This window comes from Amblyraja radiata, chromosome 10 (genome assembly GCF_010909765.2).
Source record: "Amblyraja radiata isolate CabotCenter1 chromosome 10, sAmbRad1.1.pri, whole genome shotgun sequence".
Taxonomy (NCBI): Eukaryota; Metazoa; Chordata; class Chondrichthyes; order Rajiformes; family Rajidae; genus Amblyraja; species Amblyraja radiata.
In genome coordinates, this window is record NC_045965.1 from 47308713 (window position 1) to 47452891 (window position 144179).

At 42.5% G+C, this 144179-nt stretch overlaps 1 protein-coding gene across 1 annotated transcript; it reads right to left on the reverse strand.

Moving 5' to 3' along the window:
* Positions 1 to 38452: 38452 nt before the first annotated feature.
* On the reverse strand, positions 38453 to 107646 carry LOC116977390. Its single transcript, XM_033027820.1, has 20 exons — positions 107497 to 107646; positions 104495 to 104562; positions 100398 to 100471; positions 89852 to 89950; positions 84731 to 84860; positions 80946 to 80998; positions 76134 to 76231; positions 69304 to 69374; positions 65532 to 65646; positions 61869 to 61948; positions 60330 to 60427; positions 59085 to 59317; positions 57512 to 57658; positions 55238 to 55314; positions 53372 to 53449; positions 53000 to 53114; positions 50625 to 50689; positions 46921 to 47090; positions 43040 to 43251; positions 38453 to 38650 (listed from the first exon to the last, which is right to left on the reverse strand). Exons 1-20 carry the CDS (start codon positions 107644 to 107646, stop codon positions 38567 to 38569), a joined length of 2217 nt encoding a protein of 738 aa, XP_032883711.1. The 3' UTR covers positions 38453 to 38566.
* Positions 107647 to 144179: the final 36533 nt, after the last annotated feature.

Below are 144179 nucleotides of genomic sequence, written 5' to 3' on the forward strand. Positions count from 1 at the left end.
AGGTCCACGCACATCTCATCTTCACTGAATTCAATATCTCTCGGACAGAAAAGGGTCTGACGCACTGCGTATTGGCTGGTGCATAGTCTGCACAGAGAACTTAAGACATCAAGCAGAGGACCCAACTATGGGGAGATATGGCCATGTATATGTCATGGTTAACTACAAAGTGGTCAATGGTTCACCCACTTTCCTTTTGTCTCAATTGTACTTGGAACTAAAAACAATGCCTTATGTTAAAATAGGTCCAATGCAAAAAATATGAATATATTCTTAACAAACGTCAAAATATATAATTAAAAAAATATATCAACTTTAATTGAATGAAACATGGGAAGATGAGGCCAATGGTCAAGATTAGATCATGAAATTGCAGTTTTAGTCATTTAAAACAAAAATAATATCCAGTGTTTATGATCATTGTTGGGTCCAAATCATAAAATGGTGTTCACAATAGACAGATGCGGGAACTGCCTGGATTAGTCCAAGTGTCCTAAATGACTTGGGGATATCTGGATAGTGTATTTATTGTTGTTTCAGCTGGAGTCTGCAGTCTGATGGGTTTCTCACTTAGTTAAATACAAAGATTTACACCGATTGCCTGGGATGGTTGATGAGGTGCAGTGCATTGAGGATTGGGAAGGAATGGAGATGTAATTCTTCAGGGCAAAAAGTATTGAGTATCCTTATGTGCAGGAAGGAACTGCAGATGCTGGATTACACCAAAGATAGACACAAAATGCTGGAGTAAATCAGCGGGACAGGCAGCATCTCTGGAGAAAAGGAATAGGTTACGTTTCAAGTCGAGAAGAACATCTGAATCTGGCCTGAAGAAGGTTCTCAAAACGGAACGTCACCTATACCTTTTCTCCAGAGATACTGTCTGACCCGCTGAGTTACTCCAGTATTTTGTGTCTATCTTGAGGATCCTTATGCTGCCGGTGACCATTGAACTGTCACCACGCACTGCCATTCAGCACTTTGATGAAGGTCTTCCTAGCTTTCTGCAGCTGGAGGATGTTCCTATTCCTCTCCACCTCATTGTGCAAGATTTTCATAGCTGTTAAGGTATTCGAGGAGCTTATTTTCTACCACAGAGAGACACAAAATGCTAGAGTAACTCAGCGGGACAGGCAGCATCTCTGGAGAGAAGGAATGGGTGATGTTTTGGGTCGAGGCCATTCTTCAGTCTGAAGAAGGTCCTGCCCCACTGAGTTACTCCAGCATTTTGTGTCTACTTCGCAGTAAACCGGCATCTGCAGTTCCTTCCTACACATTACTTTCTACCATGTTGTGAAATTTGTTCCTGCAAGCTGCAGTGGCCTTTGTGGTGACACCCAACACCGCTTGCAGCCAGAGCCGCTCTCCCTTTTAAGAGACACAGACTGACTTTAATCAATGCAAGCTAGCTACTGAAATTGAAATGGCGCTAGCCACTCACAGATGGGTCCATTGATGATACATTATGCCAACAAGCAACCTGGTTTACACTGCATGGGTGCTGAAATCATGAGAAGACAGCTCACAATTTGGATCTAAATGGTAGATATTCATTGCACATCGACACATTTGATAGTGACAGTAAACAGTGGTTTGCTTGTGTTCCATCACCATCAAATATAACCTTCTTACAGTTTATCGATATTTCAGCAAGATGTACTTTTCCTTTAATGTTTCTGAAACCCGGAGTATCCTTTGCAACAAGAGCCTTACTTGAATGCAGAACAGTGCCTACATTCTTTGTGTGCTTTCAACAGTTGCATACCAAAGCCCATCTGCATGCCCCTGTGAGGCTGAGCCTAGCATGCTAAGCCTAGCATAACGTACATTTTCATTCATCCTTATTGCATATAAATTGGTGTATAAATCACAGTTTTACTCTAGGAATAGAACACCCACATTCTCTCACCCCCCTCCCTCACCATCCCCCCTCGCCCCCCCCTCCTCCACCCCCATCACGCCTAACCCCCAAAAATGTAGACTAAACTAGGGACTGAACCATTCTTGACTGCAATACCATGGTTGATCTATATAAATGTTTTCTTGCACAATCCTGGTCTCATTTATTAAGAGTAAAGGATAATGTATTATTGCTGCATGTCATGTGCCTGTAAGGCTGCAGCAAGTAAGAATTCCATTGTTTTGCTTCCTATCCAGGGCATATGACAAATAAATACTCCTAAATCTTGAAGGCATTACTTGTTGAACCATTAAGGCACATGTAGGTACAAAACTAAGGTATAACTTTTCCTGCAGGTTCAGGCGCATTGTATGATGATTGATGCACCTCTTTTAGCCTTAGATAATAAAGGAGAAAATCTGCAGTCTTTTGATTTCTTAACAGGTATGCGTGGGAACAAGAACCAGCAAGGATGGATTACTTGTAACATTTATAAGTTTGTAAACGAATAAGTGTTGTCATAGAGGTTACAAGAACGTTAAATATGTTTTATACATATGCTAGTGAGGGTAGGAACAGGAAGGTAGAACAGATGAATGAATGAATGCTCAGGAGTTGGTGCAGGGATTCATATTTTTAGACCATTGTGGTCTCTTCTGGGGCAGTGGTGACTTGTACAAGAGGGAAGGGTTGCATCTGAACTGGAGGGGGACTAATATCCTAGCAGGGAGGTTTTTTAGTGCTACTCTGGAGGGTTTACACCAGGGAGGCTGGGGGTTGGGAACCATTGTAGTCAGTCAGAAATTGGAAGGATGGATGGGAAGGTAGAGGTTAAGACTTATAAGTCTTCAAAGAAGGACAGACTGGGAGAAGTGAAGGAATATGGTGACGCTTTTGGGCTGAAGTGTGTTTATTTCAATGCATGAAATGTTGTGGGAAGCACACCAATGCCTCAACCAGCACTCCAATGCCTCTACTTTCTTAGAAGGCTTAAGAAGTTCAGCATGTCCCCAATAACTCTCACCAACTTCTACAGATGTGCCGTGGAAGGCATTTCATCAGGATGCATCACAGCTTGGTTTGGGAACAGCTCCATCCTAGACCACAAGAAATTGCAGCGAATTATGGACGCCATAATTACTTTGCATTAAACGTTATTCCTTTATCATTTACACTGTGAATGGCTCGATTGTAGTCATGTATTGTCTTTCCGCTGATTGGTTAGCACGGAACAAAAGCTTTTCACTGTTCCACTATACACGCGGCATGAAATGAAACTGAAACTGAAAAGCAGATAAGCGTAGAGTCTGGACCAATGCTAGGGACGATGATATTGTGGCCATTGCAGAAACGTGGTTGCGAGAGGGACATGACTGGCAGCTCAATGTTCCTGGGCTTTGATGTTTCAAGACGGAGGCACAAGAGGTGGAGGAGTTGTGCTTCTAATCACAGCAGCACTTGGGAGAGGACATACTGATGGGATTGAATGTAAGGAGAGAACATGCAATTAATAGCATTGATGTACAAAGGGATCTTGAAGTCCAAGTCCATAACCCTGTGAAAGTGGCAACGCTGAGTGGCAAAGAAGTTTAAAGGATGCGCTTGCCTTCATAGGTTGGGTCAATGAGTATAAGAGTCAGGAAGGCATGCTGTAGTTCCAGAGGACTTTGAATAGGCTGCATTTGGAATATTGCATGCAGTTCTGGTTGCCCCAACAGTGGCATGTTAGAGACTTTTGATTAGACATAAAGATATGCAGGGAATAGAGAGAAATAGAGTATGTGCAGGCCAACAGGAGTTTTGCCTTGGCATTATATCCAGCACAGATGTTATGGGCTGAAGGGCTTGTTCTTGTGCTGTACTGTTCCATGTTCTAGGTTCTAGGTTCCATTAATATACGGTGAGGTGAAGTAGCTGCAGTTGCTGGAGCCACTGTGGAAAATAAAGACTGATATCTGACCTTGTCCATGTTGAATAAATTCAATAGCCTGAGTGTTCTAGTGTGGCCCTGCTGCTTGTATTCATTGACCATGTTTGCATTCTCCAAAACTTCCTCTGGGTCAGTAAGACAGATCTCCACGAGCTATGTGATGAGACCAAAGAGGTGACAGGGTCACCAGAAGAGAACCAGAATAAATCTCACCCATAAAACTCCTGTGGATGCCATGATTACCAACAGACCACTGCAAGTTATGCTGACCTTCAAAGCGATCAAAGTTTAACAACTTTTCCAAATGACCCCGTCATTCACAAATATTTAAAAACTATTAACATGAAATAAATAATTTACAAGATGAATTTTATTTTAACGTATGACAACAGCATTGAATAACATGGCACATAGGGTGGCACATTGACACAGCGGTGGAGTTGCTGCCTTACAATGCCAGAGACCCGAATTAGAACCTGACCACGGGTGCTGCTGTATGGAGTTTGTACATTCTTCTCGTGATTGCGTGGGTTTTCCACGGGTGCACCGGTTTCCTCCCACAATTGTAAATTGTCCCTAGTGTGTAGGATAGTGCTAGTGTATGGGGATCAACTCGGTGGGCTGAAGGGCCTGTTTCCGTGCTGTATGTCTAAACTAAACTGAACACCGGAAAACAATTTTAAATAGTAAAATACATTAATCAAAAAGTAGATAATTAACAAATATATAACTTATGGCGATGATGTGCAACTAGGAAATAATCAGGAGGACTTATCATGTTGAGTCTGTGCATTTCTATTTAAGTTGTAAAACTCACTGGCAATTATGGTAAGAAATGTCATTGCTGCTGGCAAAACAAAGTAAATAAATAACTTGAGTAGGACCCAGCAGAGTCTGAAGAAGGGTCTCGACCCAAAACATCACCCATTCCTTCTCTCCAGAGACACTGCCTGGCCCGCTGAGATACTCCAGCATTTTGTGTCTACCTTAAATAAATAACTTGTTTGATACTTTTTCTGGACTATTAATTTACACCATAGCCCATTTTTACCATAACAAGGTTCGACTTTTATCAACACAGAAGGTTTAGGTTTTCATTCACTTTCTTAATTTGTATCAAACCTATACTTAAACCTGGTCTAACAATTTCCTAACTTTCATTTCCAGAAGTAAAGGAAGAAAGATTCTACTTTGTGAACTAGATATAAGTATTTAGGGTGTGTGGTCCTGGATCTATCCAACAAAGAATCCCGTCTTAATATTCTGTGAGACATAGTTAAAGTCACCTTCTATTTCTCCCTCGTCTCACATATCATCCTGAGCCACTGTTTATGGGACTATAATTCACTTCAAAAATTCAGTCACCTCCCCTTCGAACTTTGTAATTATCTATATGGGTTCTGTCATTAACAAACCATTTGTTGAGTTAATATGACAGCAAATGTTATTAACTGCCTATTTTCTCTCCTAAATGCTTCTGGGAATATTATGTGAAAAAAATGAAAAGAATGGAAAAAAAAAAAGTCTAGTTTAACCAGCAGCAACTGTAAACATTATAAAAGGAAGCGACTGTAACTGCAAAGAAAAATCCACTTTTTACAGACGCTCGGTCTAAAGGCAGCCAGGTTGCAGTATCCCCATTGAGGCATTCAGTATAGGTGAAGTTTCTGCTGTGTGCAAAACCTTGTCCACATTAAATGGTCTCATCGGGAATTCTTGAATTGAGGATCGTTGCTTAATTTTGCAAAGGTTTTCCGCTTTTTAATGATGCTTGCACTTGCTGTTGTATATGGGTGAGGTAATGCTACAGACTGGAAGCCTCATACTCATCGCCACTGCAACTGGTGTGACTCCGCCGTTGATAGAAACTTGTAAAATTACTCTTTGCAGCTGACACTGGAATTTGAGCAGGATCTCACCGCATGCATGGCTGACTTAACACTGTGAACAGAGACCCGGGCTTAGTTTATGAGGTTAGCAAGATTGCCTTATTTTATGCAAGTTCCAGGCATTGGAAACAACTGTCGCTGGGAGTTGCCCGTTTAGCTGTCATAAATGTGGGATACAAAGACCTGCATTTAAACAGTGCAGACAAAATCCATCTGTCTACACAATAGCCATTTTCTTCACCTAAATATGTCAGTGATAACGGCTTTGATTCCCGTATGGAAGTGGTGTTTTGGGAGGTTTTGCTTATTTTTGCAGCCTTTCAGAGGAATTGATATAAGGAGGTGATCAGTGTGGTAGTGCCAACTCTACATTTGGTGTCCAGACAAATGTAGCTGCAAGCATTTTTATCATCTTTTTAGCTCAGACTAGGTAAAGGAAGCCAGTTACACTTTTCAACGATACAGTGTCGTTCATCTCTAATGCTTGCAATCGCCTTCATCGTTGTGTGTTAAGAGGCTGTCCCACTTGGGCGACCTACTTGGCATGTTTAGAAGAGTTTGTAAAAAATGACTTGTTGAAGACCTCCTTCGACTATGTAGAAGACCTCCTTCGACTATGTTGAAGACCAGCTTCGACTAGCTATGACTAACTTCGGGAAAATTGGACACCGAATAGTGGAGAGTGAAGACGACCTCCTTCGATCTCCTTTGATCTCCCTTCGATCTCCCTTCGACTATGATACGACTACCTTCGACGACCTTCAACAACCTTCGACTACCCTCGATTACCTACGACTAACATGCCAACCTACTACAACCTACTACGACTAAACCTACGAGTAAAAAAAGTATCGATTTTTTCCATGATGACCTTTTTTTACTCGCGGGCATTTTTTAACATATTGAAAAACGCCACGATCTAGCCGAATCCTCGAGTACGCGGAGACCACTCTCGAGCATGAAGGAGAGTTACGAAGACCTCCTACAACCTCGTGTTGACCGTGCTGTGAGTATGAGTCGAGGGCAAACTCGCCAGAACTCGCGGATTAGGTCGCCCAAGTGGGACAGGCCCTTTTACAGCGATTGAATAAAGTTATATGGTGTGGTGTGATGCTTTTCTTTGACTGGATAACATGCAATAAAAACACATTTCACTGTACCTCAGGAGATAAAAAATGCTGGAGAAACTCAGCAGGTGAGGCAGCATCCATGGAGAGAAGGAATATGCAACGTTTCCCTTCACTGTACCTCAGTACATGTGACAATAAACTAAACTAAACTACAAAAAATACATGAAATATAGAAAGAAACAACAGCAGATGCTGGTTTATACCAAAGATACCAAGCATCTTTGGAGAAATAGGATGGGAGACATTTTGGGTCGGGACCCTTCTTCCTCACCCGAAACGCCAACCATCCTTTTTCACCAGGGACGCTGCCTGACCCGCAGAGCTATTCCAGCACTTTGTGTCTAAAAAAATACTAGGCATTTACCGAGAAATATTTTTTCATTTACATCTGTTTAGATCACAAGAATCTTCCATTGATGTACTATTATTGCATGCACCTTTCCTTTATGCATGCTGTGTACTGTGTGCTGGTGCCAGAGTTTTATAGCATGTCATGGTTACTACTTTTGACTTTTTAGGAGCTTTTATTTACGTGGGCCAACGCGTCCCACAAAAGCAAAGCGAGATCTATCTCGGATGCCACCCTTTAACCAGTGACAACCAACTCTCGTGGGAAAGATTAGCAAACACGTTACAAATCTCGAGGCTGTTAAAGTGTCAAAAATGGGGGAAGCATAAGAGCAGGCGCCAAGCCACAAGGCTAGGCACAATTTTCTGACATTTTATTTCCCATTTTCAAGCATTAACCTGCTTGAGTGGTGCAGATGTTGCAAGAGGTTGAGTACTTAATTTAACCCACATTAGTACGTTTATGCCAATTTGAGAGAGTCACATCTCCTGGTTACTCGTTATGCGAGAAGACTTCAGTACGTGTCAAGGCTGTTAGCAAATTTAAATTAAGTTTTACAAGTCAGGAAGTAAATATTCAGTATGAGTAAGTGTGATGAAGCTGCCAGATTACTTTAACAAGCCAGTTTGTGTTGTGGTGAACTGGATTAACATCACAGTTTTGGGAAGTAAACCTACTGACTTTAGCCAGAGTGCCTCATATGATATTCCAGTCCCACACCAGACTCCTAATTGTCTTCTGAAGTAGGATGTCAAGTGGCTCAGTTTAGTTTAGTTTAGTTTAGTTTAGTTTAGAGATACAGCCCACCGGGTCCGCACCGACCAACAATCCCCACACATTACCACTATCCTACACACACTGAGGAAATTTACACTGATACCAAGCCAATTAACCTACAAACGTCTTCGGAGTGTGGGAGGAAACCAAAGATCTCGTAGGAAACCCAGTGCAGGTCACGGGGAGAACGTACAAACTCCGTACAGCCAGCACCCGTAGTCAGGATCGAACCCGGGTCTCTGGCGCTGCAAGTGCCGTAAGGCAGCAACTCTACCGCTGCATCACTGTGCCGCCCTGATGTTTTATCATTTTCTCAGGGCAAATAAAGATGGGCAGTAAATGCAAACTTGCCTGTGAAACTTGCATTCCAAGAGGGAATGTTTAAAATGCGGTCTTGCAAAACCTTTTCTGAGTAACAAACCGATGCAATGAAACACCCGGTAGTACAAGACACAAAGTGCTGGAGTAACTCAACAATTCAGGCAGCATCTGTGGAGAACAGCGATGTTATGGGTCGGGACCCTTCAGACTGATTGTCGATCTGTAAATCTGGTAGAGAGGCAGAGACAGGACAAAGCCTGGCAAGTGATAGGTAGGTAGAGGTGAAAGGGGAGTTTTGACTGGTAGATGGTTGTTTACAAAGGCCAGGGGTGAGAAGACAAAAAGTGTGAGAGAAGAATAGAAGAAGTTGGAAATGTGAAGCTAGGGAACAAAAAGAGAGGGAAGGTGACAGGGAGAAATGGATGTGTATCCATGTGGGGTACAGGGAAGAGAGGAGGGAAGAGAAGGGGGTAGGGGGGGGAAGGGGAATTCCTTATAGGTTAGTTACGTAAAATTGCATACCATTGGGTTATAGGCTACGATATGACGTGCCATTCCTCCAGTTTGCATGTGGCCTCATTCTGGCAGTGGAGGAGGTCCAAGACAGAAAGGTCAGGATGGGAAAGGGAAGTTAAAATGGTTAGCAACCAGGAGATTCAGCAGGCCTTGCGAACCGAGCGCAAGTATTTGTATGAAATGGTTGCCCAGTCTATGCTTGGTCTAATGTAAAGGAGACCACATCGAGAGCACCATATGCAATAGATGGAGGAAGCCCAGGACCTTTCTATCCTGGACTTCCTCCATTGCCAGAGTGAGGCCACACGCAATTTAGAGGAACGGCATCTTGTATTCTGCCTGGGTAGTTTACATCCTAATTGTATGAACATTTGAATTCTACAATTTTATGTAACTAACCTACAAGCAGACCCACCTAGATGCTCACACATTTATCCCCCGCCCCATCCCACCAGTCCCCTGTCCCCTTCCATCTATATTTCTTCCTCTGGCCATCACACGTTTTCTATCCTTTTCTGCTTATCTCACACATTTGTCTTCTCATCTCTTGCCCTTGTCCAACCATCTGACAATCAAAAACGCCCCTAGCCTGTATCCAACTATAACTTGTCAGGGTTTGTTTAATGAGTACGTGGAAATATTCTAAATCATTGTGAGAAATGACCTAGTCATGTCTTTCATAAATCTGCCACCAGCTTTTGGACTGCTGTGACAAAATATTCCCAAATTATGACCCATTAATGATACATGAGAATTGTAGTGACGGGAATTAGCAAACTGTTGCTAATCCATTAATTTGTCTTTGTAAGTATTTACTGGAAGGTAACGAGGAAAGTACATAAAAGACCAACAATGTGTTTCTAATGAAGTAAAATATTTTTCTCTCAGCTTTGGACCTCCTTTAGGTATGCTTCTATAGCTTTGATCTCTTCCAAGATGCAGGTATTCATAAATACAGCTTTGAAATTCTTACTTTGGGATTTTGTTTCAACTCTTGAAATGTTTTGTTTGCCATTTGACAAGGTTTGGAAATTTAAGCTCAGGTTTGTATTTGTGCTCACTCTGACAGCATCAAACACAAAATGTCATCAGTTAGTCGGCAAATGCTTTGAGGAATGCATTTGGGAGCAGGGTGTCTATTGTCAAATAAATGTCCTTAAGGGGCTGTCCCACTGCGGTGACCTAATTGGCGAGTTTAGAAGAGTTTAGGAGAATTTGAAAAAGTGTCTTGTTGAAGACCTCCTTCAGCTATGTGGAAGATCTCCTTCAACCTCCTTCGGCTATGTTGAAGACTAGTTCGACTAGCTTCGATTAGCTTGTGTGGAATCGATGGCCCGAAGGGAATTTTTCCATGCTGTATCTCTAAACTAAACTAAATAAAATGAATCTAAACATGCTGATTAACATGTTTATTGGCCACTCTAAATTGCCCCAGAGTCGGTGGGTGGAATGGGAATGTGGGGGAGAATAGATTACAGGAATTGGTCAAAATGGGATTACTGTGTGATGTGGTATTGACTCAGTGGGCTGAATGCCCTTCTTTATGTTATAAGGAAATATGGAAATATTTTTGGCAATACAGTATACAATTTGCTCCTTGTGGTATCGTATTTGCCTGCAAAATACAAGCAGTTCCCTACAAGCTGTTCAGGCTGCAGTTTCATGAAAAAAATGTCAAGTTTTTAAGTTCATCTGATGCCATAAATTGGAAAATGTAAGTAGCGTTTCAGTGAATTTCTGATTTCCTCAAAGACTTAGTGCCCTGTGATTCATTCCCAACTTCTTTGATGCAGCAGCGCAGACTTAATCATAGGGAACAGAGCCTTTAACAGCGTTGTTGCATTCAGGTTCAGGCTGTGCTCAGGTAAGTATTTTTACCCATTGTACATCCTTGGCATCAGGTAATTTCTGTATTTGTGGCTGAACTGCACTTTTATGTTGGTCAGCATCTGGATGATCTCTTGTCTTTCCAGTGGCTGTTGTTCTGCACCTCAAAACAATCAACAATGTTATTAGGCCCTGAATGTATTTTAGGAACTTTATCAGTGTACGACGTTTAGCGGCACGGTGGCGCAGCAGTAGAGTTGCTGCCTTACAGCGCCAGAGACCCGGGTTCGATCCTGAGTTCGGGTGCTGTCTGTACGAAGTACATACATTCTCCCCGTGACCTGCTTGGGTTTTCTCCGGAAGCTCCGATTTCCCCCACATGCCAAGGACATGCAGGTTTGTAGGTTAATTGGCTTGGTAAAATTGTAAATTGCTGCTAGTGTGTGCAGGATAGCGTTAGTACAGGGATCACTGTCCAGCGTGGACTCGATGGGCTGAAGGGCCTGTCTCCACGCTGTATCTCTGAACTAAACTAAAGTAAACGTTTCACTGTGAATTAATCCCGGATGGTTAATAGGCACTAGCAAAATTTGGTATGAGTTTTATCATGCTCAGTACATAAACTTACAGGAGGTATTTGCATATGATAACCAGCTGGTTTCATCCTCTGCCTGGGGTCTGTTGCAATGACGTGCCGAGTTGGGTGATTCAACGTGTTGACAAGGCTACATAATATACCTCAAAGAGTTAGGGGAAAAGAAATTCAATGTAGCTAGAAGCACTTTATGCTTACCTGACTCTCATGATGATATTTTCAGAGATTGTAGATGCACCCGCCATACCAAAGAAAAGAGCAAAATAATGGCCTGAAAACAAAAAAACACCACCAAGCAACTTGCAATGCCATCCTCTCTATATAATGCAGTCAATTACATTTCCATCTGTGGAGTGACTGCCTTTCCAGACAGTGAGCACTGATGTACAGCAGCCTGGGTCTCTACATTGCTTTGCAAACCACAAGCAATCTTTGGGATAATCAGTGTGTTTCCAAGCAGTGAATCCAACGCAACACTCGGTTGTAACAACTCTCATCCATATTGGGAAAACAATACAGTTAAATGAAAGTCATGTTAAGAATTCTAACCATCAAAAATCAAGTTTTAACTAAGATAGTTAAACTGTTGTGCTGAAACATTTCTTGGCCAATAATTTACAAGGTGGAAGCCTTTCTTTCATTATGCATTATTGCAATACTTAAGGAAAGAACTGAGAAAAATTGTGATTTACAGTAAGCTCCCGTTATAATGAACTTTAGGGGGGGGGGGGGGGGGATGATGTCCGTTATTGCCAATAGTCCACTAGTAAGGTATTATCAGTGTATAAGTAGTCTTGTACGTGTTATCGTCTCACAGAGAAGGAAATGGCCTTGAACTGGGCCTGAAGCCGAACATATCCCCAGTCTGAGTGAGGCAGCCCATTCTCTGTACAGTATTTTATATTAGACACTGGGGACAGGCGGGTGCAGCAGATGTCAGCTAGTGACGAGAGATCTAATGATGAGTAAGCGCTATAAACATATAAAATTATAAAAGGACTGGACAAGCTAGATGCAGGAAAAATCTTCCCAATGTTGGGTGAGTCCAGAACCAGGGGCCACAGTCTTAGAATAAAGGGGAGTCCAAACTTTTTCACCCAGAGAGTTGTGAATTTATGGAATTCCCTGTCACAGAGGGCAGTGGAGGCCAAATCACTGGATGGATTTAAGAGAGAGCTAGATAGAGCTCTAGGGGCTAATGGAGCCAAGGGATATGGGGAGAAGGCAGGCATGGGTTATTGATTGGGGACGATCAGCCATGATCGCAATGAATGGCGGTGCTGGCTCGAAGGGTCGAATGGCCTCCTCCTGCACCTATTTTCTAAGTTTCTATGTTTCTATGTCACTCTAGTGACAAGTAAGCCCGAAATCTGTTATAAAGAGGTCTGTTAAAACAAGGGTTTACTGTGTTTTATAAATATAATGTATATGGCAGGGTTCTGGGTGGTCTTAGTGGCTAGTATAAAGCTCTTTTAAATCATAGTGATGTCTCTCTTCTGCGATACCCAAACTATTATTTATGCAAAGATCTGGAATTCACTGCCTGTGGAGGTGGTTATATTAATCAAAAGGATAAAGGGAGAGAATAATTTGTAGCACTTTGGGGAAGGAGAAGGGGAAAAGGACCGATGAGAATGTTTTGCTAGAGCCGGCATAGATATAATGGGCCAAATGGCAGCCCCCTGAGTTTTAACAATTCTGTAATTCAAAGGGGTTGAGTGGGAAAAATAGATCAGCCATGATCAAATGGCGGAGCAGACTCGTTGGGCTGTAATGCCTAATTCTGTTCCTATGTCTTGTGGTCTTATAGAAATTCATGACAGAACAGACAACTTTGCTCCAATTAACTAAAGTGCTGTGGTGCTGGATATTAGTCCTCATGGTTGCTAATTTTAAGAAGTTTTGACCTCATTTATTTTGGGAAGGGGAAGGATAGATGATTACAATAGTTGAAAAATGAGCTTTCCCAAAGAATTTTCACATCGTATCAAGATGTTGAAAATCTCTGCACTGATCCATTAATGTATAATGTATTGCAATGGGTCCCATCATCATGTGGTGAGGAGAAAGGTTAATAAAATAATATGTTGATTCCTCCAAAGAGCAAAATAAAAATTTGATAGTCCTGAAATTGTTGAGGATCTTTAAATGCATAGCAAATGATGCAATACACGTTGGAAGATAGACACAAAATGTTGGAATAACTCAGCTAGTCAGGCAGCATCTCTGGAGAAAAGGAATAGGTGTCGTTCTTCAGACAATACATGTTACCTGGGTCAGTTTCATTTGAAGTTGCAGGGAATGACAGAGAAAGAATTGTGCAAGAAAATGTCATGATTCTCAGGCTTTCTGGATGACTATGGATAGAAACTATGCAGTTGCTTAACATGAAAGCATGATCCCCCCTCTCACATCCAACTCCCTCACCCTGGCACTTCAAGAAAGCTTTAACTAATGAAATATGTGAGCATGTCAGGCGGAATCCCTGACTGCAACTCAATTAGAAATGGGCCCGTCACACTAACGTGAATCCTGCTCCAGCATTGAAGCTCATAGTGTTTCTGAAATGCATATTCATAGTACAAAATTGCAGCAACAACATGAATTGTTCATTCGTACAAAAAAACTGTCATGCACAAAATATGTTATAAGAGGTGTAATCACAAAGAAGTTTAAAAAGGTTTGATATTATTCCGAATATTCTAACAAACCTTTGCAAAGGTACTGTAAAATGTATACTGACTAGTTGCATCATCGCCCGGTATTGCAATTCCAATGCACAGGAACACAAGAAGTTTCGTAGAGTGGTGGACTCAGTCGAGTCCATCACTAGCACAGCCCTCCCCTCCATGGAAAGCATCTACATAGATGTCTTCCCTTCTGTTATCAGACCTCTGAGCGGTCCTTTCATAAGCTTAGAGTGCTGTCCAATTCACCTGAGGGGCAACTTTTTCACACAGATGGTGGTGGGTATATTGAACGAGCTGCCAAAGGAGGTAGTTGAGGCAGGTACTATGACAACATTTAAAGGACATTTGGACAGGTACATGGATAGGAAAGGTTTAGTAGGACATGGGGCAAAACAAGGGGCAGGTGGAACTAGCGTTGATGGTGCATCTTGGCCGGCAGGGGAAAGTTGGGCTGAAAGGCCTGTTTCTGTGCTGCATGACTCTGACTCTGTTGCTGCAGCTTGTATCTCACCAATTTATGTTGCAAAGACCTTAATTTGTCCTTTTAATTCCAAAGTTGCATTGTCAGTGGATTTAATGCACAGAAGAAATTAGTTAGCTTGATTATCTATTCATTTTGGTGGTTTATGAATAAATGGTTAACTGGGAGTGTGGAATCAGCTTGTGGCAGTGCTGGTGTTTTATCCACTGAAAAGTACATTTGAATTCAGACTAGACTGAGCTTCCTCGTACTGGTGGTCATAAGGAATTTAAGTACAATGACTTTATCCCCTGTCTGAAGAAGGGACTCGACCCGAAACATCACCCATTCCTTCTCCCGCCGAGTTACTCCTGCATTTTGTGTCTATCTTCAGCTTAATCCTCTCTCCAGTCTGTTTCTGCTCATTAGAAAAGGTAGAATCTACCACTCTGCCTATGGACTTGGTGGAATTTTTGTTTGACCTGGTGCGTTTGTACGAGTCAGTTAATGAGAATATTTTGGGAATCCCTCAGGCAAACGAGAGGTTGAGGAACATCAGCCTAAGGCGGAGGTGGGGGAAGGCAGAAGGGAAACGGTGTGCAGCGATGGATTTTAATTTCACCAAAATATGAGGATAAGAACAGGATGGTGGTATGAATTCAAAAACACAGGCAGAAAGAGTAGGACGGGGGCGTCATGCTCCCACTTAACTTGATGCAGTTATACATTTGTAGCTACAGGATTTTTGAATGAGGTGGAGAACTACTTTGGCATAGGTAGGGGGATGCTGGCAAGGGAAGGACCTCTGGTCCACTGTCGGGAGGCTGTTGCCAATTTCAAATTCCTTTCCTCCTTGGAGATTATGGTTGGCTCTGAAGTAACACGACACATACTTAACGGATCATTCAGTTTCCCTGATCCCATGATCGTTGGAAACAAAAGGAGTTTAAAGGAAAATTGGAAAAGATAGTTTTATCCTGATGGCCTGTTCCAACATCTATACAGAGCATTCTTAAGCACTGTAGTTCAGCAGGTCTCTTTGCAAAGATTTTTCCACCTTATTCATAAAACTAATTGGATATTAGATAAGCAAAATCACTCCAAACAATTATCACTTATAATTTGAGTTATTTCACAGTTCCAAGTGTCCAGTGAAGAGCCACACTTTAAAGGAAAGTTGTCTTTCAATGGGGTACAAGGCTGTTGAGTTGATTCAGTCAACTGCACGCTCTATGAGCAACTCCTTTTTAAGTTGTTTTTATCAATACTTTGCTATTTCTGCAGCATTTGCTCAATCCATTCCATTACTCTACGATATGATCATCCTATGGTGTAGTGCCCAGAACAATACTCAACAATGAAAGTAAATGTTCACTTGTATTGTTTTCCCCACCTGGGACTTGTTATTCGAGCCTAAAGGGCCTGTTCCACAAGGCGATTTTTTTAGGTGACTGCTGGCGACTGTCATAGTTATAGCAGATCGCTGAAAAACCGGCGACTCGACCAATGGGCCTGTCCCACTTAGATGATTTTTTAGGCGACTGCTAGTGACTACGACAATGGAATTCATCGAAGTCTGCACCGGCGACAACCTACGTCACCTGGCGACAACCTACGCCATCCTGGCGACACCTACAACAGCACCTACATCAGGAGAAGACAAGCTACGACAAGCCCACAGTCGTCGACTGTCGCTGAAAAGTTTTGAACATTTCAAAATCCAGCAGCAACCAGAAAAACGCTACGACTCCTTGGGCGACTGGGGAGACTACTCACGACCATACAGGTGACACCCCTAGACCCCAGCCTAGTTGCCGACAGTCGCCTAAAAAATCGCCTAAGTCAGACAGGCCCTTAAAGCTCCACAGCACATCTTATGTTTTCCTTTTACATAGTATATTGTTGGTTTTGGGGATTTTCTGACTGAAATGCTGAGATGCTTGTTTGTTTCACTGCCCCTTTGCTGTAGTTTTGTTTATTCACCATTGTGTACTTCTGACAGAGTGTACTCATTTTGCTCGCCATCAACCTCATTCGGTTTGCTCCACCAATACAACGGTCTGAAGAAGGGTCTCGACCCGAAACATCAGCCATTCCTTTTTCCAGAGATGCCGTATTTTTCCTGTCCCGCTGAGTTACTCCAGCTTTTTGTATCTTTCTTCGGTTTCAACCAGCATCTGCAGTTCCTCCCTACGCACTCATTCACCTGTTTTAGTTTAGTTTAGTTTATTGTCGTCACGTGTACCGAGATACTGTGAAAAGCTTTTTCTTTGCATGCTATCCAATCAAGTGAAAGACAGACAAGCCGTCCACGGTGCAAAGATAAAGGATACAACATGGTGTGAGGTTCAGGAAAAAACATCGTTCCAATCCATTGAATTGTTCACACACCTGGATTATCTCGACAAAAGAGAGCAGTGAATGAGGGATGAGAGCTTGCACTTCATAATGAAATGTGATGAGGAGTGCGTTCCCATGAACACCATCCGAGTGCTCCCCAACAAGAAGCTGTGGATGAACCAGGAGTTCCCCATTCTTCTGAGGACCACTACTCGGGCATTCAAGTCTGGCAATGCAGAGTCATACTCGAAGTCCAGATACAACTTTGATCAGACCTTCGAAAAGGCTAAAAGGGACTTTCATTCTAAACTGGAGGATGAGGCAGGCATTCGGCAGCTGCGGCAGGGCTTGCACGCCAACACTTCCTACAAAGCGAAAGCAGGGTCAGCTCAAGCGACAGCGATGCATCATTCCCAGACGAGCACTCTACGCATGCTTTGGTAGAGAGAACACTGATGTGCCATCCTGATGGTGTTATAATCTGAGTCACAGAGGCCAACATCAGAAGATCCTTCAGGAAGGAAAACCCTAGGAAAGCGTTTGGACCTGATAGTATACCTGGTCACATTCTTAAAACCTGTGCAGACCAATTGGCTGGAGTTTTTGCGGACATCTTCAACCTCTCATTACTGAGGTCTGAGGTTCCCACCTGCTTTATAAGGGCATCAATAATAATCAATAATAATAATCAATAAAAAGGTTCGAGAAGAGCAAGGAGAAATGCCTCAATGAATACTGACCCATGGCACTAGTGGTGATGGTGAACAAAACATGGTGATGAAGTGCTTCAAGAGCTTGGATATGGCACATATCAACTCCAACCTCAACAAGAGCCTGGACTCACAACGATTTGCCTACTGCCACAACAGGTCAACAGAGGATGTAATCTCACTAGCTCTCCACACTGCACTGGACCACTTGGAAAATAAAAACACATACGTCAGGCTGTTGTTCATAAACGACAACACAACACAACACAATCATCCCCTCCTAGCTGGTTAATAACTGGGCCAAGGATGTCCTGGTTGGGTTGCTCCTGGGCCTGGCCAAGCTGGCCTTCCGCGAGTCACGGCGCCAGGTGGAAGAGGACTCTGCCCGAGCCGGGTGCCTGCCCCTTTTCCAGGGTTATGTCCGTGCCCGGGTGGTGTTAGAGAGGGACTACGCGCTGTCCACGGGCGCCCTGGGGGATTTCCGGGGCCGCTGGCCACCGCGGGGTTTGAATGCATCCTTGTCAAGAAGTGTAAGATAGTTGTATAATAGTTTGTCGTTTGTCGTGTATTATGGTGGTGGGTTCTGTTTTGTTTTTACTCTACTGTATATATTATTTTAATATTTAAATAAATATTTTTGTAAAAAAAAAAGCTGGCTAACAACTGTGTCTCTGCAACTGGATCCTCGACTCCCTCATCAACAGACCACTATCAGTACGAATTGGCAGCAACACTTTCTTCTGAATCACCACGAATAGAGGAGCACCTCAAGTGTGTGTGCTCAGCCCTCTGCTCTACTCACTCTATACCTATGACTGTGTAGCCGGGCAGTTTTGGGACATATGCCAGTAAAACGCTCTTGACTCAACTGCGGGAGAACAGCCAAATTTCATATGATTAAAGGACAGCACTGACCACATTTCCCCGGTCACTCTGTGCAGAATCCTGGTCCCAATGTAATCCAAAGTTCCAAGCATAACATTTCATTTCGTTCAGCTGTACTTCCATATCAAAATCCAACCACATATTTCTGCCCGTGGAGAGATAATCTCACTCAGGGAATGAAACCATTCATCTGATTAATAATACAAGTAAAATCTCTGATATCAAGTTTCAAAATTTAAAAATAAAGTTAAATCAGCCGCACTGCATTATTTGAGGTATACTTGTTGAACTATGACAACCTCTTGTCCAAAAGGCAAAATCTATGTTAAAGGAAATAAGTAGAAAAGCTTTTTTTGTTATTTCAACATACTTTCACAGAGAACCGTAATCCTTTTTTGGGAATATTTGTGGATCTGAGATCTTATGAATTTCAAGAACATGTAGAGCGTTTGAATCTCAAATCTGTAAAATCAATGGGAAAAATGAAAAAAAAAGGTTATGAGAGGGACGATGTCCCAGTTTTTTCACTTAAAAAAAAATAAATAAATAGTTATACTTTTATCTTGACTTAAATATCTCCACATACTTTGGCTCTGGGATGCTTTTGTTTAGCCCACAATGTGTCCCATTAGTCAAATTATACCAAGCTGCATTATTGCCTTCCAAATTGTTAGACAACTGAGCGCAAGGATTAAGGGGTTGAACAGGGATTATGCAGCAAGGCAACAAATTTTCTGCAAAATGTTTTTTTTTAAATTATTTATTTTTTGAAGACTTTTGTTTCTCTGGCAAGTCCAACATTTATTGCCTATTTTCAAATGCCCTTGAAAGAATGGTTGCGAGCCAAAGATAGACACAAAAAGCTGGAGTAACTCAGTGGGACAGGCAGCATCGTTGGAGAGAAGGAATGGGTGACGTTTTGGGTCGAGACCCTTCTTCAGACACTCTCCCGACCCAAAACATCACCCATTCCTTCTCTCCAGAGATGCTACCTGTGCCGCTGAGTTACTCCAGATTTTTTTGTCTATTTTTGGTTTGAACCAGCATCTGCAGTTCCTTCTTACACATGGTTGTGAGCCACATTGTTGAGTCAATAAAATTAACCTGGTGAGGGTACTGCCACCACACTGTCTGGTTAGGAATTCCAGCACTTCAGACCAAGTGCCAATGAAGAAAGCAACAAAAAAATCCTAGCCAGAATGATTTCTGATGTGAAAATATCAAGGTTGCTCTATGCTAAGGGAAAACCGAACGGGAGAATTGGATTGCATAGTGTCAAATTTAAGCATTATACAGCCTATTGCCGCTAGATAAAGGGTGAAAATCATGTCCTCATAGTTCTGAATACTGTGATATATCATAAATTTACATAAATGGAAGTTTAAAGCACCGTAATAAGCTTTTGAGACATATCATTAAACACAAGCCTCCAGGCATGCCACAGCAAACAACCACCACAATCTCCAGTATGGCGTCAGAATAAAGATGTGTGAACTCTCCAGTTCCTGATGTATTGTACTGCTCCCACTGTAGGAAAATGGGGAGTATCAGTAGATTTCTTTGTGTGTTTGGGTAATGAGCAACAGTCATGGAGACACAAAATCACTCAGTACAGTAACCATACCTCTACGATATTATAATGAACGGTGTTGATGAGGGCCAGTTAATGTGAAGATTTGCTTATTGTCTTCCCTTGCCTATTTACAACGGTACATAATTGGAATGTCCCACTGTCACTGCCAACCACTATCACTGGTTGTTACAATGTTAAATAGAGTATCACCACACAAGTATCAATAGGAGCAATTACTTGTCAATTTCCAAAGCGACTCTCTTAAACGGCCTCACGCAGTGAAACTGGCAAACTGTGTTCTTTAGGGACAATGGTGCCTGATTATTACAGTGAGGTTACAAGTATATTTTCAAGGCTGCTTGTTTGGATTTAATGATATTTCTGTAAGATCGTTTGTACGTACAGTTGTCCTTAAGTTGGGCAATTGTAACCTAGGGTGGGTCTGTAGCTGGCAGTGTGTGCAAATTCTGAATTGTGTGGGTAGGGCTTCCAACAATCCTAGGCAAACAAATGTGCCGTAGAAATGAGAATGTTGATCGGGTGAAAGTTGGTAAGATACATTGAAAAATTATTAATTCACCCTCAATATCAGTTTATTCAAATTTTTTTCCTTCTGTATTTGTCCCGCCGTACAAATACTGCTATTTTGCTGCTACTTGTTCACATGAGCTCTTGAACATGTCAGGAGGGGCTCATGCCCTAAAGCAAATTCAAATGTAAACCCTTCAAACCACCCACTCCACCAAGCAGTCCAATGCACTGTCTGAAACTTTTGCTAACCCATTTACATTTCTCAAGCTATTGCACTACTGACTAATTCGATAACACTTACTCCCACCAAATTTTGTATCCTCAATGCAACGTTAAGAGGTGCAGGCAGCCTTTCAATGGCACTAGCAACTTACATTATTGCACTCGCTGCTGATATGTAAGTGAAGAGTGTGGTCGGCCTCAACTTCACACACAAATCATTAAAAGAAAAAGCAACGTGAATTTAGAATGCTGTCTGCAACATAACGAAAAGACACTGGTTAATTTCATCCACTATCCCCTTGGCTCTTTTCATTGTCTAGCCAACTTCTCCTTGCGAGATATCTAATGGAAAATACACACACCTGGAGGCTTTCCAACCAATTTCCCAAATTTTTCTGCATGTCTTAGCATTAGCAATTGTTATTCCATTCTATGAATGCAATGAAGGGAATACTTGACTCCATGTAAAGTAAACTGTCTCTATAGTCTTATAATCAGATTTTTAAAAGGATAGGTAAATGCTTGCCAATTGTAGTATTTATGCTTTTGCAAATTTGGGTTTCAGCAGGGAATAACATGTTCTGATACTTGGTGATTTACAACACAAAACGGGGTTAACGCTGTCTCTTAGAGGATATCTTTCCAGAAATATATCAAATGCAGAGGTAAAATTTAGGTGCACTAATATTGGAAACATGTCCAGAGCCACATAGCTTCTGGAGCAATAGAGATGTCCTCAGCAGCCCTATAAAAAATGTTGCATTGAGTCTTAACGCTTGATTTAGTACTCAAACTGTAGGCATCCAGCCAACTGAGTTCAGGATTTCCAGGTTTACAAGCAGCCTGACCTATATGCTTAATAATTAAATCCATTTGCATATTTTTGTGCATAAACTGTGCATTAAAAGAATTTGTGCTTGTTTTGGATTGTATGTGCTCATTTACACCCAACAGAATATTGGAAAGGGCATATCCTGTCACAATGCACCCTAATACTGGATTCATTTCTCATTGCGTGGTTCATTCAGAGGCTACAATTTGCTGTTCTTATAAACTATGCACAGTAGAATTATGCTAAAAAATTTGAAATAATGTGAGCGAATTAAAGTGAACGCCCATTGGAATATTGACTTTATATGCTAAAACAAAGCTCTACATTTAATGCCAGCAGCTCCCTTAAAGAAAAACCCCACGAGATCTGTGAACTGTTATGTGTGAAACTTACCATGGAGATTTAAAAAATGCTGTCTAATGCATTAGCTTATGAGTGACACAGCAGCTGACTGTTCAGCAAATATTTGCCATCTATGAACCTTTCACGGCAAGTTTTATTGCTCTTGTAGTGAATCAAAGCACAATAATGATTTCTTAAAGCAAAAATGTCAGAATTTTCTTTTTTCTTTTTTGTCAATCTTGAATTTGATGTCAGCACTATACACAGCATCCACTAAGCCCCTGGATATTCAAATATGCCTCAAGTCTAGTTTCTAGTCAATGGTCTTTAGAAAGTGGCATCAAAGAGAAGCTTTGTAAGAAACAAATATCCTGATATTAAGGCAGGGCGAATGAGCCAAACCGTAGATTGTTTCGCTCTCCAGATTTATTTTTGACAATGGCTGTCCTTGCTTCCACCTGTGAGTTGCAAGTTACCTCTGAATCTACATCTGCTACTCACTTTTTGATGAAGCTTTCTTTGTAGGACTGGCAGAACAATCAGAGTGAGGCCCAGCGCAAGTTGGAGGAACAGCATCTCATATTTTGCTTGGTCAGTTTACTCGTCAGTGGTATGAATATTGACTTCTCGAACTTCAAGTAACCCTTGCTTTCCATCTCTTACCATCCCTCCCCCTTCCCAGTTCTCCCACCAATCTGACTGTCCCTGATTACATTTTAGCTTTGCTTGCTATGTTGTCACCTTCTCCTAGCTAACAATGATCTCTTCTCCATCTTCCTTCAACTTCATCTCTTTTGATGTCTCGTTTTACACACGTTACCCTTCCTTATCTCTGTGTCTCCCTCTCCACCTGACTCTCAGTCTGAAGAAGGGTCTCGGCCTGAAACCTCACCCATTCCTTCTATCTAGAGACGCTGCCAGTCTCACTGAGTTACTCCAGCATTTTGTGTCTATCTTCAGTTCAAGTTCAAGTTCAAGTGAGTTTATTGTCATGTGTCCCTGTATAGGACAATTAAATTCTTGCTTTGCTCCAGCACACAGAACATAGTAGGCATTTACTACAAAACAGATAAGTGTGTCCATATACCATAATATAAATATATGCACACATGAATAAATAAGCTGATCAAGTGCAAATAACAGAAAATGGGTTCATAATAATCAGAGTTTTGTCCGAGCCAGGTTTAATAACCTGATGGCTGTGGGGAAGTAGCTATTCCTGAACCTGGTTGTTGCAGTCTTCAGGCTCCTGTATCTTCTACCTGAAGGTAGCAGGGAGATGAGTGTGTGGCCAGGATGGTGTGGGTCTTTGATGATACTACCAGCCTTTTTGAGGCAGCGACTGCGATAAATCCCCTCGATGGAAGGAAGGTCAGAGCCGATGATGGACTGGGCAGTGTTTACTACTTTTTGTAGTCTTTTCCTTTCCAGGGCGCTCAAATTGCCGAACCAAGCAACGATGCAACCGGTCAGCATGCTCTCTACTGTGCACCTGTAGAAGTTAGAGAGAGTCTTCCTTGACAAACCGACTCTCCGTAATCTTCTCAGGAAGTAGAGGCGCTGATGAGCTTTCTTGATAATTGCATTAGTGTTCTCGGACCAGGAAAGATCTTCAGAGATGTGCACGCCCAGGAATTTGAAGCTCTTGATCCTTTCAACCATCGACCCGTTGATATAAATGGGGCTGTGGGTTCCCCTCCTACTCCTTCCAAAGTCCACAATCAGTTCCTTGGTTTTGCTGGTGTTGAGGGCCAGGTTGTTGCGCTGGCACCATATGGACAGTTGCTCGATCTCTCTTCTATACTCTGACTCATCCCCATCAGTGATACGTCCCACAACAGTGGTGTTGTCAGCGAACTTGATGATGGAGTTCGCACTGTGACTGGCTACGCAGTCATGAGTATAGAGTGAGTACAGCAGGGGGCTGAGCACGCAGCCTTGAGGTGCTCCCGTGCTGATTGTTATCGAGGCTGACACATTTCCACCAATACGAACAGACTGTGGTCTGTGAGTGAGGAAGTCGAGGATCCAATTGCAGAGGGATGCGCAGAGACCCAGTTCTGCGAGTTTCGTAACCAGCTTGGAGGGGATGATTGTGTTAAATGCCGAGCTGTAATCGATGAATAACAGCCTGGCATATGAGTTTTTGTTGTCCAAGTGGTCCAGAGTGGAGTGGAGGGCCAGCGAGATCGCATCCACCATTGATCTGTTGTGGCTGTCATCAGCTGTCATCTTAAAGGCAACCTCCTTAACCACATACAGTATTGGGATTGTAATGTGTGGACAATGTGTTATTAGAAACAAATCTTTCTTCCATTCATTTAGCTTCATTTAGCTTAGTTTAGATTAATTTATTGTCATGTGTATCGAGGTCTAGTGAAAAGCTTTTGTTGCATGCTAACCAGACAATGGAAATACAATACATGATTACATTTGAGCCATCCACTGTATACAGATGCATGATAAAGGGAATAACATGAATTTCAAGATAAAGTCCAGCAAAGTCCTATTAGAGGTAGCCGAGGGTCTCGAATGAGGTAAATAATAGCTCAGGACTTGTTCTCTAATTGTTGGTAGGGTGATAGCAACTGGGAAAAAACTGTCCCTGAATCTGGATGTGTGCATTTTCACACTTCTATACCTCTTGCCTGATGGGAGAGCGGATAAGAGGCAGCGTGAGGTGTAAATGGGGTCAATGGAAAGGAGATTAATTTGAGTGATGGTCTGGGCTGCTTCCACAATTCTCTGCAATTTCTTGCCGTCTTGGATAGAGCTGTTCCCAAACTAAGCTGCGATACATCCCGATAAAATGGTTTCTGTAGGTTGTTAAGTTTTTGGAGACATGGAGTAACTCGGCAGGTCAAGCAGCATCTCTGGAGAATATGAATATGGGGCATTTTTGGTTGATCAACTGAAGAAGGGTCCTGACATGAAACATCACCTTTCTCTCTGTTCTCTAGAGATGCTGCGTGACCCATTGAGTTACTCCAGCACTTTGTGTCATTTCTGTCCGTGTTTGTTTGCTAATATGGGAACAGGCTGTGATACCTCCTTTCTGCCTCTGCTAGAACTACAGAAGTGTAGCTAGAGCCTGATTTACTACAACCTCAATGGGAATGAAGGGAAAGGATTATAAATTTGGGTCAGATTTTGGATATGTTGAATCCAATTTTTTTATTACAGGTTCTGGAATGGTGTTTTGAGAAGGATAGTCATGGAAACAGGCCCTTCGGCCCAACTTGTCCATGCTGACCAAAATATCTCATCTAAATTAATCCCATTTGCCTATGTTTGGCCCATATTCCTCTGAACCTTTCCTATCTGTGTATCTATCCAAATGCCCTTTAAATGCTGTTATAGACCTGCCTCAACTACCTCCTCTGGCAGCTTGTTACATTAACTACCATCCTCTGAGTGAAGGCTGCCATCAATCAAAAACAAAGTTATTGTTGCTTCTTCTTCAAAGGGGTCTGTTTAAGGGCAAGCAAGGATGCAATTATTAAAAATCTGAGTTGCTATCCAGTAAATATAACAGTGGCACTCTCCAGGTCATCGAGACCAGCAAGGCAGCCTGTATTCTCAAAGAAAGGTCAAATAGTTTAACCAAAGTTGAATATTCGTCTTTCCTGCTCTCCTACTAGCTCTCTGGGACACTCTGTGAAAGGTTAAGTTGCATGGGGTACAATCCCATAATAAACGACGATACAATACTCCAATACCAATACAATCCCTGTGCATTGGGTCTGGATTGGACAGGATACCTTAAAAATATGTCATCTTCTTGCTAAAGAGATGCCTTATGTTGCAACTTGATTCATGACATTTAAGAACAGATGAATATAAAAGATTCAGTTTCCGTTCCCCCCTATTATTTATTAATTTTTCCAGACCACCCTTGAAGACCTATTGCATTGCCTGCTGAGGAATGGATATGACCTTCAATTCACTAGTTTGCATTCTGTTCTATGGCGCCTTCCCAAAATCACAAAAGGTCACTATTATATAAACTTCCAGGCCTGGTGCCAATACGGCACAAAATATTTTCCACAATCTGATGTAGGTGTTTGAGCAACAACAAGGCCCCCATTGTCTGATGTACTCTAACATCATTACGTTCCTCTGGCATACTGTCCTAAGGGAACCCGAATCTCATCATCTGTTACTGGTGTTCACATAAGATACTAAAAATAAAACGTGAAGTTGTTTTGCGTTACTGTAAATTCCATCTGGCGTACACCTCAAGTCCTGCTCAGCAACTCGTATCTGTGCAACGCATTGGGAGAAAAAGTATTCACACACTACTGCAAATGTTTTGTAAAGACTTTTGGCTCAGAGTATCTGGGGATTATGAAGTCAAGGTAGACAGATTGATTTGAGATAGAGATCTGACAAGATGTAACTGAATGACAGAATGGATTTGAGGGCCAAATAGCCTAGTCCGGCTTCTGTTACGCTATGCTCTGTGTAAAATACATTGAGGATTTGGGCCATGTTGGACCAGAATCAAAATATCTTACCGCCTTCATCTGGCACTCTGTGTCATCACCGCTGCTCTGAATCATTAAAAGTCAAAGTAGCGGTATATGCCCAATTGGCCTCTGTCACCCAATTATACGGCACCAGGGTGTAAAAGAAATGCCAGACATTTATGTCAATAAGTAAGTCACATTGAAAAACCATTATCTGCATCGAATGCCTTGCAGAAATACCACAGCACTGTTTAATCAAAAGTGGTTTTAAAATAAAGTGTAGAATTACTTAAGTTACACAAGATAGTTTTATTTCCTTTGGAAGAAGACCAAATGTCAATCTTTAAGATGTTAGTGGTGTTTAATTAGTTTGATTGGAGGTTATATATACACCAAAAAGGATTGTGGCCTTGAAACTGTGACATATTGTAATGTGCATTAAAATGGCACTGTGCAAGGGAAGGGAACCTGATTAGTTTTATCTAGGGCCATTGATGACAGTGCTGTGGGTACAATGTGAAAGTTCATGTGTATAAATAATACAATTAGACAGGTACATGGATAGGACAGGTTTGGAAGGATATGGGCCAAACACAGGCAGGTGGACCTGTGTAGATGGGACATGTTGGTTGATGTGTGCAAGTTGGGCTGAAGGGCCTGTTTCCACGCTGTATCACTCTATGACCCTATGACTAATTCCCAGACCTTTATGGTGATTGTGCACGTTAACATTTTTGGATTTGCTTACTATTTATATTCCTATTCCTGCAAGACCTCTTAAAGTGGCATTACTGAACTGGGACAACTGCCGGAAATTGTGGGATGTCTTTAGATGACCTAATATTGAGTGCATTGCAGTCTTGCATCACTAACACTCCATTGTAGATGGACACTGGGAGAGAGGATCAGGACCGTTAGTGAACCTCCGCCCAAAAAAAATGAATGTGTAAAATAGTAAATTACAAGCTTGTGTTCTCTGTTGTATCTGCCTGTACGATTGATCTGAATAAGTCAGTTGGCCACTGTGTTTGATCAATTTATTGCAAAATAAGAAAGAGTACAAAAAAATTATTTAGATTGTTAATGAAATTTCTAAAAAGGTATTAAAATTCCACGCTTCCTTCAAAATATATTTCTTCAGATCTTCTTACTAATTTGATCAAGGTTTTTGGGGATGATGAAGGTGATCGATTAAGATAGGGTGGTGAATGTTGATAAGGTCCCCAAAGGTAGGTGGATCCAGAAGAATAAAATGCACAGGATCAACAATGACTTAGTCGTATGGATTCATAATAGGCTTACTGATAGAAGACAGAGTGTTGTGGTAGAAGGACAATATTCAGGCTGGAGGTGGAGGTGAAGGTGAATGAATGAATGAATGAATGAATGAATGAATGAATGAATGAATGAATGAATGAATGAATGAATGAATGGATGGATGAATGAATACTTTGTACTTTATTCTCACGTGACAAGTCACAGTGAAATTCTTTGCTTGCATACCCAGGGTATGCAATAGTCGCCACATGAAGGGCGTTGACAAAGTACCCCGCGCCAGGTCCACCTTTGTTCTCCCCCCACCGCCTCCCCTCTCCCCCTCCCTCACGGCAGTCCTCCCTTGCTGGGTCCTCCATTCTTCTTCTCCCTCCCTCATGGTAGTCCACCCACGCCGGGTCCTCCTTTGTCCTCTCTATCTGTGACCAGTGGAGTTCCATAGGGATCAGTGCTAAGATCTCTGCTGTTTGTGATATATGTAAATGACATGGGCATGGGCACATTGGTTAATACATTTGGAGATTACATCAAGATGGCTGGTGTTGTGAACTGGGAGGAAGGCTGTCAAAGTATAGAATGGGATAAAGATCAGCTAAAGAAATGGACGGAGAAATGGCAGATGGAGTTTAATCCGAGCCAGTGTGAGGTGTTGCACTTTCAGGGGAAAATATACAATGAATGGCATGACCCATAACAGATTTGATGTAACAGAGTTGTTTTTGTGGTCAAAGTCCATAACCCCCTGAAAGTGGTATCACAAGTGGATAGAATAGTAAAGAAGGCATATGGTATGTTTGTCTTCATTGGTTGGAGCATTGAATATAAGAGTCAGGAAACCATGATGCAGCTTTATAGGACTTTAGTATTGCTGCATTGGGAGTATCACACACAGTTCTAGTTCCCTATTAGAGGAAGAATGTGGAACCTTTGGAAAGGGTGCAGAGAAGTGTATTAGTTCCAAGGAGCGGTTGAACAGACTTGAATTGTTTTCTCTGGAATGCCAGAGTTTGTGATGGGACTTGATAGGTAGATAAAATGATGAAAGATATAGATAGGGTAGAGTCAGAATCTTTGTCCCAGGATGGAAAAATCAAAACCCTGTGCATAACTTTAAGATGAGAAAGACAAAGTTTAAATGGGATGTGTGGGGCGAGACTTTTTACACAGAGAGTGGTGGGTGCCTAGATACCACTGACAGTGTTGGTTATTGAGGCAGATATGACGGTGGTATATAAGAAACTTTTGGTTGGCATATGGATAGGCAGGGAATGGAAGGATACGGATCATGTGCAGGCAGATACAAGTTGGTCTTGACATCATGTTCGGCACGGATGTTGTGGGCCGAAGGGCCTGTTCCTGTGCTGTACTGTTCGATATTCTATGTTCTTCTGCTTAAGTTGTCTCTTGGGATCAATTATCCACTTTGATTTTCTGGATACTGAGATGACTGATGAGGCCATTGCGGGAACCACAGACTCTTTCGCAGATAGGATAAGGGGCACTTTATGGGGCAGGTGCTGGGCAATTTGTGAGGTGGTACACTCCTTCTATTCTTTCACTCCTTCACTCCTTCTATTCAGGGCTTCTGTATGCTCCTGTATGGATTTACCATCCATAATTGTCCTTCCTGACATTAAGTGGTCACGAGCCAGAGATTCCAAAAAATCACTACATTTCTTCAAGAGGCTTGAATCCTGAATCTTTTCCTTTGTTTGCCCATTAATTTCTTCCTGAGACTGATCTGAGAATAGTCTGTCTGATTTGGGAGTATGATGTGGGGAAAGCAAACAATGTGGCTTGCCCAATGGAGTCAACTGGGTGTAATTGAGGGTACACAAAAATGCTGGAGAAACTCAGCGGGTGCAGCAGCATCTATGGAGCGAAGGAAATAGGTGACGTTTTGGGCCAAAACCCTTCTTCAGACTGATAGGGGGTGGGGGGGGGGGGGGGGGGGGGGAGAAGGAAGGAAAACGGGGGGAGGAGGAGCCCGAGGGCGGGGGGATGGGAGGAGACAGCTCGAGGGTTAAGGAAGGGGAGGAGACAGCAAGGGCTAGCAAAATTGGGAGAATTCAATGTTCATGCACGCCGGACGCAGGCTACCCATATGAGGTGTTATTCCTCCAATTTCCGGTGTTGCTCACTCTGGCAATGGAGGAGACCCAGGACAGAGAGGTCGGATTGGGAATGGGAGGGGGAGTTGAAGTGCTGAGCCACCGGGAGTTCAGGTAGGTTCTTGTGGACTGAGCGGAGGTGTTCGGCGAAACGATCGCCCAACCTCCGCTTAGTCTCACCGATGTAAATCAGCTGGCATCTAGAGCAGCGCATGCAGTAGATGAGATTGGAGGAGATACAGGTGAACCTTTGTCGGTGTAATTGAGACTCAGTGCTGAGGTATTGCCTGGGAGAATGAATTTGGAGAATTTTGTGGAAAAGATTTGGTATCATTTTCCCAGAACCTGCTGTAGGCAGCCCAGGTCTCAGACATATAATGGAGTGTAGGGATCACTGTTGCTTGGGTGATCATGAGTCCCCAATGCAGAGATGACTGTAGAGTGTTGGCTGTATGTTAGAAGAGTCACAAGGCAGTCTCCCATTCCTCAGGGAGAGTCTAAATGAATCTTGATAAGAGTCATAGATTCTTACAGCACTGAAAATTACCCCTTCTATTTTTGCCCACCCAAACTAGTCTCATTTACCTGCCTTTGGACTGTAGCTGTCCAGCTTTTGCAAATGCCTCATGAATGTAGTCATTGTATCTCGTCCCACCAATCTTAGCAGCATGATGCAAATGTCAACTACTTTCTGCGTGAAAAAAATATGTGCTCCTCAGAACCCTTTTAAAACTCATCATCCTCGTCTTAAATCTTTGCCCTCGTGTTTTTGATACCCACATCATAGGAAAGGAACTTTGACTATATTATCTACTTCCGGTATAATCGTATAAACTTCTGCAAGGTCTTCACTCAAACTCCTTTGCTCCAGTGTAAACAAACCAAGCCTATTCAATCTCCCCCAACAACTAAATGCTTCCATACCAGGCAACATCCAGGTGAATCTCCTTGACATTCTCTCTCATCCAAGCCCATCCTCCTATAGTGTGACAACCAGAATTGCACACGGTAACAACTCGTGTGGTCCAACTAGTGTTTTGTAAAATTGCACCATAATATCCCAATTATCCCAATATTCTATTCTATGACCTGACCAATGAAAGCAAGCAAGCCACATGCCACCATCACCACCATGCTTTTAGTGAGCTACAAATTTCAACACCTAGTTCTCATTGATCATCAACATTGGATGTTGGTTTTCTTTAAAGAGGTGAAACCATTGCACAAACTATTTTCACCTGTTGGCCACACCAGCACAACTGAGTTTCTCCAGCAATTTTGTGTACCTGCTGCTGGTGTGTAGCTTTACTTTTGACAATGAAATGCATTGTTGTTTAACTACAATAAGCACATTATATAAATGTAGTTGAAAACAAGGTGCTGGAACAACTCAGTCAGTCAGGCAGCATCTGTGGAGGCAACGGGCCAGTCAAAGTTTCGTGTCATGACCCTGATTCAGGACAGAGTGCAAAAGTATAAAGAGGTGAGGCAGGAACTGACAAAAGTTAGGAAAGGTCCTAGGACAAAAAGACTTACACTTTACCTTCACAGTTGCTGCCTGACCCACGGATTTCCTCCAGCATCTTGCTTTTTTGTTCCAGTTCACAGCATCTACAGTCTCATGTATCTCCAGATACATGCAAGTTTTAACAGTCTTTTACCAAATCATAGCTGGAAGCAGCGGTGTGTTTCAGAAGACTGGCCACGTTTGTATACAGTCATTTTTGTTCAGTATTTTAGTTATTTTAGATTGAATCGCTGAATGAATGATTCACTGTGTTAAGACCCACGGAGGTGCCAATTGGCTCTGCTTATTCCTGTTTTTATAGAAATCTTGATCCAAGAGTAATTCAAATATAACGTGCCTTGACAAACACATTATTCTTCTTGTAAGATTTTAATGTAACAGGAGTACATGGGAAATTATTTGACATTTTGAGATTTTATTTCTTCCTTTGATTGTCTATCTGATGTCAGCTGAATAAGATCTGCATTGTTATTAATCCAGACTACTGTGGCCAGTACCTGACATGTTGATACATTGCTTCCTCTTCCAGTGTATAAACCATACATTCAATGTTTGCTTTCAACAGAAAACTCTCAGGAAAGGGGGCTGCATTCAAAGGAAAATTCTAAAATATGTTTTTTTAAACAAAGCTGTGGAATGTGTAAAACTGGCTTCATTTTTAACCAAGTGAACAATTGTGACTCAAAAGCCTTTTAATTAGCTGATGCAACATCATTGCACCCCAAGGAAACGTTCCCAGAGTTGCTTCGTCCCTTATGAATGTTTAAACATTGTTATTCTATCCTTTCACCTCTTTCTCTTGCACTTTGTTCAACCTGTTATTTCCATTTGATCCCATGCCATGGAGTTAAGCACATTTGCATTTAGGTAGGATTTGTTTGGGCTTGAGAGATTGTGCATGGAATTCTGTCTGTTGGGAATAATGCTTCTTTATCACAGTGATGGCGGAGCTGCTTGTGTTGACATGTTCCTTAAACAAAGATCCAAATGAAATCAGTTGTGTTAGATATAGATTTTTGAAGAGACATTTTGAACCTGCAAGCACGCAAAACACTAAAATGAACGGTGATTTGTTGCTCTTGAAGGTCAGTGATCCAAAGTAATGTGCTGGAATAAACTGCAAATACTGTTTTTTGTGTCTACCATCCAAAGTAATGTACTGTTGTAATCAATGTGGTTATTGTTCTCCCTGGTTCTAGTCATCATTGCACACTTTGCATACTCAACATTAAGGATGATGTTTAGTTTAGCTTTGAAAAGCTTTTTTTCCTTGTGCACAATTCAGTCAATGAAAAGACAGTAAATAGTTACAATCGAGCCATCTCCAGTATAAAGATACAGGATAAAGGATATATTACTTAGTGCAAGATAAAGTCTGAGTAAAGATAGTTCAAGGTCTCCAATGAGATAGATGGGAGGTCAGGGCCGCACTCTAGCTGGTGAGCAAACGGTTCAGTTGCCTGATAACAGCAGGGAAGAACCTGTCCCTGAATCTGGTGGTATGTGTTTTCAAACTTCTGTAACTCTAGTCTGATGGGAGAGGGAGTGAGACTAGTCCTTGATAAGGCTGATGTGGCCTTGCCAAAGCAGCGTGTACATGGAATCCATTGAAAGGAGGTTGGTTTGTGTGATGGTCTGGGCTACATCCACAACTCTGCTATTTCTTGCAGTCTTAGATTGAGCTGTTCCCAATCCACGTTGATAAAATGATTTCAATGGTGCTTCTGTAGAAGGTGATGAGGGTTGTTGGGGACTTGCCAAATTTCCTAAGCCTTCTAAGGAAGTAGAGGTGTTGGTGTGCTTTCCTGGCCGTTTGACTTCTTGGCAATTAAATTGTTTGGGAAAGCCATGTGGTAAAGTTCATGAAGAGCACCTCTGCTGTTTGCCACTTGGGAATCTACATCGCTCAATCAAAAATAACTGCAATGATCAAAGTCTCATTTTTATCGAGGAATTTAGCTTCTTTACTCATTAAAGGAACAAATTGACGTTAATAAAAACAGTAGATGAGTGTCCTCCATTGTAAAGGGCATAATGATCAAGTAAAACTGCAATTTTCAACTCAAGCTCACTCTTTCTATGTGATCAGTCAGAAGGTTTCCTCCTTCCCAGCTGTCATCAGGCAACTGAACGGTCCTTTCATCAGCTAAATTGTGGTCCTGACCACCCATCTACCTCATTGGAGACCATTGAAATAACTTTAATTGGACTTTATCTTGCACTAAATGTGTGCATGGCTTGATTGTAATCATGTAGTCCTTTCTTTAAGTGGATAGCACACGAACTAAACCTTTTCACTGTATCTAGGACATGTGACAATAATAAACTCATCTAAACTAAACTAACAGAGCAACTTTGAACCAAGATGACAAGCTTGTCACATTATCTTTGGTGCTCCACCAGAATCAGCAAAATAATCCACAATGGAAAACTAATTTAGCCTCCTTTCAGCAAAAAAATATTATCTTTTCTGGCAAATGGCCACGGGTTGATGAATGGTATATACAGTAGCTGTTGGCAGAGTGGTGATTAAAATGATGGAGAGAGAGTTAAAGGTAGATAGGTTTATCATTCAACGACCATCTTTACCTGGTCCTCTCTATCATTTTCACATCTGATTAGTCTCAAAGCAACAATGACTTCCAATTATTAGAATAACATTATTCTCAAAATACCAGAGAAATATCAAAATTTGGCATATAAATAAATATCTTGTAGTGACATGCATTTAATATGTTATAATCTCCAAGGTTCTTTGATGGTACACTCCGTTTAGTCTAATGTCAGCAAGAATCTGAATTTGATTGCTGAATGTCTCTGAACAGAACAGTGCAGGTCGTTTTTCCACCATGTCAGCAGTTACCTTGATACTATTCCTCGGTCTGTCCTGTGCCTTGAAGTCTCTTGATCATTTCTACCGTATATCCTCCCAGCATTTGAATGCCCTCAATTATTAGGCATTTACACCCTGGGAACAAGGCTGATGATCTACCTGTCATAAAGTTATAGTTTATTTTTTGCTTAGCTTAGTTTAGAGATGCAGCGCGGAAACAGGCCCTTCGGCCCACCGAGTCCACGCCGACTGCAGATCCCCGCACATTAACACAATCCTACACACACTAGGGACAATTTACACATACAACGTGCCAATTAACCTACATACCTGTACGTCTTTGGAGTGTGGGAGGAAACTGAAGGTCTCGGAGAAAATCCACAAGGTAACAGGCAGAAGGTACAAACTCTGTACAGACAGCACCCGTGGTCGGGATCGAACCTGGGTCTCTGGTGCTGCAAGCGCTGTCAGGCAGCAACTCTACCGCTGCGCCACCAAGCCGATAGTCTTCTATCAGATCGCCCCAAGGTCTCTGGCATTTAAGAGAAAATAATCCAATGATAGACAAAAAGTGCTGGATTAACTCAAGGGGTCAGGCAGCATCTGTGGGGAACAAAAATCACCTGAAATGCTGCCTGACTCACTGAGTTACTCCAGCACTATCTTTGGTATAAACCAGCATCTGCAGTTCTTTGTTTCTAAAATAATCCAAGTCTGTTCAGCCTCCCCTTCCAGCGAATACAATCCAATCCCGGCATCCTGGATAATTTCTGCTGCATCTCCTCCATGTTCTTTCTATAGTGTGATGACCAGAACCGCACACAATATTCCAAATGTGGCCTAAATAAAGTTTTATATAACTGCAACACAACTTCCTAACTTTTATACTGAATGCCCTGACCGATGAAGGCAAATATGTTGTACATCTTCCTTACCACCCAATCTACTTGCCTTGCCACTTTTGGGGATCTATGGACTTGCACCTTAAGGTTTCTCCAAACATCTGTGTTCCTAAAGTCCTGCAATTTGCAGTCTATCTTCATATTTGACCTTTCAAAATACCTCACCTCACATTTGTCTGGATTAGATTCCATCTGCCAATACACTGCCCACATTTTCATCCCGCTAGGTTATTTATCCATGTTGCTTATCCTGGACAAAGGAACAACACTGGCTATTCTTCAGTCTTCTTGGAGTTTGCTTGTGGTTTACCTGTAAACAAAGACCTCTGTCAAGGCCCCCTCTGTCAATCTTCTTCCTTCCCTCCCTTAGTATCCTGGGATGGTCCTAGAATCTTATCCACCTAAATGTTTTTCCAGATACTCAATATCTCTTCCATCTTAATACCAACATGCCCAAAATATCAATACATCACTCCCTGATCTCACCATCATCTATGTTCTATTCCTCTTGTGCAATTTCCATTTGCCCTATGAGAGTGTTAAACGATCCAGGTATCTGAAGACTTCCTCCTGCCTTGCATGCCAATGTATCTCTTTTTTTTCTCTTGGAATTCTTCAAGGTTAATATTAAGTATTATGCACTAGATGCTATTTGGACAAATTTTTTTTGGTAAGATCTTCATGGAATTATCACCATCAAAGGTGTTCTGTTGTAAATTATCTGTCATAACATGAATACATATCTAAAATATTCTAACAACGTTTAATTTCCGATGTCACAAAGGCAATTTGGCGTTGACATAGGAGTCTTATATGATGCTGAATAATACGCATTTGCTCTGTAAAATCCATTCATTAGCATGAAAACTTGACTGAATGAAACTGCCGATGGTTGATATAAATCAGAAAAAATCTGTGCTCTCTCTCATCTCAAATATAAGCAATCTCTTCCATAAACTTGGGAAAATAGTGAAGGTTTTCACTTAATTGTGGCATACTTTAAATTAGCATAAAGACCATCCGTTTTGAATGCAGTTAACTATCTAGCAAAAGCCCAAGAAATTCCCTTTTGATTGAGCACAATAATACACCGTACATTACAGAAGTAGTGTCTTTGTCTTCAGGATCCCCACCACATGCTGCACTGTTCCTCAGCAAATCAGCAGACAACCCATCTACACCTATGCCTCTGTCAGCACTGATCCGAAACAGATGGCTGGGAAAGTATGTGGCTGATGGAATCCTCAAAAGGGGCTTGACACACCTTCTCAGTTTTCCCTTCTGAATATGAAGGAGTGTCTGGCTTTTCCTCAGTATATTTCCTTTCCTCTTTCAGTCGCTCGGGTTTAAAATTAGAAAGTCGCTATTTGTTTGTGGGAGAGAAGCCAAGTCCCACCATTGCAGGACTGCCGTTTCTTTGCAATAAATCAGAAACTGGGGGTAGTGGCTTTTTAAAATATTTCTGCGTGGAGCAAGCATTCCTTAAGCGAAGCATCGGTCAAGTGCATGGTGATGGATTTAGCTGTTAGTGCCACCACCAGCATGCCATGTACTTTACTCCCAAGGAGCACAGTTATATTATGAGAATGGGAATGATAACTGTGCTGATTTGACGTTCTCCAGATGTGTTCATTGACAGAAACTTAACCCCAAATCTCCCTTTCCTCCCATGTTTAGCTATACCTCTTATCAAAGTTTGTATTTGAGGCCTAGAGCAATACAATATGGAAACGGTTTTCTTTGGGTCAACTGTAACCCATTTTATTCTCCCCCCCCCCCCCCCCCCCCCCCCCCATTCCATCAACTCCCCCCCAGATTCAACCACTCATCTATACATCGGTGACAATTTAACTAACCAATTAACCTACCAACTTGCATGCTTCTTGGAGATGTGGGAGGAAGCTAAAGTACCCAGAGGAAGCCCACATGGTCGCAGTGGAAACATGCAAACTCTACCTGGATAGCATCAGAAGTCAGGCTTGAACCTGTGTACCTGGAGTTATGAGACAACAACTTCTCTTGCTGCACCACTGTGCCTCATATTATTTTGTACGTTGCATTTACAGTCTTCAGCCTTCATGAGAAAGCTGCATGTAACACAAGGAACAGATTTGAAAAAGCTATGTTAAGGTCAAGGCAGTCCCAACTCCACAGGTAAGGGTTATTTCTCTCTCTCTCTCTCTCTCTGCATAGTTGCATGTTGATAATTGCAGATAATCTAAGCATTTAAAGAGTGAACCCCTTTGTTGTAAGTATAAGGCTGTATGTGAAGAGGTAGCAGCTGTATGGCCATGTGAATCCAATCAGTTAGATTTTCTCTCATGTAACTTTTATAGGATTAAATGTTTCTGTTCCTTTTATCTTAGTTCATAATTTGAATCAACTGCAGGTATTGCATATAATTGTAACAACTGTGTCAGCACTTGCAGACCAGGATAAAATTGGCAGTTAGTGAGAAGTAGATTTCCAGCTATAAATGACCGAGCCAAATGCAAGATAAATTGTTATGAAAAGAAACATGAAATGGAGAAAAAGGAAATAGCAAAATGGAAGTCTGAATAAATAGAAAAACGGAAGTCTGTGCTCTTGGTCTCTATAACTAAATTAGAATTCCTCCAAAAATTAGTTAAAAATAAATGGAAATACAGTTTGTTTACTTTTTTCCAATACTCCAACATTTATTTGTCTATAATATTCCTTATGTACAAAAGGACATGTCACATAAAATTGGAGGCTGAAGTTGAAGAGATGAGGATACTACATTTCCGGCAACTTTTTAAAACTTTTTCAGAATCTGGGCAAACACTGGGAAGTCTAGTAATAATTGTTTATTCCCTACTATTGTTGATGTGGTGGTGATGGTGATGGTGATGGTGATGGTGATGTGGTGGTGATGGTGAGCCACCTTTTTGAACTTCTACAGTCCTTTTTGGTGAAAGTACTGCCACAAGAATGTTGGGGTCGGGCTTTCCAGGATTCAGATCTAATGATGGTAGAGGAGCGTTGATATATCGTCAGGTCAGGGTGATGTGCGAGTTGGAAGGGAACTGCCAAGTGGTGAGGTTCCCGTGCTCCTGCTGACTAGCTCTTTTTGATAGTAGATGTCATGGGCTTGGAAAGTGCCGTCAGAGTAGACTGGGCCAGTAACAGGAATGCCAGCATAGATTTGGACTGAGCAATTACAATTAAATCCCATTCTAACCCTGTTGCCGTTTTGTAACTTGCAATACACTGAACAATGTGACACAAATGCAATGTTTCTCCTTATTCTTGAAGCTTTCATTCTGCTTTGATAACACCTGAGGATATCCAGGGTGTGTAAATAATCCAAAACACAAACATTTTTTGTAACACTGCCAATTGTGCCCTGGGTTTATCATAAGTCTCAAAATCAGGCAGACTTCTAAAAACAATGCTATCCCCAAGGTAAGTTTCTATCTATGTCATTGTGAGTGCTCGTGAGAATGGAGGAGGATGTAGTGGTAAACACACCATTTGCTGAATAAAAAGCATTAAAAATGTAAACACATGTATTTAATAATGACAGAAAATTATACTGGTACAAAACTAATTACTTTGATTGCATCTTATGCACCCAGTGCTCAGAAAAGGCATCAGTTTTCTCACATTTAGCTGGAATTGTCTTGTGTGAAGTAAATCAGAGTAATACTCTGCTGCCCACAAAGATTCTTTTCTTGTCTTCTGAGCACATTCTAGGGGATGAAATAAAGCATTGGCCGGTGAAAAGAACAAATGTATTGAAATGAAACCTTGATGATCTCAGGATGTCCCAAAACCTTTTCATAAGATCATAAGATCATGATAGGAGTAGAATTAGGACATTCGGCCTATCAAGTCTACTCCCCCATTCAATCATGGCTGATCTATCTCTCCTTCCTAACCCCATTCTCCTGCCTTCTCCCCATAATCTCTGACACCCGTATTAATAAATAATCTATCTATTGCTGCCTTAAATATATTCACTGACTTGGCCTCCACAGCCTTCTATGGTAAAGAATTCCACAGATTCACCACCCTCTGACTAAAGAAATTCCTCATCTCCTTCCTAAAATAGTGTCCTTTAATTCTGAGGCTATGATCTCTAGTCCTAGAGTCTCCCACTAGTGGAAATATCCTCTCCACATCCACTCCATCCAAGCTTTTTAAGACCACAATAGTAAGTATCAGGTGGCCAACTTGTCCTTTAAACAGCACAGCTGAAGTTAATGAGTGCCATAAAAACCATGCTTCTGGTCAACAGGTTTTCTATAATCATAAAATAAATTACCTAGTATCAGCTCCCAACACTCCTTACAAGTCATAGGGTCATGTAATCATACAGCATGGAATCAGGCCTTCAGTCCAACTTGACCTTGTCAACAGCCTGCCCCATCTAAACTTATCCCACCTGCCTGTGTTTGGCCCATAAACCTATCCTATCCATGTACCTGCCCAAATGTTTTTTAAATGTTGTGATAGTAGCTGCAAAGTATTGCAAACTGGTTTACTTCTCTCAGTGCATTTTCAACGAGCTTACCCTCTGGGTAGGGAGTTCCAGTTCTTAGAACCAGCAATAATGGAGTGTGACTCGCAGGGGAACCTGTTGATTGTGGACACCTTTTGAACTTGTCTTTCTTGATACATAAGAACGTACAAATTTGAGGCAGAAGTAGGCCCCTTCAGTGTGCTCTGTTATTCAGGAGATGATGGCTGGTCTGATTGTAATCTCAACTCTACATTCTCGGATATCAAAAATCCTGAGTGGAGAGATTGAGCTGGAAAGTTCGGCTAGAGAAGCCTAGGTGAGAAATTGCAGTGCATTTTATAGATGATATACCCTGCATGCACTGTGGGTTGGTGATGGAAGAAATTACTATTTAGGATGACAGATTTAATAGGAATCTAATATGGAACGCTGACAGAGGGGGTAGTTGAGGCAGGGGCTATTGCAGTGTTTAAGAAACAATTAGACAGATACATGGATAGGACAGGTTGAGCGGGATATGGGCCAAATGCAGCCAGGTGGGTCCAGTGTAGTTGGTCGGAGTGGGCAAGTTGGGCCGAAGGGCATGTTTCCATGCTTTATGACTCTATAGGTTGCCAAACAAGTGGGCTGTCTAGCAGTGGTTAGTGTTGAACATCTTGAGTACATTTGCAGCTGCACTGATCCAAGTAAGTGGAGAATTGAATTGCCAATCATGAAAAGAGGAATTAGGACTGCAGAGTTTTGGTTGATTTGAAATAGCTTCGCTGTTTAGCGCACACAATCCAATGTTCCAGTTTCTTCAAGTTGGCTCTTCATTTGGATATATCTTATGTCGTTCCAGGCATGACCTTCTCTGCTCCTCATGAAACCAGAATTGACCCCCTGGATTGTCAGTGATGACAGAATGAAGGATATGCTGGTTTCTGAGGTCACGGATTGTGGCAACAAGCAAAGCTAAGGGTGGGACAATGCCAAATCTCATACATTTTAGGGATGTTTTGGGACAAAGCTTCTTCAATGCACTATTGGATGCCCTGTGCTATTAAACCATCTTGGTGGAGGCTGGAGTACTTCAGACTAGCATGGTAGGCCCAGCAGCAAAACTACGCTGGTAAGAGCTAATATGATATAGCAATAAAGAAGTAGATGAAACTATGTTAGCAACATACCACTTCCATACCACTGAGAGATTTAAGTTACCTGCGCAAGGAGCAGGTGTGGGATGACCCAGTGCATCATTTCCAGGCAGAGGCTCAAGTCTTTGGGATTTGGCACAATACAATCACTTTGCAATCTGCCTTAAAAAGATTTCAGTACTTTCTCTGCATTTTTACAGACCAATTCTTCGAAGAATCCATATGTATGTGTAATAGACTTTCTCTCGAGCACCAATTTTATTTCAATGATGTAAGTTCAAATCTGTACAGATATTGTCCAGATTTCAGTCTGCTCATCAACTTTGCATTTCCTAATCTCTTGGCATAAGTATTAGAATTGAATTAGTTTTTGTTTTAAACATAATTAATACACAGGGGATGTTGTTTTAAATTTCTAGCAAACCCATTTCCCTTAAATCCTTCAAGACCTCAACAAAGCTGAGCCTGCTTACATTCCAAGATACAATAAAAGCTGTTTTTAACTGAAATCAGACAAGCATTAACTTGTTGAATCCCATGTCATATTACACATTCTCCTGGGGTTATATACAACCATTTTGTAATCTTCTTTGAGAGATCATTGCTGCTTTTGTATGTATGAATCTAAATATTAGGTGTTGATAGTCATAGTCATAGAATGATGCAGTGTGGAAACAGACTCCATACTCCCACCATCCTTTGTGTGAAAAAGTTACCCCTCAAATTCCTCTTCACCTTAAACCCCTGTTCTCTGGACCTCAATTCCCCTGCTCTGGGCAAGAGACTCTGTGCAACTACCTGATCTATTCCTCTCATGATTTTATGCACCTCTATAAGATCACCCCTTATCCTCCTGTGCTCCAAGGGACAGAGTGCCAACCTTCGCAACCTCTCCCTATAGCTTAGAGCCTCTGGTCCTGACAACAACCTCGTAAATCTTCTCTGTACCGTTTCCAGATTTTCAAAAGCAGCATGGAGTCAACATGAGAAATATTCCAGATGGCTTTATTCCAGATGCCTTACATTGTTACCTTTGATTGCTACTTTAACCATCACCAGCTCCAGGTTGATGCCAAGTTAGTCCCAGGACAACACGCTGAGAGAACTCAGGTGGCCTTAGAACTGTCCTGGTGCTTTATCTTACTTAAAATGTGCTTACGATATACCTGAATTCAGCTACCTGGTATAATACCAGCATATGTCAAGGGTTATCTTTGGATCCATATTTTTGGATTAGATTAGATTAGATCCTTTATTTGTCATTTAGACCTTTCGGTCTGAACGAAATGTCGTTGCCTGCAGCCATACATTCAACAACAAACAACAAAACACACAATAAACACAAATTAACATCCACCACAGTGAGTTCACCAGGCACCTCCTCACTGTGATGGAGGCAAAATCTTAAAGTTACTGTCTCTTCCTTCCTCATTCTCCCTCTGCGCTGAGGCGATACCCCACCGGGCGATGGTAGTCAGTCCCGCGGCTCATCGAGCTCCGCGAACGGGCCGGTTCAAGCTCCGCAGCCCGGGGTGGTCGAAGCTGCCGCCCTCCAGTCCAGCGGACGCAGCTGTTGCCGCGGGAGCTCCGGAAAACAGGCACCAGCCTGTGACCTGCGAGCTCCCGACGATGTTGTCCACTGGCCCGCGGCCGAGCCCCGGATTCATGTCGCTGCCGCCGGAACGCCGCCTCAGCCACCGGAACGCTGCCTCAGCCACCGGAGCACCGCGCCGGGCCGCCCTCACCGGAGCGCCGTCTCAGCCCCGCGCCGGGCCGCCCTCACCAGAGCACCGTCTCAGCCCCGCGCCGGGCCGCCCTCACCGGAGCACCATCTCAGCCCCGCGCTGGGCCGCCCTCACCGGGGCTCCGTCTCAGCCCCGAGTCGTGCCACTGCCACTGGAACGCCGGAACGCCGCCGCAGCTCGAAGACGGCCAGCCTCGCGTTGGTGAGTCCTGGCTGGCTCTGTTTCCAGAGCCCCGAGGTCGGTCGCAAGTTGGAGGCCGCCAGCTCCACCATTAGGCCTCAGCGCAGACGGAGGCAGAGAAGGGGGGATACGACAAGAAGAGTCGCATTCCCCCGAAGGGAGAGACAGAAAACCATGTTTCAGCCCCCCCCCAGCCTAATAACTAAAATTTGACTAAAAACAAGACAGAAAAAACAACAACAAAAAGTAAAGACAGACAGACTGCAGGCGAGCCGCAGCCGTTCAACAGCGCCGCCACTTCCGGATTATAACTATATAATCATCAATTCTCTTATTCCCATAATTGTCCACGTGCGTCGTGGTTGAAAATGCTGCTCAGATCAGCTCAGTATTATTAAAAATGGCTGAAATGGCAGATTGAAAGGTTAATCAGCAATATTATCATTCTTTTAAGGGCACTTAACTACGGGACCATTTGAAACTAACAATTATCATGGCCACTAGTATGAAGGCATATAGCTATTTTAAATCATAAGGGATACGTGTAAATCATACCTTGGATTGGTAGCTGTGTGCATTAGAAATCCTTCTGCTCTTCTTACGTTCTTGCCCATTCGGAGGGACAGGTGTTTGATCAGACCCATGTGGCGAGCACAGTGAATAAACACCACACGTTTTGGAACAGTTATCGGTTGCTCTGGTGGGGCTTGGTTTACCAGCCAACATCGTGTATGCCTTCGGAGACTTCTTATGGGAGGCGTTAGCACCTGAAGGTAAGAATTAAAAGAAACAATGCACTGATTTCACCTATTTTCACTTTTATCTGCTTCTCATCACCGTTCCTCATCCACTGTATAAATACGCCTACATTCCTGTATATCATGGTGTCATTATTTTGCTTTTCATTTTTTCATTATTTCAACATATAAAGTAAACAGATTTTCTTTAAGAAGCACATGTCTTTAACAAGGAATATTGCCATTCCTGCATTAGATTCCTCTTCTCGACGGAAGAATTTGTTTTAAGAGAACGTATAGAAAAAAGGCCAGGCTGACTTATCCACTTAATTCCTTTCTCCCTCCCTCTTGGGGAGAAACCTCCAGCAGAAGTTGCCAGCATCCTAAATGAGATTTTCTACTTGCTACTTGGAGATTAGGCAGTGATCAGTCCAACTATCACTGACACCTGTTAAGACAAGGGTGAGGTGGGTACACATGAAGACTCTCACTTGGAGGTTGATCAAATCTAAAGATTGCCAGTGCTTGTTGATGCACCAACATATGTCTTGGCTGTTTAAAGAAGAGAGCTTGATGATCAAGATTTCAGTCTTAGCAATAACTGCCGCTTTGCAGCGGCACGGTGGCGCTGCAGTTTTATTGTTGCCTTACAACGCTTACAGCGCCGGAGACCCGGGTTCGACCCCGACTAAGGGTGCTGCCTGTAAGAAGTTTATATGCTCTCCCCGTGACCAGGTGGGTTTCTCTGAGATCTTTGGTTTCCTCCCACACTCCAAAGACATACAGGTTTGTAGGTAAATTGGCTTGGTATAAGTGCAAATTGTCCCTTGTGTGTGTAGGGCGGTGTTAATGTGCGGGGAGCGCTGGTCGGTGCGGACTCGGTGGGCCGAAGGGCCTGTTTCCGCGCTGTATCTCTAAATTAAACTAAAGATAAGGCTAACTTTCTACCAGGCAGTAGTGTTCACTGCCGTTCACTGCACGCTTTGTGTCATGGACCAAGTAAAATGACCTATTGCCTTCAACAAAATCCTGCAATTGCCTTGGCCAGATAAATGGGGCTCCTCCTTACAGACCAACATCCCATCACAAACGCCCTAATTACTCTCAGTCATGTTTTGGTGGACAGGCCACATCACTCACATGCCTGATGGGAGACTCGTAAAACACACTCTATTCCTAGCTCTTCTCATTGGTAAAAGATTACAAGCCAGAGTGTGAAATGCCTCTTTGATATAAATGTAACTCTCCCGTTGAGACACAAAAGACTGTGGACGGTGGGATTTTCAGTTAAGAAAACCCCACAAAGTGCTGGAGGAACTCAGCAGTCAGTCACCATCTGTCCCTACACAGATAGAGAGTGTCTGTGAAGAGACAGATGCTGCCCCTTCCATTGATCCAGGGAGATATCATTCCCTTTGAACTGAAGGAATCTCTGCTCCATGGCCACACAAAATGGAGAAAGACCATCTGGGATGGCATTGAGAATCTACTGTTTGGAGCACACGGAAATGTCGTACACGGCAGAAGGATATTTTATTGATCAACTGATAAAATATCCACCTGCTTGCTCCATCAAACACCTCCTGCCCCATGAGGGAGAATCTGATGACCCAATATGGCCTCATTAGCTACTGCAGAGTCTATGAAAATAGAGTGGAAGCCAGTCACCTTCAACTTCAAGGGGCTACTCAAGTTGGAGATAGGACAGGGTAGGGTAGGGTAGGGTAGGGTACTGTTGGGAGGGAGGGAGGGAGGGAGGCAGGGAGGTAGGCAGGGAGGTAGGCAGGGAGGTAGGCAGGGAGGTAGGCAGGGAGGTAGGCAGGGAGGTAGGTAGGTAGGTAGGTAGGTAGGTAGGTAGGTAGGTAGGTAGGTTCTGTACAATTTCAAATTGTATTGCATAAATGCCATGCTCAAAACAACTTTCCCTCTTTGCCAATGTGATATGTGCAAGGCAAGATTAAATCCAGTTGTATTCTGGGTGTGAGCCTAAATGGAACTGGGTTGGAAATGCCTAAACTCTTTGTAGTTGGAATTTGTATGGCTGAGCATGCCTTTGGGTGAGTGGGCAGATGCAGTATAATGTGGATAAATGTGAGGTTTTCCACTTTGGTGGCAAGACAGGGAGGCAGATTATTATTTGAATGGTGTCAGATTAGGAAAAGGGGAGGTGCAACAAAACCTGGGTGTGCTTGTACATCAGTCATTGAAAGTAAGCATGCAGGTACAGCAGACAGTGAAGAAAGCTAATAGTAAGATTAAACGAGAACTTACCAGTTTGAAGTTTGATCGTTATTTTATGAGGAGTAACGTTGAGGGAATACGTGAAGAACCCCGCCAGGACGCATGCGTGTCATTCTTCAAAGCAGCGGTGTGAAATCACAGATAACTGTAATGACTAAACATAGTAAGATTAGAGAAGAGATACCAGTTGAGTATATGATCAAGGGTGGGAGCGGAGGGCACGTATTCCCTCAACGTTACTCCTCATAAAATAACGATCAAACTTCAAACTGGTAAGTTCTCGTTTAATCTTACTATTTTACTTCGGAGTCACGTGAGTGACTACGTGAAGATTTTAAAGCTCTGTGATTTCATGCCGTGGAAACGAGTCCTTGCATCACATCTGCCTTGATTATGGGGAGAATAGATATTGAAACCCAACGATAAATATATTAACACCAATTATTGCCCCTATTTATGGGGTAAATTATATTACAGAACTTAAATTTGTTTCTGCAAATGTTCCAGGTTCAATGACTGGTTTGTTATAAAGTCGTTGGAAAGTTTCCTCCGTTGACCATCCTGCTGTCTTGAGGATTTGGTCCATAGGAACGTCCAACTTCATAGCTGCCGATATAGCTGCAGCCCTGGTGGAGTGACATTTAAAAATGCTAGTGTCTACCCCAGCCTTTATTAGGACCTTTTTTAGCCATCTAGATGGTCTGGACTGTCACTGTTTTGAGTGGCTGTTTGTAGCTGATTAAAGTGACATTTCTTTCCCTCTGATGATCTTAGTATACTCCATATATAATAGTAAGTGTGTTACAATACAGAGATGACCATCTGTCGGGTAGGCAACGACTCTGTTGGTTTTTTGCTTCGCTCTACCGCCCGGCCGTGGCCGGTGCGGGAGCTAAGTCGGGCACAGCTGTTCCCATTACGGGAGATTGGCGTGCCGTTGGCTGCTGCTGCCGGCTGCCCGCAACTCCGCGGTTCTCCCCCGCCAGCTTTCCCGCAGCCTTCGTGGATCTGGTCCATGTCTCCACCTGTAAGGTAAGTGGAAGGAACGCAGAGTCTCCTTACCTGCTGTTCCCGGCTTTCAATTTTTGCCGCTAAGGGGAACGTCGTTCCCCCTGCTGTGACTCGTTGCAATGCGTGTAGCGATATGACACGCATGCGTCCTGGTGGGGTTCTTCACGTAGTCACTCACGTGACTCCGAAGTAAAATAGCATGTTGGCCTTCATTGCGAGAGGATTTGAGTTTAGAAATGGCGGTGCTGGCTCGAAGGGCCAAATGGCCTTCTCGTGCACCTATTTTTCTATGTTTCTAGAATCAAACTCATTAGATCAAGAACATGCATTTCCATGTTCAGCCTAAAGAATTTACTAGGAATTATGGAAGAAAATGAAGGCAATGGTGCAGGACTTTCAGTGGAAATATAAATACAAATACAATGAACAAAATAACTCTCTTTGTACTTTTTACCACAGATCCTCTATACCCAAATGTTTCTCGGGAGAAACATTTCCAAGCTTCCGTGCACTTCTCTTGATAGGACGTTGCACTGTCTGGCCGCATGCATTTATCCTGAGGGGGTGAATCACTGTGTTCTTTGTACCAATTTTCTGCGGTATCTTTTTTAATGTATCTGTTCAGAGAAGAGAAATATCAACTTATTTTTATTGTACCAACATTGACATGGAATTAAAAATCTTTTTATTTTCCATCATATTTTTCATACTAGATGCGGTGTGGGTATTAGAGTTGTAGTCATATAGCCTGGAAACAGGTCCTGCAGCTCAACTTGCCCACTCTAACCAAGATGCCCCATCTACACTAGTCCAACCTGCCTGCATTTGGCCCAATACCTTTAAACTTGTCCTATCCATGAACCTGTCCAAATGTCTTTTAAATGTTGATATAGTACCTACCTCAACTACCTCCTCTGGCAACTCGTTCCATATACCCACCACCCTCTGTTTGAAAAAGTTGCCCCTCAGGCTCCTATTAAATCTTTCCCCCATCACCTTAAACTTAATGTCCGCTGGTTCTTGATTACCCGACCCTGGATGAGGGACTGTGTGCATTTACCCTATCGATTCCCCTCATGAACTTACATACCTCCATAACATCACCCCTCGTCATCCTGCACTCCAAGGAATAAAGTCCTAGCCTGCCCAACATTCTCCCTATAGCTCAGGCCTTCAAGTCCTGGCAACATCCTCATATTCCCATATTCTGGATATAGTAATCATGATAAACCCATGACATTTCTTGGGCTTTCAAGATTTGATTTACATTATTAAGGGCTGAAATAATTCTGTGTTGCAAATAAACTTTCTCAATGCTGTAAGATATGGGGACTGTATAAACATCAAACTGATGAGCAGGATTGAATTATGTACCTGGCCAGAAACATGTCACCTCCCTTATTCAAGTAAGTGTCAAACAAGAGCCCTCCCTTAAGAACTTGTGGTTATTCATTAGGGCCCGAAAATCTGCTTCAGATCTCCCCTCCAATATTGGTTTGCCCAGACATGGTTTCCGTCATTGCTATTACTGTATACTTTGTAAAAGATGCAGCAAGGACCACCTGCAGTAAAGATTTCATATCCCTCCATTCTCTGTACTCTTTCCATTCCTATGCTTATACAAAGATCTCTAAAATGCCACAATCATATCTGCCTCAACTACCACCACCATCACTGTGTTCCAGGCACTCACCACCCCTTTTGGGGAAAAAACCTGCCTTGCACATCTCCTTTAAACTTTGCCCCTTCCCATCACCTCCTCTAGTATTTGATTTTTCCAACCCGAGAAAGAGGTTCTAACTGTCTACCCAGTCATAAGCAGAAGTAGGCTACTCGGCCCAACAAGTCTACTCCACCATTCAATTATGGTTGATCTATCTTTCCCTCTTAACCCCTTTCTCCTGCATTCTCTCTGTAACCCTTGACACCCTTACCAATCAAGTATTTGTCAATCTCCACCTTAAAAGATACCCAATGTTTTGGCCTCCACAGCCATCTGTGGCAATGAATTCCACAGATTGTCCACAGTTGTCCAGTCAGACGGTACATGTGCAATTTGAATGACCCCTTCTTTATAAGCCATTTCAAAAGTAGTCTAAATCCCTTCCTCAATCTCTGCTTCCAGCTTGCAATTGCACAGGAATGCAATGATGGGGAAACAACCAAATCTCGGCATTTATGAAATACACCTTACGTGACCAGAATGTGCCGCAGCAGGTGACATTCACTGACATTTGTTGGTTTCATTTTTCCCTGACATTCAAATGTTTGGTCGAGAAGTTTCTGGAATTGCAGGCTGATCACAGGCATGGTCAACAAGGCCTCTGCCACCCTCTTGAACAATGGGACTAATAGCATATCTCCCTAACCCATGTGATTATAGAGAAAACCAGAGGAATGATGAGCAAGGAATTGAAGAAAATTGGGTAAAATTGTTGCATATAATTTAGTTTAGTTTAGAAATACAGCATCGAAACAGGCCCTTCAGCCCAACCAGTCCATCCATCACCCAATCACACTACTTCTGTGTTATCCAACTTTCTTATTCACTCCCTACACACTAAGGGGCAATTTGCAGAGGCCAATTAACCTACAAACATGCACGTCTATTGGATGCGGGAGGAAACCAGAACACCCAGAGGAAACCCATGCGATCACCGTGGAAAACTTGCAAACTCTATACAGACTTCACCCATGGTCAGGATTGAACTCGGAACTGTGAGGCAGCAGCTCTACTAGCTGCGCCACTGTGCTGTGTACAACAAAATATAATACATGTCTGAATGGGCATCTAACTACCAAATTAACTTCAATGTGGGAAACTATGAGACAGTCACTGAGAATAATAAAAATCTGTCTCATTGAAGTAGAGTAACAGAGGCATCTTGAGGTTCCGATTAACAAATCTCAAAGTGACAACACAAGTTAACAGGGCCATAGAAAAGTGAACAATAGACAAATTGAAAGGTGGAGGAGGAGGGAGAAAAATGCTAAAGATAGACACAAAGTGACAGAGTAATGGGCCTGTCCAACTTAGGTGATTTGTTAGGTGACTACAGGCGACTAGGCTGTTGCCACATGGTCGCCGGGGTGTCGCCTGTATGGTCGTGAGTAGTCCTCAATCGCCCAAAGAGTCGTAGCGTCTTTCTGGTCGCCGCTGGATTTTGAACATGTTGAAACATTTTCGGAGACAGTTGGCGACAGTGGGTTTGACGCCAATGAGCATAACTTGACTTCTCCTGACATCGGTGCTGTCATAGTTGTTGCCAGGTTACCGTAGGTTATCGCTAGGTTAACGTTGGTCGGCGCCAGGTGACATAGGTTGTCGCCGGTGCTAACTTCATTTTTTTTTTTGTTAAAGCAATGATTCTATTTCAAATTTGATGTCGAAGGGGGGTCCAGTCGCTAGTTTTTCGGCGAACTGCTACGACTATGACAGTCGCCGACAGTCGCCTAAAAATAGCCTAAGTGGGACAGATCCATAACTCAGCAAGTCAGGCAGCATCTCTGGAGAAAAATAATATGTGACATTTCGGGTCGGGACCCTTCTTCAGACTTTTATCCTTTTTCTTCAGAGATGTTGCCTGACCCATTGAATTACTCCTGCACTTTGTGTCTATCTTTGGTATAAACCACCATCTGCAGTTCTTTGCTTCTACAATCTGAGAAAAAAGCTCCATGTTTTTAGATAAATGTCTTTAGATTTTATCTTTTAAACAACCAGCAAGTAGTAAGGTTAGCTTACTCCTTGCAAGGTGATACTGCATAGTTTCATATTTTCTGTTCCTGTGACAATGAAGTTGAGTGGCAAGAATGTGTCATTAAAAAGCTTTTTCACTTTGCTAAAGACCGTCCCTAATATTTGGCACCACATCTGTTTCTCACAGCGCAAATTAAACCCACGGTGAGACTAACAGTAAAGCAAGAGTACTGTTGTGGAGATTATCCAACAATTTATAATTCATGATTAATGCCCTCTGCAAAATAAGCTGCTTGCTCCTTTACATGCAAATAATGATACAAATAATGACTTGCTGTTATATTTCCAGAAGTTTTCCCACCAATATTTTACCTGTCAATGCATGGAACTTGAGGGCTATTAATGTTCAAGCATATAAATCAACGATAAGAATACACATTCAAGTTAATACCTTTCTTGACATTTTTCCAGCTTTCCCGAAATTTCCACAGAGTCAGCAATTGTAGCGGACACAACCTGAACAAGAAAGTTTTTAAGCTGATTAAATGTGTTCACCCTCTCACTTGCAAATCTTGTCTTTTGTCTCTCAGTCGCAAAATGCACCCTTCAGACTTGGTGCAATTGTTCTATCATGTCACGGCAATCAAAGGAACATTAATAACATTTCAGAAATGCAAGTAGAATCTGTTATCATTTATCGAGTGTCAATGGGAAATGCAGAAGTGTTCAAATGGTTTCGATTTTGGCACCGTGTTACATTTCAATAAAAATAGCACCTTTCTACATAAGTTACTTTTATATGGCATTGTCAGCAAAGAAAAACAAGTCATAAAATCATATCACCAGTGCTAGCTTTCTGCAAACCACATGCTATTAACAATTTTATTCAACTTCCTGAAGAAGATGGAAGGGGGCAGAGCATGTTAGTGAAGCATTGTTTTTCTGACGAAGTCTGCAACTGCAGAGGTCAGTGCTGGGACCCATAAAAATAAATTACTTGGATGAGAATGTAGGTGGTGCGATCGGAAGGTTTGCTGATGACACAAAAATTGGCAGCCTATGGATAGTGAAGGTTGTTTTCCAAGGATACAGAGGGAGGTAGATCAGCTGGAAAGTTGGACACATCAGTGGCAGATGGAGTTTAATCCAGACAAGTGGGAGATAATATATTTTGGGATGTCAAATATTGGCAGGACATATGCAGTAAATAGCAGGAACCTCAAGCGTGCTGATATACAGGGAGATGGAAACTGTAAAGGATACAGAGAAGATTTACAAGGATGTTGCCAGGACTCAAAGGCCTGAGTTATAGGCAGAGGTTAAGCAGACTAGGATTCTGTTCCTTGGAACACTGGAGGATGACGGGTGATCTTATAAAGGTGTACAAAATCATGAGAGGAATAGATCGGGTAGACGCACAGTCTCATGCCCAGAGTAGGGGAATCGAGAACCAGAAGGCATACGTTTACGGAGAAGGGGGGAAAGATTTAATAGGAATCTGAGGGGTAACAGTATGAAATGAGCTGCCGGAGGAGGTAGTTGATGCAGATAGTATCTCAATGTTTAAGAAACATTTGGACAGGTACATGGATTGGATAGATTTAGAGGAATATGGGCCAAACACAAGCAGGTGGGACATGATGAGACATGTTGGTCAGTGTGGGTGTTGGGCCGAGGAGCCAGAGGAGATAATGAAGACAGAAACAATTTCTATGTTTAAAAGGGTATTTGAATAGGGAAGGAGTAGAGGGATACAGGCCTGATGGAGGCAAATGGAATTAGCTTAGAAAGAGGCATTATGGTCGGCATGGGCAAGTTGGGTCAAAGGCTAAATTTCTCTGCTGTGCACTCCATGGGGGGGGGGGGGGGGGGGGGTGGGGGGGGTGGGGGGTGGACCTTTCTGGAGCACTAGTATGGGTGTTGTGGGTTGAAGGGACTGGTTTCCAGAGGGCTAGTATGGACATTGTGTGCCGAATGGATTCTTGGGCTGGCGGCTCAGTCACTCAAGCCTGGTGTGCTGGCAGCTCACTCCCTCACAGCTGGTGGGCTGGCAGTTGACTCACGGCTATTCCTTGAAATTCCAGTTCAAGCAGGGTGCAAGGCCACCAAATTCAAGTGCAGTTTCATACCATTTCAAGCAGGGTGCAAGGCCACTAAAGACAGCATGTTGTGACCTCTCCCTCCTCCATCTTGCAGAGACCGAGCCAGGCCCACACTTCTGAGTTTTATAGTCACTCCCCCCTCCCACCGGAAGATGGCGTGGCCTTCATGGCGCGATTGAAATGAGAGAATCTCAACATTTTTTAAACACTACAACTCTTTTATTTTTCATCGATGGGAAAAATCCTCTTGTCCTGCGCAGCAGAGGGGGACTCTGAGTAAGATGGCCAAAAATCACAGCCATAAGTGGCAGCGTTTTTTCTAAAATCAATATACAGAACAACAGGAAGTGGTCAAGATCAGACTTTCAGTAAGATAGATATAAATTAAACTGTGCTAGTCCACAGAACAATTGGATGTTGGCCTCTCTGATTGCCCTTGTGCTGAACTTCCACTACAAACCAGGCTGTTGGCAGAGGCCAACAAAAGATGTAATCTGCTTGTTGACTTGATCTAAAAATCGGAACTGTGATGTGGGGGATTATAAACTCGGAGAAGCTAATAAAAGTACATGGAAATAAGTAAGAAGCATAATTCTAATCCACAAACGCCTCTCTACTGAAAATGGACGCTGTAATCCTCTACAAAAGTTAAAGAATTGTTAAAGTTAAAGTTAAAATATCTTCCACATTTGTTTAAGAGGCAAAGCTTGTTATTATTCCCTACCTCAAGCTTACAATCACTAAGCCTTGCTGAGGAAGGTCTGTGATTCTTGATCTTTAGCAGTGATTCAGCATCAAACAGGAACTTGTCTTTCTCTTCACTCTGTAGCTGAAAGGGACTGAATACAGAAAGAGAGAATGTATACATTCAGCTTCAGAGAACCAACTACATTTCACTATTCCCATTTGCATTTTTAACAGATGTATCGACAGGAGCTTTGAACATTTTATTTCCACCTCTTTGGTTGTAATTTCCTTGCAAAAATTCCTTGCCTGCCCTTTCTCCAGCAATATTTCCAAATGGGAAATTCACCATTTCAAACAGTTTCAGGGAATATTCATGCTATTTTATAGTGTGAGGTTTCCATTTGATTACCTTGATTTCTTAAACCCAATCACATCCAGGCCAGGTGATGTTGACATTATGCCTTTTCCATGAATGCGGATTGGCTTCCTGAAAAACACACACTGGAAGTGAGACCAGGGAGATGCCACTCTGCAGGTCAAAAATATTGTGAAAAACTGTTGCTGATCATAAGATCATAAGGAACAGGAGTAAAATTAGGTGTTTTGGCCCATCAAGTCTATTCCATCATTCAATCATGGCTGATCTATCTCTCCCTCCTAACCCCATTCTCCTGCCTTCTCCCCACAACCTCTGACACTTGTATTAATCAAGAATCTATCTATCTCTGCCTTAAAAATATCCATTGACTTGATCTCCACAGCCTTATGTAGCAAATTCCACAGATTCACCACCTTTTGACTGAAGACATTTCTACACATCTCCTTCCTAAAAGAATGTCCTTTAATTCTGAGGCTATGACCTCTAGTCCCAGACTCTCCCACATACTCTCCACAACCACTCTATCCAAGCCTTTCACTATTCTGTATGTTTCAATGAGGTCCCCCCTTCATTCTTCTAAACTCCAGCGAGTACAGGCCCTGTGCCAACAAACGCTCATCATAGGTTAACCTACTCATTCCTGGGATCATTCTTGCCCAAAATTGTTAAAGGTAAAGTTAAAATATCTTGTGGATTTGTCACAATATTCCAAATGCGGCCTGACCATCATATAACCGATCTCGCTTGAAGATGGAAATGTCGCGTAGAGTTGAGCTTTTCATGATGCATGCTGTAAACTGGCTTTGGGAAAGATTCTCACTTCTATCAATGGTGCCCTTGTGAAGGATGGTAGCCTTCTCTAGAGCAGATGGCTGCTGTTCCATTAAAGTGAAGGTCCAGAATGCCTGGGAGCAGGTTGTAGGGACACTGAATGCAAGGGGATGAAGAGATTCAGACTCTATAAAAAAAGGTGGCATCCTATCTTTGTAATTGAATGGAACCAGCCTGTTATGAATTGTATTTGACTGTAAGAATCAAAATGGAATAGCGATTAACAACCGACAATTGAGGGAAGGGTCTCCACCCGAAATGTAGTCTGAAGAGAGGTCACGGCCTGAAACATCACCCATTCCTTCTCTCCATAGATGCTGCTTGGCCTGCTGAGTTACTCTAGCATTTTGTGCCTATCTTTGATTTAAACCAACATCTGCAGTTCCTTCCTACAAGCATGAGGGAAGGGTTGCTTTTGCAATGCTGCAGCTGGAGGTTTCGAAGGTGGCCTTTAATCTATGGCTGGAGTCAAGGACAATAATCAGACTGCAGGCAAATGAAATCTGGCACATCCATCATTTATCATATTTCACTGTGTATTAATAAATCACAGAAAATACAATTTTATTGCTTTGATATCCATTATTGTGATCATTTATATTATGCAATGACAGCATTGATTTCTATTAAATGAATTCCGTTGGCACATTGACCAATATTTCTGTTGTTAACGGATATATTTGTCTGCCAACGTAAGTGAAAGGGAATCATCTGATGATGTACAACACATTACAGTACGTTGGTGCCCACAAAGACAAGGATTTGATTGATTTTGTTTTCTTGGATATGAACTGCTGCAGGAATGCAAGGGGTTGGCAAAGGAAAAATGTGACTTGTTACTAGTCCATTATAATGCACCATTTATAGAGGTAGGGATACAGAGTGCTGAAATCTAACACGTAATAAGTTCATAAGTCACATGCGCAGAATTAGGCCATTCGGCTCATCGAGTTTGCTGCGCCATTCAATCATGGCTGATCTATCTCTCCCTCTCAACCCCATTCTCCTGCCTTCTCCCTCTCCTGCCTACTCTAGGAAAGAGTAATATGAGAAAGAGTATTTTACCATGTTGCTGTCTTAGTTAGTTTATCTGTTTGTTCAGCAAAGTAATTTGTAAGCTGGGCTTCCAACTCTGTTTGTCCCTGTTGAGTACAAATAGAAAACGTATCACACAAAATGAAACACGGGAGAACACTGGCCATTTGGAAAATCTTGCAGTTGTTAGTGAGTTAAAATATTGCGTAGAAAAAAGGGATGATTCGGTTCTGTTCCATGTTCCAAATAAACTTAGAAAACTTGGACGATCATTTGACGATTCAGCCAAAGAACAAACTATTAAAATGTAAGAATGTTGGAGACTTGATCTGAAATGCTATGTTATGATCGCAATGACATTGACATTGTTTTATTTAAAGTGGATTTCAGCATAAACTATTAAAATGCTGAGTTGGTAAATTGATTTTAAAAATTGGCTTGGTTATAGAGAGTGGTAGAAAAATGTTTCATCTGACAGGAGGTCTGAGCAGTGGTGTTCTGCAAAGATTATTGCTGGGACTGCTGTTGTTTAGAAAATATATGTTTATGAATTAAGTGAAAATGTAAATAGTCTGCTAGAAAGTTTGCAGAGGATGTAAAAATGGTGATGTCATGATGGGATCTTGGTGTGAAAGCCCATAGTTACCTGAAAGTGGCAACACAGTGAAAGTGTATGGTGTACTTGCCTTCATTGGTCAGGGCATAGACTACAAATGTTGAAAGGTCAGTTTGCAGCTTTATAAAACTCTAGTTAGGCCTTTTGGAGTATTATGTGATGTTCTGATCACCACACTACAAGAAAGGCTTCTGGAGGCTTTGTAGTGGATGCAGAAGGAGTTCTCAGAGAAGTTGCCTGGATTGGAACGCACTTGCAATAAGGAAAGGTTGCATAAACTTGTATTGTTTCCCTGAAGCATTGGAGGCTGGGAGGGGCAATCTGATATGAAAAGTATAGATTAGGGTAGACACAGCCAGTCTTTTTCCCAGGGTGAAAATGCCAAATACCGGAGACCATCATTTCAAGGTGAGATGGGAACATTGATAAGAGATGTTGTTTGTGTTTGTACAGAGATATCTGAAATGCACTACCAGAGGAGGCCATAGAAGCAGATACAATAGTATCATTTAAGCATATGAATGGAGAGATATAAACCATGTGCAAGCAGATCAGATTGGTGAATTTAACATCATGGTCAGCACAAACATGTAGGCTATAGAAGAGTGCATCACAGGAACAGTACCCTTTAGCCAACAATGTCTGTGCCAAACATGACACCAAGTTACACTAATCTCCTCTGCCTGCTTGTAATCCTGTCCCTCCATTTTCATGTGCTTATCTAAGCGACTCTTAAATGCCAGTGTTGAACCTTCTTCCACCACCATACCAGGCAGTGGATTTCCTCATTATCTCTTTCTCTTTCAAATGTGAGTAAATCCTATCGCAAAGAACCTTCTCCAATAGCGTCCCACTACTTTTGTGAGGCTCAAATGCCAACATGTTTCAGAAAACCATTTTATTTCACTTTAACAAAAAAATAATATTTTTGATGTCCCGTAATTTACTGATAACTCAAGCAGGCTGACGAAGTGAGCAGTCTCCGGTATACGAACAGTAAAGTCCCACTGTGGGGTTCTGCCACATGCTGTACCACCCTTTACCATTTGGGGCAGTATATAGAGCTTGGAAGGGAAAACCACCCAGAATACATGTTGCTGGATTCCTAAAAGGATAATTTGTGGGCAAATCACCATATGACCTTAGTAGCTTGGCCACTGTAAAATAGGCCAATGTTAAAAATCAGCCCGGAACTGAACACCAGAGGCCACTTGCCATTTTACAGGCTCCAATTTTAAATTGCTCCTCTGGATAAGAGAACATAGGAATGGGCCCTTCAGCCCACAATGTTTGTGCCGAACATGATGCCAACTTAAACTGATCTCATCTGCCTGTACATGATCCATATCCCTCTATTCCTTGCACTCCCAAGAGCCCATCGCAAAGCTTAAATGCCACTATTATACCTGCCTCCACCACCACCCCAGGCAAGGTGTCCCATGCCCCCATCACTCTCCCTGTATAAAAATACTTGCACATCTCCATTAAACTTTCCCTATCTCCCCTTATACATATTCCGTCAAGCATTGGACGTTTCCATCCTGGGAAAAAAAATGTTCTGACTGCCTACTTTGTCTATGCCTCTCATAATTTTATACACATCCATCAAGTCTCCCCCTCAACCTCTGAGAACTGGACACTTGGTTGTAATTTGTGAAACCATGGGTCGGTCATTCAATTCAACTCACCGTTCCTGATTCTGCAGCAGACATGATTCTAGTAATGATCTGTGGCTTCCTTTTCATTTTTCTCTCCATTTTTGGTTTACTTTCATGTTTGCCTTGTTGAATCCGCTTACATGATGTCGACTCGAGCTGCACGGATGACCGAGAAGACTGTTGAAATCAAAAGATGCAGTGGTTCATGTTTTTCACCTCTGCTAAAGTAACTCATTCATATAAAGAATGGCACACATCTCTATAAACTCCCAGATGGTAGACCAATGATTGCCTGCTGTCCACAAATAGAAAATAAACACAGTCCTTATATATATCAATGATACATTGAGCATGGAGTGTGCATTTTGGAGAACAATTGAACTAAAATGTTGTTATCTCACTGAAAATCTGTGGTCATTTAAATTCATTTCAACTATCATCAGGGACCTTAAATGGGAGGCCAACATCGACTCCACAGTCAAAAAGGCCCAATAGAGGATGTACTTCCTGTGGCAACTGAGAAAACACAATCTGCCACAGGCAATGATGGTCCAGTTTTATACTGCCATCATAGAGTCTGTCCTCACCTTCTCTATTGTGGTCTGGTTTGGCTCAGCCACCAAGCATGACATCCAGAGGCTGCAGCATATCGTTCAATCAGCCGAGAAGGCTGCAACCTTACCCCCCCCCCCCCCCCCCCCCCCCATCGACGAACTGTACACTGCAAGGGCCAGGAAAAGAGCAGGTATGATAATTTCTGACCCCTCTCACCCTGGCCACAAACTCTTTGAAACACTTCCCTCTGGAAGGCGACTCCGGACTGTCAAAGCTGCCACAACCAGACATAAAAACAGCTTTTTTTCCCCACGAGCAGCAGCTCTACTCAACAGCCAAAAGTCTGTAGCCTCCTTTTGCTCTGGTATTTTATTGCATTCTTCACATGTTTAAATATTAATGTTTTATTTTTAATTGTCTACTGTATATCGTGTTGTTACTTGCGAGCAAAGCACCAAGACAAATTCCTTGTATGTATACATATTTGGCTAATACAATTTATTCAATTCAATTCAATTCAATTCAAAATAGATTATTCACAACACTAAAGATAATGCTACATAAAATTTGGAATTCTGTCATTGTGAGTCTCGAATCTTCAAAAAATGGTGAGCAGGTAAACAGCAGAAATAATTAATGTTATATAGCAATTAGCACTTGATCAATAAACAGTTATCAATAGTCTTAAATAGAGACAAAAAGCCGGAGTAACTGAACAGGTCAGGCAGCATTTCTGGAGAAAAGGAATTGACGACGTTTCGGGTCGAGACCCTTCTTCTTCAATAGTCTTAAATCATTACTCAAGGAAACTTAATTACAGGTAGCGAGATTGAACTAATGCTAAATCACCTTATGTGCTATGTGAAACAATGAGTGTGACTGTGCCACCACAGTCTGCTAAAATGAAAACTGCTGCATTGGTAAATCTTGAAAGTAATCAACATTATAATAATTATAAATGAATTCATGGAAGTCTGGCTAAATTGCCAGGAACTATCTTACCACCAATAAGGAGTATAGCCAGAAAGGAGATGCATGTTAACCTCACCTGGTTTTCGTTGCTTTGTGGTTGTATTGGAGAAAATATCTTTTTGCCTTTTCTGTGCTGTGGGTGTTTGCGAGAAGCACAGATGGGATCTGACTTGCTGGGCAGAGAGCACTTTAAATCAGTATTATGCAATTCCGAGAGGCAATGATCAAGTGATATGATGGGAATAGTTATTTCAATCTCCCTCCTTGATTTGTCTGACTGTGGAAGCTTCTTACTGGATCTATTGGCATCTGAAAGCAACAATATTGCATGTAAGTCACCACGTTGCTCCATTTCATTCTTCCTTCAACACCATTTTCTCAACTGCAGCACAAACATAGAAGCGTCTCCAGCATTTATTAAATCATCCACAATATCCTGTGAGTTCTGTCTTCAAGATTTGCTTTTCTTTTAAAACAGGCACATTTGAATTTCAGTTCAATCCTGGGCATATCGAGAATTTAAAATGAAAACAGAAAATGCTGGTAAAAAACGATGGGACCAACCTTTGGTAACATTTCAAATCGATGACCTGAGTAGAGTGAAATACTCTATTTTTCTCTTCCCAAATGCTGTTTAACCTTTCTTCTCCCTTTGCACTTTCCTGTATCCACCTATCACTTGCCTGGACAAAGCTAGGCAAGTGATAAGTGTATACAGGTGGGGTTGAAGTGGGGTGTGGGCGGGGGGTGGAGTGGGGGATGGGGATTGACAGATAGGCAGGTAAAGGCCAGAGATGAAATGGAGACAAAATGTTGCTAGATATGGAGAGATAAGATGTGAATTGTGAGACCAGGGGAAGGCACATTGGTGGAAGGGAATGGGGAAAAGGGAGAAGGGATAGTGGGAGAAATTAGTGTGCATCCAAGTGGGGCGCAGGGAAGGGGAAGAGAGGTGGGAGGAAATAAAAACTGGGTGAGGGGCGGGTTAGGTTTAGGAAGGTACGTTGTGGGCAACACAGTTCTACCAAGGTTGAGTTCAAGCAGGGTGCATTTTTTACAACAATCTGCAGCCTCATGGTCACCATTAATGATTCCAGTTATTTATACCGGATTTTCTAAACCAGTTACAGTTGAGATTAAGATTAAAGTGCAAATATGCAGTTATAATATTGGACCAGATAATCGAGGTTGAATTTGTTTTTAGATGAAGAACATATCTTGCAAAGTTCACTCCAAACATGGATTTGGGAAGGGGGCTGGGGTTCAAGATGAGGGCACAGAGATTATTTTGCAAGGAATTATTTTTCAAACGTTGCCATACATTTTAACAGCGCTCTTGTCTTCCCTGATATCTCCGGGATTTCACTTTCCAAAGCTTCAAAACAACTTGTCTGGCAAGGCGGTACATTTTCTGGCTGCCTGTAGGTGCACAAATAATAGCAATGATGGCATCATCAGTTCCCCGTAGAAGCCATTTTTCACCTATTCAGAAAATAGTACCACAATAGAAAATACTGGCATCCTTGGACTAATTTTAACAATTTTCTTTCTATCCCACCTTTCCTCATAGAGTTATGAGGATGCATGGAAACATTCCCTTTGGTCCAACTTGCCTATGCCACCGAGATGCCTCCTTGAAGCATGTAAGCTTTATACCACATACAAAGAAATGCTGTAACTCCAAGTTATTTAGCAATTGCGACAAAAGTTATTGTTTACAATTCTTGCGATGTTCAGATATTCATCTTATGTAGTATCGCTGGAGTTGCCATGCATGCCATCTAGCAGATCAGCCCTTGCTGAATGATTACTGATAGGAACCTGGTAAAGGGGTTTGCTTTCTGTGCTTCTTCATGGAGCCATAGCCAAAGTCAAAAAGGAATGGAGCCAAATATCAAGTTAGGGAGATCATCACTTTCACTGATTTATCAGATTTGTGCGTGCTTCATGGTAGCAGGCACCATGAAACAATTTAATAGGAACCGGAGTGGCAACGTTTGCTTTACGGAGGGTGGTGGGTATTTGGAAAGAGCTGTCGGAGCAAGTAGTTGAAACAGGTAAATAATAAAATGTAAAAACATTTGAACAGGTACGTGGATAGGAAAGGTTTAGAGGGATATGATCCAATCGCAGGTAAATGAGGCATCTTAATCGGCATGGACAAGTTGGGCTGAAGGGCTAGTTTCCAAGTTGTATGACTCTCTGTCACATCTTCAGAAGATAGTATTCTGCTATTTATAACTATTGTTTGCTCAGCTTGATGGGCCTTTCCAGATACCCACCGAGTAAAAACAAAAAAACATAATAATAAAGATGAAACACTGATCATTTAAATTAATTCTTTGAAATGAGCAACCAACACAGGGCAGGGTATCATTTCGACTTGAAGATGCTTTAGAAGCAGAAATATAAGAACACATTATGGTTGATGCCTATATGTTAGGTAAACCTCAACCTGTCTAAAGCCCATTAACAGAAGCATGGCCATGAGATAAAATAAGCCACGTTGTGACAGGATGGGATTAATCCCTATTCTGCACTGCAAGCCACCTTGTTTTGATTCTCCAGTAAGTAGCTGGTTGAACCAATCCAGGATTTGCCACTCACATGTGAATCATTGCCAGTTTGGTGAAATACTGATTGCTGAAATCAAGTTCATCAAGAGTGTTTTGGAGAGGGTCGAAAGGGAAGCAAAGGGATTTTTTTTTAAACCGAATTAAGGAATATATGTGCAGTGCTCAGAATTTAAAATCTTCATTCTCAATTTTGGTTGATTCAGAATCGAGTTTAATGTGGTTTTGTGCTGAGGACATTTTGTTTATTCAGTCTAAGTTTACCATAAAAATACAAGATGCATTACTTTTCTTGACTTATCTGTTCATCCTGCGTCTCAGATAATATAGCATATTCCATTGAGGCAGCAGTTTCAGAAGGGATAGCCTAAATGGAAATATAAAACTTTTAAACTCTTCCAGTTACAGATATCCCCATATATCTGTCCTTGCTTCCAGAATGCATTCAACATGCTTTGCTCAATAGCTATGCCAATATCAATAGATGGTAAATGTATACCTTAAATACTCTTTATTATAAGTAGATGTGGTTTTACTCAGCCCATCTGTTGATGACAAGATTCTCTTTAAACTTTTCCACTTATTTTAAGACATCAATATAAATCTTTACAAAAAAAGTTAACTTTTATTACAGTGACAGAGGAACAATGAGATCACCATATGTACCTAACTACAAATTATCGCTGCTCTGGTCTATGTGATGAATAATTTGAAGGAAAGTTTATTATCATTATTCCCCTGAACACAACAGTGGGGGCAAAGCTAATTACCCTGTTTTTTGCTTGTGCAACATTCCAAACAGGAAGGATGGTGGGCATTTGAACATCGTCCAAATTAAAATGAGAAACCATTGTAATCACAACTAAACCAGTAACTAGTCCACACAAATTTAGAGCAAGAGAAAGGTGAATAAATTGTGTAGGAAGGAACTGCAGATGTTGGTTTACACCGAAGATAGGCACAAAATGCTGGAGTAACTCAGCGGATCAGGCAGGAATAGGTCATGTTTCGGGTCAGGACCGTTCTTTAGACAGAGAGTCAGGGTACAGAACAATTCAGAGCTGGCACTAGTGGCCAAGGAGCTCACATTGGCCCATTATCACAGTTCCTTCTGACACCGTTCCTTCTGACGCTCAGAGCTCCTGTGGATTTTGAAGCAACAGCAGCAAAGAGAAGCAGGGGAAAACACTGATTGGCTCTAGCACGAGTGGGAGGAGAGTTAGAAGTGAGTCAGAGGGGGAGTTCGCGCCGACCAGCAATCAATGCACATTAATACTATCCTCCTACATCCACACGATTTGCCCCATGGGAGAGGGGAGAAGAGGGAGTGGCCAAGGTGCGACATATGACATTATTGTCATATGTCCTGAAAGGGAACAGTGAAATTCTTACTTGCAGCAGCACAGCAGATATTGTACGTAGAAAGCTTACTCGCTTATCTACAGTGCCCTCCATAATGTTTAGGACAAAGACACATCATTATTTATTTGCCTCTGTACTCCACAATTTGAGATTTGTAACAGAAAAAAATCACATGTGGTTAAAGTGCACATTGTCAGATTTTAATAAAGGCCATGTTCTACATTTTGGTTTCTCCATGTAGAAATTACAGCAGTGTTTATACATAGTCCCCCCATTTTAGGGCACCATAATGTTTGGGTCACAGCAATGTCATGTAAATGAAAGTAATCTTGTTTAGTATTTTGTTGCATATCCTTTGCATGCAATGACTGCTTGAAATCTGCGATTCATGGACATCACCAGTTGCTGGGTGTCTTCTCTGGTGATGCTCTGCGAGGCCTGTATTGTTGCCATCTTTAGCTTATGCTTGTTTTGGGGGCTAGTCCCCTTCGGTTTTTTCTTCAGCATATAAAAGCCATGCTCAATTGGGTTCAGATCGGGTGATTGACTTGGCCACCCAAGAAATGACCATTTTTTAGCTTAGAACCCTTTGTTGCTTCAGCAGTATGTTTGGGATCATTGTCTTGCTGTAGAATGAACCGCCGGCCAATGCGTTTTGAGGCTTTTTTGAACGAGCAGCTAGGATGTGTCTATACACCTCAGAATTCATTATGCTCCTACCATCAGCATCAGCAATGATGATAAGTGAGCCTAGGTGCTGAGAATAAGTCTGAAGAAGGGTCTCGACCCAAAATGTCACTTATTCCTTCGCTCCATAAATGCTGCCTCACCCGCTGAGTTTCTCCAGCATTTTTGTCTACCTTCGATTTTTCCAGCATCTGCAGTTCTTTCTTATACACTAGGTGCTGAGAGCTCTCTCATACCTGCATGAAGGAGGCAATTAAACACACCTGAGCAATTACAAACACCTGTGAAGCCATGTGTCCCAAACATTATGATCGGTCTTTGTCCCAAACATTATAGAGGGAACTGTATAAGCCCATTGGCATGGGGAGTGACTCTTTTGGCACAGCTTTTACCTATGTACACGCGGCTCCCGTGTTTGCTGCTACAGACGGTAATGCGTTTCCTCATCTGATGTGCCGTACAACAATTCCAATTTACCTCCCGTTCTCACAGCATCAGTTTCAAAGCCTCCAATAAAAGGTACATCCACGCAAGTATTCCCTGCCAAATAATTCCCAGAGGGAACTGCAAGAGCTGAGAATTCCAATCAGATGCGACACTGCCAAGTTTAGATACCCAGTTGAACTACTGTTCCAATTCACCTCACATTCCTCTGTCAGTTTTCCAAGCTTTGGGAAACCCATAAAATATGTTAAATACATAAATTCAGAGTGAAGCTAAAAGGAATCTAATTTGCCAAGACTATGTTAGTCTATTCTGTCTACACTAACTCAATCTCCAAATTCTGGGAGTGATGTTTTTTTGTTGTCATCATGCAAATGTGCCTCTATAGCTACACTGTGAGCACAAATGAAATTACAGGAGTGTTTAATCCCTCTCTTGCTCCTAAACTTTCATTCCACAGAATTAAAACTTCCCCATTGAGTTGCAAGGCCCTTTTCATTTTTTAAATATTACTTTACAGTTTAAGGATAAGGGGGAAATCTTTTAGGACTGAGATGAGAAAAACATTTTTAACACAGAGAGTGGTGAATCTCTGGAATTCTCTGCCACAGAAGGTAGTTGAGGCCAGTTCATTGGCTATATTTAAGAGGGTTAGATGTGGCCCTTGTGGCTAAAGGGATCAGGGGGTATGGAGAGAAGGCAGGTACAGGATACTGAGTTGGATGATGCAGGCTGTGCAGTGCAGGCTCGAAGGGCCGAATGGCCTACTCCTGCACCTATTTTCTATGTTTCTATGTTTACCTTTAAAATTCATATCACAATCAGAATATTGATTTATTAATTCCCATAATGTTTTAAATGGTATAATTTTTGTAATAGTATTGCATAGTACAATGCACAGAACAGAGAACAGAACTCTGATTGTCCATCTGCTAATTTCCATTCTAGATAAGGCATGTGCAGACCATTAGGGAACATATTGACTGGTTAGACACAAAATGCTGGAGTAACTCAGTGGAACAGGCAGCATCTCTGGATAGAAAGAATGGGTGACGTTTCAGATTGAGACCTTTCTTTAGACCTGAAGATCAGGTCTGAAGGAAGGTCTCGACCCGAAACGTCACTCATTCTTTTTATCCAGGGATTTTGCCTGTCCCACTGAGTTACTCCAGCATTTTGTGTCTATCTTCGGTGTAAACCAGCATCTGCAGTTCCTTTCTACACACATTGACTAGTTGCTCTCTTGGTCAAATTGTTTGCATGGTAAAGGAAATAAGGTAAGAAAAGGAACATTGAATGCAAAATTAAATAAATTACAATAATTTTGTCACAGTAACAATATTGAAAATGGGCCAATTCCAAGAAAAATACAAATAATTTAAAAAAGTAAAATAATATGAATTCAAATATAACAGGGATTCATTTTACAGTCAGAGCGTGTAGTAGTTACTTCCTACCTCAGGGCTGCAATCATTATTTGAATCTGGAGAAACTTTCTGTTGGCCGATCGTTAATAATGATGTTATGTCAAGCAGAATTTTTTGTTTCTCCTCAGATTGTAATTGTACGGGACTGAATAAAATGAGGCAGAGGAAGTGTAAATGTCAGCTTAAATGAACCAAATACATCTCTATATAACTAAAAGTCTTCATTGTGTGTGTGTGTGTGTGTGTGTGTGTGTGTGTTGTGTGTGTGAGCGAAAATCTGGTTAATTCCTATTTTCTTCGAAACGCTAGGCCCCAGCCTCCAATTTTCACACATCCTACTCACATTTTTCCCATGGAGACGATAAACATTTTCCCGTCGCATTTCCACCTATATTTCCCAAGTTATTGACCCTTGAAATTTTAAAAAGAGCCCAACCTCACCCATTTATAAAAAAAATCCGAGTGACGTCACAATACACTCGCTAGGCAGGACGGGACACTCCGGAGAGGGCGGGAGGGGCTCACTGAGACAATTTTTCCACCAGCGTCAAATGATGATGTCACAATGCCAATCACAGACGTCCAATCCATGGATAGCCAAAACCACCGTTTAAAACACCAGTTTCCAGTGACGTCACAACACCCCCCCCCCCCCCCCCCCCCCATGGTCGAGTGAAACAAAATATTCCACTACCTTCCAGTGACGTCAGGGGTATGGCCTCATTTCAAAGACAGCAGCTCCCCAACCGTCACTTTTGCTCTGCTTGAGGTTGACTCAAATTGACCACGGCCCCGCTCGCTGACCTCGACTCCGCTTTCTGGCATTGACCCCGCTCGTGGCCTCGACCCCGCTCGCTGGCCTCGATCCCGCTCGTCACTGGCCTCGACCCCGCTCGCTGGCCTTGACCCCGCTCGTGGCCTCGACCCCGCTCGCTGGCCTTGACCCCGCTCGTGGCCTCGACCCCGCTCGCTGGCCTCGATCCCGCTCGTCACTGGCCTCGACCCCGCTCGCTGGCCTTGACCCCGCTCGCTGACCTCGACCCCGCTCGTCGCTGGCCTCGACCCCGCTCGCTGGCCTTGACCCCGCTCGTCGCTGGCCTCGACCCCGCTCGCTGGCCTCGACTCCGCTCGCTGGCCTCGACCCCGCTCGTCACTGGCCTCGACCCCGCTCGCTGGCCTCGACCCCGCTCGTCACTGGCCTCGACCCCGCTCGCTGGCCTCGACCCCGCTCGCTGGCCTCGACCCCGCTCGTCACTGGCCTCGACCCCGCTCGTCACTGACCTCGACCCCGCTCGCTGGCCTCGACCCCGCTCGCTGGCCTCGACCCCGCTCGTCACTGGCCTCGACCCCGCTCGCTGGCCTCGACCCCGCTCGTCACTGGCCTCGACCCCGCTCGCTGGCCTCGACTTGGCCCCGCTCGCTGGCCTCGACTTGGCCCCGCTCGCTACAGAATTATGATAGATTTTTTTTAAATGGAAACTACCATCAGCAGTTGTATCATCAATGATGATAAGTGAGCCGAGGTGCAATAGAGCTAAGATTAAGAATAAGAGCAATAGAGCTAATATTATGCAGATTTCCAGCATCTGGGGGTTTTTTTTGCTGTTGGGTTACTGTCAGTTTAATCTGTAGGATTGCTGATGTTTCCGTCTGTCGATTATAGGAGGAAATAGGGATCCTCAATGCCATTAAAAAAAAGCGGGGTCAAGGAAAGAGCGTTCACGTCGCGGCCCTGTTTCCACCAATCTTTCCACCACCACGCACAAGACGCACAAGACAGGCACCATTGTATGCAGATGCCGAGAAGTGTGTTCAGCTCTGGCTGAACAACTTCTAATCTTGTGTGTGGGCTCGATAGGAAGAAGACAATAAAAGCAAAAATGATATTTAATCTTGGTAATTAAATGAAAACCAATGCTTTTTTTTCCGCTGGAATGACAAAAAGACTAGTGAATGGTCTGAAGAAGGGTCCAGACAAGAAACATCATCAATCCGTGTTCTCCAGAGATGCCACCTGATCCGCTGAGTTACTCCAACTCTGCGTTTTTTTAATGGAGAAAGGCTGAGCGTGTCAGGAAGCATCGCTGGAGAGAGAAAATGTACTAATGCTTTAGGTTGATGACTCTCATAGTCAAAAATGACAAAAAGGCTCATTGTAGCCATACCTGGTGAGTATTTCCAAGAGTTTTATTTTACTTTAGATGTCCAACATCAGCAGCATTTTGCTTTTGAATCAGACAAGAGTTGTAGGTCGAACCCAAGATCTGATGGATGTTTGGGGGGGTGAATGTTTATTGACCATTTCTCATTGCTCCGGAAAGGACCCTTCTGGAATTGCTACAGGGCAGATGTATAGCGAGTTATTTGGCGGTCGCAAGAACGACAACTGAGTTTTCAAACGTATTTTAATTCAGAAAATATCTTCTCAGTTCACAGGCTCTTACAGCACGTACGGCCACAACGGTGGTCAGCACTGAATTGCCGCGCGAAAACAAAACCGCGCGAAAACTAGCAGCCCCTTCCGAGTCACGTGACCGTGGCTTCCGAATGCCGGGTTCGATACCTGCGTGCACTAGCAGGCACCGCCACAGTTACAGGTTTTTGATCCAATAATCATAGAGTCATACATCACCGAAACAGGCACTTCAGCTTAACTCATCCTTGCTAACCAAAACACCCATCAATACTTCTCCCATTTGCCTAGGTTTGACCCAATATCTCTCTAAACCTTTCCCATCTATGCACCTACACAAATTTATTTTTAATGTATCTGCATTTTAAATAGTCCACTGGGGCCTACATGAACTCACGGCTGCTAAACGCTAATTCCCCTTCCCATTCCCACACTGACTTTTTTCTGTCCTGAGCCTCCTTCATTGTCAGAATGAGGCCAAATGTATTTTTGTCAAATGCAAAATGGAGGAACAACACCTAATTTTTCGCTTGGGCAGCTTCCAACCTGTTGACTTCTCTAGCTTCAAGCAAGCCTTGCATCCCCTTTCTCTGCGTCCCTCCCCCACCCAAGTCGTTGTACCAGTTTCAAAGGCATCTTGATGAGTCTCATTGTCTTTAACTGATTTTCACCATCCCACTGCTAACAAAGGGCTGTTTCCGTTATCATCATTACTTTTTTGCATATCTTTATAAGTCGCATGCATCAAAGATGTTTTAGTAAACAAATACAGCATTGTCTCCATTCCTGCATGTTAGCAATGTATAAATAATGCAAAACATAAACAACTGGACTCAGTGAAGTAAAACAGGAGCCTGTTCTAGTAGATTCTGGGAGTGAAACTCAACTGCCATGTGTGTTCTAGTTCTCAAGCCTACGGTTCAAAAGCTGCCACAATAAGCAAAAACATTCTGAAGCAAGTCAGCAATTTACTAGAATACATTGGAGAATATCACTTGGCACAATACATGCCTTGTCTTTCTACTGAGAATACTCAGCAACCTCTTTTTGTCCAATTCTCTGCATGTACTGGGCTTACACGAAAAGGCTTTTACAATTCAGATTTACTCTTTCTTATTCCACACAGTATCTTGACAATTATGGAGCAGGTTCTTCAATATCATTCCCCTTGCTCTCAGGTCGGAAGCAGGAAGCAAACGTTCAAGAAATGACTGTGTCTTCATACTGTATTTCGATTATGTGCTTAAAGTAAACTCCACATTAATATACTCTTTTAGTATGGATGGTTTGTGGGAATGATGATAGATGTGTGTATGGAGGATCAGTAAGACTACTTGAGTCAATACATAATGAAAGAAAGAACAATAAAGAATAAAGGTGCTGCTTTACCTTATTTCTGGCTTGGTTATCTCATCTTTATGCTCAACATTTATACACTCTGCTTTCGATTCTGTATGTCCCTGTTTAACACAAATAGAAAGAATAACAAAATGAAAGCTGCAGAGGAAGTTGGAGGATTCAGAAATAAACAGATTTCTTTGGGACCGTGTACTGGTTTTAGACAGTCTCTAAACAAACTCAGCTATCTTCCGAATTGCCATTTTGGCAGCTTTGAAAGTTTACATTGGAGCAGATGTGAAATTCATGTGAACAACGTAATCATTGAAGATGTTACTAAAACACACATGTCCTGAAAAACAAACATGACAATCCTGTGATAAAAATTCCCACTTCATTCCACCAAGACAATCATTTGTTTCAAAGAACAAGAAACATTAACTAAAATGAGGGTGATATCATCAATGTGAGAAACTACCTGGTGAATTCAATTGCTGTTAAACTCTTCGAATGTGAAAAATGAACGTAATGCCACAATCCAACCCTTTTACGTTAATTGGAGACTTTTAATTGAAATATTAGATTGTGGATGTGATTTGTACTATAATGATGCATTGAACATTATTTACACTGAAGCCAAACATGTCATTTTATGTTTGTAGGTAAACAAAAAGCTAGAAGAAGAATTAATAAATAAACCATCAAATAATGTTTGTAACGTTCATCATTGTGGTCATTATATAATTGAGTTATTTTGCACTGGTTTTAAACAAAGATGTTCTATTTAAACAATCTAATTGAATATTTACACTTAGAAAGGATATTCAATTAACGTGAGGTTTTCTCACGGATCAGCTTAATGAAGGCAGTACGTATCTGAGTCGTGCCAAACATTTAAGCTCAGACTATTCCTGACTGAATAAAAATCACATCTGGGTCAGTTGTGGGATAGGAGTAGATTCCTCATTTAATTACCGTCCAGGGATTCCTACTGGAACGGCATAAGGCTGATCTGTGATGAATTTGGCTCAAATGGCTTAGTGATGTTTTGGGCAATTTGAACCCTGCCTGCTCTGAGAAATCAAGTACGTGGTGATTAGAATCTAAAATTAGACCCGACATGGAGAAATATTCTTTAACCTATTTGCTCTTCAAAAGCTATGAATAATGTCAAACTCTCCTACTCAATTGAACTTTCGAATTAACTTTCGCCAAATAGAGAGGGTCATTTGGTCCATTATAATTTTCAGTGGCAACCTCTTTTCCAATTTCACAGCACTGTTATTTCTCTGCAGCTATTGTCATTTTGGTTCATCATCCAGTCAGACAGTGCATTCTAAATCCAAACCATTCATAACATTAGAACATGTTTCCCGCACGTAAGTGGGTGTCAGAAGTCATTCTGACCACTGAGCACAGATGGCTGCTGAGAGAAAATCCTTTAGGAGTAAATCGCCTTCCTGTGGCGACATTGTAAAATAGTAAGATTAAACGAGAACTTACCAGTTTGAAGTTTGATCTGTATTTTATGAGGAGTTACGATGAGGGATTACGTGAAGAACCCGCTCAGTGCGCAGGCGCGGCATACTTCCAAGCAGCGGTGTGGAATCACAGATAGACACAGTTATTTTGAAGTAAACATAGTAAAGATAAGGAGACATCAATTTATTAGTTTGATCCATATAATGAGGGTGGGAGCGGAGGGCACGTAATCCCTCATCGTAACTCCTCATAAAATACAGATCAAACTTCAAACTGGTAAGTTCTCGTTTAATCTTACTATTTTACTTCGGAGTCACGTGAGTGACTACGTGAAGATTTCAAAGCTCTGTGATTTCAAACCGTGTAACAGTTTCATTTCACTCACTGCCGAAGTTCTTGAGGGAGGAAGTGTTATCGTAATGAACCAATGAGTCTATTTGTAGAAAAACACAATGGTATTTTTTAAACAATAACAACAAAGAATTAAGTTGCTCCCCTGGGCTTAAATTAAATATTTGCAGTTCGTAAATCTTTACTGCAAATAAACCAGGTTTTGCCAACGGCTTATTATAAAATTTCTGAACGGTCTTTTCCCTTCCCACCATCCTGCTGTAGCCAGGATGTGGTGTATAGGCATGTCCATTCTTTAGCCGTCGACATGGATGCTGCCCTGGTGGAATAAAATTTGTACATGTTAGTGTTTATCCCAGCAGTTTCTAGCACCTGCTTGAGCCATCTCGCAATGGTTTAGCTCGTACCCCACCATAAGGTTTTTGTGACTGACCCACAAGGCTTTTCATCTCCCTCGAATATTCTGGTTGTGTCTATGTAGGATAGTAGGTAGGTCATGGCACATAACCGTGGTTCTGGTGGGTAAGCCACGACTGGATTAGGTGTTCCTGGGCTGCTCTGTTTGACCAGTCGCTGGATAACGACAGATCTGGTCTGGAGCTATGATCATGTTGTCCAGTCGCAATAGGTGTAGTGACTGGACCCTCTGAGCGGATACAAGTGCCATCAACCTAAGCGTCTTTAGTGTAGCTTGCTCGAGGCCGGGGGATCTGGCTGGTGGCCATTCCCTGAGATATGTCAGGACCACACTGATATCCCAAATATGGGTATACCTGGGCTTAGGGCTTGATATTGTAAATGCCCTTCATCAGTTTTACCACCAGTGGATGGGATCCCATCGCCTGTTGTCCTGCCGCTGGTTTGAGATAAGCAGAAAGAGCACTCTGCGCTGTGTTGATGGCACTGTAGCTGATCCCTACATCGTGGTGTAGATAGGCCAGGAACTCCAGTATGTTGGTGGCTGTAGCTGTTGCGTATGTTGTCCATGTTTCCTGGCAGTACTTCTCCCTTTTTTGATGCTGGTTAAGTACTGCCTCTTGGTGGATGTTCGAAGGGATGCCGACATGGTGGTGATGGTTTGTTTGGACAATCCCAGTTCCAGGTAAGGTCTGTTCAAACTTGCAACCCAGACGTTTAATTTTCTCATGGCATGGGTGTTTAGCTTACCTGGTAGGTAAGTAGCTGATAGCCAAATATGTCTTTCGACATACCATTGCCAAATCATGTTGACCAATTTGTCGCATGATAATGATTTTATGCCACCCATATGGTTAATATAAGCCATCACCGTAGTATTTATCAATTTGTAACCGAACATGCAAGTGCTGCATATTAGATACATATGCTTTTAAACCATAAAAGGCGCCCAACATCTCTAGATAGTTAATGCCCAGTGTAAGTAGTAATGATGACTCTAGTTTAGTCCATCTACCACTTGTGCTGGATATGGAGTTAGTCGCTCCCCAGCCTTGAGCACTGGCATCTGTTTGAATAACTAAAGTAGGGTTAGTGATAAAGATAGGGCTGAAACTATGCCAAACGTTTTCTGCCCACCACTGTAGCTCTGATATTGCTTCAGTGGGTAAGTTCATGACACGATCATAGTGACCTGTATGTCGTTTTATTGCCCGTACCTTTGCTCTCTGTAAATTTTTTGATAGTGCAAAGGTCCGAATTGTGTAGCCGGAAATGCTGCTACTATTTCCCCAATTACTCTTGCTACTTGTCGAATAGTTGGTCGCTCGTTGACCATTAATTTGTTGCATGATTGTGCTAATTCAACCATTTTTTGCCTTTGGCAAGGTAACAGTCATATGGACTGAGTTAATTGTGAATCCCAGGTAGTCCATGATAGTGGATGGCTTCAACTTAGATTTATCTGGATGTAGGACGAACCCCAGAGTTTCGAGGAGCTGTTTTGTAGCTGATACTGCTGCCACAGCCAATTCCATCGTTTACTACTATGAGAATATCCTCCAGATATGCCATGACAATATGTTTGTTTTCTTAGTATTGCCATGGCTGGGTTCAATATTTTGGTGAATAATCTTGGGCTGAAGTTCGCCCATAGGGCAATGCTTGTACCATCCAGATAAATTTTAGGTATCTGCGATGATCCTTGTATATGGGTACTAGATAGTAAGCATCTTTAAGATAAATGCTTGCCATGAAGTGTTCTTTGGAATTCAGTTGTTTGGCAGTAACATACGTCTCCATTTTGAAATGTATATACTTAACAAATTTGTTTAGTGATGTTAAGTCAATGATGATGCTACAGACACCATCCCAAAGGTTCATGTTTGGTCTTTCGATGACCCCCTTTGTGATAAGTCTCACCAGTTCAGCTTGTCCCTCACGTTTCTCTTTGACGGAGGGAGAAATACCCTTTGGGGCCATTGTTGAACTGGCGGCGTTTTTTCTGACATGAATTGTATTTTATATCCTGTAATGTTGTTGAGTATATACTTGTCACTCGTGACCATACCCCATGCTTCTTTAAACAAGTGTAATCTCCCCCTTGTTAATAAAGCACCCTTATTCTCTATATGCTGGTAGCGACCAGACCCACCTACCTCCATGGTTATTGGCGATTCTGTTTCTTCATTTTCCTGAAGATTTTGTTCTGACGTGCTGGCGATGTTGGGGGGAGGCGCATTTTCCAGAGGGTCCGCTGCGGGCCCTGATCTGAAAGATCTTTGGGGATAATGTGCGGACCCCAAGCGTTCACCAGTCCCATATTGCGGACGTCGACTGGTGGATGCCGTGGGGTGCTGCCACTTGGGTATCGGAGGTCTTGGTTTGCTCGTCCCGGGGCCTGCCCTCATTAGGCCGAAGGTTTTTGATGCTTCCTGCATCTCCTTCAGTTTTTATTGAAATCTTTCCCAAATAGCAGCGCGTCCGTCTCCGCAGCTGGGGCTTTACACAAGCCAGCAAATTTGGGATTGAGGGCAGGTCTTATGTTTCCCTCCGTAGATTGTTGATCTCAAATTGTGTGTACACATTAATGCCAGCACATCCTGCTGGCAGGTATCCATCTCCGTGGTCTCCACGGAACGAGCAAAGGCTGTGATGGCTGACGTCAGGAGCCTTAGGATCCGCTGTAGCTTGAGTTCTTGGGTCTGGATGTGTGACCCACATGCCCCCAGATTTGACTGTTGACACTTTTTACTTTGAGGGCCTCACCGTTTTCTGGTGCTGTGTTGTTTCAGCACCTCAGCGAGCACCTTTTCCAGTAATGGTTGATGCTGGCCGCCATTCTTGGTTCCAGCGGTGCTCCAGCCCGTGTGGTTGCTACAAGCGGTCCATCACACCCAACAGCTCTTCATGTTCCTGCACCCCTGGCATACTCCCGAATTCGTCCGCCTGCCCCTGTTCCAGACCAGCCCAGCCCTGGTCACCAATGCTAGCCTCCAGTAATGAGGGAGCAAAGGGCAGTGCATGAGGCACTGTGGAGGGGGTGCCTGACCTCCCTCCGCGATGAGCGCTCTTTCTGCGCATCTCGCTGGAGCTGCTCCAATTGCTGTTGGATGCAGCTCAGGCGGCTGTCTCTCCTCCATTTAGGTTGAGACATGTCCCCGTCCGACGAATCGGACGCCACCGGCCGGATGCCTGTTCGGATGGCTAGACATCCAGCCCACAGTTCAGGCACTAGCGGGACTGGGCTCGGCGCGGTGATGGGGATAGCGGGGCGACCGGTATTTGTTCCTACCGCCTGTTGCTGCCCCCCTTGCAATGGAACGCTCCTCCGCTGGAGTCGAGCGGGGGACAGGTTCTTCTGGAGCTTTTGTGCCTTGTAGTAGCGAGAGCGCCCCTCAAGCAGCGCGTCTCACAGGCACTTGCTCCGTGAGCCGCTCCAGCGGCTCAGGCGGCTCTCTCTCCCCCCGTGCGGGTGGAGAGACGTCCCGTCCGACATCGGGAAACACCTGCCGGATGCCTCTCGAGTGGCTATGCATCCAGCCCGCTGCTTCAGGTACTAGCGGGCTGGCCTCGGCACGGTGTCGGGGAATTACGGAACACCGGGTCGCTCCTACCGCCGTTGCTGCCCCCCTCCCCAACGGGAAAACGGGGGACAGTTTTATCCAGAGCCTTTTTCTCTGCCTGTAAAACACAAGCAGAAAAAGGCTCACCTGTAAAGAAAACCCGACCTCAGGATACTCACCTGACGGTCCGGTTCATCCTGTAACGAGAGTGCCTAACTCACGTGACTCCGAAGTAAAATCATGTCACGGTTCTATCACACATTATGCCAATGGGTCTCAGTTATAAATAACAGAGCAATATTACAAATATGTGAAGCTTTGTGAAACAAGCTGGTAAATCCACTGTAATTTTCAAATAACTTGAAAGATGTCACATATAGTATTATTGAGAGCTTAGAAATGGGATATTGGTCAAATGCGGTCAGGTAGGACTAGTGTAGATGGGGCACCTTGGTCAGCATGGGCTAGTTGGGCCGTAAGGCCTATTTCTGTGCTGTATGACTATGAGAGTGAAAGATAATTACTACTCTTGTATGGTCCAGCAAGATTAGAATGTGCAAGCTCAGCTGTAATTGTCTGTAATGGATCTGAGAGACATTGAGACTATAACAATGCACCTTCTTTCTAAAGTTTAAAAAAATTCTGACTTAAACACAAATCATTTTATTGCTATGCATGTCGTCCATCTGAAGTATTCCATTTTACACAATGCTCCACATATTAAATAAGAAGTGGATTAATTTAGAACTAGAAACGTGTTAGCTGTTACAATTTGAAATGTTTCATTTTAGTCCGTAAAGCCAATTTGGCTTAGCGTAGAATAGACAGATAGTCACATTGGCACAACAACAACATTTAAAAGACATTTGGACAGTTACATGGATAGGAAACATTTAGAGGGATATGAGCAGAATGTGGGCAAATGGGACTAGCTTTGATGGGGCATCTGGGTCAGCATGGACTAGATGGGCTGATGGGCATGTTTCCGTGCTGTATGGCTATGGTTATGAATGTTGATGGCTAGATTTAAGCAGATCAGCTTCTCCTTCCTGTTTTCTCCTTTCATACCTTTTCCACCTTTGCCACCTTTATTCTACGTTTGGCAATCATCGACTGCCTTCCGGGCTTCTTTTGAACCTGGAGTTTAACAAGTGCTTCTTCTATACCTGAAAAGTAAACATACAAAAATAGATTTGTGTCATTCAGCATGTAGCAAACATGAGTATGTAGCAAAATATCTACTAACCGTTGAGCCTAGTGCATGGGTGAGTGATAGAATCTGGGCAGTTAATGGAATATAGAGAATGGGAATGATGTAGGATTACTGTAAAGAGGTGGTTGATGGTGTGAAGAAGGGTCTCGACCCAAAACGTCACCCATTCCTTCTCTCCAGAGATGCTGCCTGTCCTGCTGAGTAACTCCAGTTTTTTGTGTCTATCTTTGGTTGCTGGTCAAGCTAGATGTGTTGGGCTGAAGGGCCTCTTTCTGTGCTCTGATTGCAGCCTTTGGGTACCATGGTGGTACAGCAGTAGTGTTGCTGCCTTAAAGCACAAGAGACCCAGGTTCAATCCTCACTATGGGTGCCGTCTGTATGGAATTTGTACGTTCTCCCTGTGACTGCGTGGGTTTTCTCCGGGTGGTCCGGTTTCCTCCCACATTCAAAAGGCAGGTTTGTAGGTTAATTGGCTTCAGTCAAATTGTAAATTGCCCCTAGTGTGCAAGATAGCGCTAGTGTATGGAGATCTCTGGTCAGCAAGGGGCCTGTTTCCGTGCTGTATCTTCTATGGGTCTCGACCCAAAACGTCACCCATTCCTTCTCTCCAGAGATGCTGCCTGTCCCGCTGAGTTACTCCAACTTTTCGTGTCTATCTTTGGTTGAGGGTCAAGCCAGATGTGTTGGGCTGAAGGGCCTGTTTCTGTACTCTCTCTTTCCTTGACTCCATGACACATTTGCCCCTGAACAGCAAGTTATTTCATAATCACAATACATCATCTTAGGTCAAACACATATTTCATCACAGACTCCCTTCATATTTTGACAAACAGAAAATAAATACTTATATTAATATCTCGCAAATCAAATGACAAAATTGTTAGTAAATGGCAACATTTGGAAATAATTTGTTTTTATATTTTTCTCTTGATGCTGTGGATTATGTTGTTGCTAGGATTTGACAATAGACAATAGACAATAGGTGTAGGAGTAGGCCATTCAGCCCATCGAGCCAGCACCGCCAGTCAATGTGATCATGGCTGATCATCCCAATCAGTACCCCGTTCCTGCCTTCTCCCCATATCCCCTAACTCCGCTATTTTTAAGAGCCCTATCTAGCTCTATCTTGAAAGCATCCAGAGAACCCGCCTCTACTGCCCTCTGAGGCAGAGAATTCCACAGACTCACCACTCCCTGTGAGAAAAAGTGTTTCCTCGTCTCCGTTCTAAATTGCTTACTCCTTATTCTTAAACTGTGGCCCCTGGTTCTGGACTCTCCCAACATCGGGAACATGTTTCCTGCATCTAGCGTGTCCAAATCCTTAACAATCTTATATGTTTCAATAAGATAACCTCTCATCCTTCTAAACTCCAGAGTGTACAAGCCCAGCTGCTCCATTCTCTCAGCATATGACAGTCCCGCCATCTCAGGAATTAACCTTGTAAACCTACGCTGCACTCCCTCATTAGCAAGAATGTCCTTCCTCAAATTAGGGGACCAAAACTGTACACAATACTCCAGGTGTGGTCTCATTAGGGCTCTGTACAACTGCAGAAGGGCCTCTTTGTTCCTATATTCGATTCCTCTTGTTATAAAGGCCAACATGCCATTTGCTGCCTGCTGTACCTGCATGCTTACTTTCATAGACTGATGTACAAGAACCCCCCAGATCCCATTGTACTTCCCCTTTTCCCAACTTGATGCCATTTAGATTTGGTGCTGTGTTTTTGATGAAGCAGTGCTCTCGATGTTGTATTCTCTGCAATTCTGGCACAGATGTAAAAATAATAAACTCAGGAAATAAACAACATGTCAGAAAAATATAAACTTATTCCACATAATGACTAAAGTTATTTTTCAGCTCTTTAGAATTCCATTGCTTTGACATTCTGTTGATGACAGCTGGCAAGAACAATTTTTTTTTGCTGGGCACATTGGAAAAGGAATGATTCAGAACATTTTAATAAAATATCTTTTTGTGTTCATGGTAAAATGTCGGCTTTCAGAAGCGGACTAAATCGAAACCTGCACAGTTTTGTGCGTAAAATTATATTCTAGTCATACTGAATATATAAGATGCCAAATAGTTTTCCTGATTTCTTGCTCATAGATGGAAATTAAAATAAATGTCAAACAAGCTAACATATGTAACGTTTCTAACATAAGAGTAACTCAGCGGGTCAGATAGCATCAATGAGACAATAGATAGGCGACAATTTGGTTTGGGACCCTTCTTCAGATTGATGAAGCAGCTTTGTTTAGTTTCGCTTATTATTGTAACGTGTACCAAGGAACAGTGAAAAGCTTTTTGTTGCGTGCTATCCAGTCAAAGCAAAGACTATACATGATTACAATCAAGCCGGCCACAGTGTACGGATGCAGGATAAAGGGAATAACATTTAGTGCAAGATAAAGTCAAATAAACTCAGATTAAAGATAGTTCAAAGGTCTTCACTGTGGTAAATGGGAGGTCAGTACTGCACTTTAGGACAGTTCAGTTGCCTGATAACAGCTGGGAAGAAACTGTCGTTGAATCTGAAGGTATGCAGTTTCAAACCTCTGTACCTTTTCCCTAATGGGAGCGGTGAAAACAGGAAGAGGTGGGGGTGAAGGTACACAAAATTGCTGGGGAAACTCAGCGGGTGCAGCAGCATCTATGGAGCGAAGGAAATAGGCGACGTTTCGGGCCGAAACCCTTCTTCAGACGGTGGGGGTGAGACTGGTCCTTGCCGAGGCAGCGAGAAATGTAGAGGGGAGAAACCTGGAAAAGAGAGTTCGGATGGGGGGGGGAAAAGTTTATCCAGCTTTCTCCATTCTACTGCAATCAGTCTGAAGAAGAGACCTAAACCAAAACATTGCCTATCCATTCCCTCCACAGATGCTGCCCGATCCACTGAGTTACTCCAGCACTTCGTGTTGTGCTCAATATTCAAGCAGCCTTCGTTCCTTGTATCTCTAACATATGCAGAAGTCAGTTTAAGTAAGTAAGTATATTGGCCAAGTATTCACATACAAGGAATTTGCCTTGGTGCTCCGCCCACAAGTAACAACATGACATAGTGACAGTTACGAATGACTCAGAAAACACTAAACATTACTAATAATAAAACATGAATGATAAAACACCATTGATCAAGCATGTGAACCAACAAAATACCAGATCAAAGGGAGGCTACCAATTTTTGGCTGTTGAGTAGAGCAACTACTCGTGGAAAAAAACTGGTTTTATGTCTGGCTGTGGCAGCTTTGACAGTCCGGAGTCGCCTTCCAGAGGGAAGTGATTCAAAGAGTTAGTGGCCAGGGTGAGAGGGGTCAGAGATGATCTTGCCTGCTCACTTCCTGGCCCTTGCAGTGTACAGTTCATCAATTGAGGGAAGATTGCAGCCAATAACCTTCTCTGCTGATCGGACGATTCGCTGCAGCCTCCAGGTGTCGTGCTTGGTGGCTGAGCTAAACCAGACCATGATGGAGAAGGTGAGAACAGATGGCCGTGTAGAATTGGACCATCATTGCCTGTGGCAGATTGTGCTTCCTCAGCTGCCGTAGGAAGTACATACTCTGTTGTGCCTTTTTGACTGTGGAGTCAATGGTAGCCCCCCACTTAAGGCCCTTGGAGATGATGTTTTCCCAGGAACTTAAAAGACTCCACAGATGTGACTGTGGTGTTGTTGATGGTGAGTGGGGTGAGGGGAGGGGGGTCTCTCCTAAAGTCTACAATCAATTAATATACATAATTCCAATATTCCATTTTAACATTATCTGATACTATTATCTGATTCATCAAACTGATCCTTGCATGGGCTATGCAACTTGCTAAAGGAAGAATCGACAAAAATACTGCTTCCAGATTACAGGGTTCAGGACTGCTCTCAGAAATGTTGCGAATCTGTGGAGAGGGAAAATGACCTGCATAAAAATATAAAAACATTAACTCAATGGAAAAAAATAAAAAGAGTCTGAATTTATTCTTATCCTTAAGGATCACATATAAATACAGCATAATCAAGGCCATTTGTGCAGATCCCATTTGAAGCAAATTTCTCACCATATTTGGATACATTTTCTCTCATAAAATGCAAAAGGTAAAAGCTGCAGTATAGATGGAGTTCATTCACCACACAACCCTAAACTGGGTCTAGATCTTTTGTCTAAACTGATTTTCCCATTCATATTCACTGATTAGAATCAATAACAATTTTTAGTGAAGATAGACACAAACTGCTGGAGTAACTCAGCGGGACAGGCAGCATCTCTGGATAGAAGGGATGGGTAATGTTTCAGGTCGAGACCTTTCTTCAGACTGAAGGATTACTCCAGCATTTTGTGTCTATCTTCGGTTTAAACCAGCATCTGCAGTTCCTTCCTCCAACTTAATTTTTAGTTATGAGATTATGGAAGGATGAATCCAACATCAGAGTTCCACTGGCAGCATCAATAAATCAGGCATTTGTGGCAGATTATTGCCTGGCTTTATTTGCAGTATTGATAGCTCTACTACTTGAGTTCTTCGGCTGCAATTAAATTCAATTTGTAACGATGAATATTAGAGAACGAGGCAAGTGCATGGGAGTGTTGACATTGTTTGAATAATAAAGACAAACTAATCATGCTAATATTTTTGAAAAAGTTGCTGATTACAAACGAAAGAATGTGCTTTTATTAACTACCTTCACCCATGGCAATCAAAGTTTTCTCTTCCCCAGTCATCCATGCAGTACATCTGAAATAAAATAAAAGGAACATCATGGGCATTGGAACTTAAACTGCATAAATTAAACGGCATTAATTAAACACATAAAAAGCATAAAGTCTCGCAAATTGGAGAAACAGTACCTCATATTTCGCTTGGGAAGCTTTCAAGCCAGCCGTATGAATATTGATTTGTCGAATTTCAAGTGACCTTTGCATTCCCTCTCTCCACCCCTCCCCAACCCTAGTTGTCCTCTCTGTTCCACTGTTTGTATCCATATATCCCTTCATTATAACCTCTTCCACAGCCAACAATGGACAATTGTGGGCTCCATCTTTCCTTGGTCATCGGTGCCGGCTCTCCCCTGACCTTCAGTCTGAAGAATGGTGTTGATTCGAAACATCACCTATTCCTTTCCTCCAGAGATGCTGCCGGACCCGCTGGGTTATTTCAGCATTTTTTGTCTATCTTCAGCTGAATCGTTGCAGTGCATGAGCGGCATTCAACAAAGTACAACATCGAGGAAATTTAGCAAACCCGAGGTGTATAAAGCTGTGTCCATGGCAGGAACTAAACAGCATCCAAGCTTGAGTTAGCAGGTTACAGGAAATAAAAAAATATCAAACAAGAAAAAATGCAACCATAGTAATTAATTGGTTAATGTCACATCAAAGTTGGCTCCCCAGAAGAGTTGACCAAAAGCTTAACAAAATAATTCATCTTCAAGGACGGCCTTAGAGAAGATGAGGTGAAGGTCTTTGGCCGTAAATTCCACACTCTAATATCTAGACAATGACGGAGGGAAGGGGTCCAGGCATAATTAAGAAACCACACTTCAAAGCCGGAGGTGATTGCAGGAATGAGGAGGGATGTGATAAATCAGGAATTTTGCCACAAAGAATTAAAAATTTAAAGTTATGGCTAATATAGTTATGAGATAAAGCTATGTGGTCTGCAAGGATAAAGTAAAAATAGGATGTTATCAGTCGATGGAGTATCAGATGGGCTGTCAGAAGGATGGAATATAAGATGGAGCAGAATTTTCATCCCAAAACGTCACCTATTCCATATCTCCAGAGATGCTGCCTGACCCGCTGAGTTACTCCAGCATTTTGTGTCTGTCTTTAAAATGATGACAAGCCAGGTTAGTAGCACATCACTAACAAATGGACTGAGATATGTATAGAAACAGACAATTTGGAGATGCAACTCGGCAGTCCTTACGTTAGAACATAGAACAAACAACCAAGTTGATGGTCAAAGATGTTGAGATTTCAACGAGTTCAAGGCAGATGCTAAGGAAAGGAATTAAATTTTAAGCAGGGGTGTGGAAAATGCCAAAGAAAATTATCATCTTGATGATCATCATGAAAATGGTAGTCCACCTTAGATTGGATATCAACCAAGCTCTCTGATCAGATATTTGGAATCAATAAGGATAGTAAGGAAGTTATCTTGGGTATCACGTGTGTTGATGTAGAAACCGAGAGCAGATGAAACTGTCACAGGGAAGTATGCAGGTGAGAAGGAGAAGGGGTTGGAATCCAACATTTTCAACCTCAGTTGCTTTCCAAATTTATTTGAAGTAAAGTTAGTGAATACATTTCCCAATATTCATTCAGACGACTCCAGAGCCGACACATACATCTTAAATCTGTTAATTATCAAAACCCTTCAGTCATAATTTTTTATCTGGCAGAGCTGGAAATCAAAAAGGTTTTTGACACTTTGGCTTTCATCAGTCAGCGTATTGAGTATAGAAGTTGGGAGGTCATGTTGCAGTTGCATACGACGTTGGTGAGACCGCATTTAGAATATTGTCTTCAGTTCCGGGCACCATGTTATAGGAAAGATACTGTCAAGCTTGAAAGGGTTCAGAATAGATTTACGAGGATGTTGCCAGGACTAGGGGGTGTGAGCTATAGGGAGAGGTTTAGGCTGGGTCTCTATTCCATGGAGCGCAGGAGGATGAGCGGTAATCTTATAGAGGTATACAAAATCATGAGAGGAATAGATTGGGTAGACGCACAGTCTCTTCCTCAAAGTAGGGGAATCGAGGACCAGAGGACATAGGTTCAAGGTGAAGGGGAAAAGATTTAATAGGAATCCGAGGGGTAATTTTTTCACACAAGGGGTTTTGGGTGTATGGAACAAGCTGCCAGAGGAGGTAGTTGAGGCTGGGACTATCCCATCATTTAAGAAACAGTTACACAGGTACATGGATAGGAGAGGTTTGGAGGGATATGGACCAAGTTGTGCAACAGTATGAACAACAGAGGAGGATGACTGAACTTTGTTGCATTCCCTCACAGTGGGAAACTTTGATTCTGCTGTGTGGGGATGTTTGTGTTAAAGTCTATCGTGTGTTTTATTCTTTATTATTTGTAAGGCTGTATGGTGACCACAAATTTCACTGTACCAATTGGTGCATGTGACAATAAATGTCTCTTGTCTTGTCTCTCGTCTCTTGTGCAGGCAGTTGGGACTAGTGTAGCTGGGACATTGTTGGGCCGAAGGGCCTGTTTCCACACTGTATCACTCTATCACTCTATGACTCTATGAAAGGATGAGGTAGGAGTAACGACAGCCACAACACGAACACGGCCACAGTGGGATGAAGGGAGCACAATAACACTAAAGGGAAGTGGGAAAGCATGCATGGTAGGGTAAGTGTTTTTTAAAGAAAACTTCTTAACTCTTTTGCACAAACTATCTAATCTGGAAGGAAAGCAAAAGATAGAACAACAGGAAATCCATATGCTCAAGAGGTTAGGCCATATCTGTGAGGTGAGACTAAGTTAATGCTTCAGGTCGATGGCCCTTCAACAGAAAGATGAGAGGGAAAGATTATCTTCCAGGCTTACTGTGTGCTAAATTATACAACTGTGCCTCTTCATGTTTAGTACAGGTGTCAGGGGTTATGGGGAGAAGGCAGGAGAATGGAGTTGGGAAAGATAGATCAGCCATGATTGAATGACATAGTAGACTTGATGGGCCAAATGGCCTAATTCTTTTCCTATAACTTATGAGCCTAACGATGATGCAAATTGAATGCGCCGTTATAGATCATAAACTCTACATCCCTCTGTAACTTGTACACAACAGAGCCTATGCTATTTTTTCATTTTATTGAATGATTATAGAGTGATGGCATCAGCATGCTTCAGTATAATTGAAAAAATCTTCCATTCCTGATGAAACTGCAAATAACAATAAATGTAGTACAGAAATATGATAGCAAAATATCTGAATGCTACTTAGTCTGAGGACTTGATGAGTCTGCACAGCCTCATCATCACTATTCCACAACTGAGGATTGCAGTCAATACATGTTGTGTCGTGGACTTCTGTGTTTGTGCTATTAAAAAAAAATATGTTTTATTTATTTATTAGTTATTTTTATGTTACTTGACTGTAAGGAATATCCATTTTGTTGTCTCTTATGAGATAATGACAATAAATTCAATACAATACATGACATGGAAAGATGGGAGTGGGGTTAAAAGCAAGATGGTCAGGGAAAAATTATCTTGACCACAATGGTTGGTTTAAGTTTAGTATTGTCATGTGTACCGAGGTACAGTGAAAAGCTTTGTTGTCAAGCTATACAATCAAATCAGATAATGCCAGACATAAATACAATCAAGCTGAACTCAAGTTGAAGTGGTAGAGGAAAGAGGAAGATTCAGAGTGACTTTATATACTCGCGTTAATATTCTTTTACTCTGCAAAGCAATTGCAAGCATCTTTGTTTGAATTTACCCTTTTGCCAGGGATGTGGGTAGTTTCCAGTAACCAAGGACTTCATCCCATTCCAGCTGATGTAGGTCCACGTAAGCGTAATATCTGCACGTGTTCAATTCTCCGTCCGTTAAAAAAGAATTATTGTCAGCTGTTTTAATAAAATGGATGACAATTTTTTTTAATCAGAACGAATTTACACATTGCATCATATTTCATACCCTCTGTAAAATATAGTGACCCTTATTTTTTGGGGGCAAACAGATCAGCAATTTTCACTCTTAAAGTTTGTGAACAACAAAACAGAAAACGGTACCCACTAAAGCTGGAGTAACTCAGCGGGAACTCAGGCAGCATCTCTGGAGACAAGGAGTAGGTGATGTTTCGGGCCGAGACCCTTCTTCAGACTGAGATATGGCCCTGTCCCACTTAGGAAACCTGAATGGACACCACTGGAGACTTTGCGCCCCACCCAAGGTTTTCGTGCAGTTCCCGGAGGTTTTTGTCAGTCTCCCTACCTGCTTCCACTACCTGCAACCTCCGGCAACCACCTGCAACCTCCGGGAACCGCACGGAAACCTTGGGTGGGGCGCAAAGTCTCCAGAGGTTTCCTTTCAGGTTTCCTAAGTGGGGCAGGGGCATTAGGGAGGAACTGCAGGTGCTGGTTTACAAACCAGCATCTGCAGTTCCTCCCTACATAAAAGTTACCCACTTTCAGAAACACATTTAAATATATAGACCAAATTATATAATAAGTAGGTGAGTTTATCAGATAGAAAGATCTAGGTAATCTGCCTTTCAAACTACAGCAAGTCCTCAATTATTGATGGAACATGCAAGAACTATGTGCGAGCCATGGTCAGGGAGCATTAAAACATGATGCATCAATTAAACAAGGTCGCTCTGCACTTCCTGCCCGCACGTGACTAGCACTTATGTTCCCACAGGTGTCAGAGTGTACTTGCAGGCCTTTACGGGAGGTGAGTGCCACTTCTCCAAGATAAAATTCCACACAGTCCCTCATCTTTCTCGCCTCTCTTTACTATTTATCAGTAATACCATAAGCATGAAGCTAGATCAATCTACCATGAATTTCACAGAGAAAAACCTCACTCATATATTTTCACATTATATTTTCTAAACCAGCTTACATTCCAACGAGTTAAAATACCAGTCAGTGTGAACTCCTGTAAATCTGGCAAACTGGCTTTTTACTCATCTTCGTGCTCATCTAGAAAACTAGCTTTTCACCGATCATGCTAACTTCTTTGTTTTCAGCACATTTACTCCCACGATCTCTCCTGGGTCTCCAATATATCCTCCTTCCTGCTATATGGTTTCCCTTTCACCAGAGTGAATGGACTCTCAACCACATTTCCTCCATTTTCCATCTAGTCTCATTCCCTCTCCCCAGGGCAGCAGTGAGCAATCCCCTAGTGCTCACCTTATTCCCACTAGTGCTCGCTTTCAAAGTATTATCCTTCTTAGTTTCCACCAGCTCCTACATCATCATATCATAAGGAGTAGAATTAGGCCATTCAGCCCATCAAGTCTACTCTGCCATTCAATCATAGCTGATCTATCTCTCCCTCCTAACCCCATTCTCCTGCCTTCTCTCCATAACCTCTGACACCCGTACTAATCAAGAATCTATCTATCACTGCCTTAAATATGCACTGACTCGGCCTCCACAGCCTTCTGTGGCAAAGAATTCCATAGATTCACCGCCCTCTGACTAAAGAAATTCCTCCTCATCGTGTTCCTAAATGAATGCCCTTTAATTCTGAGGCTATGACCTCTCCATTCTATCCAAGCCTTTCACTATTCTGTACGTTTCAATGAGGTCCACCCCTCATTCTTCTAAACTCCAGCAAATATAGGCCCAGTGCTGTCAAATGCTCATCATATGTTAACCTATTCATTCCTGGGATAATTCTTGTAAACCTCCTCTGGACCCTCTCCAGAGCCAGCTCATCCTTCCTCAGAAATTGTGCCCAGAATTGCTCACAATATTCCAAATGCGGCCTGACCAGCACCTAATAGAGCCTCAGCGTCACATCCCTGTTTTTGTATACAAGCCCTCTTGAAATAAATGCTAATATCGTGTTTGCTTTCTTTCCTACTCATTCGACTTGCAGATTAACTCTTTGGGAATCCTGCAGCATCATTCCCAATTCCCTTTACACCTCCGATTTCTGGATTCTCTCCCCATTTAGAAAATAATCTTAATTATAATTTAGAAGATAATAATAAATTATCACCCCCACCAAGTGCACTACTGCACAAGGCTCTGGTAATACCATACTTTTAGTTTCCTTGTCCAAGGAAGGATATATTGTCTGTGGAAGTGGGGCAGCAAAGATTTGCTGGGATTTCTGCGATAGTCTCCAGGAGAGATCAGGTTCGATGGGGCTACATCTTCCAGGAATATAGAAAAGAAAACAATGATTTTGCTAAAACATTTAGCCCTCCGAACAGAAACTCTATCCTCTATCTACGTACATAGAGTTGAACTATTTCTTGCTGCAGGCAGCAACATTCAAGACCTTTCTTCGGACACCAGAGGTAATGTTGCATTTGATGCAGTTGTGGGTGGGCCCCCTTTGTCTCCTGGCAACCAATATTTTTAGACCCAGTCTGCCACTGGTTAGCACCATGTAATTCTCAGAGCGGGCTGTATTCTACCCGAAGAAGGGTCTTGGCTCAAACTGTCACCTATCCATGTGTTCCAGGGATGCTGCCTGACCCACTGAGTCACTCCAGCATTTGTGTCTTTTTCCGTATTCCACCTTTATCTGTGAGCAACGTCCTTGGCAATTGTTACATCAAGTTGGGTTGGAGTGCCATCTGCTTTGACTTTTCACTTGCTTCCACATAGTTTCTTTACTGTGAGCTGGTTTATCTTCTGCCAAGCCTTCCACTATGTTAATTGACTCCAATGAGTGTTCCCATCAGACTTTTCTGGCTCTGCCTTGATACTCGATGAACTCTCCAGCAATGTCGAAGGCTGACTATTATACAGCTGTTGCCATTCATTGTCCCAGCCAGAGAAATAACTTTTCTCTGTTGTTGAGTATATTCAAGGCTGACATCAATAGGTTTTTGAACTCTGAAAGGAATCAAGGGATTTGGGGATTGAACAGGAAAGCAGATTTGTGGTAGTGGATCAGCCATGATCTCATTCAATGAAGCAGCGGGCTTAAGGAGGCCAGAGACTTGCTCCAGATTCACTATATTGTGTGCTCGTGTTCTCCGCATTGTCATGCAAACTTTTGTTTATTGTGTACACATTCAAATTTCCTTTGAAAGTTAGTTCTGAAGTCACTTCAGGATTTGTGTTGCAGATCATAACAATATGTAAAACTTCTCAACTCCCCTCTGGGTAGTTTTGTTAATTATCTTCAACTAGATTATCTTAAATCATGAGAACACAAATGATTTGTTTCATCTATGATGATAATTTAAAGTTTCCTGGCATGGATTTAAACAAAACAGTTTCGTGCTGTGAATAGCGCTCCATGGATCATGCTGCACCAAGTCTTAGAGAGAAAAACCTTTATCCCATCAACTTGAATGGATATAGCTTTAAGGGTGGAAATTTACAATAGGTGAAGTACACATTTTCTGGTCCACTGTCATGTTAATGCCGATTCTTGTCTGCAGAATTCCCAGTTACCTGCACAAGCATTAGCCCAAGCGAATAGTGATATCTTCGATCTTGTAGCAAAATAACAAACTGCACAAAAACACAGTGGATCAAGCAGCAACTGTGGCAGCAAAGGGATGGGCAATGCTTTGGCTCCATCAGTTAGCTTTCCTCCATCTGGCTCCATCTGCCCAAAACTTCCCCCCAACCCCATCCCCAATTGGTTCCACCCATCACCCGCTAGCCTATCTCTCAAGCATAAGGTCATAAGTAATAGGAGCAAAAATTAGGTCTTTCGGCCCATCAAATCTACTCCGCCATTCAATCATGGCTGATCTATAACTCCTTCCTACCCCCATTCTCGCGCCTTCTTCCTATAACCCCTGACACCAATACTAATCAAGCCTCCCTTTCTCTTCTCTATACTGACCATCTTTGCTCTACACGCTCAATGCTGATGCAGGATCTCAACCCGAAACATCCACCATCCCTTTGCCTTCCACAGATGCTGATCAACCCACCGAGTTCTTCCATCATTTTCTTTTATACTCCAGGTACCAACATCTGCAGCTGCATGTGGCTTCCCTCTATGCCGCTGTTGTCGTTACGCTGTTCTGGTGGATTTGTTACGCTGATCTGGTGTAGTCCAACAGGACAACACCATCTCCCACAGGCTGTGAAATCTGCTGCCTGAGGCTGGGCCCGGTTAAAGCGCATGTGTGGCAATCCTCATTCCAAGGAAAGGAAGCAGTTACATTTTTATTATCTATTTATGATCCATGAATTTCAAAGACTCAGTTGCTTTCATACACGGTGAACTTGTGAACATCACCAGCTGACAAAATACTTCTGTGAGTTCAGCCAACCACCTGTGCTGAAACACCCCATGCTGTACTGGACCAAATCAAAGTAGTGGGATCTAGACCAGTGGGAGCTGGGATGAGACAAACAGAATCATCCAAACTGAAGTAGCCAGTGATTTTGGGGCAACAGATGATCTTAAAGGGCCTGAGCTACAGGGAGAGGTTGAGCAGGCTAGAAATCCAGAGGCCATCTTATAGAAGTGTTACAAAATCACGAGAGGAATAGATCGGGTAAACACGCAGAGTCTCTTGCCCAGAGTACGGCAACGGAGAACCAGAGGACATAGGTTTAAGGGGAGGATGGAAAGATTTAATAGGATAACCTCAGGGTTTTCCTATTAAATCGTGGGTATATGGTGCTGGAGGAGATTGTTGAGGCAGGTACTACCACAACATCTAAGGTACATGGATTGGAATGGTTTAGAGGGATATGGGCTAAATGCAGGCAGGTGGGACTAGTGTAGATGGGACATGTTGGTCGGTGTGTGCAAGTTGGGCTGATGGCCTGTTTCCACGCTGTAAGACTCTATGATGCTATGACTATGTCAGAGCGCTCAGCTTGGATACGAGGACCATTTGCAATCCAATTTTAGCTTTGTGCTGATCTTAGTAATGATTTCATTCATTACTTACCTAAAAAAACATCTGCTTGGATCTCTGCAACCAGGGGATTTGGAAGTCGAACAATTTGTCCCATAATCTGTGACGCAGTAAGAAGATAATCTCCTAGAGCTTTGAAATTGATAAAAAGAAAACACATAAATGCCATTTAGCACGAATACATTTCAAACGCAAATTGCAAAATGCAAGGTCAACTTTGATTTAAATTAATGACAAATTAGATATTTCTCCTCTCTTCTACTTAATTACTTTTCAAAATTTCAGATATTTATTAGTTATTTTAAAATCTTCCATGTAGAGAATAATAGTTGCATCAGCAGTATATCCAGGATAGGTGTAATTTGAGTCCTAGGAGGCTCTGGCAGAATTATTCTAACTGACAGTAAAAAAGCAACATGTACAATTAAATGTTTAGGAGTAGTTATTAGTGCAGAAGAATGGTACGAAAGAAAAAAGGTGGTTATACAGTATGTAACTTAATTGTAGTAAATGAACCCACAAAATGCACAAAAGTGCAGAAAGTGTATACGGCTAACAATGCACGCAATTCATCTAGGACCAAAGATTTATTGCAAGGCAACCCCCTTGACATAAAATGGGACAGAATGAAAGCCATGACTGTTCTTTGCTCAGAAACACAATGGATTATTTCCGGTCGTTTATCTGAAACCAACATCTTTACCTAGGAAATGAGAGACTCTGGAGCTTGCTATGGTCCAGAGGAGGTTTACCAGAATGATCCTAGGAATGATTGGGTTAACATTCTTGTTGTATGGCGGCAGAAACCAAAGTTCCTAACGGATAAATAAAGTTCATTGAATTGAATTGAAGAGCGCTTGGGCCTGTACTCGCTGGAGTTTAGAAGGATGAGGGAAGACCTCGTTGAAACTTTCCGAATAGTGAAAGGCCTGGGTAGTGTGGATGTGGAGATGATGTTTCCACTAGTGGGAGACTCTGGGACCAGAGATCATGGCCGCAGAATAAGAGGACTACCTTTAGAAAGGAGATGAGGAGGAATTTATTCAGTGAATCTGTGGAATTCATTGCCACAGAAGGTTGTGGAGGCCAAATCAATGGATGTTTTTAAGGCGGAGATTGATAGATTCTTGATTAGTATGGGTGCCAGGCGTTCTGGGGAAAAGGCAGGAGAATGGAGTTGGGATGGAAAGATAGATCAGCCATGATCATAGAATGGTAGGCCAAATGGCCTAATTCTGCTCCTACAAGTTATGAACTTATGAACTATGAGAGGGAAAGGTTGCTGTGCATGGTATTTAAAGGGGACAATGGACAAGCACAAGGGAACAGAAGGTGAGCTGTTACACATAAGCTGCTAGAGGGGCTCAGTGGGTTGCACCTCATCTGCTGACTTCCTCCAGCAGCTTCATTCCCGCAAGCATAGACTGGCAAGGCTGAATGGACACTTTCTGCATTGGACATTTTACCGGAGACTATGTGTGCAGATGACAATTAATTTCTCTGAATCTCATACTAATTTTCCTGACCAACCTCTGCATGATCCAGCAGGAATGTCTCCTCCTTCACTTACTTCCATGTTGACCTACCTGTCATCAAATCAAAGTCAGATTGTTCTGAATGAGTTGGATGATCAGCCATGATCATATTGAATGGCGGTACAGTCTCGAAGGGCCGAATGGCCTACTCCTGCACCTATTTTCTATGTTTCTATGTTTCAATGAATGCCACATGCCATAGATAATCAATATTGCTGAAACATTTTCCACCCTCACCTTTCTCCCACTAGATGCCACCCTGCTCCTTTTCCACCTCTTCACCCTTCCTACTCAAGTCCAGTCCCCCATTTCCTTCTTATTCCACTTCTTTCCCTCCCCCCCTTCATCACATCCCACCCATCGGCTTAACATTACATTCCTCCCTCCCTTATCTAACGCCATTTTGTCTCCATTTCAACTAGCATTTGTTAATATCTCCACCCATCTGCCAACCACCCCTCTTCACCTCTATCCACTGATTACTTGCAGGCTTTGCCCTTCCCCAACTATCTTAATCAGCTTTCTCCGCTCCGCGCTATTAGTTTGAAGAAAGGCCCCGATCTGAAACAGCGTCTCTCCATGTTCTTCCTCAAATGCTGCCTGCCCCACTGAGTTCTTCCAGCACTTTGCTTTTTCCTGAGACCCCCGGTGCTTAACTGTACTACAAGGATTGTCCTGCCCTAACAAGGCACCTACAATGGGTTTCAAGTGGAATTTTATTTTCCTTTGTTTTTTAAAAAAAAGCCGATTCCACTGTGTTCCAGGACTTCCTTATACTTATGTTGTCACACATGTGACATCTGGCAGGGTTCCACTGGTAAGCTGTACTATTCAATCATCCCATTGAAAACTGCTTTAGTTCATCGAGGCAGGCAAATTATAGTGCATCATGCTTCCAGTATTCACATGTAAGAAGTGGATGGTATAACTCACCAGCTACACATTAATACAATGATCTTGCTTTCCCTTGATAAGATTTGATAGGTTTTCAGTCAGGCATTCAATGCAACATAAGGTCCAGTACTTGCATCCTGTCTCTGGGGGGGACTCTGCTACTTGAGGATAGCTTGCTTTTTGTCTGCCAGGGTCCATAGAGAAGGACATAGTGTGAGGCCCACCTGAATAGACCATCCATCACCCTGATTTGGTGGTGCACTGCTGATTGATTTATGTGACTGCGGTTACCACAAGGCTGACTGGAATTACCCAGTGGTATAAAGTTTCAGTGCTGTAATCACTTTAACAGCTATCAACAAGGCTGTGTTCCTGGCTGGGGTGGGCTGCAAGGCTGTAGCCACAGGAAGGCATAACTCTTCAGTGGTTTATGTGGAAGGGGAAGCACAGCATCTAATACAATGCCTCATGGAAATACATGGATAGGATCTCTGGCCTCTGTGAAGCTCGAGCGATATCAGTGCAGTTGTAGCAAGTGTGTGATGTGGCCCGACATTCCCTGGATCAAGTCTTTTTTTTAAACTTACTTGTCCTTTCATAAAAAGGAAGATAAGAATCGCAACAAGAAAGTTATCTGTCCAATCCAGATTTAAAATTTCAGAAGAGCACGTGCGAGGAGATTCATCCCTTCAGTAAGAAGCAGTTGGGTCAACACAACAAATAAAAGGCCAGTATCGGGGAAAATCTCCAGAAACATGCAATAACGTTCTCCAACAAAGGCCTCCTTTATCCAGTATCCCCACCAGTGAGACCACTGTGCTGCTCCTTACTGGACATTATCCAATGTCCAGTGAATTGTGAATAATGCAACAACAAACTGACTGTTCCTATTTATCCCTGTTTACATGCAGTAGGTTCGATCCAGACACAAAAGATGCACGGTGATCCATTGCGCTTGGACTTCTCGTGGCTATTTCCTGAAGTGGAATGAAGCAATTTTGGGGATGTCACATTGATATATTTTTAATGGCATGCATCTAAAAATGGATTTCCCCACCTCCACAAGCCCCAATCCTTAACTCTGTTCAGCATTGGGCCCTGTACCCATGACACAGTGGTTCAACTTCACAATCCCTAAATCATCACAGGTCTGCCACCCCATTGAGGAATGTCCCCAATGGGGTGGCTGACTGGGGACATCCTCACTCCTCGATGTCAGCCACCCATATCTTACATTTACCCTTATTATTCCAGTATCAAACATTGATCACCAATTTAATTAAATTACAAAAGAAACTGTGTCATAAGTGTGAGGTGTTGCATGTTGGGTGTCAACCAGGGAAGATCTTCACGGTGAACGGAAGGCTCTGGGGAATGTTATAGAGCAGAAGGATCCAGGAGTATTCAGGGGCAGCATGGTGGCACAGCAGCAGAGTTGCTGCCTTACAGTGCCAGAGACACGGGTTTGATACTGACCATGGGTGTGGTCCATACAGAGTTTATACGTTCTCCCTGTGACCGTGTGGGATTTCCCCGGGTGCTCTGGTTTCCTACCACACTCCAAAGACATACATGCTTGTAGGATAATTGGTTTTGATCAAATTGTAAATTGTCCCCAGTGTGTAAGATAGTGCTAGTGTGCGGAGTGATTGCTGGCTGGCGTAGACCCATTTGGCCGCAGGTCCTGTTTCCGCACTGTATCTCCAAAGTCTAAAGTAAAGTCTAAAGAGTTCAACAAGTACATGGTTCCCTAAAGGGGCATCACGAGTGGTGAAGGTAGATTTTGGCATGTTGCCATTCACCAGTCAGGGAAATTAGTATAGAAATGGAGACGTTACATTATAATTGGCAAGGCCATACTTGGAGTATTGTGTTCAGCTTTGGTTACCCTGATATTGGAAAGATGCCATGAAGCTGGAAAGAGGACAGAGAAGATTTGTAAGGATGTTGTCAGAATTTGAGGGCCTGAATGGCAAGAGTGCCTTGTGGAGACCCACTGGGCCCTAGCTTGCTGCAGTTTTACCATCTGCTGAAGAGACACTGTTGTGGGGGCCAGTCAGAGACGGCCAGACCCACTGCCCAAGGGGATTCAGATGAAGACTATGATTAAGCTGATTCCATGACAAGGGGTGGCAGAGTGGCACAGCGGTGGAGTTGCTGCCTTACTGCGCTTACAGCGACAGTCATGGGTTCGATTCTGACTATGGGTGCTGTCTGTACAGAGTTTGTATGTACTCCCCGTGACCGGGTGGGTTTTCTCCAACAGTCCAAAGGCATTGGCTTGGTATGAATGTAAATTGTCCCTAGTGTGTGTAGGATAGTGTTAATATGCGGGGATCGCTGGTCGGCATGAACTCGGTGGACCAAAGGGCCTGCTTCTGTGCTGTATCTCTAAACTAAACAAGGGCGATAGGAATAATGCCCATCAATGAGATGGTTAGGATTCCCTGGCCAGATGCCGGAGATGACAAAAGGAGGGATCTCTCTCCATGTTTGATAGGATGTGCGATGTCAAGGGACCAAGACCTCTGGTATGGAGATGATGCAGACCCATCTGCAAGGGCTGCAAGACAGTTCCAAGAGACAGAGATCGCTCAAGTGGCAACTGTCCAGGTGGCAGAGACCAATGCCTTTCTGAGCCACGTTGATCCAGCCAGAAACCTGCTGCAGGCTCATCAGGAAGAGGACCACAACACGGCAGTGAAGCTTGATGTTCCCATTGGGGAGAGACACAAAGTGCTGGAGTAATTCAGCGGGCCAGGCAGCATCTCTGGAGAAAAAGGATGGGTGATGTTTTGGATCGGGGCCCTTCTTCAGAATGAAAGTAGATGGGAGGGAACTGGAGGTAAGAAAAGCCCAGACCAAAGCAGGACCAGCAACAGGTGACCAAGCAACAGGTGACCAAGGAAGAGTGGAGCCCATAATGGTCCATTGTTGGCTGGGGAAGAGGTAATAACAAAGGGACGGAAGGATGCGAACATAAACCCATCTTAACTCTGGTTGATTCTCTTATCCATTTCTGAATGCCTTGCTTTCACCTCCTCAGCAATACATTCCAGCATTTTCACAATAACAGTTGTTGGGCTAATCGACCTCAGTTTCCTGCTGTCTCCCTCCCTTCTTTCTCGAATATCTGAAGGTCTGGAAATTGGGATGATGCTGTTGCAGTCCAAGTACAAGATGATCATTGCAGCGTTGTCTACCCTGTCCCCAGAGAGGTTGCCGGCCATGCAGATTCAAACCTTTGATGCTTCTCTCATGAAGTCTCCTCTCACCGTGGCCTTCCAGATGTTCAGCCATGGCCGACAGCCAGCCTAACAAGACTGTTGCTTCCACTGGCCGCGGGCCGTGATCTGAAGCTGGCCTGTTTACCCAGCCAAGGACATCTGTGCAGGCTCAAAGAGAAAGGCAGCAGCCTCCCAACAGCCAGACCCGACAATCGAGGGAAAACTGAACCATAGCGTCAGCATGTCAAGACCTATGTGCACAATTGTCAAGTGGGAAAGACACAAACCTGATAGATGAACGTATTGTTTGATTTAACCCATGACAGTAAATGCAACCTCATTTCGGACATACAGTCCTTCATCATGTAGATACATGTCATCCTAATGAAGGCAACTGCTGGAAATGTTTGGTCCCACATTCCATCTTGCTTTCCCATCAGATCCCATTATCTGCAGCCCCTGCTCACCTCCAACAAACATGCCCAAACCTCTTGATATCTCCACCTCTATGACTCCATGACCTGAGGGGTAACTTTTTTACATAAGGGATGGTGGATGCATGGAACGAGCTGTCAGAGGTGGCAATTTAGGCAGGTACTATTGAAACATTTAAGAAGCACCTAGATAGGTACATGGATAGAATAGGTTTTGAGGGATATGGGCCAAACGGGACGTGTAGATGGGGCATGTTGGTCGGCGTGGGCAAGTTGGGCCGAAGGGCCTGCTTCCACGCTGCATGGCTCTGACTCTCGACTCCATCCACCAATCTACCCCTTCTCACCTGGATCTACCTATTGCATGCCAACCCTTGCCCCAACCCCCTCTCCTCTTTATACTAGCTATTTGCCCTCCACTCTTTCAGTCCTGAAGAAGGGCTTCTTCTACCTAGATCCGAAACGTCAACTTTCAATTTCCTTCCACGGATGCTGCCTGACCGGTTGAGGTCCTCCAGCAGTTTGTTTTGCTCTCTTGCTCCACTAACTCCAGCTGGACCTCAGAGTCTATCTCGTACACTAAGATGAGCTGCAGTCCACAGGTTGCACAGCAAGGAACACTCAACGATGAAGTCTCTGCACTTTCAGCAGGATGGATGGCAGGGGCTGGAGAAGAGTAATGGCATTCTCCATTACTGTTCTTGTATATGTGTGTCAGCTGAGCTGATTTAGTTGGAACAGGAACAGATGCAACAAAGCATTATTATTGTTATTATCACATTATTAGTGGTTCTTTCAGTGGTTCCTGATAGTCACACATGCACAGCACAGTGCAATTCTTTTGCACAACCCACAGATACACACTTGCCATATTTTGGCCCCTTTTACGAAGAAAACATCTAAAGTCCAGAGTCTTTTCCACATGCTGGAAGTACTGGAGCACCCCCAATCCAGGTAAGCCCACATAGGCCCCAGGTTGCTGTAGGCCCCAAACTAACGTCCCTCTCCTCTAACAAGGTGATAAACCTCAATACTGAGTCTGAAGTTCCCACCTGCTTTAAAAGACCATCAATAATACTGGTGCCCAAGAAGAGTAAGGTGATGTCCCGCAATGACAACCGACTGGTGGCACGAACATCCATAGTGATGAACTGTTTGAGAGGTTGGTTACGGAACATATCAACTCCTACCTCAAGAACCTGGACCCACTACAATTTGTCTACTGCCTCAACAGGTCAACAGTGGATATGATCTCACTGGCTCTCCACTCTGCACTGGGCCACTTGGACAATAAAAACACATACGTAAGACTGTTATTCATACACTACAGCTCGGCATCCAACACCATCATCCTCCCAAGCTGGTTACTAAGCTCACCATCTCTGTGCATCCCTCTGCAACTGGATCCTCGACTTCCTCATCAACAGACCACAGTCTGTACAAATTGGCAGCAACATTTCCTCTCTGATTGCCATCAGCACGAGAGCATCTGAAGGCTGCATGCTCAGCCCCCTGCTCTACTCACGACTGTGTAGCCACAAATATTGTCAAACTCCATCTTCAGGTTTGCTGATGGCACCGCCGTTATTGGAAGAATTACAGATAAGAATGAGATCGATCGATCGACTGACCAAAATGTGCCAGAACACCAACTTTGCTCTCAACATCAGTAAGACTAAGGAACTGATTGTGGGCATTGGAAGAGGAAGGATGAGGATCCACAAACACAAACACTATCTATGGGACAGTGATGGAGAGAGTCAAAAGCTTCAAATTCCTAGGCGTGAATATCTCTGAAGTACTATCCTGTTCCCAGCACACTGATGCAATCATAAAGAAAGCCCGTCAATGCCTCTACTTCCTGAGCAGATTGAAGAGATTGTTGCTTTTTTACTTAGTATGGCTGTATGTTAACTCAAATTTCACTGTACCTTATTTGGTACATGGGACAATTAAATTGAATCTTGAATCTTGAGAGATTCAGTATGTCGATGAATACTCTTTTGAACTTCTACAGGGTGTATAGGAGAGAGCATATTAATTGCATCACTGCCCTGAGAGTTTCAGCAACTCGAACGCCTGGAAACGAAGAAGATTGCAAATACTGGTGTACACTGCCCAGTCCATCACGGGTAATGACCTCCCCACCATTGAAGGGATCTACAAGAGTCGCTATGTCAAAAAGGCAGCCAGCATCATCAGACGCACACCACGCTGGCCACACTTTCATTTCACTCCTGCCATTGGTAAGAAGGAACTGGAGCCTGTAAACTGTAACGTACAATTTCAGGAGCACCTTCGTCCATACACCTACTACAACATCCAAATAAGCTTCAAACTACATAGACTTGGGGGTATTATTTTTTTTCTTTGTTCTATTATTGCTTGTTTAGTTGTTTGCTTGTGTGTATATATATATATATATATATATATATATATATATATATATACACACACACACACACACACACACACATATATATATATATACACACACACACAATGCAGCTGGGGATAGCATCAGCAACCTGGTCTGGCGGTGAAGATAGGTGGGTCTGTCCTCTATAATCGCAAGCCGAGGTCCATCAAAACAAGGGTTTAATGTACTATGTTTACAGAACTGCGTTAAGAATTTCATTGTTCCGTTTCGGGATGTATGACAATAAAACATTCTTGACTCTTGAAGGAGAGAGTCCCCCCTCAGCCTGCAAGATCCATTCCACCAAGCTAGAAATGTTCAGCAGTGCGGAATCCATCAGGATAAAAGTGTCACTGGAACTGCCAAGAAAACATCATTCACCATCAAAATGTTTTTCTCACATTGACAACCAGCTAAATATTTAGGGAAAGGCGGCAACGTTTGGCCGCATTGCTGGAAGTAGAAATAGAATTACTCTTTAGCAGTTTTGACAAATGGTTTCCAATGTTAATTCTTCCTCTTTCCACAGAAGCTACCTGACCTGCTGAGTGTTTCCACCATTTTTAGTTTTTGGTTTTAATCTCAGATTTCCATCATCTGCTGTTTTTGGATTCCCATTTCTGATGAAGATTAGATTCAGATTATTAATCAGATCGTTAAGGGGCATTAATGTGGTAATTGAAGCCTAGAGTTGTGGGGAAACTGGACATTCTCAGCGCACAGATGCAGTGAAATCAAAGAAAGATGATATAATTCCTTCAGGGTGAACCCTTGGCTGCTGTGGAAAGCAGCACAGTAAGAAATATGACTTAGGTCTAGTGCAGCAAACTTATGGGCAGAGTCAGAGCTATCACCACCTTGACCTCCACTGGACTTGGCTGATGAGCAACATATCCAGGGGTCTACCTTTGACAAGTCTGAGATATGTGACATCCGGTAGGATGTAAAAGTGTGGCTGAAGGTTATCCTACAGAATGTGACGTATCTCTGTAATTACAGACTTTTCAAAGGTAGACCCATGAATACATTGCTCATCAGCCAGCTCCAGGTACAACATAGTGTCTCGGAAGGCTTTCTCGGTGTAGGTTATTAACAGATATTGGTCTTCTATTAATGGATTGTAATCTCTAATGTAATGGAGTACAGGCAGCGGTGTCACCACTAAAGAACCAAGAAATGAGTCGTGCAGCAGATCGATGCTGGAAGAAGTACGGAGTTGGTACGTTCTCCCTCTGGACGTGTGGGTTTTCTCTGGATCCAGTTTCCTCCCACACTTCAAAGATGTACAAGTTTTTCGGTTATTTGGCTTCTGTGAGTTGTAAATTATCCCTAGTGTGTGGGATATTGCTGGGTTACTGGTCAGTGCGGGTTCAGTGGATTAAAGGGCTTATTTCCACGACGTATCTTTAAAGTCTAAAGTCCAAACTGTGTAATTTTGACCACCGATTTGTGTGAAGACTGATGTCATTATATGCATACCTGGTGCTGGATAAATGGAAGATGCGTTATGGTGGAACACATCCTGACTGCCTCCACTCTGCAGTGAACGGCAGTGTGATTTATTGAGATTTTAGATCTCACAATTCCGAGAGAAAAGTAGTCCATGATCCAAATCCTACGCTAAGGTGAGGTAATGCCGTCAAATCGCCAGATGTACTGTACAGCTAAGATGCATAAAACCTGAATCATTGCTTCTTTGCAAGAATTTCTTCCAAAGTTGTAAGTGCTTAGCTTTTACGCAGATGTTCACTTTAAAAGCATTTGATATTTCTTCCTGCCAAGTTCCTTTCATGTGAACACACAGAGTTGTTCCTCGGCAATATAATGTTTGCATTTGTTTAATGTTGCTATTTCCTTATCCATAGGTTTGAATTGGAGTTTTCAGTGTCAAAGATTAGGTCAGGACCTTTCGGAAATGTCACGCTGTTCCCAAAAATGATCAGGAATTGATGTGACGTGCGCATTTTTATGTTAGAAACATTCTTAACATGCCAATCGCATGCAACTATATTGCAGTATTTTAAGGAGATTTCGCATTTTGTTAAAGACTTCACCATCTCTTGTCCATACCTGGCATTCGACAAGGCTCCTTAGATTTAGCCGAATGCGTTAATGATAATCTTTTCCTTGGTGATCTTCGAATACTGTAACAACGATAAGAAAAATGTGTCAGGGTGGAGGAAGGTGAGAAACAAAATAATCTTAGTGCACCTATAGTGGTACAATAATAAATAACAATTTAAAGTCTTCTTAAGCAGGTCATTTATTCTGCTTATGTCAACAGCTTCTTCAATGAGGAGCATATGTTGCTCTCCGTGCTCCCTTACTTTAATTGGGCACCAAAGTGACTTATGTTAGGATCTATTTTCTTTTGACACCTTCCCACCTCTGAGTTATAGGGAAATAATCTATCTGCACTTAAGTTGCTCGCTTAGCCATGTGGCTGAGATCCACAAAGAACAATGTCATTTAAGTTCTCAGCCTTGCAACTACTACCATCTAGCTGGCTAAGGCAGTACTGTAACTATTTGGTTATTGGCGTGCTCAAAACAATAAACGATCATTTAGAATCATTACTGATTTACATCGGTGAGACCAAGCGTCGGTTGGGCGATCGTTTCGCCGAACACCTCCGCTCAGTCCGCAATAACCTACCTGACCTCCCGGTGGCTCAGCACTTCAACTCCCCCTCCCATTCCCAATCCGACCTCTCTGTCCTGGGTCTCCTCCATTGCCAGAGTGAGCAACAGCGGAAATTGGAGGAACAGCACCTCATATTCCGTCTGGGGACCTTGCGTCCTTATGGCATTAACATTGAATTCTCCCAATTTGGCTAGCCCTTGCTGTCTCCTCCCCTTCCTTAACCCTCTAGCTGTCTCCTCCCACCCTCCCATCCGCCTGCCCTCGGGCTCCTCCTCCTCCTCCCCTTTTCCTTCTTTCTTTCCCCCCCCCCCCACCCCCCATCAGTCTGAAGAAGGGTTTCGGCCCGAAACGTCGCCTATTTCCTTCGCTCCATAGATGCTGCTGCACCCGCTGAGTTTCTCCAGCAATGTTGTGTACCATCATTTAGAATGAATTGGTTTAGTCGTGCATTGCAAAATTGGACTTCCTTGCACCCTTTTCCTCAATGTGCCATACATTTCAATGTGTTAGCGACCCTTTGCTCTGGGCGGCACAGTGGCGCAGCAGTAGAGCTGCTGCCTCACAACACTGGAGACGCAGGTTTGATCCTTACTACGGGTCTCTGCGGAGTTTGTACATTCTCCCTGTGACCACAAGGATTTCTCCAGGTGCTTCGGTTTCCTCCCACATTTCAAAGATGTGTAGGATTGTAGGTTGATTGGTTTCTGTAAATTGTCCCTGGTGTTTAGGATTCAATATGGGGATAACACGGAACTAGTGTGCGGTGTGTGTATGGGTGGCGTGGACTCGGTGCCCCAAAGTAAACTAAACTAAATCGGAATGGGCACCTATCGATGCGATTGAAGGTTTCTGGTGCCGTTCATAGAGTTGGATACATCTGATGATGTAGAGCTCATTCCTATTTCCCAACAGAATTTGGAGCAATGTGGGATATTATTCTCAGTAAATATTTGGACATGTGCTGAGGCAGGTTGGCCAGGGGACATTGATGCTTTGCTAATTGCATGCACTTGCTACATTTTCAATGCTCATTCTGTTGTTTTTTTGGGCATAATTAGGCTTATTCAAGCCTTGCAAAATCTAGCAGGTAAATAAAACCGGAATTGTCAAAAGCTATGTGGAATCTGATCGATCCTTGGTTGAAAGGCGATTCAACGAAAATGCTCAAAATTGTGAAAGTGGCTTAGATATGGATAGGTGAAGGAAAAACTATTTCCATTGTGTGAGATAGGGTGTGAATAATGGCACAAGGGCACACCTAGAATAAGAAGTGAGAATGATCGGGGTTGGGGCTGAGTTGGTGGAATGGCCGTACACACGGAACCTCTTTAGTCAGATGGTGGTGAATCTGTGGAATTCTTGGTCACAGAAGGCTGTGGAGGCCAAGTCAGTGGATATTTTTAAGGCTGAGATAGATAGATTTTTGACTACTACAGATGTCACAGGTTATGGGGAGAAGGCAGGAGAATGGGGTTAGAAGGGAGAAATAGATCAGCCATGATTGAATGGCGGAGTGGACTTGATGGGCCAAATGGCCTAATTCTACTATTCCTTATGACCTTATGATGTTATGTGTCTCTATCCTCTACACCGGCTCACAACCTGTGGAGGTCAGTGCCACGATCATTCTGAGCTTCTTAGCCATTGTAGCTCTGCAGCATCCCACAGTTTGCTCATTACTCATTACTCAAGGAGAGAAGATTTCAGCAGTTTTCTCTTCAATCCTCCAGGAAGAGCCAGAGACATTTGTCTGCATTTGCCCAAATTGCAGGGATTTATAGATGGCACTCCAACCCTTACATAGAAGGAACTGCAGATGCTGGTTTGCACCGAAGAAAGACACAGAAGGTGGTAACTCAGTGGGTCAGGCAGCAACTCTGGAGTAAAGGAATGGGTGATGTTTCAGGTCGCGACCCTTCTTCAGTCTGAGGTAGGGTTTCGATCCAAAAACGTCACATATTCCTTTTCTGTAGAGATGCTACCTGACCCGTTTTTGTCAGGAATACATGGCAATGGCTCCAGCATCTGCTGTAGCCCCCATGTACAAAACAACATGCCTCTAGCAGCTAATTGTCTTTCACCAACTTGCCCAAGTAGTAGGAAGAGCTCTGCTTGCATTGTAAAGTTTAAGAGGTGGCTGCAGAGATGGCACATAGTAGGCTAAATTACATAGAAACATAGAAAATAGGTGCAGGAGTAGGCCATTCAGCCCTTCGAACCAGCAACGCCATTCAATATAATCATGGCTGATCATCCAAAACCAGTAACCCATTCCTGCTTTATCCCCATATCCCTTGATTCCGTTAGCCTTCAGAGCTAAATCTAACTCTCTTGAAAACATGCAGTGAATTGGCCTCCACTGCCTTTTGTGGCGGAAAATTCCACAGATTCACAACTCTCTGGGTGAAAAAGATTTTCCTCATCTCAGTCCTAAATGGCCTACCCCTAATGGGCCTGTCTCACTTTGGCGATATTTCAGCAGATTGCCGGCGACTATCAAGTTGCCGGCAGTCGCCTGAAAACCGGGAACTGGAATGTTGACTGTCAGAGCGGAACAAACACATCGCAAAGGCGGGGGCCAGGGCAAGCAGGGGAGCGCTGTCTAAAAAATTCCCACAGTGCAAAGCCAAGGTGATACAGACACACACCGCGATGAACAGGAAGGTTGGCGCTGTAATTAAAGCGCAGTGTACAGTGACAACTAAAGCGCAGTGCACAGTAAGTCCTTTAAAAGAGGGCGGGAGAGGGGGAGAAGGAGGGAGAAGGAGTAGAGACAACCTTTATGAAGCCGGAGATACATGGCTGTGAAATTCGGCAGACATTAACATTACAGGTCGGTTATCCTTGGCTCTGAAAACTACTGCTTTTTTTTTCCCCCCCCAATGAGCCAATGAAATTCACCGGTCGGCACCGGCTACAACCTACGAGACCTCCGAGAACCTTCGATCTCCTGGCAACCCACTAGTACCGCCTTGTGACTCACCTATGGCTCGAGAATTCTCACTAATCTCCATGGCGACTTCATTCGAGTCGCCGCTAATTTTTCAACATGTTGAAAAATTCTCGGCGACCATAATGAGGCCACAATTAGTTCCCAGAATGTGGGAACTCCTCACGACCATGAAGGCGACTCCCCGGCAACCACCCGCAAACATGTGGCGACCATGTGGCGACTGCAAAGTCTCCTGCAGTCACCTAAAAAGTCGTCTAAGTGGGACAGGCCCATTATTCTTAAACTGTGATCCCTGGTTCTGGACTCCCCCAACACCGGGAACATTTTTCCTGCATCTAGCCTGTCCAATCCCTTTATGAGTTTTATATGTTTCTATAAGATACCCTCTCATCCTTCTAAATTCCAGTGAATACAAGCCCGTCGACCCATTCTTTCATCAAATTATGGCAGATGCAAGAAATTGCAAAAGATAACAAGTTGACAAACTCCCCCTACATACATATTCTCATCTGCATTCACATTCACACCAGCAAAAGAAGAGTTGGTATAAAAAAATAATGAAGAAACTCACCCTTGATGCAAACGATCACTGGCCAGAATTAATTCTGAGATGGATTTACATGGCAATAATTTGTTTGTCTATGATAGAGAAGAAAATGATAGACTGGTGTAGAATTTCATGTAATAAATGTATCATAACAAAACGCAACATTTGTAATCCCTGTTTACAGAATTATGACCAAGGGCAGGACTTAGTTTATTTTCCAGTAGTCCTTCTTTATATTCATAATCTTCTTTGGCAGAGGAGTGAGACTGTCCCAATTTGAGAGCAACATTGTAATTAGTCATCATTGGAGCCAACAAGATCTGATAGGAGAAACACTCCAGCAAAGCAAAGGTTTGACCTTTGAAATCACAGGAAAGGCTCCATTAAATACTTTTCTTTCTCACCTCATTAATTTACACTCAAAAACGTGAAAAGGTTGTACTGTAAAACTATGGCAATATCGCCATCTGCAGGATAATGAAGGACTGTTGCATGATGTATCTTGGGAATAGAAGAAGGCCATTCCTTGTCATTCAATTAAATCAAAGCTGACCAGTCCCTCCGTTTCATTTATCTTTCACTTATTGTTCCATATCCCTTGAAAGTCTCATACAACTGGGCAGCACGGTTGCATAGCGGTAGAGCTACTGCCTCACAGCGCCAGGGATCCAGGTTCGATCCTGACTATGGGTGCTTGTCTGTACAGAGTTTGTACGTTCTCCCCATGAACCTACGTGGGTTTTCGCCGAGATCCTAATTTTCCCACACGCCAAACACGGACAGGTTTGTAGGTGAATTGGCTTGGTATAAATGTACAATTGTCGCTAGTGTGTGTAGGGTATTGTTAGTGTGCGTAGGGTATTGTTAGTGTGCGGAGATCGCTGGTCATTGTGGACTCAGTGGGTCGAAGAGCCTGTTTCCGCGCTGTATCTCTAAACTAAAACTAAGGACTTTTGCTTGCAGAATTGATCTGTAAATTGATCCAATAACCTCAGCTTTTTGTGAAACTGTTCCAGTTTCCAAATATCTACTTACATTTCCTCGTTGAATGGATTAGCACTACTGTTGAGGTTTAACACTATGATTCTGCATTCTCCATCTGAGACTGGGGATATGCACAAGGGGGCAACTGTACCTCGGTACACATGGCAATGATAACCTAAATTAAACACCCATCCCCCAACCTCATCCAAAAATAGAAAAACTCTGAGAGTATGGCTGATGATAATGTATCTCTCCCATAATGTTAAAAACATGCATGCTTGATCCTCCAAATAGGTTTAAATTTAAATACTAACACCCGGCTCTGGAAGATATAATGTTTCTGTAATGATATATGTTGAACCCCAAAATCAATTTGATTGTTTCCTTAAATCCTTATATTAAAACATTGTCGGTAAATAAAAATCTTTTTGCAATCTGTTCTCATCATTAAGTCCCTCCCCACTGACATTATTCCAAATGCTCCACAGTCTCGGCGACAGTGGTGAAGCCTCGCGACGATGGGGCCTTGGCAATGGTGAAGCCTCGCTGGTCGACCTGCGGTCGGCAGTCGATGGGGGAACCGCTGTGAGGCGGGGAAGGGAAGAACAATGGAAGACCCGGCGTGGGGGGACTGGCGTGAGGGAGGGGGAGCGGGCGAACAAAGGGGGACCTGGTGTGGGGGAGGAGGGGTGGGGGGGGAGAACAAAGGAGGAGCCGGCGTACTTTGTAACTTTGTCAGCGCCAGAGGTGGCCGCTATTTGCATGCCTTGGGTATGCAAGCAAAGAATTTCACTGTGCCTTGTCACATGTGACAACAAAGTATTCCATTCCTAATGAAATCTCATCAGCAATTTGAGATGAAAGTTGATAAAATATTGTAACTTCAGGGGGCTGTCAGTTCTTGCAGATTTTCAAGATTGAGTGACTAGAAAGCCCCAATCAAACACAAACATTCACAACATTGAAAATAAATCTGATTTATATTTAAATGATCTGAAGTTGTTTACTTAATTAGTTACTTTTGAACTAATTCCTGGAAAGGTAAAATGATCTTGGTAAAATGATCAAACTCTTCTAATTACATACAACCTTGTACATTCCCAAATATTGTGCTACTGTTCTCAGAATTTAATTTCAACTGTCTCAGGGCAGGGGCATATAATTTGGGATGTACCAATGGATGAAAAAGAACCATGCTCGACTACGAGCGACCAACTCTAATCTCTGGCAGTTGTGCTCTTCGATAATGCAGAGATAATTAACAATTTCACTTCAGGTTGTTTCATTTGAAAAAAATATATATATCTCAAGCAGCTTAGCAAAGATATATGTTCTGATTCCTATTTTTGCTGCGAGAGTGTGTGGTGATTTTAAAATAGTCACCAATTCTCCAATTTTCCATTAAAGCCATTGTAAACATGCATCTTCCATTAATCTCATCTCTACCACTACCCTGTCATTTTGATGACTGTGACTGTGTATCTTGCAGTCCCATTAATCAATTGAAGGTTCTTGTTAGGGGGTATTCTAAAGATAATAATCAACTAAGATTTGGGAGAATTCATACTTTGAATTATTTTCAAACAAAATGCAAATAATGCAGTTGTCATATATCAATGAGAAACCAAAACAGCAATGAACATATATGCCGCTGTAAAGAAGTAAATGGAGTGCTTAACGAATTAAATCTAGATGAAAAGAAATGAAAAACAATTCTGCAGATGTTAAAATAAAGCACAAAAATAGCTCGTGGGATGTATTTAAGAAAAAACAATATCAGAAGTACAAAAGCAAGGAGCTGACCATAAATTCAAGCAAACTTATTTTTTTTGTGACATACACACCTTTATCCTTTAGTTTCAGCAAACCACACCAGCTGATGTTGTCAATCTTTGTATCCTGAATTCTTGCTTATGGGCTAACAAATGTTTCGGGAAGGCAGAACAAAGTACGGGCAGCATCCCCAAAGGACCAGTGAAATTGTACACTGTTCACGGGCCTGTTATAACTGCACCCTTGGCATGCTCGACTGTCTTACTAACCTTTAGTGGAAAAGAAAACTGCTGTTTACTTTTGTAGTTTCTATTGATTCTTCTCTTGCATTGGTAGACCCTCTGGATAACAAGTTCTGAAGCCGCCGCACGTAAACTTTCTTTATCTTCCTGAGAATTAAAATACCTTTGAGATGACATAATAATAAGCACAAGAGAAAAGTCTCGTGAAATTTTAATACTACATAAAATGGTGATTAATCTGGAGTGATATTGAACCTGATACTATTTTTTACTGCATGTAAAAAGGGAGTAACTAATTAACATTCCATCTGTACAGCACTGAAAGCAAGAAGGCTAAGCTGACTTAAAGCAGCAATGCGGCATTCCTGCCATTGTAAATAAAATTGTAACATTTACTTGGAACTTGAATAGTTCTTTAATAATTGTTCCAAAACCTGGCTGTTGCAAAAAAATAGCCCTGAGGATCAAGAGACAGCAGTGAATAAATAACATATAACTTTTTGATGCTATGCTTGGGGAAAAGGAAGGAGTTGAAATGAAAAACAACAATTGAAATGGACAAGGTACACAAAATTGCTGGGGAAACTCAGCGGGTGCAGCAGCATCTATGGAGCGAAGGAAATAGGCGACGTTTCGGGCCGAAACCCTTCTTCAGACCTAAAATGGACAACACAGCGGCAGCATGGTAGCACAGCAGTAATGTTGCTGCTTTACAGCGTCAGAATCACGGGTTCGATACTGACTATGGGTGCTGTCTGCATGGAGTTGGTACGTTTGTATGACCTGCGTGGGTTTTTCCCGGGTTCTCCGGTTTCCTCCCACACTCCAAAGACGTACAGGTTTGTAGGCTAATTGGCTTGGTGAAATTATAAATTGTCCCTAGTGTGTATACGATAGTACAAGTGTACTAGGATCGCCAGTCGGTGCGGACTCGGCTGGCCTATGGGCCTGTTTCTGTGCTGTATCTCTAAACTAAAAAAAATTGGCAATAGTTTGTTCAGTCTGTGTACCTGCAAAGAAGAACAGGTTTAGGGAAGTTGTTAAGTTACCTGCAAGTAATCTATATTTTCCTACAGCAAAGGAAGGTTTGACATAAGAGGCAGATGAGATTGGCTCAGTGTGGACTTGATGTTCGCTTCCCCGACTGTGATCTTGTACAACTAATATTGCATGGGTAGCAGACAAAAAAGCAAAATACTGCAATTGATGGAACTCGATGCAACCTCCGTGCTTCTTTTTTTAGATTGAAAGAAAAAATTAATTCATATGATTAAGACTGAAGAAAAGGCTTGTTGAAAAGCCAGAATTTTGCTAACATCCATAAGTTTACAGGTTGCAAAAATAAGAAAAATGCAACCTATGCATTGACTCTTGCACTTATGGTGCTCCTTCAACTATCATTTACCTTTTGACAGTTTCTGCCTTGGATCATTTCTGCAATATCAGTGGCAAAGTCAATGTCTCCAGTGGCTAGAGTTAGAATGTTGTTCACTCTTGTATTTTTGCCAACCTGGTCATAGAAGACAGGCACTAATGCAAACAGCAGCACAATCTCTGTGGCCAGGAAATCATAGAACCATTTATAGCTGGAAGTATTGAGAAGAAAAAAAATGGAAGAGAGATATCAATTGCTAATTACTTTGCTGCATCAATGAGCTAAGACTTCATTGATCACATCTGATCCACTGCTCTGAAAAGGTAGGCACTTTGTTTCTGTGTTGAATGCTGGTAGTTGAGCAGAAAGTGAATCTGACTCTTGGAAACTGTGACTTTTTGGACACCGCAGCGAAGACCATAATGGAGGAACTGGAAAGTTAGTGGGAATCTGAATGGTGACAGAAATCTCCCCCCAGATAATCCCCCCCCCCCCCCTCCCCACTGCCCTCCCCCGCCTCCACCAAAGATAACACAAAGCCTGAAAATAACCTTGGAGGTCATTTTTAAGAGTCTAAACCTAACGTAGTCCTGGAAGACACTCAATGACTTCAAATAAGTTCTTATAGTCAGCAAATGAGGTTTTAAACAGCGTATTCTACCACTGGTCAAAGACCATGTTCTGGTCAACAGAGCCTCATCACTTTTCCTGTCAATGTTCTTTACCAGTAAAACCTCTTCTGTTTCTTCTTGTGATGTTCATGTTTTGAACATTCATTTGGCTCCACCACACCTCCATGCACTTAGCACTGGTGCAAATCTCATATCCATATCTCACGGTGACGACTAATCATACAAGACAGCTACATCACCCAGATTGCATGAAAATCACTCAGGCACTATTTCTGTTTTACAAGATTAGACAGTGCACAATGAAAGACAACAGCAGGCTGGAACCGTATCTTTGGGCCTCAGATATTGGCTGTAAGAAAGGCTGTTGCTGAGGCAACTGCGAGCAGTAAAGGCAAAAATCCCAAAGATCTCATATCCTCATACATTACCTTCTTCTCACTTCCCATCTGTCCCACATTCCACGGTCTCTTCTGCATTGTAAACTACAGATGCTCTGAACATGCTTATTGAGATCAGTCAGTCTAACTTTGGTACCCAGTCAGTGTTATACAGACTAAAAAGCATATTAGGTAGTCTTTTCCAGTATGCTGCCTTTCTTTTTTAACAATGACCTTTTCACGCTTCATAGACTGGTTCAGATACTTTATTGCCACCTATACCTAGGTACAGTGAAATGTTTTGTTTTGCATATAACCTGGTAAAACCACACAGCAGACCTCAGCTAGGCAGCACACAACAGTCGCCACATTTCTGGTGGCAACATTCAAACATCATCTGCTTGCAGCGGCGAACCAGGCTGCTGCACATGGCCACAGACAGTGCCGGGACCCCCTTCATCCTCGGCAGCCCCCCGTCTCAGAATAGTTTTGCACTTTTAGAGATAATAGTAATCCAGAAGCAGTATTGTTTGATTTTCGAACTGATCTGAGCATTGCAACCCAGATTGTCGGCAAGATGGCGCAGCGGTAGAGTTGCTGCCTTACAGCGCTTACAGTGCCAGAGACCCGGGTGCAATCCTGGCTAGGGGTGCTGTCTGTACGGAATGTGTACGTTCTCCCTGTGACCTGCGTGGATTTTCTCCGAGAACTTCGGTTTCCTCCCACACCCCAAAGACGTTCAGGTTTGTAGGTTAATTGGCTTGGTATAAATGTTTTTTTTTTCCAATTGTCCCTGGTGTAGGATAGTGTTAATGTGCGGGAATTGGTGGTCGGTGCAGATTTGATGGGCCGAAGGGCCTGTTTCCGTGCTGTATTAATGATACTGAGATTCCAACAATTTTGTTTAGTCTAGTGCAGTTTAGTTTAAACTAAACTAAACTAAATTGGTGGAATTTCAGTATTATTAATTATCAACAAACCGTTATTTGCGCCCTTGAACAGCAATCCCATGACATCATCATTTCCCTCCAGTACTTCCGTGTGAATGTGAGGAAACATACCGGAAATTCCATGTTGTCAATAATCCCATGAAAATGTCCTGTGGGCATCCCCTCTGGATAATCTCCTGCAATAGGAAGTATAGGCAGCAGTACAACTCTTTATATTCATAGTGTCCACCCTGCAGCAAAGTGAAAGCATAGTTACTTGAACAATCACTTTAAGAATACTTTAAGAAGGCTGGGCCTAATGACCCAGGTTACCTTATTATTTTGTTGAACAACATACAAATGCTGCTCAAAGCCTCAACATTATTGGTCACACCCTTGTGTTTCTCTACAGTAAGCCAACAGCTAGTGGCTCACCTTTCCCCATCCATGGGCCTTTCATGGGCCCTCCGGCAATTATTCTCTGTGTTTCCTCACCTGCCTTCACATAGCTGGAGGTTTGGATATTAGTACTGTATTTGACATTGTCTCTTATCACTTTCCAATAGCAGCTGACTGCACATACGTATCCTTAAATTAGAGGACACAAGTACTAGTGCTTACATCAGCACTTTGTTATTAAGAGGCAACTTTATCTCACTTTCTTTCCAATGATGAAAAGGGTGTTTATAAAAAATAAATTGTTATTTCCATGCAGTCTTGCAAACCTTCATCACTGAAAGGTATTCAGAGGTTAGTTCAAGGTGAAGTCACTGGTTCAAACCCGCAAACTATCAGCTTGTGCTGCAGCATTAATCAGTGTCCCCTTTGATGAATACAATGGCTTCAATAAATAATTAAAAATATATATTGTACAGCATTCCATGTCAGGATGCATCAGTGCTCAAACATATCGGAGATTCTATTGTTTCCTCATATTCTTCAATGGAAGGAAACAGTTTTTAAGCAGATTTATCATAGGCAATTTAAAAAAAGAAGTAGCACACTAACTGCATGTTGTTAGAAACAACATATGTACTATCCTGACATTTGACAGAGAGCTGAAGGTTTGGATCTGAAATACCCGGCTGTCTTGTAAAATAACATACATCTTCTGCTACTCCCAGCTTGGGACCACAAGTTATGGTGATGGTGTTATCTGGGAGATCAGGCCAACTACCTTTTGTCTGCTCAGTGCATGTATGCTGTCCACAATACATATCAAAATAATGAAAGAGCAAATGTCATCTCCAGCAGGACACAAGGTCCTGAAGAATCACATCCTCCTGCATTACATTGCTTGCAGTATAAAGGGGGAGTTGGATGGTGTATGATATATCTTATTTAGGCAGAATAAATGGTAGAACAGTACAGCACAGGAATAGGCCCTTCAGCCCACAATGTTTGTTCCAATCTGATCTGATCTGATCTCATCTGTCTGCACATGATCTATTTCCCTCTGTTCCCTGCACTTCTAGCCTCTTAAGCTCTATCTGGACTTGGTCAAGACATTGATCACCTCAAAATCTCAGAGGTCATTATCAGGATTTTTGTCAAGTATTACATAGTTTTACACAAATCTGCAAAATGATTTGTGTAATTTCTTAAATGTCACTTGCAAAACACCAGGAGTCAAATATAAGTCTTTAATGTACTTGAAAAAGCACAGAGTCACTCACCAACCCTGGCACTCTGACCACTGGTAGCATAGCTTTGACAGACAATTAGTTATTTACAGTATTATGCATCATCTAAATGTACCGTAGGGATCTTACCCTCAGAAAAAAGACACTGACATTTTCGGGGGAAACAAAGAAAAAGATTGTTGTTCATCACAAACCCTTTCCACCTTTTACTTCTGTGGTTCAGCAGGAGCTCCTCACCTCTGCTTCACCTGAATCTTGGAACTCATGGGCTAGCAACCTGCACTGAAGTGTCAATTGGATGAAAGGAAGTCACTGGATCATGCAAAGAGGAGTTGAGTTGCGCAAAGTGGGTTTGACCATTTGGGAGCAACAATAGGCAGATGATGCTAACGCCTGGAACATAGGCTGATGGATACCAGGTTTATCACAAAAGTTAACATCAGAGTAAATTCTGAACCACCACCTTAAATTAGTGCAAAAAAAACAAATTCACTTATTTGTAGCTTGATGTTGAAATGGCTACATTGGACAAGGCGCAATTAATGTATTCTCTCTGCTTCAATAGAGAGAATACATTGATTGTGGAGTAGACTCGATGGGCTGAATGGCCCAATTTTGTTCCTGTGTTTTATGAACTTCACTCTAAAACATTGCCTCATTTTCAAATTCATTAGTTTAAACCTAATTTCTCCGTGATCATCATTATGAATGAGCAATCTACTGGTGAATTACATGGGATCAAAACTGGTTATGTTGGTGTAATGAGACTATTGGTACTTGGTATCAAACTCTTACAATCATGGGTGTGGGATAAATGTTTCATCCCATGGGTTTACACTGAAAGATTGGAGATATAAGGTGGCATTCCCAATTCAGCATCTGGCAATCCTCTTCTGCTGTTTAATTGGTCCTGGGAGTTGCAGCCATGGAAAATTGATATCGGTTTCATTCCTTGCTTTAGTTATGCACATGGCTTCACCTGTATAGTATCTTTATCCACTGTCATCAGACTCAGTAAGAGGCAGCAAACATTAACCAGTTCCGCAGGGCTCAACAGGAAAAGATCACATATTGGGATCTTTCTAAAATAAAGAAAATCATTAAAAACAATGATTATTACTTAAGAAAATAACGCTAAACCATTTGCCTACATGAGTTATACACACTCTTTTAATAGCTCTTATAATATTCCCTGATGCACCAAGGAACATACCAAAACAGGTGTGCTCAACTTTAATAGAAAGACGTAACATTCTTGGATTTACATGACTTAATTCTCAAAACCTCCCACACATAATACAGTCAATTATGTTTTTTCATAGTATAGTTAGTGGTGGGTGTTGCTATTTGTAATCTGCAAATGTGACCATCAGTTTGTACACAACAAACTTCCATAGACTGCATATGAGGAAAAAATGACTATATACGAAATAATGAGTGTTGTTGTGCCCTACAAAAATTAGATGTTGCATTGGATATTTAAATATGTCAAGACCGGCTTTAACCCAGCCAGGATTCCAACCAAAAAAAAGACAATACATGCCTAAAATAGACACAAAAAGCTGGAGTAACTCAGCGGGACAGGTAGAATGTGAAGAAGGGTCTCGACCCGAAACATCACCTATTCCTACTCTCCAGTTACTCCAGCTTTTGTGTCTATCTTCAAATTAAACCAGCAGATGCAGTTCCGTCTTACACAATATATGTCTAAATGGTTAGTCTATTAAGGTGAAGTCTATCATTTAAACATTTTAGTTGGTCAGTGTGGTTGTTACTGTATATTGGCTGGCAAACTTTCCTCTGACCTTAGTTTCCAAACTAAAGGTCATAAGGACTTAAGGAATAAGAGCAGAATTATGCCATTCGGTCCATCAAGTCTACTCCGCCATTCAATCATGGCTGATCTATCTCTCCTGCCTAATCCCATTCTCCTGCCTTCTCCCCATAAACTCTGACACCTGTACTAATCATGAATCTATCTATCTCTGCCTTATAAATACCTACTGACTTGGCCTCCACAGCCTTCTGTGGATAAGATACTTGTTGAAGTAAGAAACGGCAGTCCAATTCCAGACAATTGTTATTGGAAACCTGATAAAGGATCTCAGATGTTAAATGTTAACTGTTTTTCATTCCACATTCTGCTGAGTATTTCCAGCCTTTTTCCTATTTTATTCACGTTTCCATCATTTTTATTGGAGATCTAATTAGCAGAGGAGTGTTTCCATTTGAAATAGATGGTCATAGTGTCATAGAAACAGGCCCTTCAACCCACTTCATCCTCGTTGATCAAGTTGCCGAATTGAGCTCGTCCCACTTGCTTGCACCTCGCCCACATCACTCCAAACCTTTCCCTATCCGTGCACATGTTTGAGGGTCTTTTAAATATCATCATTGTAACCTCATCTGCCACTTCCTCTGGCAGTTCGTTCCATATACGCACCATCCTCTGTGTACAATAACCTTCTCTTCAGGTTCCTTTTAAATCTTTCTTCTCTCACCTTAAACCTATGACCTCTAGTTTTAGACTTACCTACACTGGGGAAAAGACTACGTCTTTTCACCTTCCTGGGCTCCTCATGATATTACAATCCCCAACACCTACCCCAAACGATGAAGGCAAGCATGCCAGATGCTTCTTCATCACCATGCCTACCAGCGTCACCACCTTTAACGGAACTATGAAACTGCACCCCAAAGTGTCTCTCAACATTTTTCAGGATCTTACCATTTACTGTATACATCCTTCCCTGGTTTGTCCTACCAAAATGAAACACCGTGCATTTATCTGAATTAAATTCCACTTGGCATTCCCCAGTTTAACAAGATCCCATTGAAATCTTGGATAATCTTCTTCACTGCACCATCCATTTTAAATGTTATCTACAAATTTACTAACCATGCCCCACCCACCCCCACCCCACACATTCTCATCCAAATTGATTATATAAATAACTACAAAACCACCAATCCCAGTGGCGCACTAGGTTAACCTTTACTGTGGTTCACTTTATTTTAGAGATACAGTGCTGAAACAGATCCTGAGGCCCACCGAGTACACGCCAACCAGCAATCACCATGTATACTAGCACTGTCCTACACACAGGTGTCAATATATAATTTTTACCAAAGAGAATTAACCTACAACCCCACACGTCTTTGGGATGTGTGAGAACCAAGAGAAAACCCACGCGGTCACAGCGAGAACCTACAAACTCTGTACAGACAGCACCCATAGTCAGGATTGAACCAAAGTAACTGGCGCTGTAAGGCCACCTCTGTGCCACTGTGCTGCCCTCAACTGTGTCAGGGCTCAATTCTGAAAAACCATCCTCTATAGCCAGTGCCTCCTACCTTCCAGCTAATCTTGTATTCATCATGGTTCAAGAGGGATGATTAGTAATTACTTAGGTGTTCTAAAAAATCTGTCACATCATTGCAGCTTTGGCCTAATTATAGATTGCACACTGTGAACTTAGTTTGTGTGCATACCAATTAATGAGCACATCCAGACCAAGGTTCAACATGCTATCCAACAGTAAAACGCACCTAAGGAAATGGTCTCTACAACGCAAGGGACTTTGTGTGGTACAGTGTTAGTGTTAAAATGGTATACATAACAATGGAGGGAAATTCAAATGAGTCTAGGCCAGGAGTAGGAAGAGTGAAAAGAAGTTTGCTTGGAAGCTATTATTATTAAAATTGGAATCACTCAGCACAAGTGATGATCCATTTTCATCAGCAAGGCGCATTAATCGTTGAAAGCATTATCATCATCATCATCATCATCATCATTGAAATCTTACTAAGTTTGACTATAAGTGTATAAGTAAGCCAAAATGGTAGTGCTTGGGCACCATCCCAAGAGAATGGAAACAATTGCAACTGGAAACCACAGAAGGGAGGTTGACATAACATTGAGGTGGATGAGCATTGCAAGGAGTGCATCTTATATGGAATAAAAAGGCATTAATGCTGATAAAAAGGTGCCCTGAGAATTAAAGATTATTAATCAAAACAACAAAATGAAGCACTGAACAGATGTCGTGCCGCCAGCGCGACTTTCGTCAGCAGCGGCCTCTGCAGTCCGTCTGCGTTTTTATTATTTTATGTCTATGTTTTTATGTAGTTTTTGTTATTTTTTGTTGGGGTATGTGTGTGGGGGGGTAACTTTTAAATCTCTCCCTGCACGGGAGACCCGACCTTTTCTTTGTCGGGTCTCCGTTGTCGTTGGGGCTGCAACGAGGAGCGGCCTCCAACAGGAAGACTGGGGGCTGTGGTGCCAACTACTCGCCTCACCGTCGCGGAGCTGGCCGAGTCCAGAGCGGGTGGAGCTGTGGTGGACGCTGCTGCGGCCCGACCTCCGGAGATTCGGTGGCTGCAACTGCGGGTTTGGCGGACAGTGACACCGGGAGCCCGCGGGTCCCTGGAGGGAGACCGCTTTTCGGGGCTTCCGCAACGGCGACTTCTCCCGCCCGAGTTGCGGGTTTGAAGAGCTCCTGGAGCGGGGCCTTATATCATCGCCCCGCGCGGCTTGGAGTGGCCGCGGGACTGCGAGCGCACGCCGGGGGCTCTAACACCAAGACCCGGTGCGCGACCTTGCATCACCCGGCGTGGCTTTAATGGCCACGGGACAATCGCCATCGCCCGCCGGGGGCTTTGACTTTGACTCTGACATCGGGGGGGGGGGGGGAGTGCAGTGGAGAGATAAGTTTTTTTGGCCTTCCATCACAGCAATGTGATGGATGTTTATGTAAATTATGTTGTGTCTTGGGTCTATTTGTTTGTAATGTATGGCTGCAGAAACGGCATTTCGTTTGGACCTCAAGGGGTCCAAATGACAATAAATTGAATTGTATTGTATTGTATTGTAAATGTTCCATTGTGTAAGAGATGTATAGAACCCATTGATGCAATTGGAAAGATTTAAAGTTGAGGACATATTCTGTGAACATCAATACAAATGAAATGTGTAGGGCAAAACGTCAAGCCTACTATTAATGTGGCTGATTATATTATGTGATTTATATGGATTTCTGCAGGGGAAAGATTGGGTGAAAGAGGTGAAGATGGATTGGTAAAACCTATTTAATGCAAATGGCCATATTTAATTAGGATTCTGAGACAATATGAAGACATGGTTTAGGATTTGTACTGTGGCATTAAAGGCCACCTATCTTATGTCAAACAGAGCTAATCTATTACAAATCAAGACCAGTATCAAGCAAGCTGCGAGCCCAGGTAGAAGAACTAAATAAATTGAAGTAAAATAGATACTGGTGAGAGTGCCAAAGTGTAGTTGCTGATTTGTGGCAGTTTATAAAAAATATCCAGAGACTCTTGAAATAAATTGGAAGGTTGTACTAGACCGTTGGTACTAAATATTTTGAGCCTTCATTACTAAATCCAATGCCACATAATTAATTGACCTGGAATATTACATTATCGATGGCCAACAGCTTATTGTGATGGGATTGTCCAGCTTTGGGTACTCAGTTCAGTTTAATAGTAAGATTAAATGAGAACTTACCAGTTTGATGTTTGATCTGTATTTTATGAGGAGTTACGATGAGGGATTACGTGAAGAACCCGCTCAGCACGCATGCGCGGCATACTTCAAAGCAGCGGTGTGGAATCACAGATAGACACAATTATTGAAGTAAACATAGTAAAGAAAAGGAGACATCAGTTTAACATTTTGACCCATATTAATGAGGGTGGGAGCGGAGGGCACGTAATCCCTCATCGTAACTCCTCATAAAATACAGATTAAACTTCAAACTGGTAAGTTCTCGTTTAATCTTACTATTTTACTTCGGAGTCACGTGAGTGACTACGTGAAGACTTCAAAGCTCTGTGATTTCAAACCGTGTAACAGGTATTATTACACAATTTTTTAACAATAACAACAAAGAAATTAAATTGCTCCCCTGGGCTTAAATTAAATATTTGCAGTCTGTAAAATATTTTCTGCAAATAAAACAGGTTTTGCCAATGGCTTATTATAAAATTTCTGAACAGTCTTTCCCCCGGCCATCCTGCTGTAGCCAGGATGTGGTCTATAGGCACGTCCATTCTTTTAGCCGTCGACGTGGATGCTGCCCTGGTGGAATAAAATTTGTACATGTTAGTGTTTATCCCAGCAGCTTATAGCACCTGCTTGAGCTATTTCGAAATGGTTTGGCTCGTCACCCGACCATAAGGTTTTTTATGACTGACCCACAAGGCTTTTCATCTCCCTCGAATATTTTGGTTGTGTATATGTAGAATAGTAGGTGGGTCATGGCACATAACCGTGGTTCTGGCGGGTAAGCCCGGAATTCCACGACTGGATTAGGTGTTCCTGGTCTGCTCTGTTTGATCAGTCCCTGGATAACGACAGAGATCTGGTCTGGAGCTGTGAGCATGCTGTCCAGTCGCAATAGGTGTAGTGACTGGACCCTCTGTGCAGATACAAGTGCCATCAACATGAGTGTTTTGAGCATAGATTTGTTCCAGGTTGAGGGATCTGGCTGGTGGCTATCCCCTTAGGTATGTCAGGACCACACTGACATCCCATATATGGGTGTACCTTGGTCTAGGGGGTTAGAGTTGTAAATACCCTTCATTAGTTTGACCACCAGCGGGTGGGACCCCATGGCCTGTTGTCCTGGAGCTGGTTTTAAATAGACAGACAGGGCACTTCTAGCTGTGTTGATGGCTCTGTAGCTGAGTCCTTCATCGTGGTGAAGGTTCGCCAGGAATTCCAGTACGTTGGTAACTGTAGCGGTTGAGTAGGTGGTCCCTGTATCCAAGCAGTACTTCTCCCATTTTTTGATGCTGGACAAGTGCTGTTTTTAATGGATGTTCGGAGGGATGCTGACATGGTGTCGATGGTTTGTTCTGATAATCCCAGTCCCAGAAGTGGTTTGTGCAGAATCTGCAACCCAGGAGTTTGATTTGTTCATGGCACGGGTGGCTTGTGCCCGACACTGGGTGTTAATAACTCTGGGTCACTGGGGAATACCATCGGAGTTTCAACAACCATGTCATGGAGTATTGGGAACCATGGCTGCGTAGGCCAGTCGGGTACTATCAAAATACCTGAAGCAGAGTCCATTTGTATTGTACGTAGTCCCCAACTGATGAGGCAGAAGGGAGGAAATGCATAGAAGAAGAATTTCCCCAATCCAGCGCGAACGCATCTACCGCTGCTGCCTCAGGGTCTGGTTCCCAAGCGACATACATAGGTACTTGGTGATTTAGCCTTGATGCAAATAAATCGATATCTGGCGTGCCATATTGCTTGATGGTGTCTGCCACTGTATTTAGCTTACCTGGCAGGTAAGTTGCTGATAGCCAAATATGTCTTTCGACACACCATTGCCAAATTGTGTTGACCAACTTGTCGCATGATACCGATTTTATGCCGCATATATGGTTAATGTAGACCACCACCGTAGTATTATCTATTTGTAACCGTACATGCAAGTGATGCATATTTGTGCATATGCTTTTAAACCATAAAAGTCACCCAACATCTCTAGATAATTAATGCCCAGTGTAAGTGGTAACGATGACTCTGGGTTAGTCCATCTACTACTTGTGCTGGATATAGAGTTAGTTGCTCCCCAGCCTTGAGCACTGGCATCTGTTTGGATAACTAACGTAGGGTTAGTGATGATAATAGGGCTGAAACTATGCCAAACGTTTTTTGCCCACCACTGTAGTTCTGATATTGCTTCAGTGGATAACTTTATGACACGATCATAATGACCTGTGTGTCGTTTTGGTGCCTGTACCTTTGCTCTTTGTAAGTTTTGACAGTGCAAAGGTCCGAATCATTAAATTGTTGCATGATTGTGCCAATTCAACTGTTTTGTCTCTTGGCAATGTTACAGTCACGTAGACTGAATTAATTGTGAAGCCCAAGTAGTCCATGATTGTGGATGGCTTCAACTTAGATTTATCTGGATGTAAGACAATCCCAGGGTTTCGAATAACTGTTTGGTAGCTGATACAGCTAACATAGTGAATTCCATGGTCTTGCCTATTATTTAAGATATCATCAAGATATGCCATGACAATATGTTTTTGCCTTCTGAATATTGTCAGAGCTGGTTTTGGTATCTTGGTGAATAATCTATGGCTGATGTGAACCCATTGGGTAACGCTTTAAACTGCCATAGCTGCCCCATCCAGGTAAATTTCAGGTATCTGCGATGATCCTTGTGAATGGTACTAAATAGTAAACATCTTTACGATCAATGCTTGCCATGAAGTATCCTTTGGAAATTAGTTGTGTGGCAGTAACAACCGTTTCCATTTTGAAATGTATATACTTAACAAACATATTCAGTGAAGTTAAGTCAATGATGATGCGACATACACCATCTTTTTGGGGTTTAGTGAATATATTTGATACGAATTCCAAGGGTTCATGTTTTCCCATGATACCCTTTGTAATTAGTCTCACCAGTTCAGCTTGTCCCTCTCGTTTCTCTAACGGAGAGGGAAAAATACCCTCTGGGGTGAATGTTGAACTGGTGGCAATTTTTCTAGTATGAATTGTATTTTTTTATCCACTAATGCCATTGAGTATATACTGATCACTCGTGATAGACTCCCGTGCTTCTTAAAACAGGTGTAATCTCCCCCCTGTTAGTATTAAGCCCCTATTTTCTATATGCTGGTAGGAACCAGACCCACCTACCTCCATGGTTATGGGTATTGTTCTGTTTCCTGCCGGTCCAATGAGTCTTGCACGTCGTTTGACGTGGCGGTGATGTTGGGGGGTGGCGCATTTTCCATGGGGTCCGCTATGGGCCCTAGTCTAAAGAAGACTTCCGGGGATAGAATGCGGACCCCGAGCTTTACACCAGTCCCATATGGTAGACGTCGACTGATGGACGCGATGGGGTGCTGCTGCTTAGGAATTATTGTTTTTGGTTTGCTCGTCTCGGGCCTGCCCTCATGAGACCGAAAGTATTTTAAAGCCTCTTCCATATCCTTCATATGCTTTGTGAGGTTTTTGCAAAAGAGCAGTGGGTCTGGCTCAGTGGCTGGGGTATGCACAACCCCGCAAATTTAGGATTTTATGGCAGGTTTTATGATTTGTTTACGAAGGTTGTGGTCATCTCCGTATTTGTCCACGGAACGAGCAAACGATGGCTGACGTCAGGAGCCTGAGGATCCGCTGCAGTTTTCTAAAGCCTTATTGACCACCTCTCCCGTAGGGGTCTGTTGGAGAGGTGGTTAATGCTGGCCGCTGGTTTGGCCTTTAACGGCCTCCTGCACATGGGGTTGCCACGTAGCGGTCCACCACACCTAGCAGCTCTTCCTGTTCCTGCACCCCTTACATACTCCCGAGATCTTCAGCCATTGTCCCCTCTTCTTGACCAGCCCAGTCCTGGTCACCAAAGCTACCCTCGGGTAAGGAGGAAGCAATGGACAGTGCAGAAGGCACTGTGGAGGGAGTGCCTGAACTCCCCCCTGCGAGAGCGCCCCTCACGAAGCGCATCTCGCTGGAGCTCCTGCTCCAGGAGCCGCTCCATGCGGCTCAGGCGGCTGTCTCTCCCCCGGGTGGGTGGAGAGACGTCCCCGTCCGACAAGTCGGAAGCCACCGGCCGGACGCCTCTTCCGTGGCTTTACTTCCAGCCCGCTGCTCAGGCGCTAGCGGGCTGGGCTCGGACGCGGTGTCGGGGAATAGCGGAGCGCCCGGTAAGCGGTCCTACCGCCTTGTTGCTGCCCCCCCCCAGATGGAACGCTCCTCCGTGGAGTCGAGCGGGGAACAGGTCTTTTCAGGCGGCTGTCTTTCCCCCCGTGCGGGTGGAGAGACGTCCCCATTCGACAAGTCGAAGCCACCGGTCGGACGCCTCTTCCGTGGCTTGCTTCCAGCGCGGTGTCGGGGGATAGCGGAGCGCCGGGTAAGCGGTCCTAACCCCTTGTTGCTGCCCCCCCCCCCCCCAGATGGAACGCTCCTCCGTGGAGTCGAGCGGGGGACAGGTTTGTTCTAGAGCCTTTCTTCTCTGCCTGACAGCAGAAGGCTCCCTGTGAAAGAAAAACCCAACCTCAGAGCTTACCTGACGGTCCGTTCTTTCACCCCGTAGCGGGAGCGCCTGACTCCCGATGCGCCGCTATTGCACTGCTGAACGTAATGCCACTCATGCGTGCTGAGCGGGTTCTTCACGTAGTCACTCACGTGACTCCGAAGTAAAATCTATTATCATGTGTACCAAGGTACAGTGAAAAGCTTTTATCGTGTGCTAACCACTCAGGAGAAAGACAATACTAAGCTTTCATACCTCATTCTACACATGACAATGGTTTCCCCTTCTTGTGCTCTGACGATTACGTTTAATCTTTATCTCTGATTTCCCAAACAAAAAAAAAGTGACAGAGTGGGGCATTTGTGAAGAGAGAAAAATTAAGCTGAATTCACCGAAGTCACCGAATTCACCGAAGTCAGTACCGGCGACAACCTACGTGAGTTTCTGCAGCATTTTTGTGTACCGACAACCTACATCATCCTGACGACAACCTACGACAGCACCTACGTCAGGAGATGTCAAGCTACGCTCATTGGCGTCAAACCAACTGTCAACTGTCGCTGAAAAGTTTTAAACATTTCAAAATCCAGCGGCGACCAGAAAAACGCAACAATTCTTTGGGCAACTGAGGAGACTACTCATGACCATACAGGTGACACACCGGCGACCATGTGGCGACAGCCTAGTTGCCTATAGTCGCCTAAAATACAGGCCCATTATTCTTCCTCTGACTACAAACTGTTGCAAATCATTGGCTTCCATTCATCTGCTTTCCACTGTACACCAGGCCTGAATTTGGCACTTTACAAACTAAATCAGAAGAGAGAGTCTGAAAATGACTGCTCTATAGTATCACGAACAATGTAAAGCACACTGCACTGCTGCATTGCATTCATAAATATTGTCCCAATTTAAACCAACTGTCTGGTAGAATACCAATTCATTTACCCAAGAAAATCAGACACCTCTGCAATAGCAAACACAGATGATTTGCATATATTAAATTGTTACATTATTACCCTATTGAGGTAAGGTTGATGCATTCCAGTGTTTTGATAATTAACTGCAGAGGGAGGCAGAATTCCAAAAAGGCCTAGAAACAAAATAATATTTGCATATATTAATCACTGAAATCCAGATAACAATTCATTACAACCCACGCGCCTAACATAAAGCAATACTACCACAAGATAAAGTCTGCTTTGATTATTGGAGCTTTATGATGGGCCACATGTACAGATTGTATTCCATATACAAGCACCCTTCTAGGATAAGTAAGTGGAACTAAAATAAATCTTTATTTGCATAACAACCCATCCAGGTTACCACACTGAAACTAACGGCTATTTAAAAAATTGGATAGAAAATAAATCAGTAAGTATTCCTGCAATTGCAACAAGGATAACAACCTAAACTCTTCCTATAATGCATACGTGCTTCATTCTTTGGTTTCTATCTATTCTTTCCACAGATCGGAGCAACATTGCTCCCGCGACTCTGGTTCATTCAAGTCTCTTCTAACCTCTTGTCCCTCACAACTCACATCTCCTAAGGTAGTTGCCCTGGCACCTTACCTCCAATAACAGAGGCTGAAGCTGCCATTTGAATATTTATAAAATGTAGCAACATCTCTGAATCCTCTCATCCTGGCCACAAACTCTTTGAATCACTTCCCACTGGAAGGCGACTCCGGACTGTCAAAGCTGCCACAGCCAGATATAAAAACAGCTTTTCTTTCACGGGTAGTAGCTCTACTCAATAACCAAAAATCTGTAGCCTCATTTTGTTCTGGTATTGTATTTAATTGACATGCTTAATCGATAATATTTTATTATTAATGTTTAAAGTTTTATGTGTCATTCTTAATTGTCACTGTATGTCATGTTGTCACTTGCACCAAGGCAAATTCCTTGTATGTGAATACTTGGCCAAAAACGTATTCATTCATTCATTCATATAAAAAATATGATGCTTAATTTTTTCTCAAACCTATATTTTAAGAATTATTTTCATTAAGCTGCTAGCTGTGTATATTCATCAAAAACCATGTGGCCATCAATCCATTTAGTAGCTCACCAATGAGGGAGAAACATGCAATTAGAGTCATACAGTGTGGAAACAGGCCCTACAGCTACACCGGCCAACATGTCTTATCTATACTAGTCCCACCTGCCTGTGTTTGGCCCAATATCCCTCTAAACCTGTTCTATCAATGTACCTGTCTAAATGTTTCTTAAACATTGCTATCGTACCTGCCTTAACTACCTCCTCCGGCAGCTTTCCCCCCCCCCCCCCACCCCCCCCCCCCCCCACCCCCTCTCACCTTAATTCCAAATAGCAAGTTCTCAGCTCAATGCAACTCCAAATTTGTACATCAATCTTTACTAATATGTAAAAACCTCGGTCCTCCTTAAATAGTAATACTAGGAACACACAAACATAAGATGGAAACACCAATCCTACTCCCTATTTCTTTGCAAGAGCTGATTTATCACATTTCACCTGCAGGTGGAACACCAGATTAAAAGACTCAAGGAGTACCATTCATTTAATCCTTAAGGGAATTACTTGTGCTTGACCTTCATGCATTACATTCCAACAGGATAACATCAATATAGTACTTTTTACTGATCAATATAGTGGCAAAACACTTTTCAAAAGTGCATATTACAACAAACTACAAGAATCAAAGGTTCTGGCCAGGTAGGTCTCTTTCTGGCTACTAATTTAGTTAATGGAGACACCAGTGAGTAATAATTCAAGAGAAGTCACTGTACCATTAGAAGCAATAGTATGATGTTGCACTTGGCAGGTTCCTTATCTCTGATGTTGATCAGCTCGACAAGTCGGTTTGACAACTTCTCTGCCAGGGATAGCCTGCGTGGACAAGATTAAAATGTAGTTTTAATTCCCAGCAAATTTACAGCTTAATAGTTTTGTTTATTGTTGCGTACACAGAGGTACAGTGCAAATATTTGTGTTGCGTGCTATCCAGTCAGCATGATTACAATCCAGCCGTCCACACATAGGTAACTGCTTCTTCAAAACAGTACAGATTCATTAACTATTTGATACACTGGAACAATTAAAACCGACACAGCTAATTTTCTTTTGAACAAGTGAATAGCAGCAATTTAAAGGATGCAATTGCACCAAAAGGCAATAAAAGATTCCCACAGTTATCATGGGTGCTTTTCTTTTAATTTTCACTTTTATAGTGGGACGTCAGTGGCACAACTAGTAGAGCTGCTGCCTCACAGTCCAGTAAGCCAGGTTCACCACTTCCAGTCCTGTTCATGTGGAGTTTGCATGGGCTCCCTGCGACTGTGTGGATTTCCTCCAAATGATGAATTTCATCTCTCATCCCGACAATGTCTGCATTAGTACTGCACGGATTGTAAATTACTTAAGTGTGAGTGAGTGGTAAAATCTGGAGGAGTTGGGGGAAATATGGGGAGAATATATGTATGTATGTATGTATGTATGTATGTATGTATGTATGTATGTATGTATGTATGTATGTATGTATGTATGTATGTATGTATGTATGTATGTATGTATGTATATGGATATGTATATATATGTATATGTATATATGTATATATATGTATATGTATATATATGTATATGTATATGTATATATATGTATATGTGCATATATATGTATATGTATATGTGTATATATATGTATATGTATATGTATATGTACGTATATACATACAAAAAGTTGGAGTAACTTAGCAGGACAGGCAGCATCTGGGATCCATTGAGACGCTGCCGGTCCCGTTGAGTTACTCCAGCTTCAGAGAAAAGGAGAGGCAAGTTCAAGGAAGGATTTGAAGACTCAGCTAAGCTCTTCATTAACCAGGAGACAAGATACATCAGCAAGCAGTGGTATTGATCAATATTAAGGCAAAGGGTAACCTATCTTTGCATAGGATGGAGGATCCAAGGGCTAGGGGGAACTGGCACAGAGGAGCTGAGGCCAGCATTGATCAGCCCTGATCATATCAATGGCAGGGCAGGGTTGTGGCCTGATGGCCTACTCCTGTTCTTGTCTTCTTGAGGTTGCAGGTAAGAACAAGGGAAATCAGACAAAAGTAGGTTGAAATGATAACATATGGAGGGAGTAAAAGCATGGATTAGGGTTTCACTGGAAGATGTTAAGACAGGGGCAGATGGAGGCAATGGCTTAAAATGGGAATAAACTGCCTCAGCATTAGCATGCATGTATAGTTTAGTTTAGTTTAGTTTAGTTTGGAGATACAGCGCGGAAAAATGTGTGCTGATCAAAGATAATCTCAGCATCAAATATCACATTAAAATTGCAAATAGTTCAGCTTCAGGTGGTTGATCGGGATGAAGATCACAGCATGGAAACAAAGGTCTCAACCCCATTCTCCTGTCTTCTCCCCGTAACCCTGAGACCCTTAGGTTAAAGAAAGGTGGTGGTGTCGCAAGCATATGTTGAGAAAAAGTTATTTTGCCAGGGAGAAGCATGTAGATGAGAATAGGAAGGTGTCAAGTATAATTTCCTGGTCCTCTTCAAATCTTAGACAATAGACAATAGGTTCAGGAGTAGGCCATTCGGCCCTTCGAGCACCACCATTCAATCTTCTCCAATAACGTGTGAGTAAAAGAAAAAGACTTACCTTGGTATCATTAAAAAATTACCATTTAAAAAAAATTAAAACTCCACTGTACAGAGTTTATTGTTACAAAGTTGTTCAAAAGGCAAAGACAAGATCAAGGTAAACCACCCCCCCCCCCCCCCCACCACTGCAGGCAGGTGAGATCAAATGAGACCTACTCTCAAGGGCCAGAGGACAAATGTTTAAGGTGAAGGGGAAAAGATTTAATAGGAATCTGACAGGTGATTTTTTCACACAAAGGGTGTTGGGTGTTTTGAACAAGCTGCCAGAGGAGGCAGTTGAGGCAGGGACTCTCCCACCATTTAAGAAGCAGTTAGGCAGATACATGGATAGGACATGTTTGGAGGGATATTGACCAAATGCTGGCAGGTGGGACTAGTCTAGCTGGAACATGTTGGCCGGTGTGGGCAAGTTGGGTTGAAGGGCCTGTTTCCTCACTCTATTACTCTACTCTTGGAGATAAACGCAAGAATTCTTTCCCCAAAAAAGGGAAAATGATTGGCAGTAAATCTTTTCTAGATCAAATTAATATTTTGATTAATATTAGAAATGGCAATGTTTATTTTATATTAACTAGTTATAGACTAGACCACCAACTAATATTCCTTTGCGTCATGTAACATGTGTTCTTATTTCCCATCTACTGTTTCACACCCTATCAATACGTGAAATAAGTTTGTTAAATGCTTCAAATTATTTCAATAATCATCCCATGATTGTCTTTGCACATAAATCACGAAGAATGGACACACAGTTGTCAATGCAGATGGGCAGAAATCAAAGGAAAAAAAATTATAAAACCTGTTTAACTCACAGTAAATATTGTGCTAAACATATACCCAAACAATGATTAAAAGTTGTGTGATTCAATTTCAGGGTTCAGCTGACAAGCATTAACTACTGGAGCTCCGCTTGTGTGGAGCTCTGCGTTTAAATTCCTCAGCACATAGCTAACATCCATCCCAAATCAGTCATAATTCTACACACAACATTTTATTCACGACCGCTTCGGAAAGGCCGGGCTCCAGGAGTTTCTGAAATAAGTGGCAGCAGAGGCAGATTTTATTTTAACGCACGATTACCCAAGTAGAACCTATCAGAAGTTTAGATTAATTCCCTTCTTTTGCTCGAGGATATGTCAAATCTCCTGGGAACACAGTTACAACAAATTAGCCTCCTTTCATGGGAGAGCGGATGGCCGACAGCTCAACTGCACGAGTGTGTCAGCGTGGGTTCCCATGCACCCCTTCCTAACCTCCCTTTCATTGGGGAAGGAAGCGACCATTGTGTTAGCACCTGTGTCTGTGAAAATTGGGAAAATGATGGCTTTGTTTGCTGGTTGCCTAGGGAATGGGGAGATCAGGGGAACCCAGAAAAGGGTCCTGATTGATGGTGTGATGTCCACGATTGCCTGCTTTACTTTATATTACGGGAGGGGGGAGAAGGGGAGAACCCCCCCCCCCCCCCCCCCACCACCACCACCACCACCACCACTAAACTGTGTGTATGTAAATGGCTGAGTACGCAGATGAACTTCTGTGAGCTTTGGAGCACGGCGTACACCCCCCTCCCTCCCCACACTAGACAATCAACCTCTGGAAACAGTTGCAACTGGCCTCGCAACCTCACAGAGCAGGGAAGCAGACAATTTATGTTTGAATGAACCTCGTCACCACAAATCCAGCTTCGAGAAGCTGTATCAAGACAAGTTTTTTTTAACTTCAGCACGCCAAATCTTCTTTTACGAGAAAGATTTCAACGTTAAACAAGATTTCAACCTCTTCGTCCAGGTTGGATTTGAGAAAGACTTGAAAGGCCGATTAAAGTAATCTGAACTTAACAATGCACCACATTCATGAGAAACAAAATTTTAAATAAATCATAAATGGAAAATGTATTATAGTTTTAGATTATAATTCTAATTGCCGGTTCAGTAATCTGAGCAAAGAACTGATCGGTGAAAAGATAGCCTCGCTTTTTATAATTCAAGTGCAGTAACAGATTGTTTCTTTTCCTTCTGTGACCTCCTAACACGCCATCCATCAAATGATTTGCATCGGGCATAACGCTATTTTGCATAAGGACGTAGTACAGTGTCATGTACATAGCATACAACTATAATCCAATTAAAGGGCTTCAGATTACAGGGAAATGTCAATCCCATTATCCGCATTCAATTATCCACTCAAATTCTCGTGGAAATTGGGACAGCATGAATTTTCGTTGGAGTTGGGGGCTTCTAATCCGGAAACTAGCACAGGTCCGGGATACCCCAATTTAATTTTTGTTTAAAAGAAAAAGGGGGGGGGGGAGGGGTAAACTTTTCAGTTTAAGATGTAACAGAAGTTCACAAAGTTCATTTAAAGCTTGTTGAAAGGAGATTTGGAGCCTCTCAATTGTCCATCAATTTCCATTCTCCACAGGGGGCAGGCTTGGATGTGGCAGATAATCAATGTTACAAGCTGCAAGAGCAAGAGGCTGCATTACTCCCCGCAGACTCACTTTTTTTTTGTATAATAGATACAGTAAAATGCTTTTAGTAATTGGCTTTTTAGCATTTCCTTTTTTTTTCCTGTCACTGATATTTCATTTCTCAATGCAGGTTTACACATAAACATCTACTGATTGGTTCCACGACGGTGGATATGAAGCTACCAACCTCCGCCTGCAGTTCTTTAACTCAAGAGATTAAAAGTTACTGCAGAGGGACATCTGGTACAACAACAACCTCACAGAGCATCGTCACTGCAATTCACCAGAACTTTAGTCAATTTGATAGCTGACTATATCAAGAGGAGTTGGACCGGTGAGCAAAAGCTCAGTTAAAGAGATACTTTTTGAGGAGGAGAGAAAGTTAGGGAAGTAGAAAGGCTTAGTAAGTGAATTAAAGTGTTCAGGCAGTAACTACTGCTGTCAATAGTAAGCAGTATAAAATCAAGAATTAATCATCAGGAGGTCAGATTTTCATCCAACTCTTCCATATACTGTAAGGTGCATCCCTGTTCTTCGGATTAGACTTAGTTTGATATTATTTAGCAGTTTTTCTGGCTAATTTAAGGATTTCGTGTTGGATTTTTGTAAAAGAAAGTCAGCAAAGACCCACCAGATATTCATTGACAGCAGCCCAAAGTCTCTACCTTATGGCCCCAGAGACCCGGGTTCGAACCCGACAACGGCTGCTGTCTGAACATAGCTTGTTCATTCTCCCTGTGACTGTGTGGGTTTATCTCCGGGTGCTCCGGTTTCCCTCCCACACTACAAAGACATGCGGGTTTGTAGGATAATTGTAGATTGTCCCCAGCGTGTAGTATAGAACTAGTGATTGTTGGTCAGCTCGGACTCAGTTGGCCAAAGGGCCCGTTTCCATGCAGTATCTCTAAACTAGAATATGGTGTTTCTCTGCTTCAGGAAATTTCTGGACCACTCCACTATTAAAATTAAGATCCAGGTGTGGGAATCACCGTTTCATGCCAGTGCCTTGCTGCATAATCGATCTGAATGCTACACTTTAATAAAAAATCTTCAGTAAATCATTTGTGTGGTCATGTATCACGTGTTACACTTGGGCACTTTAAGGAGTTATGTTCATTTTTCATGGGGGCCGTGAGCTTAATATCAGAAAGCTTTGTGATATAAAGCTTTGGGGCAGTAGAGATGGTATGTAAAGTTATTATTGCACCAAAGTTCTAGTTCAAACTGTACAACTCCTCCCCCTTCTGTTGGGGGGTAGACTGAGACCACACCCCCTAATCTTTGCACATCCCCAATCCTTTCCACTCATCACTTTAATTTCACGTTTCATGTATTTTGTGTTTTTATGACTGTTGGCAGATCAATTTTCCTCCTGGGATAAATAAAGTTCTATCGTATCGTATCGTAGGTACATGGCATCAACCATAATGAACAACACTCGCAGATCAGACCGAGTAAAGGTCAAGGGTGATGGAGGAAGACCCTGGAGGAGCCTGGGGATTACCAGGATCGGGGAACTGCTCCAGTAGACTGAGCGCATGGCTTTGGAAATGGCACCAAAACATGTGTAAATATGCAAAAAGAATTTCACTGTGCAGGTAAAGAATTCAGCATTACTACTTGCATCAGAACCAAACAGAAGAAAATGCCATATTTTTCCATAACATGTATCTAATGACATTTGCTGTTCAATGCATCCTTCTGCACAATCTGTTTATATCTACCACATTACCACATAAGTGCAAGCTGACGAAGACAGAGCAAGATGGGGAAGCAGTTAACTCATTAACCAGTGAGATTTTAGGACTGGGAAACTAGCAGTAGAAAGACTGAGGAGTAGACTGAATTAAAGGTCATGAATTGAATACCACAGTGTCAAATTTGGTATAGATGAAAAGTTGAAGGGGCATGATTGGATAAAGTGAAAAAGAAATTAAATGGAAAAGAAAAGAAAATTACATATTTTTGATAGCCAAAAATAACTCGAAACCAGAATAAATAAGGCTCCATGGAAACCCAAGAAATTTCAGATGCTGGTATCTTGAGCAAAATACAAATTGTTGGAGGAACCAACAACCAAGATCTTATTGAAACATGTAAGATTATTAAGGGTTTGGACACGCTAAGGCAGGAAACATGTTCCCGATGTTGGGGGAGTCCAGAAACAGGGGCCATAGTTTAAGAACAAGGTGTAAGGCATTTAGAACGGAGATGAGGAAACACTTTTTCACCCACAGAGTTGTGAGTCTGTGAAATCCTCTGCCTCAGAGGGCGGTGGAGGCCGGTTCTCTGGATACTTTCAAGAGAAAGCTTGATAGGGCTCTTAAAGATAGTGGAGTCAGGGGATATGGGGAGAAGGCAGGAACGGGGTACTGATTGTGGATGATCAGCCATGATCACGTTGAATGGCGGTGCTGGCTCGAAGGGCCGAATGACCTACTACTGCACCTATTGTCTATTGTCTATTGAACTCAATGGATTATGCAGCATCTGTGGAGAAAATGGACAGATGTGTTTCTGATTGGGATCTTTCCTCAGACTGATGGAGTAGGGTGGAGAAAGTTGTAACTGAGATATGAGGTTGGGCAAAGCCTGGAAATATGTGAGAGGGGTAGACTGTAATATTTTTTGAGGAAGTGACAAAGGCACTCTACTTTTCTGATACCCTTTTGTCTCCTTTGCACCTTTAGCCTCTCACCATCCATCCACCATCCATCCACACACATCTGCATCCACCTATCACTCGCTTGGTTTCGTCCCACCCCCACCATTCTTTTCCAGTTTTCTCCCCTATACTCCATCATTCTGAAGAAGGGTCCCAGCCCAAAACGTCATCTGTCCATTCCTTCCATAGATGTTGCCTGATCCGCTGAGGTCCTCCAGCACTTGGTTTTATTGCTCATGAATGAGGCTCCATATCTATACAGTTAATGTTCATCCATAATTAGCAGTAATTAACACATTTTAGAAAGCGAGAGTGCTACCTTAATTCCTAGTTCAAGGTACCTGTGACTAATTGAATGTGCATCTGATCACATACTGCAACCTCATGGCAATCAAAGCATGTGAATGAAAAGACAGGCAGCAAAATGACAGCTGGATCTCAGACAGCTGCATTTGGATACCGACATGTAATCACACATTGTTTCTCACCTGAAGTTCACATCATTTCATGATGAATAATTGCTGATGACATCATTCACCATTACTCCTGACAAGCAAGATATATATATTTTTGCTTACATACCAGGCATCTTTACGGCCACTCAAAATGAGATGGCCAATTTACTATTACTATTGTGTGCTGTCTTATTTGAACTTTTGTCTTCAGATGACTAGGGACTGGATTGAGAAAAACCTCAAACCTATTTTACTTCAGACCATTGTACGTAGTAAAAATAGAAGACCTTCATTGTGTCACTTTGGATTGAAATCAAACCCAGCTTCCAGAGGTGAGAGGTCAGATTGTTTTCTCTTAAAAAAAAGTGGCCGTCCCTTGTCCCGGTACCGTAACCTTTTGATCCTGACTTTGCAATCAGCTTCAGTTCTCATCAAAATGCAGTGGGTACAGAAATTGTGTTATATTAAATTAAAAATAAACACGTTGCAAATGTTGCTGCTACTCCCTAATATTTTAACGGTGACGTCACTGTTATTTGACATCACTACCTTGATATATTTTTTACCCTCCGCGGTTAACATTTGTCAGGTTTGTGATAGGGAACAACAATAACTGAATTTAAATAAATGAGATGTCTTAAATGATCTAGGCCCTGATTCTACAACTGCTCTCCTGGTATTGCCAGGAGTAACCCCCAGCATAAATTGCCCATTCTCTGCAGTTGGCACCATTACTCATCTACTGCATGAGTTAGTGGTGTTGTTGGACTGGGTTACCGCGGGAGAAAACAGCCCTGCAGAAATTGGAGGCCCTCGCATTTTAAATGTTGACTTTCCCCTGCATTAGGCCGAGTGCCATCAATGATAGGGCCCACAATGTTTTTCACTTTGGAATCAATTATATTTAAGTCTGAAACAAAGTAATGCACAGGCTATTCTGCTGGAACATTGACATTTCTCCACACAAAAAAAAAAGGCATGTCATCGTGCGACAGTTTGTGGTTTATAATTCCTGCATTGGGTAATGAGGGCAATTAGCACTAAACTGTGCGTAAACATATGTCTCCCTGCCATTTTAGAAAGGGGATAGATGCAGCCATTACCTTGTCGCAGAACTCTTACATTTCATAGTTCATTCTTAATAACCTAAAAGGTTTAAGATTTATATCCCATCAGTTGTGGATAAATTAAAACTCAGATACTGATGGAATTATGGAATTATGGCTGACATACTGTAACATTCAGCTTTGCTTAACCATAAAAAAACTAGACAAACGTTGTTGATGGCAGAATCTCCCCCAAATACTTTTGAAGCAAAAGGTACTGCAGCTCAAAAACAATTGTGTAGGACAAGTTTGAATTTTGGAAGCTTTCAGCAAAGGTCTCCAGAAACCCTCCAGCTCCCCACCCCCCAAACTCTCCTTTACAACACACATTTAAGTTGCTACTGGGATCCAAAAACCCCTGTAATCTTCCTTCTGACTGAATCACAGTCAAGAAAACATTGACAATGAAAGAAAATAAAGCCATTTATGGAGAGGGCTTAAACACAGGGTGGGGAGGGGGGAAAGAGAAAAAAAATTCAACAAGCTTGCAAAACTTTCTGTAAATATTCTTTCAGGCAGAATAAAAGGTCTACCAGACCATGTGCTATTCATCCCGCTGTATAAACTCTGTCAGTCATCTAGGCTGGGATTCAGAGGGACCCAAAGCCCTATTCCTTTTGAAAACATGTCTGTCTTCAAGCCATACTATTAAAATTCAGTGGCTGCGCATTGTGTATGGCAGAATAGAAGGCTTTACAAAACACGCTCCTGGCTCCAGAAATAAATCATGTCCCTGACAAAGGGCCAAGGCTTGCTTTTGTTGCTGCTGTGACAGAACTCTGAGCCACGAGTGAAACTTTAGCCACAGACAGAAGTAGAGTTTTTCCCCAGACTTTAAAGGCTGAACATTGTTCGGGAGCTGCAGTGGATACTTCCATGCACAGCAGCAACGAGAACATTTAAAAATTACTCACCAACGTTATCGCTGCAATTTGGTTTCAACTAAAGCAATTTGGCTGTTGACTGAGCCTTTTTTCCTATGTCTGCATTTCCACCCTCTTTACATATCTTTGTGGTTTAAACAAGTGAAAAATGCTAGAGCCACATTTATCTTTCGTTCAATGAATAGAAAATAACATCAATTTCCAATTGTTTACTTTTGAGGAGATAACATCACATTTAATAGTGAATTGCAAAGTACATTTGAGGAGGAATGTGCTCGTTCTTACTCTTGCTTCAGAGAACAAAGAACAAGGCTCGTACCTTATTTTACTAAATACTGAAACATAAATGCTGTGTGAAAATGAGTGAGTTTTGGATTCAAAACCCATGATTCCGATCAACTGTCACATTTAACAATCCAATTTTGTATTTTATGGAACCAAGCAGGTATGCTGACAATGTTCCTCTGTACATATGGTATGCTTTATACTCAAATCTTGATGTATTTACTAAGTGAGCAAGTGACGTCTAGTGGTACAACATCAATACCACATCATTATGTTTATTCCTATTACCCTCAACATCCATGGCTCCTTCTGTGCTATTTAACAAGAACATAAACTGTCAGTTAAACATGTGCAGAGATTAGCGGGCCTAATATAGTTAGAACATAAATAAGAGAGAGATACAAGGAAATGCAGATGCTGGTTTATAGTTAAAAAAAAGCCACAAAGTGCTGGAGTAACTCAACATGTCAGTCAGCATCTTTAGGGAACATGGATAGGTGACATTTCAGGTCCTGAAACATCGCCTATCCATGTTCTCCAGAGATACTGCCTGACCCATTGCTTTAATCCAGTACTTTATGTCCATTTTTGGACATTCTCTTTTGTTTTTGACAACTCTTTGTCTTTTTATTTTTGTACCTTAATGGTTTTACGTTTTGAAAGGGAAGCTCTGCTGTATTCGGCATTGGAATTATTTACCTCACGTAAACTCCAAAACTTAGTTGTGTAAAGAAGTTTACTGTTAGCAAATTCAATGGAGGAACTGAGAGATTTTGGGCTCATTAATATTTAACTGTTCATTGACAACAATGAACCTACCTTATCCTTCTCAAAATAACACCTTCAAGAACCAGTTATCAGGTCATAAGGGATAGGAGCAGAATTAGCCCATTCGGCCCATCATGGCTGATCTATCTCTCCTTCCGAACCCCATTCTCCTGCCTTCTCCCCATAACCCCTGATAGTTGTGAGAGGTGAACCAACTTACATTGTCCAGAAAAGTACCTTAATTTCAGCAAACATCAAGTATGGACACTGAATGAAACCATTAATTTAAAAATAGTTTTCAATGGTAGTTAAACACATAATGGACAGAGTCCACAAGAAACTTGGATGAAATCACCTTAAACTAATTTCATTTATTTTGCCTTTTCGGTAATGCAGCAGTAGAGTTTCTGCCTTGCAGAGCCAGAGACCTGGGTTCAATCCTGACTACGGCCGTTGTCTGTATGGAGTTTGTACGTTCTCCTGATGACAACTTTGGTTTTCCCCAGGTACTCCAGTTTCCTCCCACATTCCAAAGACATACAGGTTTGTAGGTTAGCTTGCTTCAGTAACAGTAACATTATAAAATTGTCTGTAGTGTGTAGGATAGTGCTAGTGTACAGTGATCGCTGGTCGGTGCGGACTCCTTAGGGCGAAGGGCCTGTTTCCATGCTGTATCTCTAAACTAAACTAAACTAAGTTTGCTGATGGAATTTGTCTATCAATCTCCTCAAGATATATTTAAGTTCAAGATTCAGAGAATGGGCTACATTCTAACCAACTGGACTACATGATTTCTAGTGCAAATGTCTAACTGTAACAATACCTGCTGGTATATTTCATTGCTATTACAATATCTGACTGAAGGTTGTAGGCCAAGTACTTCAATCGCCGACGATCAGATTCTGTGAAGAGATTAATAATAGATAACTGGGGAAAGTTTGTCCAAGCGAAGGAAATAAATTTATAACATTTAACTTTCGTGAAGTCGCATTATCTATCTAGAATTATTAATATCTGATGAGTTTATAATGACAAATATTTGATTCTGGTAGAAACATATTTCCCATCACATCTCTTTATTCCTCTAATAGTTTATCTTGAAATTGTAACTTTGGTATTTCACTATTGTTCCCCTATTACATCATCAGATCCTTGTATTGGAGTTGACAAAGAGATCAATGCTAGACAAGGACTAAAATATTTGTCCGACACTTGAAGAGACAATGTGAAGATTTTATTTTTAGATGTTACTAGACCAAGTGCAGACCCGTTGGGTCTGCTCCCCCAACGCAGCCGTTCCCTACCCGTAGCCCCCACGGGAGACGTGGTCCTCCAACTCAAGGCGTTCAGCAGTGCGGCTGTTTTTAAATGGCGTCTTTGAGGCGAGATGCGGGCGCCAGCAGCCGTTATGGTCGCTGGCCAGCAGGAGGCGACAAAATGAGTGAGTGGGGGTGGGGGGGGGAAGAAGGATTTTATTAAAAATGTGTACATAAACACGACGAAATTTAATCAGGAGTGGATACTTGGAATGAAAAGTGAAATCTCTACCGAAATGGAAAAATTCTGGGCGTTTGTGGGTCTGGTGTTGGCGTAGCAACGAATCAAAGGCTGGCACCCACAGGCTGGCAACCACAAGTCAGGCAGAAACAGAGCCAGCCAGCAGCCAGCCAGCCAGCAGCCATAGAGATTTAATATTATATAGATAGATAGCATTTAGAATGTTATAAGTATTACAGAAACAAGATTTCTGTCTTCAAATTCCTTTTTTATTGCAATTACTTAAGGTTTAGAGAACACTTCCTCTGGTTTTAGCTCTGTGCATTGATGGCTGGAGGAATAAATGTCTCTGTTCCTTAAGAAATTAAAAATATTTTATTTAATTGTTCTTAAAACCTATGAGTCAAAAATAATAATAGGTTACCTGAATTTAGTTGTTCATTCAAAGGAAACTGTTTCATAAAGTGCAGAGTCTATCAAAATGAAGCATAGAGAAATAACCACAGCATGTTAGGTTTAGTTTTAAAAAACAGTATACTAATGAATGACTACAAAAATTACCTTTATTCTTTTTCATGATGTTAGTTAAAGAATATTCATTAGGACACTGGCAAGAAGCAAACAGGCTGCACAGAAAGTCTATGTCTTGCAATAATGAAACAATAATGAGGCAATCAATGTATGAAATCAAAAATCTGGAGTAAGGAGAGATCCTTGCCCATCGAACTGTACCCAATATCTCATTGTGCACAATTAATTCCACATTTGTATTGCATTACCATCATAACCCATTTATTTCACTATTATATACACATATACACATAGACAGTAAAGCATTTACCCTTTCACCGTAAGGACAGGTCCGGAAAAGATTCTTCTGGGCAGTTGGAGTAAATATCTTTATGTTCATCTTGCTCCGCTGTATACGTACAATAAATTAAAGCAGAACAAGTTATAGAGACTCAAAACCTCCAAGTGATCTCAGGTTTCTGCTCTTAGATGACAGTCCATATTCGAGTTTGTTTGGTTGTGTCCGGACTTTCGCAATGCTTAGTGAGTTTGCAGATGACATGGAAGTGTGTGGTTTCATAGATAGCGAAGATGGTTAAGATGAGAAACTGCATCTGGATCTTGATCAGTGGGGCAGTGGGCTGAGAAATGGTTAATGGAGTTTAGTATGGAGTATAATGGAGTTTTTAATGGAGTATAAGTATGAGGTGTTGGATTTTGGGAAGACAGATCTTCACAGTTAATGGAAAGGCTCTCAGGAGCAGAGGGATCTAGAAGTGCAGGTACATAGTTCCTTGAAAGTGGCATCGCAGGTGGTCAAGAAGAGTTTCAGCACATTGGCCTTCTTCAGTCAGAGCATTGAGTATAGAAACTGGGAGGACATGTTACAGTTGTACAAGACATTGGTGAGGCCAAATTTGGTGTATTATGCTCAGTTTTGGTCACGCTGTTATAGGAAAGATATTTTAAATTGGAAAGGGTGCAGAGAGGATTTACAAGGATGTTGCTAGGACTTGAGAGCCTGAGCTACAGGGAGGATAAAGCAGACTAGGTCTTTATTCCTTGGGGCGGAGGAGGATGAAAGGTGATCTTATAGAATGTATATGATCATGAGAGGAATAGATAGGGTAAATGCACAGAGCCTTTTACCCAGAGTTGGGGAATCAAGAACCAGAGGACATGGTATTAAGGTGAGTGGGGAAAGATTTAATAAAAACCTGAGAGACATTTTGTTTACACAGAGGGTGTTGGAACGAGCTGTCAGAGAAGGTAATTGAGGCAGGTACTTTCGCAACATTTAAAATACATTTGGACAGGTACATGGGTAGGCAAGGTTTAGAAGGATATGTCCCAATGCAGGCAGGTTGGACTAGTGTAGATGGGGCATCTTGGTTGGTGTGGGCAAGGTGGGTCGAAGGGCCTCTTTCAACGCTGTATGACTCTAACAAGGACCTGGAGACATTGGCACATGCAGGCTAAGATTAAGGCAGTGGTCTTCAGCCAATGATGACCACCAATGGGGTAAGTAAGTTCCAGTATATACTTATCACTGAAATTATTGAGCAAAAGTGATCTCCGGGACTTCATATGTGCTTGCTGAACTAATGTAACCAGGTGATCAATGGTCGGTGTTAATGGAATGGAATGGAATGGAATGGAATGGAATGGAATGCTATTTATTGTCATTCAAACCTAGGTCTTAGAACTTGATCTAAATTAAACTAAAGGGCCTGTCCCACTTTCATGAGGTAATTCATAAATTCTCACGAGTTTTCCCCTTGATTCAAACTCGCAGAATTACATTACATTACATTTCTTTATTTATATAGCACATTTTTAGTCAACTTGCATTGACCCCAAAGTGCTTCACATAATTACATCCACACACACAGGCAAAGGTGGGTGAAGTGTCTTGCCCAAGGACACACACAGGCAAAGGTGGGTGAAGTGTCTTGCCCAAGGACACAACGACAGTATGCACTCCAAGCGGGATTCGAACCAGCTACCTTCCGGTTGCCAGCCGAACACTTAGCCCATTGTGCCATCTGTCGGCGAATGTTCATAATGAGTCCGTAGGAGGCCGTGGGAGTTCATAGATATATCGTAGCGGCTCGTTATGCCAGCCGTAGGTACTCGTGGCATCAGGTAAGTCGGGACGTTTTTCCCAGCCCGATAAAAAATGTCCATGAGTAGAAAAATGATCGGGATGAAAGAAATTGCAACTTTTTACTCGTAAGGAGGGCATCGAAATAGTCGTGGGAATCCGTAGGCATTCGTAGGAGTTCGTGAACATAGTCGTGGGGGGTCGTAGGAGTTCGTAGATTTCCATGATCTTGATTTTTTTTTTAGGTCCTTTAAACTCGGCAGAGGTTTTGAATTAAGTTGTGAAAGTGGGACAGGCCCTTAGGACATCCATCTGATGCTGGAGAGACTTTCACTGGCAGAATGACAAAGCTACCCTTTTCTAGCTTGTTTGAAGTCTACATACAGTAACTGGAGCAATACCTTTGCTTTCATTATCAGAAAGTTGCCATTTATCGCATGCTTGTGCCAACTACAATTTTTAAATCTTTACTTTAGTAGAATAAAGGAATACAAGTCTTCTAAATTGTCTTATTATGCAAACAAAACATCATTATTTAATGGCATGTGTGAATACAGTCTTCTTTATAAATAATCCATGCAAAATCATTTTCATTTAAGCCATAAAACCCCACAAGGCTTCTAATTAATATCTTACCGTTTATCAATATTATCAACTATCTTTTGGGAATTTTAAGTCTCATTGGTATTTTGTGTGATTGAGTTAACAAGCATTGGTTCTAAACCAATCATACAATTTCAAAACAGAGTTATTTAACTGTACAGAATAGCTGAAAGTACATTTAAAATACATACAACAGGATTGCCAGTTAAGGCAGAGGCCAGAAAGAATCGAGATACCAATAATCTCTCTTTTGAAGTGACAAAATTCCCATCTGCCATCCAGACGTTGGGAAGAGAATCTATCACATGCATACGATCTAAAAAGAAAAAATATGATGAGAGTATGTAACTGACCATTGCTCTATGTTGTACTCTCCTATAAGACTGAATGAAAAAGACCCTCACCATCACAAGTTTCCCAAAAAAACTCACCTGTGTAGTGTTAAACCAGTCTACATAACGAGTCAGCAATTTTCCTCTGAATTGTGGTACGAGTTGAAAAGATTGGAGTAGAAATCTGGGGGGATGATCAGTCTTAATCTAAGACAAAAAATGCTGGAGTAACTCAGCGGGACAGGCAGCATCTCTGGAGAGAAGGAATGTGTGACGTTTCGGGTCGAGAGCCTTCTTCATACTGGGTCAGGGGAGAGGGAAGCCAGATATACTTGATCAACTTGACTGCTGAATTCTTCCAGCATTTCTGATTTTGTTCCAGATTGCTGCATCTGCTTTTTTTTGTTTACCAGAAATTCAATTCAAAGATTTAATAGATAAAATCAATATTCACTGGATTATTCATGCCCAATGGAAATAGTCCTGAGAAAGGTCACAATGATTAACACTTGCATTATGAAAGGACTAAAGAATATTATTTTTCTGCTGGATGTTCTCATAATCCATGTTCTCTAGAGATGCTGCCTATCCCGCTGAGTTACTCCAGCACTTTGTAACTTTCTTTGGTAAACCAGCATCTGCAGATCCTTGTTATTATGTGTAGGAAGGAACTGCAGATGCTGGTTGAAACCGAAGGTAGACTCAAAAAGCTGGAGTAACTCAGCGGGACAAGCAGCATATCTGGCGAGAAAGAATGGGTGATATTTCAGATCGAGACCCTTCTTCAGACTGAAAGTCATGGGAAATGGAAACGAGTGATATAGACGATGCTGTAGAGAGATATAGAAGAATGAATGAAAGATATGCAAAAACATTGTTAACTGTTTGTTGGGTGAATACGACAAGCTGGTGTGACTTGGGTTGGGGAGGGATGGAGAGAGAGGGAATGCCAGGGTTACTTGAAGTTATGGGCCTGTCCCACATCAGCGACTAGGCTGTCGCCACATGGTCGCGGGGTGACGCCTGTTTGGTCGTAAGTAGTCTCCTCAAATCGCCCAAAGAGACATAACGTTTTTCTGGTCGCCACTGGATTTTGAAATGTTCAAAACTTTTCGGCGACCATTGGCGACAGTTGGCTTGACGCCAACGATCGTAGCTTGTCTTCTACTGACGTAGGTGCTGTCATAGGTTGTCGCCAGGATGACGTAGGTTGTTGCCAGGTGACATAGGTTGCCGCCAGGTGACGTAGGTTGTCGCCAGTGCTGACTTCTGTGAATTCCATTGACGACTACCTACGTCAACCTACGTCAACCGGCTTACAGGTACTGGCGACTGAATTGTCTTAAGTTGTCTTCAGTTGTCGCCGACAGGGTCTTAGCTTGTTGTAGCTTGTCACGGGTGGACGTAGGTGTGGTCGTAGGTGGACGTCCTAATGGGTCGCCGGTTGTCGGTAGCTTGCCATAGCGTGACGTCGACTAGGTGGTAGGCTGTTGTAGAAATTGTCTAAGACATTGCATAGGGGGGTTCCAGTGCCGTTTTTTTGGCGACCTGCGACGACTATGACAGTCATCGGCAGTCGGCGAAAAAAATTGCATAATTAGGCCCATTAGACCCTAATTGGGCTAATTAGGCCTAATTAGGCCCATTAGAGAAATCAATATTCATATCACATTCACTGAATCAATATTCATTCCTTGTTATTATATTATTTTCTACAATGTCTTTCATGAACTCAGACATCTGGAAAGACATAATTCAGAAATGAAAGAAAATAACTGAATTTCTCAATCTAGAAAAGATACATACGAGGAATGATTTTATAGAGGGGGTGTACAACATTGTTAAGGGAATGGAAAAAAAAAAGTAAAGCTGCAAATCTAACTATACATAACTAATGCTCTGATCTTGTTAACTTCCGGTTGCGCGGTCATTCTATTTACGCAAAAACGTTAAACGATAGCGCTAGAAATTTTTGCCAGCTTACTCATCGTTCTCCTGCGCTGCGATTGCACCGTTTCATTCCGATCGGTGGTCTAATGTAAACGTTAGCGAGGTATAAAAATCTTAAAAACCGCGTATGCACAGATCAACCTCTCCTGTCGTTTACCGCCGTGTGGATTGTTCTTTTCCCCTGTCACTCCGTGGGACGGTCCGCCCCCTCCTGCACCACCCCCCCCCCCGCACCCAGACCCCACTCCACCCACACACATTCCTCCCCCCGGTCCACACCCCCCCCCCCCCCCCCACACCCATAGCCCGCCAACACACACTCCCCCTCCCCCAATCAGTGGTGGAATATTGCTTTGGGGAATGGGTTGTGCTGGGGGACCAGGCCTCCCGTGTGACTGGGGTGTGACTGGGACCCAACGGTCCCACTTAGTCTAGTTCTCGTTAAATTGTTGATATGAAGCAGAGACGCAATCATGGGGCAGATATTTTTGGAATGAAATCAAATAATTTTCAAATGTAATGATCAATAAATGGAAAACTGAGAATAGCAGAGGGAATAGTTCCTGCCATCATTTAAGAAGCTATTGCATAACACAAGAACTTAAAGATGTTTTCTGGAAGGATGAATTTTGATGGGTTCTTACAGCATGAATAACAAAACTGAGTTGGAAACCCAAATGAATATGTTCATTGATGAAACAGACACTTGACTTCAAGCAAGCAGAGCAGAACAATCACACTTATAACAATTGAGTTGATGTAACCTGAATGTCTGGTGTTTTCTGTCACTGATAACCATCGGCATGGGTCACTTTTAAATTGTGAGTGTAGATTTTTAAAATAGTTTATATTACACTTGAGGTTGGAAAATTTCAGTGCTTTATTTTCTGATATCCTTACAAGGATGAAGCAACTGGAATGTCGAAGTTAAGAACGGAGATGACATCAATGGTTCGTTCACTCTTGAGACTCTTAAGACTGGCATGTGTGACAAAAATAAACAAATACCAATAGGAATACTATTTTGAGCACACTAATGCTATTTTGATCTCAGTAGGAACAGGGAGGGCACAATCTTGGAATTCCCAGGATAATGCAGAATTTTCTTTCATGGGAACCCAAAGCTTGCTTTGTTTGTTTGCTTGGTTTCCCCAACCAATCACCTCTCCATCCTGAATTTGCACCATTTGTTTTGCAATAGCAGACCAGAGCCCGATACCTAATTGTGATCCTCCTGTCTTGAGCGTTGATAAAATTTCATGGCAATGTGCAAGGAAATCTCCCATTTGCTGAGATTATTTAACTTTTTTTTCTCTCAAAGTGTGAAAGGTATAAACCATTGCACGATGCCATTCAATGCTATACATACAGTGCACATCATTCTGCAGCTCAGGGTTCCCATGCAACCGTAGATCCAGTATCTGTATGTGACGGATCTTTTGA

Bases quoted from the DNA above. Each gene is read 5' to 3' on its own strand.
- LOC116977390 (XM_033027820.1), bottom strand. From the start codon at position 107,646: ATGTCATCTCAAAGGTATTTTAATTCTCAGGAAGATAAAGAAAGTTTA. The intron at 65,647-69,303 runs GTAAAGCAGCAC...CATTTTATTCAG, and splicing joins ATAACCAAGCCAGAAATAAG to TCCCGTACAATTACAATCTG. The intron at 38,651-43,039 runs GTATGATTTACA...TTCATCCCCTAG, and splicing joins CACACAGCTACCAATCCAAG to AATGTGCTCAGAAGACAAGA.